This window comes from Lolium rigidum, chromosome 5 (assembly GCF_022539505.1).
Source record: "Lolium rigidum isolate FL_2022 chromosome 5, APGP_CSIRO_Lrig_0.1, whole genome shotgun sequence".
Taxonomy (NCBI): Eukaryota; Viridiplantae; Streptophyta; class Magnoliopsida; order Poales; family Poaceae; genus Lolium; species Lolium rigidum.
Window position 1 is genome coordinate 24043138 of NC_061512.1, and position 142847 is coordinate 24185984.

General features: G+C 45.2%; 13 protein-coding genes and 2 long non-coding RNA genes across 20 annotated transcripts; 5 read left to right on the forward strand and 10 right to left on the reverse strand.

Moving 5' to 3' along the window:
- Nucleotides 1-30739: 30739 nt before the first annotated feature.
- LOC124655731 lies at nt 30740-31303 on the reverse strand. The gene has a single exon (XM_047194583.1). The coding sequence runs from the start codon at nt 31301-31303 to the stop codon at nt 30740-30742; it is 564 nt and encodes a 187-aa protein (XP_047050539.1).
- Nucleotides 31304-32177: 874 nt separating this feature from the next.
- Nucleotides 32178-32723, forward strand: LOC124655732. Its single transcript, XM_047194584.1, has one exon. It carries the CDS (start codon nt 32178-32180, stop codon nt 32721-32723), a length of 546 nt encoding a protein of 181 aa, XP_047050540.1.
- Nucleotides 32724-33951: 1228 nt separating this feature from the next.
- LOC124655733 (probable LRR receptor-like serine/threonine-protein kinase At3g47570) lies at nt 33952-39018 on the reverse strand. Its single transcript, XM_047194585.1, has 4 exons — nt 38997-39018; nt 38761-38909; nt 34486-37279; nt 33952-34391 (listed from the first exon to the last, which is right to left on the reverse strand). The coding sequence occupies exons 1-4, from the start codon at nt 39016-39018 to the stop codon at nt 33952-33954; spliced, it is 3405 nt and encodes a 1134-aa protein (XP_047050541.1).
- A 270-nt stretch (nt 39019-39288) lies between these two features.
- On the reverse strand, nt 39289-39624 carry LOC124655734 (the record flags this gene model as incomplete). Its single annotated transcript, XM_047194586.1, has 1 exon — nt 39289-39624. A coding segment is annotated over one exon (336 nt), but the record flags the coding sequence as incomplete, so codon positions are not given.
- Nucleotides 39625-40698: 1074 nt separating this feature from the next.
- Nucleotides 40699-43828, reverse strand: LOC124651475. 3 transcript variants are annotated; one of them, XR_006987417.1, is made up of 4 exons: nt 43470-43828; nt 42560-42738; nt 42387-42485; nt 40699-41320 (listed from the first exon to the last, which is right to left on the reverse strand). XR_006987417.1 is itself a non-coding variant. In XM_047190565.1 (4 exons), exons 1-4 carry the CDS (start codon nt 43623-43625, stop codon nt 41309-41311), a joined length of 411 nt encoding a protein of 136 aa, XP_047046521.1. In that variant the 5' UTR covers nt 43626-43828; the 3' UTR covers nt 40699-41308. The 3 variants fall into 3 exon arrangements, 1 of the variants encoding a protein (XP_047046521.1); XM_047190565.1 differs by having other exon boundaries at nt 42658-42738; nt 43407-43828; XR_006987416.1 differs by having other exon boundaries at nt 42387-42738.
- Nucleotides 43829-44288: 460 nt separating this feature from the next.
- LOC124651476 lies at nt 44289-50188 on the reverse strand. 3 transcript variants are annotated; one of them, XR_006987419.1, is made up of 9 exons: nt 50099-50188; nt 48633-48671; nt 48226-48540; nt 47539-48092; nt 45888-46087; nt 45528-45587; nt 45175-45422; nt 44481-44568; nt 44289-44407 (listed from the first exon to the last, which is right to left on the reverse strand). It is a non-coding gene; the product is annotated as an uncharacterized LOC124651476 (long non-coding RNA). The 3 variants fall into 3 exon arrangements; XR_006987418.1 differs by lacking the exon at nt 50099-50188 and adding an exon at nt 49775-49910; XR_006987420.1 differs by lacking the exon at nt 50099-50188 and adding an exon at nt 49775-49910 and having other exon boundaries at nt 45171-45422.
- A 6094-nt stretch (nt 50189-56282) lies between these two features.
- LOC124654974 lies at nt 56283-58235 on the forward strand. 2 transcript variants are annotated; one of them, XR_006988535.1, is made up of 3 exons: nt 56283-56411; nt 56905-56989; nt 57118-58235. It is a non-coding gene; the product is annotated as an uncharacterized LOC124654974 (long non-coding RNA). The 2 variants fall into 2 exon arrangements; XR_006988536.1 differs by lacking the exon at nt 56283-56411 and adding an exon at nt 56442-56801.
- A 1031-nt stretch (nt 58236-59266) lies between these two features.
- LOC124655736 lies at nt 59267-59629 on the reverse strand. Its single transcript, XM_047194587.1, has one exon. The coding sequence runs from the start codon at nt 59627-59629 to the stop codon at nt 59267-59269; it is 363 nt and encodes a 120-aa protein (XP_047050543.1).
- A 122-nt stretch (nt 59630-59751) lies between these two features.
- On the reverse strand, nt 59752-60315 carry LOC124655738. Its single transcript, XM_047194588.1, has one exon. The coding sequence runs from the start codon at nt 60313-60315 to the stop codon at nt 59752-59754; it is 564 nt and encodes a 187-aa protein (XP_047050544.1).
- An 875-nt stretch (nt 60316-61190) lies between these two features.
- Nucleotides 61191-61736, forward strand: LOC124655739. The gene has a single exon (XM_047194589.1). The coding sequence runs from the start codon at nt 61191-61193 to the stop codon at nt 61734-61736; it is 546 nt and encodes a 181-aa protein (XP_047050545.1).
- Nucleotides 61737-62620: 884 nt separating this feature from the next.
- Nucleotides 62621-63557, reverse strand: LOC124655740 (probable LRR receptor-like serine/threonine-protein kinase At3g47570). The gene is made up of 2 exons (XM_047194590.1): nt 63140-63557; nt 62621-63045 (listed from the first exon to the last, which is right to left on the reverse strand). Exons 1-2 carry the CDS (start codon nt 63555-63557, stop codon nt 62621-62623), a joined length of 843 nt encoding a protein of 280 aa, XP_047050546.1.
- Nucleotides 63558-64907: 1350 nt separating this feature from the next.
- LOC124653536 lies at nt 64908-65483 on the reverse strand. Its single transcript, XM_047192590.1, has one exon. The coding sequence runs from the start codon at nt 65481-65483 to the stop codon at nt 64908-64910; it is 576 nt and encodes a 191-aa protein (XP_047048546.1).
- A 540-nt stretch (nt 65484-66023) lies between these two features.
- LOC124655741 lies at nt 66024-66566 on the forward strand. Its single transcript, XM_047194592.1, has one exon. The coding sequence runs from the start codon at nt 66024-66026 to the stop codon at nt 66564-66566; it is 543 nt and encodes a 180-aa protein (XP_047050548.1).
- A 1514-nt stretch (nt 66567-68080) lies between these two features.
- Nucleotides 68081-72457, forward strand: LOC124655130 (ankyrin repeat, PH and SEC7 domain containing protein secG-like). The gene is made up of 11 exons (XM_047194087.1): nt 68081-68175; nt 68334-68480; nt 68578-68709; nt 68859-68998; nt 69200-69286; nt 69478-69606; nt 70714-70866; nt 71263-71364; nt 71583-71753; nt 71857-71936; nt 72071-72457. Exons 1-11 carry the CDS (start codon nt 68109-68111, stop codon nt 72108-72110), a joined length of 1248 nt encoding a protein of 415 aa, XP_047050043.1. The 5' UTR covers nt 68081-68108; the 3' UTR covers nt 72111-72457.
- A 556-nt stretch (nt 72458-73013) lies between these two features.
- On the reverse strand, nt 73014-80406 carry LOC124658053 (ethylene-responsive transcription factor-like protein At4g13040). Its single transcript, XM_047196499.1, has 7 exons — nt 80332-80406; nt 78610-78666; nt 75828-75934; nt 75523-75601; nt 74039-74219; nt 73580-73701; nt 73014-73458 (listed from the first exon to the last, which is right to left on the reverse strand). Exons 2-7 carry the CDS (start codon nt 78650-78652, stop codon nt 73334-73336), a joined length of 657 nt encoding a protein of 218 aa, XP_047052455.1. The 5' UTR covers nt 78653-78666; nt 80332-80406; the 3' UTR covers nt 73014-73333.
- Between the last annotated feature and the right edge of the window lie 62441 nt (nt 80407-142847).

Genomic DNA, 142847 nt, shown 5'->3' on the forward strand with positions numbered 1-142847 from the left:
GTCAGGACCAGCGGCATCATGGTGGGAGAATGTCGTTGCATTACATCCTCCAGAAAAGGTGTTCACATGGGAAGAATTTAACAAGAAGTTATGGGATGCTCATGTTCCGGAAAGCATGGTGGAGTTAAAGAAGAGGGAGTTTGACGAACTACAACAGAACACTGCACCAATCATGCAGTACGTTCGTGATTTCAACAGACTATCAAGGTATGCGCCCGAGGAGGTGAACTCGGATGAAAAGAGGAAGAAGTGGTTTACGAAAGGAATGAACCCTTACATGAAGATGCAACTGAGGCTGGAACGGACTGCAGAATTCCAGGAACTGAATGACTCGGCAATCACTTTCGAGGATGACTACAGGCAGGTCCAGGAGGATAGGACGAAGAGGGCTCGTATCGAGCCAAGGAAGTATCCAGTTACTAAACCAACACCAGACAGGAGTTTCAAATCCCGATTCCAACCTACTGGTAATCAATACAACCGTGGAGGTCCGAATCAGAACCCAAGGAATCAAATCATTTGCCACAGCTGTGGGCAGAAAGGACATGTACAGAAGGACTGTCAGAAGCCCAGGATCATATGCTATGGTTGCAGGCAAGAGAGACACATCAAGCCGGAGTGTCCGAACAAGGCATCGTGGAGTGGACAGAACTTGGGAGGAGGACAACAACAACAACAACAACAACAACAACAACAACAACAACAACAACAACAACAACAACAACAACAACAACCGTATGGAAAGCTGAATTGCACAACCTTGGAACAAGCTGGAGAGTCGGATCAAGCAGTCTTAGGTACGCTCAGCATTCTTACTCATCCTGGCAAAGTATTATTTTATATGGGAGCAACTACATCATTTCTTGCACGGGATTTCGTGGAAAAATACGGGATTAGATGTTCCAAATTAGAATACCCCATATCTGTCTTATCTGCGGGGGGAACGATCTTAGTAACCCACGTGAAAGAGGCACAAGTCATAACCATATGTGACTGTGTTTATTTCGCGTACCTTTTCATCATTCCCATGAAGGATATCTCAGTCATCCTAGGGATGGACTGGTTGACGGAGAATGGATCAGTGATTAACTGTGGAGACAAAACAGTATCACTCCGCAATTCCATTGGAGGTCAGATAGTATTTTAGGGAGACAAATATACTCAGTTGGAGATAGGATTGGAGCTTAACAATTTGAAGGAGGTAAAGATTGAAGAAATCCCTATGGTAAATGAGTTCCAAGACGTGTTTCCCAAGGAACTACCGGGTATGCCACCCGATAGGGAGATAGAATTCACAATTGACCCGATTCCAGGCACAACACCAATAGCTCAACCACCATATAAGATGGGACCAAGGGAGTTAGTGGAATTGAAAGCTCGGATTGATGAATGATGGCATGTATCTCACACGTTCGTTGGGAACCCCAAGAGGAAGGTATGATGCGCACAGCAGCAAGTTTTCCCTCAGAAAGAAACCAAGGTTTATCGAACCAGGAGGAGCCAAGAAGCACGTTGAAGGTTGATGGTGGCGGAATGTAATGCGGCGCAACACCAGGGATTCCGGCGCCAACGTGGAACCCGCACAACACAACCAAAGTACTTTGCCCCAACGAAACAGATGAGGTTGTCAATCTCACCGGCTTGCTGTAACAAAGGATTAACCGTATTGTGTGGAAGATGATTGTTTGCGAGAAAACAAGTAAAGAACAATTGCAGTAGATTGTATGCGATGTAAAGAATAGGACCGGGGTCCACAGTTCACTAGAGGTGTCTCTCCCATAAGATAAAAGCATGTTGGGTGAACAAATTACAGTCGGGCAATTGACAAATAGAGAGGGCATAACAATGCACATACATGATATGATAAATATAGTGAGATTTAGTTGGGCATTACGACAAAGTACATAGACCGCTATCCAAGCATGCATCTATGCCTAAAAGTCCACCTTCAGAGTTATCATCCGAACCCCTTCCAAGTATTAAGTTGCAAAACAACGAGACAATTGCATTAAGTATGGTGCGTAATGTAATCAATAACTACATCCTTAGACATAGCATCAATGTTTTATCCCTAGTGGCAACAAGCACATCCACAACCTTAGAACTTTCCGTCACTCGTCCCGCATTTAATGGAGGCATGAACCCACTATCGAGCATAAATACTCCCTCTTGGAGTTAAGAGCAAAAACTTGGCCAGAGCCTCTACTAATAACGGAGAGCATGCAAGATCATAAACAACACATAGGTAATAGATTGATAATTAACATAACATAGTATTCTCTATCCATCGGATCCCGACAAACACAACATATAGTATTACGGATAGATGATCTTGATCATGTTAGGCAGCTCACAAGATCCGACAATGAAGCACAATGAGGAGAAGACAACCATCTAGCTACTGCTATGGACCCATAGTCCAGGGGTGAACTACTCACTCATCACTCCGGAGGCGACCATGGCGGTGAAGAGTCCTCCGGGAGATGATTCCCCTCTCCGGCAGGTGCCGGAGGTGATCTCCGAATCCCCCGAGATGGGATTGGCGGCGGCGGCGTCTCGGTAAGGTTTTCCGTATCGTGGCTCTCGGCACCGGGGGTTTCGCGACGAAGGCTTTAAGTAGGCGGAAGGGCGAGTCGGGAGAGTCACGAGGGCCCCACACGCCAGGGCCGCGCGGCCCCCTCTAGGCCGCGCCGCCCTAGTGTGGTGGCGCCTCGTGGCCCCACTTCGTCTCCCCTCCGGTCTTCTGGAAGCTTCGTGCAAAAATAGGACCCTGGGCGTTGATTTCGTCCAATTCCGAGAATATTTCTTTACTAGGATTTCTGAAACCAAAAACAGCAGAAAACAACAACTGGCTCTTCGGCATCTTGTTAATAGGTTAGTGCCGGAAAATGCATAAATACGACATATAATGTGTATAAAACATGTAGATATCATCAATAATGTAGCATGGAACATAAGAAATTATCGATACGTCGGAGACGTATCAGCATCCCCAAGCTTAGTTCTGCTCGTCCCGAGCAGGTAAACGATAACAAAGATAATTTCTGGAGTGACATGCCATCATAACCTTGATCATACTATTGTAAGCATATGTAATGAATGCAGCGATCAAAACAATGGTAATGACATGAGTAAACAAATGAATCATAAAGCAAAGACTTTTCATGAATAGTACTTCAAGACAAGCATCAATAAGTCTTGCATAAGAGTTAACTCATAAAGCAATAAATCAAAGTAAAGGTATTGAAGCAACACAAAGGAAGATTAAGTTTCAGCGGTTGCTTTCAACTTGTAACATGTATATCTCATGGATAATTGTCAACATAGAGTAATATAACAAGTGCAATATGCAAGTATGTAGGAATCAATGCATAGTTCACACAAGTGTTTGCTTCTTGAGGTGGAGAGAAATAGGTGAACTGACTCAACATAAAAGTAAAAGAAAGGTCCTTCAAAGAGGAAAGCATCGATTGCTATATTTGTGCTAGAGCTTTTATTTTGAAAACATGAAACAATTTTGTCAACGGTAGTAATAAAGCATATGAGTTATGTAAATTATATCTTACAAGTTGCAAGCCTCATGCATAGTATACTAATAGTGCCCGCACCTTGTCCTAATTAGCTTGGACTACCGGATCATCGCAATACACATGTTTTAACCAAGTGTCACAAAGGGGTACCTCCATGCCGCCTGTACAAAGGTCTAAGGAGAAAGCTCGCATTTTGGATTTCTCGCTTTTGATTATTCTCAACTTAGACATCCATACCGGGACAACATGGACAACGAGATAATGGACTCCTCTTTAATGCATAAGCATGTAGCAACAATTAGTGTTCTCATATGAGATTGAGGATATATGTCCAAAACTGAAACTTCCACCATGATTCATGGCTTTAGTTAGCGGCCCAATGTTCTTCTCTAACAATATGCATGCTCCAACCATTAAGGTGGTAGATCTCTCTTACTTCGGACAAGACGGACATGCATAGCAACTCACATGATATTCAACAAAGAGTTGATGGCGTCCCCGAGAACATGGTTATCGCACAACAAGCAACTTAATAAGAGATAAAGTGCATAAGTACATATTCAATACCACAATAGTTTTTAGGCTATTTTGTCCCATGAGCTATATATTATAAAGGCGAATGATGGAATTTTAAAGGTAGCACTCAAGCAATTTACTTTGGAATGGCGGAGAAATACCATGTAGTAGGTAGGTATGGTGGACACAAATGGCATAGTGGTTGGCTCAAGGATTTTGGATGCATGAGAAGTATTCCCTCTCGATACAAGGTTTAGGCTAGCAAGGTTATTTGAAACAAACACAAGGATGAACGGTGCAGCAAAACTCACATAAAAGACATATTGTAAACATTATAAGACTCTACACCGTCTTCCTTGTTGTTCAAAACTCAATACTAGATATTATCTAGACTTTAGAGAGACCAAATATGCAAACCAAATTAGCAAGCTCTAGGTGTTTCTTCATTAATGGGTGCAAAGTATATGATGCAAGAGCTTAAACATGAGCACAACAATTGCCAAGTATCAAATTATTCAAGACATTTTAAAATTACTACATGTAGCATTTCCCGATTCCAACCATATAACAATTTAACGAAGAAGATTCAACCTTCGCCATGAATACTATGACTAAAGCTTAAGGACATATTTGTTCATATGCAAAAACGGAGCGTGTCTCTCTCCCACACAATGAATGCTAGGATCCATTTTATTCAAACACAAACAAAACTAAAAGCAAACAGACGCTCCAAGTAAAGTACATAAGGTGTGACCGAATAAAAATATAGTTTCAAGGGAGGAACCCGATAATGTTGTCGATGAAGAAGGGGATGCCTTGGGCATCCCCAAGCTTAGACGCTTGAGTCTTCTTAGAATATGCAGGGGTGAACCACCGGGGCATCCCCAAGCTTAGAGCTTTCACTCTCCTTGATCATATTGCATCATTCTCCTCTCTTGATCCTTGAAAACTTCCTCCACACCAAACTCGAAACAACTCATTAGAGGGTTAGTGGACAATAAAAATTAACATGTTCAGAGGTGACACAATCATTCTTAACACTTCTGGACATTGCATAAAGCTACTCGGACATTAATGGATCAAAGAAATTCATCCAACATAGCAAAAGAGGCAATGCGAAATAAAAGGCAGAATCTGTCAAAACAGAACAGTCCGTAAAGATGGATTTTATTGAGGCACCAGACTTGCTCAAATGAAAATACCCAAATTGAATGAAAGTTGCGTACATATCTGAGGATCACTCACGTAAATTGGCATAATTTTCTGAGTTACCTACAGAGAATTAGGCCCAGATTTGTGACAGCAAAGAAATCTGTTTCTGCGCAGTAATCCAAATCTAGTATGAACCTTACTATCAAAGACTTTACTTGGCACAACAAAACACAAAACTAAGATAAGGAGAGGTTGCTACAGTAGTAAACAACTTCCAAGACTCAAATATAAAACAAAAATACTGTAGTAAAAACATGGGTTGTCTCCCATAAGCGCTTTCTTTAACGCCTTTCAGCCTAGGCGCAGAAAGTGTAAATCAAGTATTATCAAGAGATGAAGCATCAACATCATAATTTGCTCTAATAATAGAATCATAAGGTAACTTCATTCTTTTTCTAGGGAAGTGTTCCATACCTTTCTTGAGAGGAAATTGATATTTAATATTACCTTCCTTCATATCAATAGTAGCACCAACGGTTCGAAGAAAAGGTCTTCCCAATATAATGGGGCAAGATGCATTGCATTCAATATCCAAGACAACAAAATCAACGGGGACAAGGTTATTGTTAACGGTAATGTGAACATTATCAACTCTCCCCAAAGGTTTCTTTTTAGCATTATCAGCGAGATTAACATCCAAATAACAATTTTTCAATGGTGGCAAGTCAAGCATATCATAGACTTTCTTAGGCATAACGGAAATACTTGCACCAAGATCACATAAAGCATTACAATCAAAATCATTGACCCTCATTTTAATGATGGGCTCCCAACCATCTTCTAACTTCCTAGGAATAGAGGTTTCAAGTTTTAGTTTCTCTTCTCTAGCTTTTATGAGAGCATTTGTAATATGTTTTGTAAAGGCCAAATTCACAGCACTAGCATTAGGACTCTTAGCAAGTTTTTGTAAGAACTTTATAACTTCAGAGATGTGACAATCATCAAAATCCAAATCATTATGAGCTACAGCAATGGGATCATTGTCCCCAAGGTTGGAAAAAATTTCAGCAGTTTTATCACAAGCAATTTCAGCAGTTTTAGCAATTTCAGACAGTTTTGTACGCTTTGCACTAGGAGCAGAAACATTGCCAACACCAATTATTTTACCATTGATAGTAGGAGGTGCAGCAACATGTGAGGAATCAACATTACTTGTGGTGGTAATAGTCCAAACTTTAGCTACATTATTCTCTTTAGCTAGTTTTTCATTTTCTTCTCTATCCCACCTAGCACGCAATTCAGCCATTAATCTTATATTCTCATTAATTCTAACTTGGATGGCATTTGCTGTAGTAGTAATCTTATTATCAATATCCTTATTAGGCATAACTTTCAATTTTAAAAGATCAACATCAGAGGCAAGTCTATCAACTCTAGAAGCAAGAATATCAATTTTATCAAGTTTTTCCTCAACAGATTTGTTAAAAGCAGTTTGTGTACTAATAAATTCTTTAAGCATGGCTTCAAGACCAGGGGGTACACTCCTATTATTGTTGTAAGAATTCCTATAAGAATTACCATAACCATTACCATTAGCGTAAGGATATGGCCTATAGTTATTACCATAATTGTTCCTATAAGCATTGTTGTTGAAATTATTGTTTTTAATGAAATTCACATCAACATTTTCTTCTTGAGCAACCAATGAAGCTAAAGGAACATTATTTGGATCAACATTAGATCTACCATTCACAAGCATAGACATAATCACATCAATCTTATCACTCAAGGAGGAGGTTTCTTCAACAGAATTTACCTTCTTACCTTGTGGAGCTCTTTCCGTGTGCCATTCAGAGTAATTTATCATCATATCATCAAGAAGCTTTGTAGCCGCCCCCAAAGTGATGGACATAAAGGTACCTCCAGCAGCTGAATCCAATAAATTCCGCGAAGAAAAATTTAGTCCCGCATAGAAGGTTTGGATGATCATCCAAGTAGTCAGTCCATGGGTTGGGAAATTCTTTACCAAAGATTTCATTCTCTCCCATGCTTGAGCAACATGTTCATTATCTAATTGCTTGAAATTCATTATGCTACTTCTCAAAGATATAATTTTAGCGGGAGGATAATATCTACCAATAAAAGCATCCTTACATTTAGTCCATGAATCAATACTATTCTTAGGCAAAGATAGCAACCAATCTTTAGCTCTTCCTCTTAATGAGAAAGGAAACAATTTTAATTTTATAATGTCACCATCTACATCTTTATACTTTTGCATTTCACACAATTCAACAAAATTATTGAGATGGGCAGCAAGCATCATCGTAACTAACACTGTAAAATTGCTCTCGCATAACAAGATTCAAGTAAAGCGGGTTTAATTTCAAAGAATTCTGCTGTAGTAGCAGGTGGAGCAATAGGTGTGCATAAGAAATCATTATTATTTGTGGTTGTGAAGTCACACAACTTAGTATTTTCAGGGGTAGCCATTTTAGCAGTAGTAAATAAAGCAAACTAGATAAAATAAATGCAAGTAACTAATTTTTTTGTGTTTTTGATATAGAGTGCAAGATAGTAAATAAAGTAAAGCTAGCAACTAATTTTTTTGTGTTTTGATATAATGCAGCAAACAAAGTAGTAAATAAAATAAAGCAAGACAAAAACAAAGTAAAGATATTGGATTGTGGAGACTCCCCTTGCAGCGTGTCTTGATCTCCCCGGCAACGGCGCCAGAAAATATGCTTGATGGCGTGTATCTCACACGTTCGTTGGGAACCCCAAGAGGAAGGTATGATGCGCACAGCAGCAAGTTTTCCCTCAGAAAGAAACCAAGGTTTATTGAACCAGGAGGAGCCAAGAAGCACGTTGAAGGTTGATGGTGGCGGAATGTAATGCGGCGCAACACCAGGGATTCCGGCGCCAACGTGGAACCTGCACAACACAACCAAAGTACTTTGCCCCAACGAAACAAGTGAGGTTGTCAATCTCACCGGCTTGCTGTAACAAAGGATTAACCGTATTGTGTGGAAGATGATTGTTTGCAGAAAACAGTAAAGAACAATTGCAGTAGATTGTATGCGATGTAAAGAATAGGACCGGGGTCCACAGTTCACTAGAGGTGTCTCTCCCATAAGATAAAAGCATGTTGGGTGAACAAATTACAGTCGGACAATTAACAAATAGAGAGGGCATAACAATGCACATACATGATATGATAAATATAGTGAGATTTAGTTGGGCATTACGACAAAGTACATAGACCGCTATCCAGCATGCATCTATGCCTAAAAAGTCCACCTTCAGGTTATCATCCGAACCCCTTCCAGTATTAAGTTGCAAAACAACGGACAATTGCATTAAGTATGGTGTGTAATGTAATCAATAACTACATCCTTAGACATAGCATCAATGTTTTATCCCTAGTGGCAACAAGCACATCCACAACCTTAGAACTTTCGTCACTCGTCCCGCATTTAATGGAGGCATGAACCCACTATCGAGCATAAATACTCCCTCTTGGAGTTAAGAGCAAAAACTTGGCCGAGCCTCTACTAATAACGGAGAGCATGCAAGATCATAAACAACACATAGGTAATAGATTGATAATTAACATAACATAGTATTCTCTATCCATCGGATCCCGACAAACACAACATATAGTATTACGGATAGATGATCTTGATCATGTTAGGCAGCTCACAAGATCCGACAATGAAGCACAATGAGGAGAAGACAACCATCTAGCTACTGCTATGGACCCATAGTCCAGGGGTGAACTACTCACTCATCACTCCGGAGGCGACCATGGCGGTGAAGAGTCCTCCGGGAGATGATTCCCCTCTCCGGCAGGGTGCCGGAGGTGATCTCCAGAATCCCCCGAGATGGGATTGGCGGCGGCGGCGTCTCAGTAAGGTTTTCCGTATCGTGGCTCTCGGTACTGGGGGTTTCGCGACGAAGGCTTTAAGTAGGCGAAAGGGCGGAGTCGGGAGAGTCACGGGGGCCCCACACGCTAGGGCCGCGCGGGCCCCTCTAGGCCGCGCCGCCCTAGTGTGGCGGCGCCCCGTGGCCCCACTTCGTCTCCCCTCCGGTCTTCTGGAAGCTTCATGTAAAAATAGGACCCTGGGCGTTGATTTCGTCCAATTCCGAGAATATTTCTTTACTAGGATTTCTGAAACCAAAAACAGCAGAAAACAAAGAATCGGCTCTTCGGCATCTTGTTAATAGGTTAGTGCCGGATAATGCATAAATACGACATATAATGTGTATAAAACATGTAGATATCATCAATAATGTAGCATGGAACATAAGAAATTATCGATACGTCGGAGACGTATCAATGAACTAGAACAGAAAGGATTTATCCAGGAAAGTGTGTCACCATGGGGTACACCAGTTATATTCGTGGATAAAAGAGATTGAGGAAAGAGAATGTGTGGAGATTATAGGAATCTCAACAATGTAACAATCAAGAACAAGTATCCTTTGCCCAGAATAAAAGATCTTTTTGATCAAGTTCAAGGAGCCGGAGTCTTTTCGAAGATAGATTTGAGGTCAAGATACCATCAAATCAAGATTAAGAAGGAAGATGTTCCAAAAATAGCTTTTGTATCAAGGTATGGACACCATGAATACTTGGTTGTACCATTTGGACTAACAAATGCACCACCTATTTTCATGAATTTGATGAACAAGATATTCATGAAGTACTTGGACAAGTTTGTGATAGTGTTTATCGATGACATTCTTATATATTCCAAAGATAAAGAGGAACATGCAAAGCATTTGAAGATAGTTTTACAGATCTTGAGAGAACATCAACTGTATGCTAAGTTTAGCAAGTGAAAATTTTGGTTGGATAGTGTCGAATTTCTTGGGCATGTCATCACCAAAAAAGGGATAGCTGTGAATCCAAGCAAAGTTCAGTCTGTATTGGAGTGGAATTCACCCAAGAATGCTAAGGAAATAAGAGGAGTTCTTGGAATGACAGGTTACTATCGAAGATTCATCGAGGGATTTTCGAAGATTGCAGGACAAATGACCAAGTTACTCAAGAAAAACACTCCATTTGTGTGGACTGATGAATGTGAAGCGAGTTTTCAGAAACTCAAGGAGAAGTTAACCACAACACCAGTGTTAGCAGTTCCAGAACCAGGAAAGGATTACACGGTATAATGTGACGCTTCCAAGAATGGACTTGGATGTGTTCTAATGCAAGACCGTAAAGTAATAGCTTATGGATCAAGGAAAATGAAGCCACATGAGCATAACTACCAAGTACATGACTTAGAGTTGGCGGCAGTCGTGTATGCTTTGAAGAGTTGGAGGCAATTTCTTTATGGATCCAAGTGTGAGCTATATACAGATCATAAGAGTTTGAAGTATTTACCCAAAAGGAATTGAACATGAGACATAAGAGATGGTTAGAGTTGATTAAGGATTATGAACTGACAATCAACTATACACCAGGCAAAGCTAATGTAGTAGCAGATGCTTTAAGCAAAAAGAGTACCGAGAATCAACCTACGGAATCAGAGATTCCAAAGGAACCTCGGAAAGAGTTAGAAGAAGCCCAGATCTTACTCATTCAAGGTGATACAGTGGGAAGTGTAGCAACCTTGAAGATCATGGATGAGATGTATTCTGATTTGAAATATGAGATTATTCGAAAACAAGTTGATGATCCATTCATCCAAGAAGAACTCAAGAGATCGAATAGAGGAAGGAAAACCATTTGAATTCAATGTTGGAGAATTTGATTCATTCTACTTTCATAAGAGGATGTGTGTACCAGATGATCCGGGAGTTAAGGCAATCATACTGAAGGAAGCTCATGAAACACCTTACTCGATACATCCGGGAAGTACCAAGATGTATATGGATTTGAAAGAAATGTTCTGGTGGAACAACATGGAAAGGGAAATAGCAAAGTATGTCTCCGAATGTCATACATGTCAACGAGTAAAGGCAGAACATCAAAGTCCTATTGGACTACTTAAACCTTTGGATATTCCGGAATGGAAATGGGATGAGATCGGAATGGATTTTGTTACCGATCTACCAATGACCAGTAAAAAGAAGGATATGATATGGGTAATTGTTGATAGACTTACCAAGAGTGCTCATTTTATAGCGGTAAATCAGAAGGATACTTCTGAGAAGCTTGTGGATATATATGTCAAGGAAATAGTTAGCAAACATGGAGTACTAAAGAAGATAGTCTCAGATAGAGGTTCGATCTTCACGTCAGCATTTTAGAAACAACTCCAAGAAGCTCTAGGATCCAAGTTGGATTTCAGCACGGCATATCACCCACAAACCGGAGGACAGACGGAGAGAACTAATCAAATACTTAAAGACATGCTTAGAGCTTGTGCTCTAAACTTTGGAGGCTCATTGTAGGACCATCTAGCATTAGCAGAGTTTTCATCCAACAATAGTTATCAGAGTAGTATCCAAATGGCACAGTATGAAGCATTGTACGGAAGGAAGTGCAGATCTCCAATCTGTTGGTTTGAGACGGGAGAAAATAAGGAGCTTGCACTAGATTACATCAAGGAGAGACAAGGAGTCATCGAGGTTATCAGGCGATGGCGCGTGAGACACACGTCCGTTGGGAACCCCAAGAGGAAGGTGTGATGCGTACAGTAGCAAGTTTTCCCCCAGAAAGAAACCAAGGTTTATCGAACCAGTAGGAGCCAAGAAGCACGTTGAAGGTTGATGGCGGCGGAGTATAGTGCGGCGCAACACCAGGGATTCCGGCGCCAACGTGGAACCTGCACAACACAATCACAGTACTTTGCCCCAACGTAACAGTGAGGTTGTCAATCTCACCGGCTTGCTGTAAACAAAGGATTAGATGTATAGTGTGGATGATGATGATTGTTTGCGAAGAACAGTAAAGAACAATTGCAGTAGATTTGTATTTCAGATGTAAAGAATAGGACCGGGGTCCACAGATCACTAGTGGTGTCTCTCCCATAAGATAAACAGATGTTGGGTGAACAAATTACAGTTGGGCAATTGACAAATAAAGAAGGCATAACAATGCACATACATATATCATGATGAGTACTATGAGATTCAATCAGTGCATTACGACGAAGTACATAGACCGCTATCCAGCATGCATCTATGCCTAAAAAGTCCACTTTCAGAGTTATCATCCGAACCCCTTCCAAGTATTAAGTTGCAAACAACGGACAATTGCATTAAGTATGGTGCGTAATGTAATCAACACAAATATCCTTAGACAAAGCATCGATGTTTTATCCCTAGTGGCAACAAGACATCCACAACCTTAGAACTTTCCGTCACTCGTCCCGCATTTAATGGAGGCATGAACCCACTATCGAGCATAAATATTCCCTCTTGGAGTCACAAGTATCAACTTGGCCGAGCCTCTACTAGCAATGGAGAGCATGCAAGAACATAAACAACATATATGATAGATTGATAATCAACTTGACATAGTATTCAATATTCATCGGATCCCAACAAACACAACATGAAGGATTACAAATAGATGATCTTGATCATGATAGGCAGCTCACAAGATCTAACATGATAGCACAATGAGGAGAAGACAACCATCTAGCTACTGCTATGGACCCATAGTCCAGGGGTGAACTACTCACACATCGATCCGGAGGCGATCATGGTGATGAAGAGACCTCCGGGAGATGATTCCCCTCTCCGGCAGGGTGCCGGAGGCGATCTCCTGAATCCCCCGAGATGGGATTGGCGGCGCGTCTCTGTAAGGTTTTCCGTATCGTGGCTCTCGGTACTGGGGGTTTCGCGACGAAGGCTTTAAGTAGGCGGAAGGGCAGAGTCGGGAGAGTCACGAGGGGCCCACACAATAGGCCGGCGCGGCCAGGGCTTGGGCCGCGCCGCCCTAGTGTGTCGCCACCTCGTGGCCCCACTTCATTTCCTCTCCGGTCTTCTGGAAGCTTCGTGGAAAAATAGGACCCTGGGCATTGATTTCGTCCAATTCCGAGAATATTTCCTTACTAGGATTTCTGAAACCAAAAACAGCAGAAAACAGCAACTAGCTCTTCGGCATCTCGTCAATAGGTTAGTGCCGGAAAATGCATAATAATGACATATAATGTGTATAAAACATGTGAGTATCATCAATAAAGTAGCATGGAACATAAGAAATTATAGATACGTTTGGGACGTATCAAGCATCCCCAAGCTTAGTTCCTACTCGCCCTCGAGTAGGTAAACGATAACAAAGATAATTTCTGAAGTGACATGCTATCATAATCTTGATCATACTGTTGTAAGCATATGAGATGAATGCAGCGATTCGAAGCAATGATGAAGATAATGAGTAAACAAATGAATCATATAGCAAAGACTTTTCATGAATAATACTTTCAAGACAAGCATCAATAAGACTTGCATAAGAGTTACTCATAAAGCAATAAATTCAAAGTAAAGGCATTGAAGCAACACAAAGGAAGATATAAGTTTCAGTGGTTGCTTTCAACTTCAACATATATATCTCATGGATAATTGTCAACACAAAGTAATATAACAAGTGCAATAGGTAAACATATAAGAATCAATGCACACAGTTGATACAAGTGTTTGCTTCTGGGATAAAAAGAATAGGCAAACTGACTCAACAATAAAGTAAAAGATAGGCCCTTCGCAGAGGGAAGCATTGATTACTATATTTGTGCTAGAGCTTTTCATTTTGAAAACAAGAAACAATTTTGTCAACGGTAGTAATAAAGCATATGTGTTATGTATAAGATATCTTATAAGTTGCAAGCCTCATGCATAGTATACCAATAGTGCTCGCACCTTGTCCTAATTAGCTTGGATTAACACGGATTATCATTGCATAGCATATGTTTCAACCAAGTGTCACAAAGGGGTACCTCTATGCCGCCCGTACAAAGGTCTAAGGAGAAAGCTCGCATTGGATTTCTCGCTTTTGATTATTCTCAACTTAGACATCCATACCGGGACAACATAGACAACGTGATAATGGACTCCTCTTTAATGCATAAGCATTCAACAACAGTTAATATTCTCATAAGAGATTGAGGATTAGTTGTCCACACCGAAACTTCCACCATGAATCATGGCTTTAGTTAGCGGCCCAATGTTCTTCTCTAACAGTATGCATACTCAAACCATTTGATCATGAAAATCGCCCTTACTTCAGACAAGACGAACATGCATAGCAACTCACATGATGTTCAACAAAGGTAAAAGTTGATGGCGTCCCCAGAAACATGGTTACCGCTCAACAAGCAACTTATTAAGAAATAAGACACATAAGTACATATTCTTCACCACAATAGTTTTTAAGGCTATTTGTCCCATGAGCTGTATATTGCAAAGGCAAAGGAATAGAATTTTAAAGGTAGCACTCAAGTAATGTACTTTGGAATGGCGGAGAAATACCATGTGGTAGGTAGGTATGGTGGACACAAATGGCATGGTTTTTGGCTCAAGGATTTGGATGCACGAGAATAATTCCTCTCAATACAAGGCTAGGCTAGCAAGGTTGTTTGAAGCAAACTCAAGTATAAAAGGTGCAGCAAAGCTCACATATGAACATATTGTAACTATTATAAGACTTTATATTGTCTCCTTGTTGTTCAAACACCTCAACCAGAAAATATCTAGACTCTAGAGATCAATCATGCAAACCAAATTTTAACAAGCAGCTCTATGTAGTTATTCATTAATGGGTACAAGGTACATGATGCAAGAGCTTAAACATGATCTATATGAGCACAACAATTGCCAAGTATCACATTATTCAAGACATTAAACCATTTACCACATGCGGCATTTTCCGTTTCCAACCATATAACAATGAATGAAATAGTTCAACTTTCGCAATGAACATTAAAGATAAAGCTAAGAACATATTTGTTCATACGAAACAGCGGAGCGTGTCTCTCTCCCAAACAAGGAATGCTAGGATCCGATTTTATTCAAACAAAAACAAAAACAAATAGACGCTCCAAGTAAGGCACATAAGATGTGATGGAATAAAAATATAGTTTCACTAGAGGTGACCTGATAATTTGTCGATGAAGAAGGGATGCCTTGGGCATCCCCAAGCTTAGACGCTTGAGTCTTCTTAAAATATGCAGGGATGAACCACGGGGCATCCCCAAGCTTTGACTTTTCACTCTTCTTGATCATATTGTATCATCCTCCTCTCTTGACCCTTGAAAACTTCCTCCACACCAAACTCAAAACAAACTCATTAGAGGGTCAGTGCATAATTCATATATTCAGAGGTGACATAATCATTCTTAACACTTCTGGACATTGCACAAAGCTAATGGAACAAAAAAATCCATCAAACATAGCAAAACAGGCAATGCGAAATAAAAGGCAGAATCTGTCAAAACAGAACAGTTCGTAAAGCTGAATTTTTAAGAGGCACCAGACTTGCTCAGATGAAAATGCCCAAATTGAATGAAAGTTGCGTACATATCTGAGGATCACGCACGTAAATTGGCAGATTTTTTTAAATTTTCTACAGAGACTACTGCTCAAATTCGTGACAGCAAGAAATCTGTTCCTGCGCAGCAATCCAAATCTAATATTGACTTTACTATCAAAGACTTTACTTGGCACAACAATGCAATAAAATAAAGATAAGGAGAGGTTGCTACAGTAGTAACAACTTCCAAGACTCAAATATAAAACAAAGTGCAGAAGTAAAATAATGGGTTGTCTCCCATAAGCGCTTTTCTTTAACGCCTTTCAGCTAGGCGCAGAAAGTGTGAATCAAGTATTATCGAGAAACGAAGCATCAACATCAATAGGTATCTTAGATGTTCCATCATCCATAGTGGTGCTAAGGGCTTTGTCAATTGTAGGCTTATAATAGTTTTTTGGCTTAGGCACTTTAGAGGCATACATGAATTTTTGCTCCTTACCCACATAAGCTTTCTCCTTAAACTTAAGAGAAGAAAAAGTTGAACCCAAGGTTCCCATAGCTTCTTCAAGTTCACTAATCCTATGGGTTCGATTATCATGAGTAGCACAAGTTTCTAAAATAGCAATTCACTCATTAATTCCACCTAGAGATTTATCAAGTTTATCAGTGCTATTAAGTAATATTCCCAATTTAGTCTCAATACTTGGAAGATCTTTCTCTATGGCTTCCAACTTCCTCATGACATCTTCAAGAGAGGTTTCAATTTTAGCTTCATTAACAGGTGGTATTCCAACTAGACTCTCAATAATGCAACTAGCTTCTAAGGCAGGAGTGCCTAGGAAATTACCTCCCGCAAGAGTATCAAGAACATACCTATTCCAACTAGAGATACCAACATAAAAGTTCCTAAGTAGTATAATAGTGGAGTGTTTCTTAATGCACCTATGATGAGCATCGCTAATTCTATACCAAGCATCTTTAAAACTTTCTCCCCCTTGTTGCTTAAAGGAACGAACTTCAACTTCCGGATTACTCATTTTTAGCGATAGTAAATAAAGCAAACTAAATAAAGTAAATGCAAGTAACTAATTTTTTTGTGTTTTTGATATAGAGAACAAGACAGTAAATAAAGTAAAACTAACAACTAATTTTTTTTTGTGTTTTTGATATAAGAGCAAACAAAGCAGTAAATAAAGTAAAGTAAAGCAAGACAAAAACAAAGTAAAGATATTGGAACTGGAGACTCCCCTTGCGCGCAGTGTGTCTTGATCTCCCCGGCAACGGCGCCAGAAAAAATGCTTGATGGCGCGTGAGACACACGTCCGTTGGGAACCCCAAGAGGAAGGTGTGATGCGTACAGTAGCAAGTTTTCCCTCAGAAAGAAACCAAGGTTTATCGAACCAGTAGGAGCCAAGAAGCACGTTGAAGGTTGATGGCGGCGGAGTGTAGTGCGGCGCAACACCAGGGATTCCGGCGCCAACGTGGAACCTGCACAACACAATCACAGTACTTTGCCCCAACGTAACAGTGAGGTTGTCAATCTCACCGGCTTGCTGTAAACAAAGGATTAGATGTATAGTGTTGATGATGATGATTGTTTGCGAAGAACAGTAAAGAACAATTGCAGTAGATTTGTATTTCAGATGTAAAGAATAGGACCGGGGTCCACAGATCACTAGTGGTGTCTCTCCCATAAGATAAACGAGATGTTGGGTGAACAAATTACAGTTGGGCAATTGACAAATAAAGAAGGCATAACAATGCACATACATATATCATGATGAGTACTATGAGATTCAATCAGGGCATTACGACAAAGTACATAGACCGCTATCCAAGCATGCATCTATGCCTAAAAAGTCCACCTTCAGAGTTATCATCCGAACCCCTTCCAGTATTAAGTTGCAAACAACGGACAATTGCATTAAGTATGGTGCGTAATGTAATCAACACAAATATCCTTAGACAAAGCATCGATGTTTTATCCCTAGTGGCAACAAGCACATCCACAACCTTAGAACTTTCCGTCACTCGTCCCGGATTTAATGGAGGCATGAACCCACTATCGAGCATAAATACTCCCTCTTGGAGTCACAAGTATCAACTTGGCCAGAGCCTCTACTAGCAACGGAGAGCATGCAAGAACATAAATAACATATATGATAGATTGATAATCAACTTGACATAGTATTCAATATTCATCGGATCCCAACAAACACAACATGAAGGATTACAAATAGATGATCTTGATCATGATAGGCAGCTCACAAGATCTAACATGATAGCACAATGAGGAGAAGACAACCATCTAGCTACCGCTATGGACCCATAGTCCAGGGGTGAACTACTCACACATCGATCCGGAGGCGATCATGGTGATGAAGAGACCTCCGGGAGATGATTCCCCTCTCCGGCAGGGTGCCGGAGGCGATCTCCTGAATCCCCCGAGATGGGATTGGCGGCGGCGGCTGTAAGGTTTTCCGTATCGTGGCTCTCGGTACTGGGGGTTTCGCGACGAAGGCTTTAAGTAGGCGGAAGGGCAGAGTCGGGAGAGTCACGAGGGGCCCACACAACAGGCCGGCGCGGCCAGGGCTTGGGCCGCGCCGCCCTAGTGTGTCGCCACCTCGTGGCCCCACTTCGTTTCCTCTCCGGTCTTCTGGAAGCTTCGTGGAAAAATAGGACCCTGGGCGTTGATTTCGTCCAATTCCGAGAATATTTCCTTACTAGGATTTCTGAAACCAAAAACAGCAGAAAACAGCAACTGCCTCGTCGGCATCTCGTCAATAGGTTAGTGCCGGAAAATGCATAATAATGACATATAATGTGTATAAAACATGTGAGTATCATCAATAAAGTAGCATGGAACATAAGAAATTATAGATACGTTTGGGACGTATCATCAGACATAGACTCAAGATAGCTCAGAGTCGACAGAAGAGTTATGCCGACTAGAAAAGAAGATTATGGGAACCAAAAGTGGGAGACACGGTATATTTGAAAGTTAGCCCAATGAAAGGACTAAAGAGGTTTGGAGTGAAACGAAAGTTAAGTCCTCGATATATAGGACCATTCAAGATACTCAGTCAAAACAGAGAAACAACTTTTGAGCTAGAACTACCTAAGCAGTTGAGTTTGATTCACAACGTATTTCATGTATCTCGACTCGGAAAGTGTTTAAAGGCACCAGATGATCCAGTTTCACATGAAGAGTTAGAGCTGCAATCAGACCTAACCTATGTCGAAAGACCTGAGAAGATATTGGAAGTACATTGAAAAAAGCTAAGGAATAGGGCAATCAAGTACTGCAAAATACAATGGCAGCATCATCCCGAGCGAGAAGCAACTTGGGAAAAGGAGGATGATCTCAGAAAATCCTACCCCGAGCTATTCAGGTACCTCAATCACAACTTCGGGACGAAGTTTCTGTTAAGGGGGGAAGGCTGTAATAACCCATAACATAGGAACACCGAAGGGTAGATTTGGAATTGGGATGTGCATTTCATCGTGAAATGAGAGAAATTTTCGCGCCTTATTGCATAAAAACCTAAGAGGGATCGAGGTTCTCTCTCATATCAATTAGGGTTACGCAATGTGAGATTAAGAATTTCAACATGATCTCTTTTGTAACTTGTTGATTTTGGGGTTTAATTGAATTGACAATTCATATTTGAATTAAAACAAAAGAAGTAATAGATAAACAATATATAATTGAATTATGAATTTATAATTCAAAGTACTTTATAATTCAAATCACATTATATATATACACAAAGAATTCATACGTAAATGATAAATTTACAAATAAGCTCATAACCAAAAACTTGAGCTTTAATGATCATACACACATAATACATTGTCTTTACATACAAGAATTTTTCGATAAAGGGCGCTTTATTACTCGATGTATCAAGCATTACACCCAGCCTCTGCATAGCTAAGATGCACACAGCCGTTTATGAATCCAACATCCAAGCAAAAACTAATACATAAATGATAAAGGAAAAAGCCAACTAATCGATAGCTCCATTGGCTTCTATCCTACGGCTATGCTGCCACCCATGTTGGGTAATAAATCCTTGTATGTATTCTCCAATCGTGTAGACACCTCCATAAATAGGTCTCGGTCCTCGAAGCGTTGAAGAGGTGACCATGAACGGAGCATAGTTGTACATCTGTATATAACCTGCAGGATAGAAGAATTTTTGTCATTAAAAACCTTGTCATTTCTACACAGCCAAAGCGACCATATAACTGCAATCGCTCCCACTCGGATAATCGTTTTATACCTTGAATCCACCCCATTTAACCAATTACCAAATATATTTGTTATACTACGGGGTGGATACAGGGTAGAACCTATCTGAATGATTGCCCATATAGATCTAGCAACCCGACAATTGAAGAAAAGGTGTTTTATTGTCTCGTCTTCGTGATAGAACACACATTTCTTGCAACCCTGCCAGTTGCATTTTACAAGGTTATCTTTAGTAAGAATCACACCGCGACGAAGATGCCATGCGAAGACCTTTGTTTTCAATGGTAACTTCATCTTCCAGATGGATTTATTATTTAAAATCGGTTGGGTAGGAATGCAAAGGGCTTTATACATTGAGGCTACCGAGAATAGATGATTCTTGGTAAGACTCCAACGGAATTCATCAGACCCCGTAGATAACTGTATTGAATCTAACCGCTGAAGCAGTTCGTTCCAAGAGTCAAGGCGGGGACCAATAAGATCACGTCTGAACGTTACCGAGGGTGGAGAAGATTCCATCACCTTCTGCAAGGTATCCCATTTATAACGAACAATATTGTATAAGGCCGGATACTGTTCGCGAAGAGTGGTTGTTCCCAACCATTGATCCTCCCAAAAACGTATCTCCGCCCCATTCCTAATGGAGAAGGAGCCAAGCGAAAAAAAGTATTTCTTTGTTGCCATGATGGCAGCCCAGAAGTGTGAATCCCCTGGTTTCCAAATAACTTGGGATATCGTCTTTGAGCCTACATACTTTTTCCGCAGTAGCTGTTGCCATACACCGTCCTCCGTTAATAACCGGGCTAGCCATTTTCCTAGTAAGGCCATGTTCTTAACTTCTAGATCGTGGACCCCAAGTCCACCTTGATCTTTTGGACGGCATACAACACTCCATTTTGTCAACCGATACTTTTTCTTTTCACTATCCCCTTGCCAAAAGAATCTTGATCGGAAGTAATCCAATCTATGCAAGAATCCTTTGGGTAACTGGAAGAAAGAAATCATATACAGTACCATATTTGTAAGCACTGAATTTATGCGGACTAATATTTCCCCAAGGGATAGGAGCTTTCCTTCCCAACTAGTAAGAAGTTTCTGAAGTTGTTCTTCGACGATTTTCCATTCGACCAAGGTTAGTCTCCGATGGTGAATCGGAATACCAAGATAGCTAATTGGAAAACAACCAAGCCCACAGCCGAATAGCTCGGCATAAAGATTGGCATCATCTATGGACTCACCAAAACAAAACAACTCACTTTTATGGAAGTTGATCTTAAGACCTGATAATTGCTCGAATGCTGAAAGAATTAACTTCAGATTACTTGCCTTTGCCAGATCATGATCCATAAATAGGATTGTATCGTCGGCATACTGAAGAATTGATAAGCCCCCATGAACTAAATGGGGGACCACACCTTCAATTTGTCCATCGAACTTAGCGCGTTCAATTATAATTGCAAGCATATCCGCCACAATGTTAAAGAGCATCGGGGACAAAGGATCACCTTGCACGAGTCCTTTTTTGTCTGGAAGTAATTACCAATGTCATCATTGACCTTTATGGCAACACTTCCACCAAAAATGGCATTATTAATTAGAGCGCGCCACTCATCATAAAATCCTTTCATCCGAAGTGTTTGTTGAAGAAAGGACCATTTAACTTTATCATAGGCTTTTTCAAAGTCAATTTTGAGTATGACCCCATTCAACTTTTTGTGGTGCATCTCGTGAACTGTTTCATGCAAAGTGGCAACTACATCTAGGATGTATCTGCCTTGCATGAAAGCTATCTGAGAAGGACGCACTACATGATCTGCCACGGAATTCAGTCGAATAGTAACAACTTTTGTGAAAATTTTGAAACAAACATTTAAAAGACATATGGGTCTGAATTGTTGGATCCGTTCCGCATCAGTAACTTTTGGTAAGAGAATGATTTCACCAAAATTGATACGGAATAGATCCAACTGTCCCTCATGAAGCTCCGTAAATAATTCCAATAAATCAGTTTTCACAATATCCCAGAAAGACTGATCGAATTCGGTAGGAAAACCATCCGGGTCTGGTGCCTTGTTATGCTCCATCAGAAAGACTGCCTTCTTAATCTCCTCCTCGGAATAAGGTGCGATTAGAATGGCATTTTCTTCTGGAGTCACCTGTGGAATATCATCCATCATGGATTCATCCAGGGATAGATCTAATTCCTCAGGTTCACCAAATAGGCCGTTATAGTAAGTAGTAATATAGGATTTAAGCTGCTCCTGACCTTCGATCGTGCCCTCTTCCTGGACAATAGAGTGAATGCGTTTCTTTCTATGTCTACCATTGGAAACACTATGAAAGTATCTTGTATTCACATCTCCTTCCAATAGGAACTGGGATTTAGATCAGTGGTACCATTTGAGTACCTCTTTCACGAAGTAAACCGGCTAACTTTGCATTGTATTGACTTTTAAGTTCAATTTCTTGCGCAGCCAGCAGGCGAACCTCCGTGATTGCCTCTAATTCATCAATATGTGATGTTAGGCTGAGTTTCTCTTGTTTGAGTTGCCCAGTCATATGCCTAGCCCACCCCCAAGGTATCTACGCACCGAGCATAGTTTATTATTCCACCTTTGAATTTGGGGAATTCCCGACAACCGGCTTATCCCAAATGAATTTAATCATGCCCGCAAAACCATCCCGATATATCCATCCAAGTTCAAATTTGAACTGACGTCTATGTTGCGGCAATGGTGTCCCAGTAGATAACAAAATAGGCGCGTGGTCTGACAAGGCTTCGATACGAGGGAGAGCTCGTACTGAGACTAGAGGGAACTTAAATTCCCAATCAGAGTCCATAAGTACTCTATCCAACTTCTCATATGTCGGCTCAGGAAGACTATTTGCCCAAGTGAATTGTCTCCCAACCATTGTAACCTCTCTCAAATCCAAGCTATCAATGACATCATTGAATAAGAAAGGCCAATGGGTGTCAAAGCTACCCTTGCTCTGTTCCTGAGGGTATCTAAGCAAGTTAAAATCCCCTCCTATGATAATAGGATGTGGATTGTCCTTAACCAAATTTACCAACTCACGGATAAAAGCGGGCTTATGCATATGATGCGCGGTTCCATAGACAGAAACCAAACTCCATATGAAGTTATTAGAGCTATTCCGAATGTGGAGTTTGATATGAAACTCACAACCGGAATTATCTAGAATCTCCATGGTCGAAGTTCGGACTCCAACTAATAAGCCACCAGAGCGTCCTCGAGGTGGGCGGGATATCCAAGCAAAATCCTCCCCGCCTGAAAGGCGATTTAGAAAACTTACTGAATAATTCCGTTTACCCGTCTCGGAGATAGCAACAAAATCTAAACAATGTTCCCTAATGCTTTCGGCAATATGTAAGTGCTTAGCCAGTCTTTAAGACCTCTGCTATTCTCAAACATGCCATTCATTGGGAAACAATTGGAGATTTAGTCACTTTGGCCTTTTTGTTAGGCCACGCATTTCTCTTACATACAAGAATGGATGGAATAATAAATGAAATATTATTACAAGAATTGGATGAATAATAAAACAAAATAATAGAAGATTACAAGGATTTGATTCTATCCTAGATCCTACACTCTAAGTGTCTTGGAGGAATTGTTCTTGGAGCATCTTGAGCATTGTACCCTGCAAAATAAGAAAAGAACTAGGCAGGGGTTAAAACCAAGTGTCAAGGACACTTGGCAATGTCCAAAACTTGGCCAGAACCAAGATAGGCACCAGCAGACCAAACCTGAGCCACTCATTGGCTCAAGTTTCACCAAAGGAACACACAGCTCACAGAGCTGCTGTGCATCCAACAACAAGCCAAGACTATGGCTTAGTCACCAAGCCATGCCAGGCTTGTGTGTCACATCCATGTTGAACCATCAATCAATATAAAAGGGTAGAAACCATCAGAAACAATTCACAGGTCGACCAGATAAACATTCATCAAGCAACCAACATGAACAATGCATAGTTCATCTCTATTCTAGCTCAAGAACAGCAAAACCAACCACTGAAACCATTTATCCATCCAAATCAACCAACCAAAATCCAACAAAGACATGGGGACTTAAACAAGATCACCAGGAGCTAGGAGGAGCAGGGAAATTCACTAGAAACATCAAGCAACAGCTCAACAACAGCTGAGCATAACCCTCTAGGAGTTGGAACAAGGTATAACAAGTACCTGGAGAGGATCCAGTGGATCCAATCCTTATTATTGTATGACACAAGGCATGAGATGAGTAGATGCTCATGGGGTTGTCATCACTTGGTGTTAACCAAGGATTACTGGCAGAAATGGAGCAGTTAGAGCCCAAGATCATATAGATACTATTCCAGTGCAAATAAACAAGCATAGATGCACAGATAGCACTAGTAGAGGATCTACGGGTACTAGAAGCTACCAAAAGCCACCTAGTGAGATCCTAGCCAATAAACCATCAGTTTAACCCTATATTTCTTCACAGGCAAGCATAGTGGCATTCATATCATGTATTATACCCTACTGTGCAAGCTGAGATGAGTAGCCAACAAGAACTAGTCAAATTGTGTGAGCAACCAAGCAGTAGCAAGGCTACTGTGGTCACATCAACCACAAATCCATCCATTTAAACCCAAAACTATAAGTCATCATCATCCGTAAATGGATTCAGACTTTAATTATCTCCAAATTGATCATGGATATATCAAATCATATACATCAATGTATTTAATCAACACTGCATAAGCAGTTTCCTCATAAATAATCCACCCAAGCATACATACACGGTAATCCATGCATTAACAATGCAATAGCATCACTGAGAGGCAACAACAACCTGAACCATTGCACACTAGCAATTGGATCTTGTCCAATGAGCTATGGATGGCAACAGCAGCACACACACTTGAACAACAGAAGCTAGAGCAAGTATAAGTCACAACAGTAGCTAGGATAATCCATTCAGTTAGCCAATGATCAAACCAGTAGCTAGACACTAGCATCTGATTGAGCAAACGGATCAATTAGATCAAGCAAAAGCCACATCAGGCATCACAAGCATGCAATGATCCAAGAATTGGATCAAATAAAGCATACACAGGGCACATGTGAGCATCACAGACACCACAAGTATCAGCAGTGCTAACCTAGGTCAACAGCAAGGCCATTCGCAAGAATTTGCACAGCACAAGGACATGAATAGATAGGATAGCATGAGCACAGTGAACCAGCAAGAACTACACAGGCAATATCATAGCATCAGTAAGTAGGGATAGGCTAGATCATGGCATCAGTAGGCTTAGGCGAAGAGCGTAGCAACACAACAAGCACAACAACACAGCAAGCACATCAGCACAGCAAGCACATCAGCAGCGTACACATAGGAGTAGTAGTAGGCATGGCTCGAGCAGATCCAGCAGGTAGAGAGGATAGAGTAGAGAAGGAAGAATGTAGCAGAAGGAGTAGCAGGAGGTTACCTGGCGAATCATGGAGGCAACCATGACGGCACGGTGGCACGGCCGGCCACTGCGGCGCCAAACTGCGGCCAGGCCAGTGCCAGACCATGCACCACCAGCATGGGAGGCGGTGAGCCCCTAGGCTTGGCAAGGAGGTGCAGATCGACGGAGATCGCCGAGGATCCGTGGGCGTCTTCGAGGGTCGAGCACGCACACGAGCCGTAGAGGAAGAAGAAGTCAGATCGATGCGGATGAGGAGGTGCGCCGTCGTGCGCTGCGTCGATTGAGACCCACGGCGTGCCCTAGAACGGCCGGAGAGGGCCGGAGCACGGCGACGACCATGGCGGCGACACGGTCGCCACGGGAATCGCCACAGCTAGGGTTAGGGTTTACGCGAGAGAGACGAGTGAGAGAGTGAGGTGGGCCGACGGGTTCGGTTCCACCGAACCGTTTTGGTCAGGCAAGATGGGCTGGCCAAATGGGCTGCCTTAGTGGGCTGGCCCAATTGGGCCATAGGGGTATTTTAGTCTTTTTATTTTTAGAAATAACCTTTGAATTCTACCAAATTCTAAATAATAATGGATACCTCTAAAAATCCAAGAAAAATTGGATTAGTGTATTAAAATTTATTCTTAACCAGAATAAATTAAGAAATGGAATTAACAACACAAATTCAAATATTGAATTTTTGAATTGAAATATAAACTTGGAATTTTAAAATTGCAATTTTCCTTTGATCTAAAAATCAAGGAAAATTCCAAATGAATTCAAATATTTTTTTATCAAATATTTTAAAAAGAAATTCTATTATTCCAAGTCATTTCTTTTAAACAAAAATATTTTCCAAAAGGAAAATATTCTATTATTCCAATTTCTTTTATTACCAAAAAGAAGGAAAACTCTATTATTTCAAATTCTTTATTTGAAATAAATATTTTCCAAAAGGAAAATTCTATTACTCTTAAATCCTTTTCTTTAGAAAAGAAAACAATGTTAAGGGATTTAAAATAATTATAAATTATTGCCAAAGGCATAAATATTTAATTCTAACCTAAATCTTAATAATCATGTCGGGGTAAGGGATTCAACATGAAATAATACACCCATGCATGCATTATTTGGATTTTAAAACATTGTCCTTACCGGACAATGATGCTTCTTTACAGAACCCGAGGTCCAGGTTCCATCCAACACATCGAACTGCATTATCTCGCAGTCACCAGGCCAGGCAAGTTCACCCTTGTGCATGTCATCTTGATTATTTTATATCAATTTACCGCAAAAGTACTATACTTATCATTCCTGCATTGAAAATAAAATGTTACTTTTCCAATGATGAAAATGACTATGTGGTGGGCAATGGAACCATGGTATATGTTGATATGGTGGAGGCTCCATTGCAAGGGTTCTATTAATCTAGGACTAATCACCAATGCTGTCTAGTGATTCTAGCGCCGTACAATTCGCGTTAACCATGAGATCTATAATGGCTCTGGGGAAGTCAGTTGTATCTTTTCCCTCTTGCATATCAACGGACTTGATAGAGCCTGGCTGGGTGTTGGGATAACACTGCAGTAGGTTGAGAAATCCTTTAAAATCCCCATCCGTGTGGATGAGAGGCTCTACCGTCTATGAGGGATTATCCATAGTACATCGGGGGTAAAGCCGTATGATCGGGAGATGTCTACTGGGGATGTACGGATGGACAAAAGGGTGAGTATGCAAGGTCGCGGAGAAGGCAATGATTGGCTTGGATCTTACTCCTGGCCCCACACCAAGGAAGTGTGGACGAGAAACGCGTCTCGGTTGGTATCAAGGATAAGTTCTCTTATGGGAAAAGTAACGCACCTCTGCAGAGTGTATCAAATTATGGTTGTCACTCCCTGTTCCAGGAAGGGAACTACGAACACGGCAGGAAAGGAACTCCGTGAAGTTCTGTTCAACCTGTGAAGACTGGCAGACATAGTTTTCAGAATAAAATAAACCTTTTGAAGAAATGTTTTCGAAACATGCATTGACCTGAGATTTTATTATCAATGGTCGTAGCTAGTGCATCAAACACCTTTTCTCTTTTGAACTTGCTGAGTACCCTTGCTAGACTATGACAGTGAAGTGGAGGACACCGACAGAGCACCGGAAGGATACTACGAACTGGTCTACGAGGAACCTGATTTGTCTGGAGGAGTGGAAGGCGTGGACTATGGGATAGTCTACGAAGCTGACAACAATGAGGCGGAGGAGTAGTGTCTTACCTTAGTTATCTTAGAGTCGAGCAGCGTAGTAGCTTACCTAAATAAGTTGCTGAGCTCGGTTTAATCTTTATGTTGGTTTGTAATAAGACTTCAGTAGTATGTTAGGGTGTTCTCATCGGACATGTGACAATACCAACTTATTAAGACCATGATTGTAATATAATCTAGAGTGTTATGACCTGCAATGTTTCTGTTGTACCACTCTGAGGGATGTGATATTTGTGAAGAAGTCCCTTCATTAAGATCATATCAACGACTTGTATACGACAACATGCAGTGGTATGATGGGTCACCGCAGTAGCAATTTTATTTTTTCTGAATCTCTTGATAGCTAGGGCGTGGAAATATTTCAAATTTTCGTCACCATGGACAATGAATTTGGCTTTGGACCTTTGCCTCCAAAAAGCTACCTTTCTCTGATTACTCTTTGGAGAATTTTAATAATTAAAGTGCGAAGATTAAGCTCAAGTGTAGAAATATTCCGAGATTCCTCAATGTGATCCAGGAAGGCGATGACTGTTTTGGCGTTTGTTTCTCTATGTTTATGTATCGGAAGTGCACGACGCCACTATTTAAGTTGTGATTATGTCCATTTTAGGGCGGCGGCAACGAGTGAGAGTGCGGCGTTTGAAATTTGAGACGTCTGGGCCCACATGGAGTTGATTAGTGGGCCACATGTTGGAGATTCGTCCCATGCGTTTTCAAATCGAAAAGTGGCGGGACGTGGTATGTGCATTGAGATGGATATGATTAAGGGAGTGTGATCCGATAGAAAGCGGGCTAGAGAGGAGACCGAAGAGTTTGGGGATATTTGATTCTGAGCATAGTTAACAAAGACTCTGTCAATCCTCTTAAGAGTGGGCTCATCCCGATTGCTTGACCACATATATTGTCGATCTGTTAGTGGGGGTTCGATTAGCGCCAAGTTGTTAATGATTTCGTTAAAGGCATCAGCTTCATCTTGGCGAAAGGAGTTGTTGTTTTTCTCGAAGGAATGTCGCATGAGGTTAAAGTCGCCTAGAATCATCCAAGGGATGTCGCTCTGTGGTGTTATTTGTGCCATTTAGAGGAGGAAATCTTTTTTTAGTTGGTGGTCCATAGGCGCATAGATATTGGTGATGTGTAGTTTTTGATTGTTTGTTGTAGAGGTGACTATGGATGAGAGTCTGAAATTGTGTTCAGTTGTTGATTCAAGTTTGAAGTGGTTTTGGGAGACAACATTTAGAATTCCCCCGGCCGATCCAATGGATGGTTTGAATCAAAAGTTTTGCAAGTGTCACGGGAGGAAGGATCTAGCTTTGTTGCTGGGTATTTCGTTTAGTTTTGTTTCTTGAATAAATAGTAGAGAAGGATTTATTATGATTAGTTCTGCCGGAGTGTCGTCGCATTTATTTTGTTGTCCTAGTCCCCTGATGTTCCATTTGGGCTCGCATACCAAATCCATCTTGCTAGAGCACAAACAAACTCAGATCGGGATCCCATTCCTCGTAATCCTGATGTCTCGAATCTTGAAAGAAACTCAGATCGGGATCCCATTCCTCGGACATCAAACTGAACACATTCCTCGTAATCCCGATGTCTCGAATCTTGAAACCATGACGTTGGTATCCACAACATAGTATCCATCCATGGTGGTTCAAAGGAGGAGATGTTCGAAGGGATATCCTGAGAAGAAATCTCACAAGGGGTGGGGCCGGGGGATAGGTTTACCGTTCCCCGGGGTAGGGGCACGAAGTAAAGAAGCTTATCTCCAACTCGGATGTAAAGATGGCGAGCACGAGGGAGGTGTGAGAGGAAGTGGCGCCATCATGTGGGAAGGGAGGCATATGCAAACAAGAAAATATCATCTCCAACTCGGATTCAAAATAATTCTTGAAGTTAGAAGTTCTTATTTCTATCGGACGGACAAAAGCTCTGAATTTGGACGGGCGTGGTTTCTTCATACCAACTCTGAATCAGGAAAATAAGTACCTGTTGGAAAGATAATTCCAATTTCTTTCCAATGGGTAAGCCCTCATATAGTGGTTCGTGACGTACAGGCCATGATGACTGAAACAAGTCGACTGTTGTTTTCTACCAGTTTTCGAATATAGTATTTTTCTACTTGGAAAATTTAGAGATATGATTGATTTAGACCCCAACCCTATGTTGGAGGTCCAACAACCTTTATAAACCATTGTAAGTCATGGCTTATAGGTTTTAGACCACATTTAAGAATAGCTAAGACATCATAATGAATTTCTCTAAGCCTTCCTTTGTAATCGACATAATTCCTCTTTGTTTCGATCATGAATTTTACCTATTCCACTTTGCTTTGATCTGGTGTTTATCTTGCTAAGGAACTCAAGTGTTTTCTATTATTCCATTCGGAGTTGGTAGATTGCAAACCGCTTCGTGGTCGGTGTTTACGTGCGCAAATGTGTGAAGTTTGAAGATCCGTCGCAATTGGCAGTGAGGAAATAGCCGGTGATTTACAAGTCTCATTAGTTATCTCTATCCACTATATCATGCTCAACGAGAAGATCGGATCCTTATCAAACACATTCCGCGTAATCCTTATGTCTCGGATCTTGAAAGCATGACCTTGAGATTCGCAATAGCATATCCATGTATGGTGATTCAAGAAATGAGATGATAGGTTAAGCATTCCGTGGGAGAGGGGCACCAAGAGAAAAAAGCAATGCACACGGAGCATTTTTTTATCCGAGCGAGGCGAATGATTTCCACTCACGATCAATGAGTAGATTAAAATCATTTTCTTGTTTTACTGATATTTCCAAATAAAGCATCATTGAAAACTATGAAATTTAAATTGTTATTTTGACACATCACAACTAGATTCTCGGTCTCGCCGTCTCGGCCTGTCAATATGATCGGCCAACTTAAGCTACTCTTTGACTAAAATGGCACTTGAGAAGAAGCTTAGCATAGAGATGGGAGGATACGCCCGTGTGGGGTGGAGCAAAAACCATATGTTTTTCCTCCGAGCGAGGTGATTGATTTCCCCTAACGATCAGTGAGTAGATTAGAATCATTTTCCTTATTTTATTGACATTTTGGAACAAAAGTTTCACTGAAAAGATTTGCTAAATTTATTGACGACGGACCACGTCATCTACAGCCTACGACATGTCGACATCCCAGCTAGCTAGCCGTGCCGTACAGCGATCTTGTTGAAGAGCGCCGTGCTCATGGCGTTGAGCTGTTGGAACTCCTTGTTCGCCGCCGCCATCCTCCCCTTGGCCTGCGGCGCTTCGTCCAGCGCCGCCTCGCACCCGATGCCGGCCTGCCCTGTGAGCTGGAGCAGGTCCCATGCCCGGTCCCACGCGCTCACCGCCGCGTACCCGCGCAGGAACCGCAGCGCCGGCACCGACGACGCCCCGTACAGGAAGGCGCACGCCTCCAGCGCGTCGCGCGCCGCCGGGTCGCGCTCAGCGCGCGCCATCGCGTCCGCGGCGTCGCGCGCCGACGCCCCGCGCGCCGCGGCGAGGTCGGCCGCGATGAGGAGGTGCGCGTGCCGGTCCGCCGTCGACGCGCCCGGGCCGGCGGACCGCAGCGCCGTCACGCAGAAGGTGTAGTCCACGAAGTCGCGGATCAGGTCGCAGGAGTCGGCCACCGTGTCCACCGGCGCTGCAGCGGTGGGAGCGGATTGCACGCCGGCGGCCAGCAGCGCGAGCACGAGGAGGAGCGGCGCGCTGCGGCTGGACGTCATGGTTTCTTTGTTGGTGACGGGAGATAGCGTGATCGATGGAGCTCGTATTTATTTGTTTGGTGAGCGGGAGCTAGATAATGAATGGGAGTATGCTGCGTTTCGGTTCTGATCCTTTCCATATTACTATGATATAGTATGATATTATCTCCGTCTTAAAATAAGTGTTGTAGATTTGGCTAGAATCTCTCGATAATTCGAAGAAATCTGAAATGAATCCTTTTGATTGAACTGGAGTCATTACTCGGTTATAAGGCAACTATTTCATAGTAATAAGTGTTGTAGATTTATCTTCAGTCTACCAATAATCTGAAGGAATCAGAACCGGATCTTTTTCAATTGAACTGAAGTTATTACTTGGCTATACTTCCTTTTAAACTAAATGATGTAGATTTGCTTACATACTACTGCATATCTGCGACACTTATTTTGAAACGAATAAAGTATTGCTGAGTAATAAATAACTTCAGTTTAATGGAAAAGATCTTCTTATGAAACGAGATAGAAATCATGAGGGCCATCACAATGCAGATACGATAAAATCACAGCACGTAAATTTAGAAGATACTATAAAACACCACAACGATCGTATCGTATCTATTAATTGGACGTGGTTTTGCATGGATCAAGGATTGGGTGAGCGCTAGCGGGGAAGGAGAGCGGGATATTGGTGATGTGAATAAGATATATATCAAAAACAAGATACGATTTTCTCCTCTCTCATCTTTTAGATATACTACTGTATACAGTACAATACACGGTGGTGCATACTGACGGCTAGGTCACAAGACGTTTTTTCTTACTTCGTCTCGCCTTCGTTATAAAAACCAACCAACAAAGGGCCGGGACGCGATCGAGCTAGACAGCACCCCCCGTCATGGCCATGTCCGCCACCTCCTCCGCTCTGCTCGGCGTTCTCCTCTTCTCGGCGGTGGTCTACTGCTCCGGAGCGGGGGACTCGCCCCTGGACCAGCTGTGCGGGAACCTGGGCGGCTACTACGTCACGCCGGAGCTCTGCACCTCGGCACTCTGCGGCGCCGACCCCTCCGCCTGCCGCAACGCGCGCAGCAAACCGGAGCTCGCCGCTCTCGCCACCAGGCTCGCGGCGGCCAACGCCACCGCGACCAAGGCCAGCATCGAGTCCGCGCTCGGCCACGGCGCCGGGAGGGACGCCGAGGCCACCAAGGGCCTGCGCTCGTGCCTGCAGCTCTACGCGGGCGCCGTGCCGGCGCTGCAGTGGGCGACGCAGGCCGTGGCCGCCGGGCGGTACCGCGGCGCGGGGGAGGTGCTGCAGGCGGCAGTGTACATCGGGTCCGGGTGCACCGGCATGGCCGGCCAGGCGACGCTGCCCAGGGAGAACGACCGGTTCAGCTCCATGGCCATCGTCGCGCACGCCGTCGTCGCATTCATGACCGGTTACTGAAGTACAACTCAGCACAACCGTTAATTTTTTTATATAAAACTAGTTAAATGCGTGCGTTGTAACCGGACATATTTGATATGAAAAATGCAAAGGAAATGGAGATCAAGGATAACCGAAATGTTGAAGAACGGTGATGGGTAATATAGGAGAACAAATAATACTCCCTCCGTTCTGAAATATAAGACGTGGAGAAAAACTTCCTACCAGGTGAAAACATAGCAAAATGACATCGCTACCCCTGTCTAATCTGAATGATCGCTTTCCCATCATCTTCCTCCAAGGAAAAGCTAGTGGATATATTCACCGTACCTCTCCCACTACGGTCGTTTACCTTTTGTAAGCGCAATCTCAACTTACATGGTCCTATTGAGATTGAGGGAGGGTGATAAATTGTGTATTATGTCTAGAGTGATAAACTGTGTATTATGTCTAGAGTAGATAGAGGCATGGTTGTCTATAAACTAACCATATGTAACCATGTATTGTACTCGCTATATAATACCATACCGGCCCATTGGGATCCTTGTGTTGCCCTATCAAACCCTAATACATATCGATCGACGTTGATCGGATGGGAGTTAGGGAGCATGCGCTAACACGAGGGAGTGCACCGACACGAATTAGGTTTTAGGTTTTTTTTTCTCCGAGCGAAGGCGATTGATTTCCCCTAATGATAAAAAAAATTAAAGCGGCCTCACGGCCCCAATTTTATTGAAGAAATTGAAGTTTGTCATACAAAGTAGAATAAAAATGAAAAGTCTCTGCCGGAAACCACCTGCTACTCAAAGACACAACTACCACACTAAGATTTTAGCATGAACTAGAAGGTAATGCTTATTACAACTTCTCTTAGAAGAGGAGGTCTAGGACTTCTAAAAGAAACATAAAGAGAGGCTCCAGGGTAGACACAAAAACCATGCAGACACATAGTAAAACTAAACATGACCAGATTGATTATATTTCTTTTTCGCGTGCCATCTGTTCTCCACATCGATCGATGGAAAACCATCTGCGAGTGCTTGATTTCAAACACCCCTACATGGCAAAAACCTACTAACGCCACTCCCCTCTAACAAACTAAGAGTTCATATTACAAGACACAACACAATTTTAGTAAGCAACATAAACTCCAAACTAGCGTAACTAAAAAAAATAACATGTTCAACCTTCCATGATCATTAGAATTCTGCAACTGGAGTGGAAGTGGAAGAAGAAACAATACATGGCCCTACACATTACCATATCGATGTTGCTGCTGCACACTTCTAGTTGCTACCAAGAGAGTAGAGTAATCCTTCTTGATGTTCTTCAGACTCGTGACCACGTCGCCCATGCTTGGCCTCTGGTCGGGAGAATCACTGGAACACTCTAGACCCATCTTGAATGTCGACATGAGAAAGTTACCATTGTGGGCAATTGAGGATGAAGACGGTGAAGTTGTTATTTTTTGGTGATGAAATGCTTGGTTCATCCGTTCATCCTGATGTAGCTTCTCATCTAGAATATCAATGAGCTTTGCTGGAAATGCTTGCAAAATGCACTGCCTAAGGCTGGATTTACCGGCGAATGTAGGATCAGTGGGCCTCTTTCCCGAGAAAACTTCAAGTAGCATAATCCCAAAACTGAACACATCGCTATTTCTTGACGCCCTTCCCATAAATGCAAGCTCTGATCATAAAAAAACTCAAGAGAGTTAACTAATCGAAACAAATACTCCAGTTTCATAAATATGTTGCTCAAGCATGATCATGGAAAAATGTACCTGGGGCCATGTACCCAATTGTCCCAGGCATGCTAGCTGAAACCATGGAGTTTTCATCGCCTAAAAGTAACTTTGCAATGCCAAAGTCAGCAACATGGGCCGTCATGTCCTGATCAAAAAGTACATTGCTAGGATTCAGGTCGCAGTGTAGGACAACTTGACAATGGTGATGGTGCAGATAATCCAATGCCTCTGACACACCAAGCATAATGTCCAATCTCTCCACGAATCCCAGTGGTTCCCTATTTTCAGTGTGCAAGTGTGCCTCCAAGTTACCATTGGGCATGTACTGAAGCAGCAATGCCCTGAAGTCCAAGTTGGAACAGGTATTCAATATGTGTATCAAGTTGCGATGCCGAGCCATCCGCAACACTTGGCATTCGACCTCAAAGCTCCTCACAGCCCGCTCGACTTGCATACTGAGCACCTTTATCGCAACCACCAAACCATCATCTAGCTGGCCCTTGAAAACTTTCCCAAAACTTCCTGCTCCAAGTAGGTTATCCTCGCTGAAATTTTCAGTGGCACGAACAATCTCATGGTATGATACTAACCTATGGTTGATCAGATCAGTGATGCCAGTAGAAGCAGTATCATATGGCTGCTTCTTATTTTTCCTTTTGATCATTTTGTACAGGTAAGCTGCAAATGCACCAGCTCCAATGATGACGGCTGGGAGAATAATCTTCAGGATGTGTCGACCATAGGTCTGTTGAGACTTGTCTATACACGATGACAGTCCTAGACGAGGAGCACCACATAGCCCAACATTCCCAACAAAAGATTGTGAGGTGATGTTTGAGAATACACCTCCATTTGGTACATGCCCTTCTAACCTATTAAAGGAGAGGTTCAGATCTGCAAGGTAGGTGAAGTTGGCGAGGTAGTTTGGTATTGTTCCAGATAGATTGTTCGACGATAGGTCCAATGTTACCAAGTTAGTTAAGCGGCCGAAAGATTCTGGGACTAAACCCTTGAATGAGTTGTGAGAAAAGTTTAGGTAAGTTAATGAGATTGTAAACTTTCCAAATGAATTTGGGAGGTTACCAAAGAATAGATTGCTAGAAATATCTATTATGTCCATATTTATCATATGGCTGAGATCAGAAGGCAATGTACCGGTTAGGGAGTTATGGGACATATTTAATTCGACAAGTTTACTATGATAAAACAAGCTTGATGGTATTGTCGAAGATAGATAGTTATTAGATAATGAAATAGACTCTAACATGGTGAGGTTGCTCATGCCATCTGGTATGGAGCCAAATAATCTATTATCATCGAGATTTATATCTACAATACTCCTCAACATACCAAATTGTTCAGGGATTGTGCCAATGATGTTATTTCCAGTGAGAAAAAGGGCCTGGAGATTCTCCATCTTAGAGATGGATTCTGGTATTCCTTTGGTTAGATTGTTGTCGGAAAAGCTTAAATAAATAAGACCACTAAGGTTTGATATTGTTGTTGGAATCCCACCAACCAAATAGTTGTTATCTGCTTCAAAGCGTAACATGTTAATCGAGAGGTTACCAAAATAACTAGGGATACTCCCAAAGAAAGGATTGTTTGATATGCCAAGAACTTGCAGTTGCGGACAACTACATAGGCTAGCCAAGAAACTAAGATCCCCATGGAGATGATTATCCCGGATATCAAGATACATAAGAGGTATGTTGTTTCCAAGTGTTGATGGTACTAGTCCAGTCAGCTGATTCGACCGTAAACTTATGTGAGCCATTCTCGATAAATTTCCAAGAAATTCTGGAAATGGGCCTGTTAGTTGATTGTACGAAAGGTGCAGATATGTGAGTTGCACCAGTTTTCCCAATTCCACCGGAACCTCTTGACTTAGGTTGGAGTATGAGATGTCAAGCTCATTGAGCATGCTAAGATTGCTGAGCGCAGCTGGGATCGGGCCAACAATTTTATTGCCACCAATAGAAATCATTGTGAGTTGTGGTAGCTTAGCCAGCCATACCGGCACCACATCCACAAGTAGATTTCTACCGAGACTAAGTTGTTGAAGATGCTGACATGCTGCAAGGCCCAATGGAATTGGACCCTCGAATTTGTTATCATATAGACTTATTATTTGCAACATGGGTAGACTGAAACTTGTATTGCTAGGTATATGACCTGTTAGATTTTTGTTTATCGCTAGACTCATGACAACCATCCTAGACATGTTGAAGATGGTAGGAGGTACTGGACCAGAGAGCTGGTTATATTTCAAGTGTAGAATCTGGAGCATGAGCAAGGAGCCAATACCAGAAGGTACTGACCCGGACAAACTGTTGTTCTGAACGTATATGTGGCTTAGTGAATGCATGCTGTCGAATGAAAAATTGGGCATCAGACCGCTTATGTAGTTTGCTTCTAGAGAGAGGTGCCTAAGGCTACGCATGTTTTGCAACTCATTGGGGATCTCTCCAGAGAGCTGGTTGAAATTTAGGACCAAAAATTGGAGCATGGTAAGATTTCCTACAGTAGACGGGATTGTATCTGATAGACTATTGTGGCCAAGATTAAGATACCTAAGACGGCGTAATCTTCCAAGATCAGCTGGCATGGAGCCAGCGAGGGCTGTGTTGGTGAGGTTGAGGACATGGAGAAAAGAGAGGTTACCAAGATGCGGGCTGAGCTCTCCTTGGAGGGAAATGTCTGGCAGCTGCAAAGCGGTGACACGCCCATGGTGACGGCGGCTGCATGTCACGCCGATCCAGCTGCAGAACGACACATCAGCTGTCCAGTTATTCTTCAGGATGGACAAAGGATCGGATAGCTGGGATCTTTTTTTTTTTTCGCGGGCACGCGAAAAGCGTGCCAAATCTTTATAGAAGGGAGCAAAAATATACAAGAAACCAACGGGGGATGCGAGCATCTACCCGCGGTCGACCCACACACACGCCACCCTAGCCTAAGAGCCTACTCTCGCGGCACGATTCTCCACTCCCCTCCTCTCGCAGCCCTCCAAAGGGCGAACTCCTCTAACACTGAGTCTATGGTCTGTTCGGTGGACAGCTGCCTCTCAAGGTTGCCAAAAACCCTGGCATTCCTTTGCTTCCAGAGCGTCCAGGCGATCAACAGGACTAGGGTGTCGAACTCTCTCCTATCCTCCTTGCGAAGTCTCTTCCTCGCCTCCGTCCACCAGCGCTCCAGATTGATGTTCTCCTGAGGCACCTGGAGCTGTGATCCCAACCTTGTCAAGCATCCAAACCAAACCATTTTGGCGTACGGACAATGCGAAAGAATATGATCAACAGTGTCCTCCTCCTGCAAACAGGTAGCACAGGGATCCGGATTGTCTTGCAGACCATGCCTGGCCCTCCGATCCGAAGTCCAGAGCCTGTATCTGAGAGCCAACCATCCAAAGATTTTGCACTTAAGCGGTGCAAACGACCTCCAAACCGGCTTTGCCATGGCCCAAGATATCCTCCCTTGGCATAGCATGTCATATGTCTCTCTGGTGGTGTACTTGCCAGACGCCGATCCCCTCCATGCAAACTGGTCCGGCCTACCTTCATCCCTGGGAACTCCCTCAATCGCCTCCCAAAGGAGGGTGCACTGCATCCAACCCTCAATGGACAGATCTCCCACAATATCTGATAGCCAAGCTTCATCCTGCAGCGCCTGTCTGACCTTTCTAGAGTTCCTCCTCCTGGTGGGGACTAATGCCGTCACTTCCGGGGCAATGTCCCCCGCGCTTCTTCCATCAATCCATCTGTCTGTCCAAAAAAGAGTGCTCTCTCCATCTCCCACACTGAAAATAGCCAAGCTCTGAAACACCTCATTAGCTTCCGTGTCATTGAGCGCAGGCAACCCTTGCCATGGCCTGGAGGGGTCCGTGCGACGCAGCCAACACCATCTCACTCTAAGGGCCAGCCCCTGGAGCCTTAAGTCTTTCACTCCCAGCCCTCCAAGCCTAGTCGGCTTGCATGTAGTGTCCCAGGCAACCAAGCATTGACCTCCGTTAACATCTCTCTTCCCAGCCCAGAAGAAGGCTCTCATCCATTTGCCCAGTTCCTCCAGCACCCAAGCTGGCGCCTCAGCAACCATCAGCTGATGAATAGGTCGCGCACTAATCACTGACTTAAGGAGTATAAGTCTCCCAGATTTCTGAATCATTCCCCTCTGCCAGGCAGGAACACAGTTTATGACTTGATCGATCAGCGGCTGCCACTCCGCTTTCGTCAAAGGTCTAAGCGCCAATTGCATACCCAGGTATTTTATGGGGAAACCCACCACTTCACATCCCAAAGCGCCGCAAGGTCTGAAAACCAGTAGCGCCGCAAGGTCTGTTTCATTGCTTGGAGCATGAGATGAAACAGCCATAAACGGGATCAGCAGCAAGCTTGTGGCCATTAGCATGACCGGAATGCATGAAGGGGCCTCTACCGGAGGCACCGCCACGAGATGTATGTCTACGAAGATTACGTTGTATGTAGATAATTAGCGCTATTTTGTTGCTTCCTGATCCAGAAATGGTACCGACTTGAAATTTTTTTTACCAAGGTAACCATAATGGCCCATCAAATTTACCCCAATTATAGTAGTAGTTTTGTGTAATTGACTCTCCAACCAGGATGCCAATATTTGCAACTTGCGATAGTTGCAGAGTGGTGAGGAGAAGAAAGATTTACCATCACACGATACACCATTGATTTGATCAAGGGATTACACACGGACTCACCACTGATTTAATCGAGACCATCACGTCAAGCCCCACGCGCGTACTCGTACCAGCCGCTAGCGCTGGTCGACGACGGCGCTCCGGCAGCTACGTAGTACATCCCAGCTAGCCTAGCCTAGGGTGTCTACCTTGTTGAGCAGCGCGGTGGCCATGGTGGAGAGCTGGTCGAACTCCCGGTTGGCCTCGGCCATCCTCCCCCTGGCCTCCGGCGCTCCTCCCAGCGCCGCCTCGCACCCGATCCCGGCCAGCCCCGTGAGCGCCAGCAGCGGCGTACCCGCGCCTAAGTACCCGCGCAAGAACCGCAGCGCCAGGACCGACGTCGCCCGGATCCCGCACGCCTCCATCCTGTCGCGCGCCGCCGGGTCCCGCTCCGCGCGCGCCATCGCGTCGGCGGCGTCGCGCGCCGACGCCCCGCGCGCCGCGGCCAGGTCGGCGGCCACGAGGTAAAATCATCCTAAGATGCAGCCACATGTCACGCCCGCGGATCAACTCATCCATGGAACCAGACACGAATAGTAACAGAGATCTTACTAAGTGAGAACCAGGGTTACCTTGCCTGACGGATGGATCAATATCATGGACAAGAACTCGCTCATGGACAACGGCAAGGACCCCAACAGCCTTCGGGACGCAGCCATGGACGACGTCGGGCGTCGATGATGAAGAATGACGGCCCTCCTCTCCTCTCCTCTCCGAGCAAGAGTTCAAGTCTAAGTCACAAAAGTCACGCGCAACCGACACGCGGTATGTGGCTAGGGGCGTCTACTTATAGGGGAGAAAGACCAATATTTTGGATCAGTTCAAAAACTCCTAGAGAGGGAAAACAGCATGGCGGGAAGAAGGAAGAAGAAATTTCGGTTCCAACGATGAGGCTTCTCTAGTCCCTTCGTTGCCTGTATTAGGAGATAGATGGAAAGGCGAGATACACGGACCGATGATTTGGAAGGTCAATTAATTGCCCAGTATATTATTTTAGGATGGAATCGTTTGCACTGTCCCATTTAATCGCGTCGGTTTAGCATGCATTGATCTATTATTTAGGATCTTCGATTGGAAGGTTAATTAATTGCGCATTATATTATTTTAGGATGGAACCGTTTGCACTGTCCCATTTAATTGCGTACATGCATGCGGTGGTCTCCCAGTAATTGCCTTTTGCTCGGTTTTTCCATGCATTGACCTATTATTTAGGATCTCTAATTAACCATATTTATTCCAAAACCAGCGCCACCCTCTCGCGAAACAAAACCTCAGACTGTGGCACACATGATTGATCAAGTAGGCCAGCTCAGATCCTTTCCGTTGACTGCAAGGTTCGCATGCATTTGAACATATACTGGTTATGCTTGTACAAACTGTAGTCATCACGCTCAAAATACTACGTCCACAGCTACATCTTCTACCAATAAGGAAAAAACACATATTCTCCAGCTAACACTTAGCAACAGGGAACTCTAGAGAGAAGGGTTGGTTTGACTAATAAGACCGACAAGAAAAAAGAACCATCAATTGTCATCTACTTCAAACAAATTCATCTTGTGTATTTTTGCTTCAAATCATCGAAATATCTATTTATTTTTTTACATCAGCCCGAGTGAACCAAATAAGCATTGTCGAAAGCTTTGAACACAGGAGAAACATTTATTTGATTTTACACACGCACACATGCTATCTACATGTACGGAGTGGATTTATTTGACACAACAGCTACATGGTGGAAACCTACGCAAGGCACCATGCATACATAGTCCCAGCCACAGGAAAAACACACATAAATCAGAAGATTTTCAGCAGTCTACTAGGCTACATAGCACAGTAATAGTAACAACAACTCATGCGCGGGGAGACAGACAAATGACTACAAGCTCATCCTTCTTCTCTTCAAACTCCAGCTCCTCTTCTTCCTCCACACTCTCATCCAAGCTCAGATACTTCACCGACCTGTACCACCATGCAGGGGGTGCAGTGGCAGCCAACTGCTCATCATCACCGAGTTGATGCCCTCACTATCGACCTACATCAGTGTCTTGAAGGATTTCTGGAGGTCCTTGACGGAACATTAAATTGGATAGATATACTCCAGCTGAACATCAAACTGCCATCACCCATAACCTTCAACACCAATGAGATTCAAAAGGGCACCTGGAAACATCACATGGCATGAGGCATATCATTATTGCAAGCAAGAAATACACTCCAATTTTTCTACCAAAACCCATCCAATCCATTCATATTCACACAAAGAAATATGAAAAATGCATATTTCCTTCCCCATCAAATAAAAGAACATCAAGTTGACTTGGACAAAGTCGAACACACATATGCATGTATAGCTGAAAAATAAAATTGAACACAATTTAATCTGCTCCCAGTTATATGACCTCAGTTTTAAATAAGATAGCACAAGTCGGGTTCGATTGATTTTGTAGCTACCTCTACTAGTACACACTAGCAGCAACAACTGAAGGGAAGACAGGAAAACTAGCTCAATTTTAGCAACAGCATAAGGCAATCTAACAGCTTGATTTTGGAGCTACCTCCATAGTAACATCAGCTAATAGCTCATAACACTTTGGTGGGAGAGTTGCTAGCTAGTAATACTTGTAGGATAGAGTTTTTTTTAAGGAACGAAGATTAATAAGATGCAGCATGCTGGCCTAGCTTTGAGCTTGGTCATTTCAGGTCCAAAATAACATGACAAGTCCAGAGCGGAGAGTTTATCTCCTAGTACCAAGTATCACAAGCAGAGTGCACATGTAGCAAAACAAATGCACAACACATATACCCAATTGGTCAAGAATTGATCAAACCATCAGCTAACAAGATTGTTTATCCACATCAAGTAGCCATATCTAAATGGTTTCCGGTACACCTAGCTAGCATGGACATTAGTTAGATATCTACAACAAAAAAACTGCAGAGTTTGGACATCAGATGCACATTAGCTTGATATCATCACGTGTATCAGACTCAACATTCAGTGCACATGATTGCTGCAGCATGCCCATTCCAGTTAGGATGTGCAAAATTTAATGAAAAGAGTTTCTTTTGTTAGCAACATCTATGGATATTTGGGCCAAAATAGTGGCCATGAGCAAATAAAACTAAGTCAAACCGCCAAGCGGGCCAAGACTCCCATGCTCATAATCATGGACTTGCAATCTCAAATGTCAAGATTTTTTAAAACAAGAAAAGTATCAGACTTTACCCAACACTCCTCATATCCCTGAATGCTCTCTAAGTTCCTACACAGCATGGGCACCTCCTTAACCCGGCCTTCAGATCCAGCAGAGGTAGAGACAAGACACTACAAACATTGAAATTAGCATCACCACCTTACAGAAAATAGGACAAATGGCAGTAGCGCTAAACAATGCATACATGAATGCTATAACTGGATGTATGCCTATGCATGAAAAAATGTTAATGTAGAGGTCTCTAAACTTGATCTCCAGCTGCAACATCTCAAAATACAGGACCTTGTATAGCTTGACGAATAGGAAAACCATCAATGAAACAACATGAAAGCTGAAGGGCAGCTGCCAGTGAAAATGTCCAGCCTAGCACAAAAAACAAGAATCAGGTAAGCCATCACAATCTTAAACAAGTTCATGAGAAATTAAATACGCTACTAATAGCAAAGACGAACAATCACAAACAATCATCAAAATGCAAAGATACTAGAAAGTTTTATACTGCATGCTATTGTGTTCATACTTCCATTTATATTGATACAATATTATAGCAGAAACTAATGCCACAATATTGCTACAGAATCGTCAAACAACTAATAAGCAACAACAATATCATAAATGGTTCCCAAAAAGTGAACAAGAAAAGAACAGTGGATTCTTGAGAAGACATCTCTTTCCCAAAACCGTGAAAGGAGACACGTAATACAATTTTATTAAAGAGCACAAGTTCAAGTACATTGTTGCATACATATCTATGGCACTAAAAACAAAAATTGTGCAACAAACAAAGTGCCAAGAAACACAATGCCAACACTAGTTCCCAAGGTTGCAATCACAAAAGTATGCATGCTCAGTGATAAGGATAACCTTTGCCGTGCAATTCAGCATACCATTTATTTTCTCTAATGAAAGCTAAAGTGCATGAATGCTTCTGCCATATAATAAACAAATTAAAGCTATACGACCCAGCATATTCATCAAGGCTTAAGTTTTACTACATCAGAACCAGCAAGAGCACCGAATGGGGAACACACCCTCATGAACTGATGGCTGCAAGCCAAACAGCAAACTCCCAAGCAGCTTCGCAAAGGCCTCACCTCTGCCGTGTTGCTCACCCCCTGGATGATATGGAAACATCGAAACAATTGCATATTCCAGGGTTCCCGGCCTTCTCTCCACTCCCTGGTCTCCAAGATCAAGGAAGAAGCCAGACTTTGGCAACGGACGTGGCCAAGGATGGCTTTCCAAGCCATGCTTCTAGACTCCCAAGTGACCGCATATATAACAAGTCATGTTGAGCCACGCAGGCGTCGCCCCTTCTCTGTAAACATACCGAAGTGCTCATCCTTCTCCCTCACGCAGCCAATATAAATGTCCTTCCACTGCAACGGGTATACTGATCTAGTACCATACGAAGCTTAGTTAACCAGCATCGATCCATGGTGTCTACTTTGTTCTGGTCTGATCTCCCACAAAAATAAAACAAAGTTCACTTAGAAAAATAAATAGAAGGGAAATGCTTAGGCCAGAATAAAGAAAAACCAGCAAGCCATTAGCAACTAGAGCATTGCACGACTTGAACATGTGGTTTATATAGCAACTTAGCAAGGTTGTTCTACAAAACATAATTGAATTCAAAAGGCTCATGAAAATTACTAGAATACACAGCTTGAATGCAAGTATACAAGCTAGCAATTACAGCGAACAACCGTAATCATAAATATCATGTTAGATGAGCTAGAACAACATTTGTTACTATCACAAACACAAGACCAAATCCTAGCAATATCACGAACACAAAACCTAACCAGTAAGTTATAGGCACAATGGTCAGAGCACAGAACAACCATGGTTTGTTCGCCGTTGTATCAAAGAGGAAGTAGGGTAAAAAGAAGAAACCAAGAACTTGCCCAATCTGAGAGTTTGCCGAAATGGAAGTATCAGAGCATGGGAAGTTCTTGACAGAGTACAGTCATGCTCTTGGGCTTTTTATCTTCACCATCTTCTATCTCTTCTTCCTCTGAGGTCTTTGTGGCTACAAAAAAAAGCATGATGCATTAGTGATTGGATGATCGCGAACAAAATATTAATATTGACCCATAACTTACTTGTATCCTCTTCTTCGCTTGATTCCTCCTCCTCGGTTGGCACTTCAACATCAATCTCCTTGAACTCAGAGTACATCTTCATTAAGTCCTGCAATCAGCCATCATAACAAATTATAACTCGATGAATGCTAAAAGTAGCATAATGTCTTCAAGAACTGGACAAAACTAACTATGAAAAATAAGATAAAGAATCCTAAACGCTTGCACTTGACCTTGAACAAACAATAAGAATTGTTCACTTAAGAGTGATAAATGAGCCAAATGATTGAGACTAATAAATCCAAATGAGAATTCATGTTTTGGTCAGCCTCGCAGCCTTAGAGGCTTCCTAAACCAACACCATACTGGTCGATGTACATGTATTGGAATGAACAAGCCACTAGGCCTCATATAGCAGCCATATTATAGACAAAACCCTCTTAAATAGCATGAACAGTATGTTTAGCCCACACTAAATAATTATCAGGTTTAAGTTTGATATCAAGTAATTCAACCAAATAAGCCCCATAATTTAACCAGCGAGAAAACATCCCTATGCTTGCTCATGGTGTTATCATTTTTCACCACATCGTGGGAAGTATGTGAAATTTATCGTTTGCAAGGAAATCAAGAAAAGACCAAACCAAGTAGACCAATCAAAACCCAAACCAAATTCCATTACAAACAGACCTAGGAGTGAAAGATCTATACCTACCAATGGCTAAAGCACGTCGTGAATATATACAGCAGTAGAAACCTTGCATTGTCAGCTAGGCCGGCGCAGCGGTGCTTGTGTACATCTTAGCTGTCTGCAACATGGAGGACTGGGCAAACGGGCATGCAGTGTGGCAGCGGCGCTGGTTGGTGGTGCCTGCAAGAGCTGGGTTGCAGCCGCTAACGGCTCGCGGACTGCGCAACGCCACCCGCTGAAACTCTCCCACATGTTGCTCAAGATAGCATTTTCTACAAAATTGATGGAATGGGTAATGCTATCATCAACCACACAAGCTGCACACAGTAGTAACATTGCAAGTGCACTGTATTGAAGTAGTGGCAAAGTAATCTTACTTCAAACCCAGTCAATGACGCAACCTGGCTCCTGGCAGTGAGCGCACAACTTGCAGCAGCCTGTGGATATAGCAACTTTGAAAGATTAAAAAGATTAGGATGACTCATAAGTAAATATATCAACGAATATAAATCAATAAATGAACCCAAAATAACTCGATGATGCATAACACACTTCATTAGTATCAATCCAAAACAGTAACTGATTCATACATATATAATGAAACCACTACGTATAATTTCAATAAATTCATTGTCAAATAATCTTTCTATGCCGATGCAAATATTATCATGCCCAATTGCACATTGCCCTGAATATGAGAAACTGATAATAACACGAAGTGTAAACTAATTCCATACTCGATGCAGATACGGAGCAGCAGCATGCTTGGGCCGCCAGCTACGTCCAATGAAGAGGTCACTGTCCAGCGTAGACACCAGCAAGAGTGCTGATGCGGTCGCCACCGTCCAGCGAGGTGTAATGCCTTGCTGCTCCAATCAGCGCAGCTAGCCAGTGTGCTCCTTGCACATCCCACATCAGACGGTGGACGTACCCGAACCTGCAGAACTCTAAATCTTCAGAAAACCAGATTACTTGTGTAAGCATACATTACAACAAACCAAGTTATCTATGGAAGCAAGAGTTCTATATGCAACAGGATGTATAAAATACATTAAGTTCACAAGAAGTAGGACATAGACAGATGTTCCATGCAATAAAACTGACAAAAGAAAGCAGCGAGAAATACGAACAATAGTCTGCATTTTTTTTGTAAGAACTAAGTTTATATGCTTAAGTGATTAGGTGCAGAAGGAACAGTCATCTACCATACTTAAAATTAAAAAAAAAAATCCTCAAAAGCACACATAATTATGCCTGTACACTGTATACCAACCATAGTCAAATTAAATCGGTTCCAAGATTTAAATTCTGAAATCAGGTCTAATCACACCTACACCGTACACCAATCATACATTTTTTTGCAAGTTAATTGGTAGTTCATATCCCCCAAGATGCGCATCTATAGTGTGAGCACTCTCACGAATTCATAACAAATGGTAAAGAAAAGTAACTGATGGCTCCACACTAGCATTCATGTAAAGGTTTCACGTTTGAAATTAGAATGGAGCTCTAGATATAGCTATTAGTGTTTGAAAAGTATCCAAAGCCACAAGAAGGAATATGGGGCAGCCGACCAAGGGTTAGAGAGAAAACTCATTATTTTTACTGTTCCTTGAAACACTCAAGTTGATTAGTTTTGAACACTTGACAAAAATCAACAACAGTAAAATATATGCCAAGAAGCTAGACAAAATGGTCAACTGCACTAATTAGCACGGTAAAGATATATAATTGACAATGTGATCTGACAGAGTAGAGAGCAACTGACAACAAACATAATTTGCATTCTAAGCTGTAATGCAAATACGGAATTAACCATCACTTCATACTGTACAACATCCTTCTTTTCTCTCTTGTTCCGAGCTCTTGCAAACATAATTGATTGATTTCCCCAGTAGATTGGTGGACTAATCCACTTAATCATCAGAACGTGCAACCATTAGCACTAAGCCCAAACACTATAACAACATAGATACATCATACCGACATCCATACAACTACTGTAATGTTTTCTTCCTGTGGGAGTATAAGCTCCAAAACTATTTACCTGGACATGTCCGTAATTAGGGAACTGAAATGGTAACTAAAATTAAAAACTAGGTATTGCATAAGAGCTGAAGTGCATTTTGTTCAATCAGGTTAATTCATTCAGTAGAAACCCATCTTCATTTTCTATACAACAATCAGAAGCAAGCAGTATCATAAATTCATCGACAATTGGACACATTTACTAGCCAGGAGAGAAGAAACGCCATGCACGACCATTGTACATCGTACTGCCTCGCAACTAGCAGTAGGTGGCCAGTTGATTGCATCAACATGATAAATCCAAAGAAACAAAATTTACAAGGAATGCTTGGAGGGGGAGGAGGAGGAGAGGGAAATCACCTAGCAGCTGCAAGTTTGGGATGTGGCCAACGGCGGCGGAAAGGAGTGGTATCAAGGCAGCAAAAGGGCGTGGATGTCACTGGCGGCTGCAGCTCGTGGAGGTTTTACAGAAGGTCGCCGACAGCGGCTGCAGCTACATGAAGGCAGGACGCGGACGCCGTAGAGGAGGTCCTCCACATGCAGTGCCGGTCTAGACTGCTGCTTGTGTCATTGCCCGCGACTGGTGCATTGAGGCAGGGAAGGAGGCGAAGGGGCACCGGCAGCCTAGGTCAACAAGAGGCAACATGGCGGGCGTGACGGGGGCGCCCATCTCCAGGCACTCCGGATGGCGAGGACCAGCACCGGACAGAGGTTTTTGACGCTGACGTCTAGGCATGGCAGGCGCGCGGGGATCATGCAGCTTAGAGGATTGGGTGGGTGGGGGTGTGTGGCGAGGGAGTTGGGTGGGTGTGATGGGGTGGGGTGAGCTGCGGGGAGCAGCAACAAGCGGCTGCAGCCGTGTCAGCGAATTGAGTGGAGAAAGGGGATTGAGGGAGGGATGCGGTGAGAGGGATCTGCAAAAGATGCAAAATTGTTTTGTGAGAAAACAACAATCCAAAGTCAAGGAAATTGCATGCCATTTGTTTACACTAGTAATTTTCATCAAACGCATAGTGTAGAACTTAAAAAAGACGTGACATGCCTTACCTACGAGAAAGTCATTGTCATATTGGTGAATACCATTTCAAATATCGGCGTGTCGCCGAGGACACCGCTGCCTGCTACTCTTTCAGCTGCGTTAACTAAACTGCTAGGAAGCTATAGTGCAGAGATACACTCAACTCACAGATCTACCAACAATGGTGTCTTGTATCTTGTACATGCCAGTGTTGATGGCTGAGCTGGCTGCGTATGTCGACCAACACAACGCCAGCAGCAACAACACCGTCTTGTACCGCCATTGGACTGCTTCTCAGCACCCGGCATGCAAAGATTTGTTCAGTTTGAACTTTCAGTAGGATCCTGCAACAGAACTATAATATTTATTACCCAGAACTTGAAAAATGTTGCATGAGTGCTCACAACAGAATTAAGGGAATAGAGAGAGCAATTACTTCCATGGATGTATCCTCAGTGTGTTCCTCCTCCAAGTCCTGCAATGGAAAGTGTTAGTTGACAATATTCATAATTTCAAAACTATAAAGGCCTTCAGAATTTATAAACATTAGAAATTTTTCTATCATGGTATATTATAACAGAAGCAAAAAAATGCATTAGATGTAAATCATATGAGCCTAAACAGATATATTTCAAAACAATAGAAAGTAAAGGTTGCGGATCAGATTCCATCTTCCTAAGCCGTATACTCACACTCATTATCATAAGAACGTGAGTTATTTGTTTGCTTTGAAACAAGTGAGAGATAGTACTAAAACTAGGATCATACAAAGATAGTATCGAATTGTGGTAACTTTGTATTATACAAGCTAACATGTATATGCTTCAAATCATAAGAAATTAAAGATAAGGAAATCATTACAAGATGCAACAGTTTTGCATTTTCTGCACTCCTGTACTAGCATTGCTTGTTTGGTTGCTTGCTTCGAAACAAGGGAGAGATGGTAAAACTTAGTAAGCACATCGATTCAGCAACCTTGAACAGCGCAGAGACTTATTTTCTTTAGAGACGCTATTAAAAAGTCAGTATTTAGCTTGACATCCATATATATGCGTATTATATAGAGGGGTTATTATTATTTTCCTAATACTGAAATTGAGCATATATATGCGTATTATATAGAGGAAACCCACCAAACTGGAAGATCACTACCTATATTGCCAACTTGGCTCCTCCTTACTGAATCATTACCTAGCAAACATGTGCATGTATATCCCTCAGATGCAAATGCACGCATCTCTTCAATATCAATACGCAAATCTATCCCTGGCTATTCATATCATGTATAGCTAAAAAGTACGAATTCGAATGTAACTACAAGAGCAGCTCTGAATTACTGTTTTCCTATAATTATTCACACCAAAGAACAACACATTGGACCATGCATACACATCACAACTTTCTTAACCATTGACATCTCACACATTTTCTAGAATCAGGACATGGCCGACTACTCCAAACAAAACATGGTGAATCAATGATTTGTGGCTGCAGTACTAGTCCACCAGGATATGATCCATTGGGTGCTTTGCCAGAACAAACATTTGAGACAACACTTGACACGAGAGATTTGTATACCTCTCCCTTGTGGCAGAAACACTACGATGAAGACAACCAACCAGCGGCAGCCTTGTGCGATTGGCTACTCGGCGTGGGCGGCGGGCAGGCTTGAGCATGAGGGCACAACAGCGCTGCTGTTGGTGCCGTCAAGATCACGGACCTGCCGGCGCGTGAGCTGCACAACTCCCAGCGCTCAATCTCCCCGCCACATGTGTTCCAGAAAATGTCTGTATGTCTACAAGTGCGCGCGCAGGTACAACAAACAATGCGTTTACCATCACACACACAGCGCGCGCGCTACCCAAATCTGAAGGAAAAAATGGCAAGTGCAGGGTGATAGACCTCATAGGGATCGGGCAGCTGCAAGTTGGGGAGGTGGCCGACGGTGGAGGGACGGAGTGGTCTCCGGCAGCAGCGGACCGGGGGACGTCGCCGGCGGCCGCAGATCGGGGCGGTTGTACAGGAGCGAGGTCGCTGGTGACCGCGCGCGTCTCCGGGCCTCCTTGTGTCCCAGGGGCGAGGTCCACGGTGGCGGGACACGGACGCTCCTCCACCTCCAGCGCCGGCGTATGATGTTGCTTGGGCCGTCGCGCAGGACTCCTGCGTCGAGGCAGGGAGTGAGGGCGGCGGAGCGGGACCGGAATACCAGGTCGACGGGAGGCTCCACGGCGTCAGGTTGGCATGACCTGTGGCTGGACGGGGGCGCCCAGCTCCGGATGGCGAGGACCACCATCGGGCGGAGGTTCTTGATGCCGACGTCGATCTACGGCATGGCGGGCGCGCGGGAATTGGATTGGATTGGGTTCCCGGCGGCGAGGGATCGAGTTGGGTGTGGTGATGTGCTGTGTGGGGTGAGATGGTATGCGTGAGTGCGTTTTGCCTTCTCTTTTTTTAGATGCGTTTTGCCTTCTCAATGTTGCAATGAAGAACGAATTTACTCATAGGTAAACTTTTAATTGCCTTCCCTCTTACTGGTCAATTAGAAAACAATTACATAGCCCTTCCTTGTTTACAGCGACTATTATTGCTCCGTAAAACTAGGAGCTGCCTCGCCATCATCACAAATTTAATTGACGAGGTTTAATGGCTTGATTTTTGGGTGGCTCAATTAAGTACTAGCAAAGCTAAGCTAGCTTCGGACTCGTGTTGTAGTGCACAAGAATTAGTCGATAACTAGTGTACTGCATACAAACTACTCTCAAGCTAGCTACTCACTCACGCGCACGTAGTGCTCGATGAATGCGACCAATCCATTTGCATTTTTTCCAAGAAAAACTAGTGTATTTACCATGAACATGCATGCACGTGATGAAAAATGACCTTCATCAAAACTTATGGCGCTTGACATACCTAAGAGCATCTCTTGGTGTATATGGTTTGTCTAAAGTAAATATAGACATCGCGAGGCAACAAAATGCTCGCCAACGTCCACACTTGGACCACCAAGCCACGACGTCCAAACACCAACCGCCCGCGCATGTGCTAGCTCCCACACGGAACCGTTGGAGACGGGGAGAACGCACGCCACTCCCACGAGCTCGCCACCACGCATGTCCACCGTCGCGAGGTATGTCCCTTCCCCTGCTCAATCGATTAAGAGATGGTGACAGAGAGAGGTAGAAGGCTGGGCGAGGTCAATCGGGCCGCCACCCTGGCCCTTGTCGTCGGCTACATCCTTCCTGGAGTGGATCCCTGCGGCAACGCTAATGGCCGGATGAGGCCAGGGGCAATGCATTTGGGAAGGGAGAAGGTCGACGTGCCTGGGAGGAGGCGGGGGTGGCGCATATGGGGAAGGAGGCCGGGGTAGTTTTTTGAGAGTAGAGAGATTGGGTCGGCGAGGGAGCTAGGGTGGGTGATGTAGGGAGAACGTTGGGGTGGGACGCTAGTACTTAAACTAGGGTTGCTTCTTAGCGCTGAATTTCTTGACCCTTTTTTTATACTATCATATAGATGGACAACTCACAACTCATAGATGGACAACTGAAATGAGATCAACTCACAGATGGAAAACTCCTCATTTCTGGACATATCGAATGTGGGCTCCCGTGACATAAATTATCGGAGAACAAATGATGATGCCAACTCATATGAAGGATGAAGAATTCATGATAATATCCGAAGAGTAAATGTTTCCACTCATTGTGTTGTGTGAGAGAGAACTACGGATTTTTTGGAGAGAGATGAGAGAAGGCACAACCAATGCTGCATGAGAGGTGGGAGGGGTGGTATATGTAGAATTGAAAACTAGCCGTTGGAAATACAACTGTCGGGTGGTAGTTATAAAATATTGTTAAAATATAGGAGAGAGAATATAGACGTCATGAATATGTACCATCTACTTATTTTTAGACCACTATGTATATGGACATATAGACAGCCAAATTTAGACCATCCACTAGCTAGATGCTTTAACAATCCGCTAGATAGCCTCATAGCGCACAACAATTTCTTGAGCCGGAAACAGATAAACCTCACTTGGAATAGGATTTCACATGGAATAACCACTTTAGACGGAAAAGATAGGGGTAGACGTTGCAAGGCCCTTGGAATATGATTTCTCTTAAAACTCCACAAGGAAGGGTAAAAAAAAACCTCTCTCCCACTTGCATGGCGTCCTAATAATGGTATATAAGGGCGGTGTAAACAAAATATCACATGGAATCACCTATTTTGACAAAAAAAAGTTAGGGCGCAAACATATGGGTCCACTTAATATGGTTTCTCTTTGAATGACGCGACGAAGGGTCGAAATCTCTCTGCAGTTGCATGAGGTCCTAATCACATGTGGAAGGTTCAAAACCCTTCCTATTTGGCATGGGTCGTGAGTCCACAAGGGTGGTGTAAAGAGATTTACGTGCAATGTTGTTTTTCGAAGTATGGATGCTAGCCCCATTGCCGTTGGCCACCCAAGCTCCTTCAGCGTTGGCCACACCCTAATCTCCCCAACCACTGAACTATCATCCTCATCTCATGCTTCCAACACCCTCTCTCCCTCGCTTCCCTCTCTCGTGTGCCCCTCCGCTTCCAACGCCACCTCTTGTCGGCACGTCACCTCAGCTGACGTCGCCTCTTGTCGGCACGTCAGCTCAGCTGGCGCCGTCTCGTCTCCACGACCTTGCATGACACAAGCTCTGGTCTTCATCAATCTCATGAGGGAAGTATACGACACGGATACATTGCATGGCGTGAGGCTCACGACAAAGACCAAAAGCCTAAGGATTAATTTTATGGATGCAAGTATGCGCCTTCTAGTGTGTATGTAGATGACGTTACCCGGGTAGGGCTCATGTGTACATGTACCAGTGAGTAGGGCGGCGTGTCGTTTGTGGGAGAAAAACAAGGATGCATGCATGAAATCTACGCGTGTATTCGTATAGATAGGCTCATGCACAATCATTTGATCCGTTGGTCTACACACACATCAGATGTAGTCCCTCCGATTCATAACAAGTGGTGTGATTCTAGTTTATTTTTAATTAAATCTAAACTAAAAACACGATGGTTTTTTTAAGCATGATTGTAAGGCAAACAGCCCACAACAAATTTTATTATTTTATGAAAAAAGCCTTATGTGCAGAAAAGGAAAACAAGACTAGAAGCTAAAAAGTTAGAAAACTAGTACAAAAAAGAGAAGAAAGCCTCTAAGGACAGTTATTGTAGATTGGAGGTCATACCTTTTTTTTAGCCGAGCATACCCCAAATGAGCGGTAAATGTTTTTATTTTGGAGTCAACATTTAGGGCGTATCAGAAAACTACTTACTTCATTTGTCCGCAAATTTGTACGTTCTTTCTTTTTATGAAAGTCAAACTTTTGTAAATTAGACCGAATTTTTACATAAAAATAGCAACAATATCAAGTTAGTACTATATTATTGAACTACATGTTAAGATATGTTAAGATGAATCTAGCTACGACTACGTATATTTTATGTTATAAACGCTGCTATAATTTTAAGGAGTTGATCAAATCTAGTACTTTGCTGGGCGGCGCAATTTTCATGTGAGTAAAATCCATCTTTAATGTCTACCAAAATCACATTGGTCATCACGCCATCAGCCATCAGATGGCGTTATTTGCGTGCGAGCGTTTAGCCTTCTCAATCTTGCAATCAAGCAAGGGCGTTTAGACTTCTGATACTCCTACCAAACCTTTTATTTTACAAATTGCATCCCTTCTTTAATGCCCAAAAGATCAGGCCCTTCCAATATTACTACTCCGTAAAATTAGGTGCTGCCTCGAAATCATCACAAATTTAATAGGCTGCCCTGATTTTTATGAGTAAGCAAACCCAACAAAAAATCACGCTTTGCTACTTAATCGTTAAAGGGCGCAGCGAGTCACGCCATCTTAGCAATTACTACTCCTAAATTGGAGCACCTTCCTATACGATGCATCAAATTCATGCATGGTGATTTTCCACGGTTGTAAATTACTGCTTGCTCAACATCCGTACCATATAAATGTGTATATTGCCAACCACATGGGTTGAAGCTACTACCAACTTTTTCTGCTCCCCTCATTCGGCCATTTCTTTTCATTTTCCTGATGGAGCCCTACCATCTGCATCCACCTCTAGCTAAGCGTACCGATCTATCTCAAGCTATATAGCTTATTTATATTTCTTTTCTTTTGCTCTCACATACCAAATTAACTCTTCAGCGAGGCATGAAAAAACCCGTAGAACCTTAGCAACTTAAGTTTCTGCAAGCTTCCACCTGTTGCATGCTGATCTAGTGTAGACCAACGTGATCTATCATTAGTCCACGCTCATGAAACATATCGGAATATATGTTCATTACAATCTCAAAATCAAGTTTTAAAACTATTGGAGTGTAGTTTAAGCCAGGTGAAATTTGAACCAAAAATCCAAGATAATTCCATAAGTTTCTAAAATAAGTATCATATTACATTGAGACAAAGATCAAATTTAGTTAAACTTATGGGATTGGAACGAGATAATCTGAAATGGTTTCTGATAATTAAGTACGAATTCTTGGAACTTCTAAGCAAAACTAACCATGCCTTAAAACTTTAATGACTAAGAGTCATACTTGGAGCTAAGTACACGTACAACCTATATTAAAACATCATGAACATGTACCAGCAAAGCTAAGCTAGGTCCGAACTCGCGATGTAGTGCGCTAGAATTAGTCGCTAACTACAAGTACACATACCGCCAAGCTAGCTACTCACTCTAGATAGCTTGGCTCACTCGCGCCCACGCAAGATGGAGACAACCAATCCATCTGCCCCTCTTCCCATGAAAAATGACCTTCATCAAAAGTTATGGCGCTTGACATACCTAAGAGCATCTCTTGGTGTATATGGTTATCTAAAACAAATATAGACCATTGTCGCCGGCTACATCCTCATCATTGGCCACCCTAATCTCCCAACCACTGAACTCTCATCCTCATCTCGTGCTTCCAACATCCCCCTCTCCCTCGCATCCCTCTCTCGCGTGACCCCTCCGCTCCCAACGCCGCCTCTTGTCGGCACATCACCTTAGTTGACGCTGCGTCGTCTCCACGAACTCGCATGTCACGAGCTTTGGTCTTCATCAATCTCATGAGGAAAGTATACGACACAGACACATTGCATGGCTCGAGGCTCACGACAGACCAAAAGCCTGAGGATTAATTTTACGGGCGCAAGTATGCGCCTTGTAATGTGTATGTAGATGACGTTACCCGGATAGGGTTCCTATGTACATGTACGAGTGAGCAGGGTGACAAGGCGGCAAATACGTCTGTCAACATGTACGATGAGCGGCAAACAAAAATTACGACACAATCACGTCACAAATGTTCTAATTTTGAAATCAACACGTCGGAAAGCTACTTACTTTCTTTGTCCGCAAATAAGTGTATGTTCTCTTTTTCTTTAAAAGTGAGACCGAATTTCTACATAAAATAGCAACTTATGTGACATCAAGTTATTATATTATTGAACTAAATGTAAAGATGAATCTACGTAATAAACCTCACTACTTACACTGCGGGCGGCGCAATTTACGTGTTAACTCCCGCGCGCAACCAAAGATTTTGATTTTGAGTCACGAGAAAAGGATAAAAGCACAAAGAAAAAAAAAAAAAGGAGACGCACCCAATCCCGTCTCCTCTCACTCCCAACCCACCTCGATCCCGCCGCCGCCGCCGGCCCGCCCCTGCCCAGCCTCGCCGGCAGCCCCAGTCCCTCCGCCACGGCCGGCTGTCCTCCCTGTTGCCGGACCGCCCTTCCCCGCGCCTCCATTCCTGTATCGATGAAGCCCACCTTCCTGCAACGCCTCGAGGTCGACGAGGCTCCGGCGGAACGGCTGCGGCTCCGGCTCGGCCTCGCCGGCGCTGCGCCGGTCCTGGGCGTTCCCTTCTCCCTCCGCCGTGAGATCGACGCCGCCGGCCCATCCTCGCCGATGAGAGTGCCGGCGCGGCTGGCTTCCTCGCCGGCGCGCGCGTGCACCCTTAGGACGGTGCGCGGCGCCCCGTCGAGTTCGCCTGCCCGCGTGCGGGTGTCTGCACGCCGGCGACCCACCAGGACGCCACTTGGCCGATGCGAGCACCGGCTGGGGCGCATCCGCCTCGTGCAGGAGGTGGAGCTTCTCGCCCCCAAGCATAGCAACGTCGACGCCGCCTTCAATTGTTCTGCACCCAAAGGTTGCTTCTTGATCCCCCCTCCACGAGCTGATTCGATTTTGAGGTAGCACATCACATGATTTTATTTAGTTCGTCAGCTAGAACCACTTTAGTACAGTGCAGATACAGATGCCCTGCTGCTGCAAACCTTAGTGTACAGCAGGATTACTGCTGCTCACCCAGTGTTATAGCTTGGAAGTGTGCACAAATTTCACAAGATTTGGTGCATGATAGCAATTCTCTTTTTGTTGCCAAACTAAGACTCCATGACAGCAGCCATTCGATTACTTGTAGCCTGCCAGTAGTAGTAATTTGGTTATGTTGCCAGGTTCGAATTCGGTGGTGTTGCTCAGCGAAGCAAAGCTAGTTTATGTGGTTTGTGTGATTTAGAGCAGATCTTGTGTAGATAAAGTAGGTATTATCTTTGTTCTTGTGCTAATCCTGGTTATTGAATATAGATAGAGAAGAACAGGATTTGTTGTACTACTGACCATGAAAATTGTTCTTTCTTCAGAGGCAAAGGAGGACGACATATTGACAGACAAGCTGGAGTACCCAGAGACAACTGAGACATGCCTTGGAGCATAAGTTGCCCAGTGGTAAACGTCCTGTAGTCAAATTCGCTATACCAGCCTTTTCTTTCTTCTGGAGCATGTCAATTTCTTGGGTTAAACACGCAGGGGTCTATAACTGTTGTTAATTGTGTTGTATTATGTATCCCTTGCAGGATTTCCTATCACTGGGCTGTGGAAGAAGAAAATGTTTGAGACCATCTTTGTAGTTTCTAAGAGTGCTGTATGGTGCGGTGGCGGCAATGCTCGCGATCTCTCTGGTGAGTTTGCTCCTGGTTCTCGCTTCAATCTCTGGCTCCCTTGTGATATGCTGGTACTAGGATATCTAGGCGCCGTGGTTGTTATGTGCTTGGGTGAATGAGCCGATGACCTAACTATATTGGGAGCATGTGAAGGTGCTTCTTTGGTTTGCGTTTGTTAAGTATCAAGTGCACTTTTACCTTGAATACTAGCTAGGGATCTTATACCTCGTAAATATCCTTGGATTCTTTTGTTTGTACTACTGCACATGCTGAATTCGCTCTCTATCAGTGATTGGAGTAAAGAAAAATGAGGTTTTCTTCTACTGCCCAATTATGTTTGTTGTGGCTGACGGCCATGTATGATGTCAGTTAGCTGGTTGCATGCATGTTTCACCGATAACCATTTTCAGAAGTGAATATCGTGTAGCCTCTGCCTACATTTAGGTATACCTGCACTGCACATGGGTGTGAAAGCTGACGCATAATCCAAGTGTAGTTGGAGCTTTGCGTAAATGAATTATGAGTCCAGTTGCTTGTATATACATGTTCTCTGTGGTTTTGCTTGATGTGTGCAGGCTGCTGGATATTGCCAAGCGGGTTGCCATGAGAAAGCCAGCATCAGGCGATGATGCACGGGTGCTAGGAGGGCGCCTAGCAAGGAAAGGATGAGCTGGCGTTCCAGCTTGTGGCTGGGGCCGTCTGCTGGCGGTGGGCGTAAATTTGTGGTTTCAAGCTGAAGAAGGTAGCGGCCTGGGCGTATTCTGTGGTGTACTATATATATATGTGTTGTGCATGCAAGTCGGGCTCCACATGTGATTCGAGATTCATGTGTGTTGGTGCTGCGCGCGGGTGGGAATGTCTAGTTAGTTTTTGCTGCCCGTGATGTATGGCTTTTGTGCAGTTATATAGTATGTTGTGTTCCATAATTTTGCTAGTTAGATATTTTGCTGCCGTTATGTATGAGTTTTGTGTAGTTGTATATGATGCGTTGCAGTGTGGTGGATGGAATGGAATATTGGTAAAGCTGCGAATATGTAAGGAAGGAAGGAATGCAAAGGTCATGGCAAAAAAAACTTAGCGGCACATGCATAGACCGGCTCGCGGATCAAAGGATGGTAGAAATGTATTTGGAGGAAAGAAAGGCATTGCGATTGGAGGGGTGACGTCCGCCGACGCATGCAGCCTAGTAGCAAGTTTTGGACGAAATTTGGCCACGTCAGATTTTTGCTTAGTTGGAGGAGAGAGAACGAAGAGAGAGAAGGTTGTCTTCCCTTAGCTAAGGGATCATCTCTTAGGAAATAAGGGAAGACTATTTTCTCCATTGTATCACATATGTCTTTCCTTACAACAAATTTCCTACCAAAATTTAATTATTCATATTAATTGCTAGAGATGGATGTAAGAGATAATGCATTGTATGAATTATATCTAATGCCTTCTCTAACTGATGTGGCGGGCTAAGGAAAGACATGCCTTCTACATGCCCTGATGGAGATGCATTCATGTTTGCATCGGAAAACGCGCGTGCAACGGTAATTAAGGATTCCGTAATTTACTTGACTTGTATGTAGGTGTGCGAGAACCGACGCGATTTGAATCGTCACACGGAATTAAACATCCGCGCGCGCGACTTAATTTCCTTTCGTACTAGCTCGCATCAGAGATTTCGTTTCCGTTGTTCCCACCACGCGCACGTAATTAAAGCGATATGTGCTATGTACTACTAGTACGTACACGTGAAAGAAAGAGGCTGCACGGCCTTACTTAATTCGGTGTAAAATCTGAAATTAATTAATCGTTCATGAGCCAGGCCGGCCAAGCAAGTAGAGGTAGACGCGGTGTTGTGTGCATGCTTGTTACGTCGGGGCCAGCCTGGCAAACGGCGCCGTAGCTCGTTCCCTCGTCCGTGCAGGAATCCGGGCGAGGCCCAGGACAGCTCATCGTGCGTTCGCAGCAGCACCGTCTCGCAATGGTGACCTTTTTTTTTTGTTGCTATAAATTTATTTACGACTGGCCACGCCATGCAAGTCATCTACAGCCTACGGCATCCCCTCCCAGCTAGCTAGCCGTGCCGTACAGCGATCTTGTTGAAGAGCGCCGTGCTCATGGCGTCGAGCTGTTGGAACTCCTTGTTCGCCGCCGCCATCCTCCCCTTGGCCTGCGGCGCTTCGTCCAGCGCCGCCTCGCACCCGATGCCGGCCTGCCCCGTGAGCTGGAGCAGGTCCCATGCCCTGTCCCACGCGCTCACCGCCGCGTACCCGCGCAAGAACCGCAGCGCCGGCACCGACGACGCCCCGTACAGGAAGGCGCACGCCTCCAGCGCGTCGCGCGCCGCCGGGTCGCGCTCCGCGCGCGCCATAGCTCGTTCCCTCGTCCGTGCAGGAATGGTGTTCTCGCGGGCGGGCGGAATCCGGGCGAGGCTCATCGTGCGTTCGCAGCAGCACCGTCTCGCAATGGTGACCCTTTTTTTTTTGTTGCTATAAATTTATTTACGACTGGCCACGCCATGCAAGTCATCTACAGCCTACGGCATCCCCTCCCAGCTAGCTAGCCGTGCCGTACAGCGATCTTGTTGAAGAGCGCCGTGCTCATGGCGTTGAGCTGTTGGAACTCCTTGTTCGCCGCCGCCATCCTCCCCTTGGCCTGCGGCGCCTCGTCGAGCGCCGCCTCGCACCCGATGCCGGCCTGCCCTGTGAGCTGGAGCAGGTCCCATGCCCGGTCCCACGCGCTCACCGCCGCGTACCCGCGCAGGAACCGCAGCGCCGGCACCGACGACGCCCCGTACAGGAAGGCGCACGCCTCCAGCGCGTCGCGCGCTGCCGGGTCGCGCTCCGTGCGCGCCATCGCGTCCGCGGCGTCGCGCGCCGACGCCCCGCGCGCCGCGGCGAGGTCGGCCGCGATGAGCAGGTGCGCGTGCCGGTCCGCCGTCGACGCGCCCGGGCCGGCGGACCGCAGCGCCGTCACGCAGAAGTTGTAGTCCACGAAGTCGCGGATCAGGTCGCAGGAGTCGGACACCGTGTCCACCGGCGCTGCAGCGGTGGGAGCGGCTTGCACGCCGGCAGCCAGCAGCGCGAGCACGAGGAGGAGCGGCGCGCTGCAGCTGGTCGTCATGGTTTCTTTGTTGGTGACGGGAGATAGCGTGATCGATGGAGCTCGTATTTATTTGTTTGGTGAGCGGGAGCTAGATAATGAATGGGAGCATGCTGCGTTTCGGCTCTGATCCTTTCCATATTACTATGATATATGATATTATCTCCGTCTCAAAAATAAGTGTTGTAGATTTGTCTAGAATCTCTCGGTAATTCGAAGAAATCTGAACTGAATCCTTTTGATTGAACTGGAGTCATTACTCGGTGATAAGGCAACAACTATTTCATAATAAGTGTTGTAGATTTATATCTTCAGTCTACCAATAATCTGAAGAAATCAGAACCGGATCTTTTTCAATTGAACTGAAGTTATTACTCGGCTATACTTCCTTTTAAAATAAATGATGTAGATTTGCTAACATACTACTGAAATCTGCAACACTTATATTTTAAAACGAATAAAGTATTGCCGAGTAATAGCTTCAGTTTAATGGAAAGGATCTTTTGATGAAACGAGATAGAAATCAAGAGGGCCATCACAATGCAGATACGATAAAATCACATCACGTAAATTTAGAAGATGCAGAACACCAGAACGATCATATCGTGTCTATTAATTGCACCTGATTTGGCATCGATCAAGGATTGGGTGAGCGCTAGCGGGGAAGGAGAGCGGGATATTGGTGATGTGAATAAGATATATATCAAAAACAAGATACGATTTTCTCCTCTCTCATCTTTTAGATATACTACTGTATACAGTACAATACACGGTGGACCGTGGTGCATACTGACGGCTAGGTCACAAGACGTTTTTTCTTACTTCCTCTTGCCTTCGTTATAAAAACCAACCAACAAAGGGCCGGGACGCGATCGAGCTAGACAGCACCCCCCGTCATGGCCATGTCCGCCACCTCCTCCGCTCTGCTCGGCGTTCTCCTCTTCTCGGCGGTGGTCTACTGCTCCGCAGCGGGGGGCTCACCCCTGGACCTGCTGTGCGGGAATCTGGGCGGCTACTACGTCACGCCGGAGCTCTGCACCTCGGCGCTCTGCGGCGCCGACCCCTCCGCCTGCCGCAACGCGCGCAGCAAACCGGAGCTCGCCGCTCTCGCCACCAGGCTGGCGGCGGCCAACGCCACCGCGACCAAGGCCAGCATCGAGTCGGCGCTCGGCCACGGCGCCGGGAGGGACGCCGAGGCCACCAAGGGCATGCGCTCGTGCCTGCAGCTCTACGCGGGCGCCGTGCCCGCGCTGCAGTGGGCGGCGCAGGCCGTGGCCGCCGGGCGGTACCGCGGCGCGGGGGAGGTGCTGCAGGCGGCAGTGTACATCGGGTCCGGGTGCACCGGCATGGCCGGCCAGGCGGCGCTGCCCAGGGAGAACGACCGGTTCAGCTCCATGGCCATCGTCGCGCACGCCGTCGTCGCATTCATGACCGGTTATTGAAGTGTACAACTGAGCACAACCGTTATTTTTTTATATATAAAACCAGTTAAATGCGTGCGTTGTAACCAACATCTTATTGATATGAAAAATGCAAAGAAAATGAAGATCAAGGATAACCAAATGTTGAAGAACGGTGATGGGTAATATAGGAGAACAAATAATACTCCCTCCATTCTGAAATACTAGATGAATATTAGGGAAGGCGATTGGATGGGAGTTAGGGAGCACGTGCTAACACGGGGAGTGCACCGACACGAATTAGGTTTCAGGTTTTTTTTCTCCGAGCGAAGGCGATTGATTTCCCCTAACGATCAAAAAAAATATTAAAGCGGCCACACGGCCTCCCATTTCATTGAAGAAATTGAAATCTGTCATACAAAGTAGAATAAAAATGGAAAGTCTCAACCGGAAACCACCTGCTCCTCAAAGACACAACTACCACACTAAGATTTTAGCATGAACCTGAAGCTAATGCTTATTACAACTTCTCTTAGAAGAGGAGGTCTACGACTTCTAAATGAAGCATAAAGAGAGGCTCCAGGGTAGACACAAAAACCATGCAGACACATAGTAAAAGTAAACATGAAACCAGATTGATTATATTTCTTCTTCAGTGCCATCTGTCCTCCACATCGATCGATGGAAAACCATCTGCGAGTCCTTGATTTCAAACACCCCTACATGGCAAAAACCTACTAACGCCACTCCCCTCTAACAAACTAAGAGTTCATATTACAAGACACAACACAATTTTAGTAAGCAACATAAACTCCAAACTAGCGTAACTAAAAAAACAACATGTTCAACCTTCCATGATCATTAGAATTCTGCAACTGGAGTGGAAGTGGAAGAAGAAACAATACATGGCCCTACACATTACCATATCAATGTTGCTGATGCACGCTTCTAGTTGCTACCAAGAGAGTAGAGTAATCCTTCTTGATGTTCTTCAGACTCGTGACCACATCGCCCATGCTTGGCCTCTGGTCGGGAGAATCACTGGAACACTCTAGACCCATCTTGAATGTCGACACGAGAAAGTTACCATTGTGGGCAATTGAGGATGAAGACGGTGAAGTTGTTATTTTTTGGTGATGAAATGCTTGGTTCATCCGTTCATCCTGATGTAGCTTCTCATCTAGAATATCAATGAGCTTTGCTGGAAATGCTTGCAAAATGCACTGCCTAAGGCTGGATTCACCGGCGAACATAGGATCAGTGGGCCTCTTCCCCGTGAAAACTTCAAGTAGCATGATCCCAAAGCTGAACACATCGCTATTTCTTGACGCCCTTCCCATAAATGCAAGCTCTGATCATGAAAAAACTCAAGAGAGTTAACTAATCGAACCAAATACTCCAGTTTCATAAATATGTTGCTCAATCATGATCATGGAAAAATGTACCTGGGGCCATGTACCCAATTGTCCCAGGCATACTAGCTGAAACTATGGAGTTTTCATCGCCTAAAAGTAACTTTGCAATGCCAAAGTCAGCAACATGGGCCGTCATGTCCTCATCGAAAAGTACATTGCTAGGCTTCAGGTCGCAGTGTAGGACAACTTGAAAATGGTGATGGTGCAGATAATTCAATGCCTCTGACACGCCAAGCATAATGTCCAATCTCTCTATGAATCCTAGTGGTTCCCTATTTTCAGTGTGCAAGTGTGCCTCCAAGCTACCATTGGGCATGTACTGAAGCAGCAATGCCCTGAAGTCCAAGTTGGAACAGGTATTCAATATGTGTATCAAGTTGCGATGCCGAGCCATCCGCAACACTTGGCATTCGACCTCAAAGCTCCTCACAGCCTGCTCGACTTGCATACTAAGCACCTTTATCGCAACCACCAAACCATCATCTAGCTGGCCCTTGAAAACTTTTCCAAAACTTCCTGCTCCAAGTAGGTTATCCTCGCTGAAATTTTCAGTGGCACGAGCAATCTCATGGTATGATACTAACCTATTGACAAGGTATTAACTTATCAATGCCTACGAGTTGTAGACTAGGGTTTAGTTGGAAGTAGAGGGCAAGTAGATCTCGAAGGTTTCAGCCGAAAAGTACTCGACGATTATGAAACTAGGTTTGAGAAACAATGATTCGATCCTCTCTTTGTCCCTCGACCCCCCCTTATATAGGAGGTGGTGCCGAGGGATTCGTATTGTACAGCTTACAGAGTCCGGGTAGGTTTCTAACTCTTCCCGCAAGATTACAAATATTACTTCCTATTACAACTCTAGCTTTCCTTAACAATATCTTGGGCTTCCGAATCTTCTTATTCTTCGAGTAGTGGGCCTTCGATAAACCCCGGGTACTATCTTCGGCAGGCCCATTGGGGATGCCTATGTCAGTAGCCCCCGAGATTTTGCTTGAATCGTAGAGTCAGGGAAAATCTCCACTGTTTATTTTTTACTCGACAACTTAAACTTTTCTATATTTCTTCACATAAATTTCTATATTGTACAGGGATAATGGTAGTTGGGACTAGTTCATCTGACGGATCAGGTACTAGTTAACTGCTCTAGTGGCAATCCGCAAAAACCTACTTCAAAATCACGTCCCTGGACATGATTTCGGGATACTGGTGTAAACTTCGACCGCTGTCGGAGCTACTCCTGCAACGCCATTGGCGTAGGATGTCAAAGGTAATGCCGCCGTAGGTGCGTGCACCGGCCCGTAGCTCGGTCGGCAATTTCAATTGATCGGCCGAAAAAGGGGCCTCTCCGGAGGCACCGCCACGGGATGTATGGCTACGAAGATTACGTTGTATGTAGATAATTAGCCCCTCTATTTGTTGCTTCCTGATCCAGAAATGGCACCGACTTGAAAAAAATTACCAAGGTAAAAAAAGAAAAAATTTACCAAAACCCATACTGGCCCATCAAATTTACCCCAATTATAGGTAGTAGTTTTGTGTAATTCACTCTCCAACCAGGATGTCAATATTTGGCAACTTGCGATAGTTGCAGAATGCAAAGTGGTGAGGAGAAGAAAGATTTACCGTCACACGATACACCATTGATTTGATCAAGGGATTACACACGGACTCACCATTGATTTAATCGAGACCATCACGTCAAGCCCCACGCGCGTACTCGTACCAGCCGCTAGCGCTGGTCGACGGCGGCCACGACGACGGCGCTCCGGCAGCTACGTAGTACTACATCCCAGCTAGCCTAGCCTAGGGTGTCTACCTTGTTGAGCAGCGCGGTGGCCATGGTGGAGAGCTGGTCGAACTCCCGGTTGGCCTCGGCCATCCTGCCCTTGGCCTCCGTCGCTCCTCCCAGCGCCGCCTCGCACCCGATCCCGGCCAGCCCCGTGAGCGCCAGCAGCGGCCGCGCCCTGTCCCACGCCCTCGCCGCCGCGTACCCGCGCAAGAACCGCAGCGCCGGGACCGACGTCGCCCCGTACAGGATCCCGCACGCCTCCATCCCGTCGCGCGCCGCCGGGTCCCGCTCCGCGCGCGCCATCGCGTCGGCGGCGTCGCGCGCCGACGCCCCGCGCGCCGCGGCCAGGTCGGCCGCCACGAGGAGGTGCGCGTGCCGGTCCGCCGTGGACGCGCCGGGGCCGCCGCCGGACCGCAGGGCCGAGGCGCAGAAGGCGTAGTCCACGAAGTCCCGGATCGCGTCGCAGGAGTCCGCCACCGTGTCGACCGGCGCGGCTGCGGCGGGGGAGGGAGCGGCTTGCACGTCGCCGGCCAGCAGCGCGAGCACGAGCACGAGGAGGAGCGGCGCGCTGCAGCTGGTCGTCATGGTTTCTTTCTCGGTGACGGTTGGAACTTGGAAGTATGATCGGTGGAGCTCGTAGTATTTGTTTGGTGAGCTACCAATGAATGGCAGCATGCGAGGCTTGCCTGGTTTTTCTCATCGGATTCGCGTTTCGTCGTGGGTGGTTGGGCCGGCGGCGGCTGCGTTTCGGCTGTGGCGGGACAGACAGAGCAGGGTGCGTCCCGGGCGGGCATTGATGGATACACGACGGATGGCTCACATTATTCCGGCACTCCCCATTACTGCGCTGCCCTGCGTAGGTGCCATTCAATTGCACACATGATCAGTACCTGTACCAGCAAATCTGAACAATGTGGTTACTCTCACATTTCCATCTAGCTCAACATCTTCTGGTACAAGGAGAAAGCAGAGAGAACGTGAGCAAGCCTCGTCTTCAACATCGGTTCAACCATAAGCATGCAACTGCAGCACACTCACGGCGTGGTCTCACATCGCCTGCCTTTTCTTACCTTCGCCTCGCCTCTAGCATAAAACCGCCGGGACCCGATCGAGCTACCCCCCATCATGGCCATGGCCGCCACCTCCTCCGCTCTCCTCCTCCTCTCCCTCTTCTCGGCGGTCGTCCACTGCTCCGGCGCGCCGGCAGCGCCGCTGGACCAGCTGTGCGGGAGCCTGGGCAGCTTCTACGTCACGCCGGAGCTCTGCACCTCGGCGCTCTGCGGCGCCGACGCATCCGCCTGCCGCTCCGCGCGCGGCACGCCGGAGCTGGCCGCGCTCGCCACCAGGCTGGTGGCGGCCAATGCCACGGCGGCCAAGGCCAGCCTCGAGTCGGCGCTCGGCCTCGCCGCGGCGGACGCCGAGGCCACCAAGGGCATGCGGTCGTGCCTGCAGCTGTACACGGGCGCCGTCCCGGCGCTGCGCTGGGCGGCGCGGGCCGTGGCGGCCGGGCGGTACCGCGGCGCGCGGGAGGTGCTCGACGCGGCGCAGTACGTCGCGTCAGGGTGCGCCGGCATGGCCGGCGAGGCGGCGCTGCCCAGGGAGAACGACAGGTTCAGCTCCATGGCCATCGTCGCGCACGCCGTCGTCGCATCCATGTCCACCGCCTGATCCACCACTCCGTCGATCCGACCACCGGTCACCAGCTGCTGATGCTCTTCATCAAAGAAAAGACCATGTCTGCTTGCAACGGCTCTCTAATGGTGTGATCTGGGTTAGTGAGATGTAATTTCTCTAAGCTAATCTCTCTCGTGCTGTTTATTCATCTGCTCCCGCGGTAATTAACTCAAGTATTTAGCTTGTGAGAATTTTATCTTTTGAGTACAACTCCGCACAAGCATTGGTAGTTTATGTGTACTCCCTAGTAGTAATCTTTTTGCAGGGAGGAAGATTTACAGTATATGCTTCTGAACATAGGGTTCAGCACAATTTCTAACATGCACAACCAACGGACCGGTTGCCATTGAATTGAGATCATACGGGTTCGTGTCGCACGACCTCCCCAACATCCAAAATTCTAGGAGAAAGTTGAAATGTTTTCAAATCCAAATTATACAATAATGAACCAATAATTAATAGTTTTTCAGTGTGTTGTAGAACATCATATATAAAAATACATGTAGCGCACTGCAACGCGAGAGGAAAAAGCTTCGATGTCACGAACAAATGTTACGCACCACGCAACAATGTAAAAACATTGCTAGCAACTTAACTCCTCCCCCAAAGATAAAAAAAAGAGTGTTCTCAATTCACCGATTAGTCAATTTTTTGATTCCCCTCTCTCCAATAAAAAAAACGTTTAGGGTGGCGATGGTTTGCCCCTCCTGAGTCGGCGATGCCATGGGTCCCCGATCCGCTCCTGAGGCGATGGGAGGGGACCCTCGAACTTTAACTCTAACATTTAGATGGGTTGACTTTGTGTTTAACTAGAACATCATAACGATGGGAGCACCTTGGCGAAATAAAATTTCATGTCCTCCCCCACCTCGCGGTGCTCTCATTTCCAACATTGAGAGGCAGTCAGGATGGTTGTCTTGCCATGTTCCGTCAAATTTAGGTTTGGTAGTTGGTGCCCCCGGTAGTCGGCCTTTGTGGGCTTTTTTTTGGTGTTTCGAAGAAGGTTGTGTGGATGATGACATGTGGTGACATTCTTCTCATCGACCGCATTCGATGAAGATGGCGTCCTCAAAATTTGGCGGACACATTGAAGATCCCCGACTAACGTGGCACATTTGTCTCAATCTTGTTCGTATGGCGAATCAGTTCATCGACGACAAGCAAGTGTGATGTGCGACGATGTTCCTGCAGATCTAGACATGGTGGTTGGTCCCTTTGTTCTTCGATTGCGCTACAATGTTGGTGGCGAATGACAGTGGTGACATTAGGGCTAGGTGCAAGGATCTCCGAGGGTCAAACTGTATTTTTCTTTAGTATGAGGTCATTTATATACAGAAATAACTTTGGGACAGATAATACGTGCTACAAGGTACTGTAGTACATTCGCAAAAAGAAAAAGAATTGTCTTTTGTGGTTTCCCTGAACCGTCGTCTCCTTCCCCCGTGCGCCGCCCTCCGGCCTCCCTTCCCAAAACCCTATACACCACGCGCGGAGGCGGAGCCCAGCCAGAACCTTGCGTGTAGGGTTGCCGCCACCATGGCCTCCTCCGCCTCCGACATCGCCCTCAAGGCCGCCTTCGACGGCAACCTCCGCCTCCTCAAGAGTAAGCCCCCACCCCCTCCCTCTCTCCCTCTCTCTCGTTCCGAATTGTAGCCCTAGTTACGCCGATTTGGAGTCTCATCTGTGCAATTTTGGTCTAAAGTTCGCCTCTTCCGCTCGTCTGAATGATTTTACTGCCACTTCATGCGTTCTTGTTTTTAGAAATGGCGAAGAAGGTAGACCTGCGGGGAGCCAAGGACGCGAAAGGGGATACCGTGCTTCACTTCGCTGCGCGCAAGGGCTGCCTGCAGATCTACCGCTTCCTCGTGGAGGAATCTGGGCTCGATGTCAACACATTGTCAAAAACAGGTGCGCATTGTGCGTTAAAAATAACATCCTTGTGCATCCGTGGCAGGAAAAGTTTGCTCTTTTTTTTTAGTACCGACATGTTCTGTTCCCCCTGTAGGTGCCACGCCGATGGACTACGCCGCGTTTGCGGGGAATGTCCAAGTTATGAGGTACCTTATCGACCATGGCGCTGACCCTGCCATCGCCGACCAGAGGGGCACGACGCCGCTGCATAGTGCAGCAGAGGAAGGTGCGCTTTCTCACTACTACTCTGTTTCCCTGAAATTAAAGGAAAGACATTGCTTGAATACAGATACTGTCTATGTATTATTACTCTGAACAGGCTGGCTCTGGTTCTCTGATATATCTGCATTTGCTCTATCTTTGCTGTGCCTCCAGGGCACTGCGAAGCTGTCAGGCTATTGCTGTCCAAAGGAGTTCCCGTGGATCCTGTTGATCATCAGGGAGCGCCATTACACCTGGCGATTGCAAAGGACCGTCCTGAGGTTGTGAAGCTTCTGCTGGAGCATGGTGCTGATGTAAGTTTTGTCTATTCCATTGTCAGTTAATTGGATGAATCTTACAAATTGAGAAGGCTATAATGTGATAAACCTGTGTATGCTTGATGATGTAATGGTTTATTCCTGGAGGGGCACCTGGATACTTTTTAGGCTATATATTATATTATTTTGTGATCGCAATAACACTTTTTCAAAACTGTGATTTGTTTCCCTTTTCAGCCAAACAAAGTGGTCAATCAAATCCTTTCACCACTTGTGATGTCCGTCTTTGGGAAGTCCTTGAGATGCATGAAGATACTGATTGAGGTCTAGTAATTTGCCGACTTGATCTATTTTGTTATGTTTTTTTATGTTTGGCTGTGTCCTGATTTTGTTTTTTTACGGCAACGAGCAGGTGACCTGAGTTTGTAGAGTAACTTGTTTTTTCTGGTTGAGCATGTCATGATTACTTCTACAAGCTCTGTGTCTGAAAGCTATTTTACTGTTATTACCCATAGGCTGGTGCTGATCTGAATGCTCGTGGCAAGTCTGGACCAACTCCTTTAACGCAAGCAGTTGATGATGGCTTCACCGACTTTATCAAGTTGCTCCTAGAGGCTGGAGCCGACCCTAACATTCCTAGCGAGGTAAGTATACCTCTGTCTTCATCTCTCTGTGTACTTAGCTTTCTCAAAAGTCTTATACTTGGCCCCTTTCTCCTGAGATACAAGTGCACTGTAAAGATTGTTCATGTTCAACTGAATACTGTATGGTAGTTTTGTATCTGAGTGCATCTGTTTGAGTTTGCTTCAGAATTTAGACTGCACTGACTTTGGAAGACATCCCAATATTGCAGCTCTAGTGCTAAGTAGTACAACAGGTCTTACATATCTCATCTCAGAATCATGATACCAGAAGGTCATCAGACTTAAACATTATTTTAGTGTTCCTCTGACTCTGAGTACTATGGTTTGAGAGGCAGTGCAGTGTCTGGTTTTTCTTTTCGAAAAGGAGGATATCCCCTTGCCCCTGCATTGATTGATGCACGCAGACAGATGGATTTGAAATTGTCCCCCTTTAAGAGGGAGTATTGTGTGTAGCTTTCCTGTTCATTTAACAGTGGTTAAAATTGTAGTGACAGGGGGGTGAATTCAGAAATGTCTCATTTCCTCACAAAGCTTTTTCTTTGTCTTACCTCCATTTATTACCTTCTGTGCTTTCAAATTTGCAGTCTTGGCCCTTTTCTCCTTGCATCTGATAGAGAGTGGAATATAACTCGGTCTCCTAAGATAACAGTATGCTGTATGGATTGTTCATGTTCAACTGAATAATGTATAGTAGGTTTGTATTCAAGTGCATCTGTTTCGGTTTGCTTCAGAGTTCAGACTGCACTGACTTAGGAAGACACCGCAAGATTGCAGCTCTGGTTCTAAGTGGTAGAATAGGTCTTACATATCTCATGTCAGCATCATGATAATAGTTGGTCACTGTAACTCCATATTATTTTCTAGTACTCCTCTGAGTCCATGTACTATGGTTCAAGAGGGAGTACAATGTCTAGCTTTCTTGTAAATTACAGTATGTTCTGTTCATTTAACAGTGTCTAAATCTGTTACTGCCAGTTCAATGAATTCATTAATATCTCATTTTCTTGCAAAGTTATTTTTTGTCGAAAAGATAATCTGATGGCATTGGTAGCTTTGTCATTTCCATGCTGGATTACATGGTATCTTACATTGTTTTTTATGATATAGCATGGTGCAATTCCAGTCGAGATAGCAGCAGTTCATGGTCGACGTGACCTTGTTGAAGTTCTATTTTCTAAGACCAAACCAGTTCCATCTCTGCCAGATTGGAGTGTTGATGGGATAATTAGAACCGTGAATTCTCCGGACATTCCTCTTCAGGCATGTACACAACTTTTTATCACTTCATTCCAGGTTATACACATGAAGCTTAATGCGTGATTGCTTCGTATTCTCTACTTAGACCACGATAATTTGTTGTGCTCTTGTAGATAGCTTATGCTGTGTCATGGACTCTGTTTACATGCATAGATCACGCTGTCCTTCAATTATTTCCACTTTGTTGTCCTTAGAAGAAATAGCCAAGTCTTAGACATGATAACATTTTGTGAAACTGTAGCCTCCCTGTTATATCTGGAAGCCTGTACATTCTTCATAAATTCTTAGTACATGCACCCTTTATGTATTGAAATGGGAGATGTTATTACTTTGAACAGTTACTGTGCTGTCGATGCTGTCATTCAGCACGCCTGTAACTGAACATGCTATTGTGTTCAGGCCGCAGTTTCTGTGGAAGAAAAAATTACTTATTGGAAGTCACAAGGAAAAGAAGCATTTGCAAAGGAGGACTACTTTACAGCAATGTCCTTTTATGGCAAGGTAAGTGCATGAGCCTATCTAGTACTCTACTTGCTAGGAACAATAGAAAAGATCGCACAACAAATAGTTCTGATGGCTTATGATTGCACACAAATAAACTAATGAAAAGGCAACCAGATGTTTGGCAGAGCCTGTCAGCCTGTTAATATATCCATTCATTACTGTTGCACCAACCAATTGAGCTAAACTGACTGCATACTTGCTCATTGTAAACACAGGTACTTGATGTAAACCCATCTGATGCAACCATGTATGCCAACCAGAGCCTCTGCTGGCTGCGTATGAGACATGGGGAACTAGCTCTGGAAGATGCCCGCAAGTGCAGAACGATGCGTCCCTGTTGGTCCAAGGCCTGGTATCGTGAAGGTGCAGCCCTCAGCTTCATGAAGGTACAGCTGCTTGTACTGATTCTGCCCTCACAATCTGACTCATTCTTTCCATTTGTATATACCTCCCTAGCTCTCATTGTATTGATATTATCTCAATGCACAGGATTATGAAGGTGCCGCCGATGCATTCCAGGTGGCGTTACAGCTGGACCCCAAAAGTCAAGAGATTAGGGAAGCGCTGAGGTAGCGATGACATTGCTTTTCTTGGGTTATTGCAACCGATTGAATCCATCATATGAAATCCCTTCTAGCTTGCCGGCCAGTGGGTGCTGGAGATGTAGTTTTGACACTGTTTGATCATTGCGCATTGCTTGCAGGAATGCGGAGAAGGCTGCAGAGGAGCCGCAGAGTCTCTAGTGCAACAAAAAGCTCTCTACCTTGTTTCCTCGCACATTTCTGATTCAGCGGTACTACCCTACTAAGTCGGTAGGACTGCTTGTATGCTGGAATGTGTCCCGCTGGCAAGGTAGCGAGTTTCAAACTCTGCTCGATCAGATGTCTTCATTTTGGCAGGTTAGGGCAATGAGACCCCGTGTTAGGTTCCAGGTAGTGTGTTGTGTTGTACAATGTTAGGGTCGCTGGAACATTTTCTACATTTTGCATCTGGGAACGATGGTAGCTAAAGTGAAGAATGACTGGCTAGTGCTATGTTGCAGAGGAAGAGAAGTGTTTCCGTTTCAGCGAGATGGTACCTTGCTGCAGGACTGGGTATATTTACATATGTTATCTTGATGTGGGCTCACTGACATGTGGCCCCCACTTATGGCGTGTCTGCATATAATCAGCTTATGTCAGAGGATCTCCGTCGCTATCTTTTGTCAAGTTGACAAACACCAGTTTCAAAAACCACTCTGTTTTATACTATCAATTTACTGATCCTTGCAAGAAAAATAGGGAGAGTGTTCAGAAAGCAAAACGAATGCCGATGGTTAGCAGGGAGGATGAAGGAGAGAACCGCCGCTGCACACCTCTGCGTCTAGACCTACCCCTGCCCCATGGCACAGGTTGTGGACCTGAAAATTATTCGCAGACCTTTTATTTTCAGCTGACTGTTCACAGACTGTTGGTAGTTCCGGCTAAGACCCCTTAAAAAGCCCAGCGATATTTCAAGAGTAGAAATATTCGCTCCACAACTATAACACAAATATTGGCTGTGGCTGCATTTTACCTTGTTGCTATCATTGTTGTCACCTCCAATGCTGAAATTCCACCGATACACAATACAAATGGATGCATCAATGTCTCGGTGAAATACATGAGGCATCGCAAATGGAAACTACTCTTTAGGGATCATCATTCATAAAGTAAACCAGTTACATGCCGAGTAAATTTGAGGTAAACCTATCGACAAGATATACACATTTCTGGAACTGGTAAACATGATTGCTCAGCGGGATTTGCTTCTATATTTGAACATCTCCGGTTTTATTTGAGATGACATGATTATCTAACCTTTTACCTTTATCAGACTGCAAAGGCCTTATGCACATGGCTTTAATTATTCACAGGGAAGAATATCTAAATGTAAACGAATCTGTCGGACCCTCCCATTTGGGTGTGATGATCTGGCCGGCGGCCATCTAAGAAGCCGATGTCTCAACATCTCCATCATCAGAGTGAGAAGACCCACCACCATTGACCATCTCAGTATCTCCTATGAATAAGTCCGCCTTGTTGCGCCTTACCGACCCAACCTTTCTTTGTTCTAGTAGAGACAAAGAAGCGAACACAAATGAGTGTCAAAAAAAAAAAGCGAACACAAATTATGCTATGCTATTCATCATTGCTGCCAGGGAAGAAATGACTATGCAAATACTTCATCTTACTTTTGTTGGTTATGGTGTTTCGCGTTATCGCCAAGAAGTCCTCCCATGTGTATGTGTCCAGTTCTTTCTTCTCTTCCTCTGAAAGTTCAAAATTTGGCTCCCTTCCACACATAAAAGCTGCCCTGCAAAATGATGTTGAATCAAAGCAAGAACATCAGTATGGCAACAAACTAGGCTTATCTGGCCTCAGCATGCCATCACATCCATATCACTTGATCAAAATTACGAACCAAAAGTGCAAAAGTACCGGAGGAGACATGCCTGCTATATATTAGGTTTCCTACCAAGGATTGTAAGTCGTAAACCAGGCACACGAACCAAAAATATTTCCCAAACTTTGCTAGCATGATTAATCATTGACTCTTCCTTGTCAAAAGCATCAAGCATTGAAAAATTATGCATGCACTCTTCCACGACGAAAATTCATTAAAAAACTCAGTTTTCCTAAGATGAACTTACCTATCATATAGCCGGGCTGCTTCATCCTGTGTTCCAACAGTGCCCAAGTGAATTTGTTTCTTATCAACTTTTATAGCAGCTTGCCATTTCATGTTTTTGAAATAGACCCCTCTCATTATGCATGGCTCTTGGTCCACATACTGCTTTCTTCTATGTCGCTTTCTGCGCTTAATCTCCTTGCCTAAAATTACAAGGAAAAAAACCAAAAATATAATATAGTGACTTGCTGTAGAGCAATTGTGATGTTCATCGCACACACTGTGATTCTTTAGCAAGGATGAAGATAAGGGTAGTGACACCAATACGGAATGGAAGAAAACAAGAGGTTCTGTACTTTAAAAAAATTGACAGGTGAATCCTTTAGAGAAAAACTTCACAAATCACGTAGTCCAGTAATTGAGTATCTATAATGTTTAATTAGTGTGAGAAAAGAAAGTTAAACACGAATGTGCTATCTACTGGAGCTGACAAATCTAATTTACACTCTAAATTATCCTTTTGAAAAGGAGACTGCAACTCAATCAAAGGACATTACTACACTGCTGCCGCCACGTGGTTGCATTAGGATTTGACATTACTACACAGCAATTCCCTTTGTGCTCAATGATAAAATAAAACCTTTTATCTCTCGAACCGCAAATTCGATTGATGTTCTATTTTCATCATTGGCTTAGTCACAACGAGATCTTCAAAACTAAATCTCATGTTGACATGATTTTGACAACTTTTTTTCGTTGGCAGTTGCCAAATTGTTATCACTTAATTTCTAGGTTACACCTACTTAGTTGCCAAGTTGTAATAACATAGTTCAGTGCAAAGGAGGTAATACTACTTTGTATTAAATGACATCATCTCTTAGATACCGTAAATACTAGAATACTCAATCGCTAGCTCTGTATAACATTGCAAATTTGCAATGACTAAAACACGTGCATAAAATTATCTGACAACAATGTTTTTTTATGTTGGCAACTCTTCGATGTTTATTTGGCAACCATTGTATATACAAATGACAACTGGTGCAGCGAAAATAAATTGTCCAAACTTAAAACATTGGACCTAGTTTTGAAAGCCGTCGATACGAACACAACGGTGAAAACGGATAGCTAATCAGGTTAATGGTTTAGAAGATAAATCATTTAAAATATTCAGATTTAGTAATTAATCGATGATGACAGCAATGAGGCGGCAGATTCTACATGCATGCATGTGCTCTCCTATAAGTGGGAATTCCAATTGGAGACCCCGCTGCACCATAAGACTAACTGGGGCAAGTGTCCCTGCCCCTGTTGGATTAGCCGATCGAAGAATATTAATACTGTGAAAATGTCGCGCATGGATACTGATAAAAAATTGTTAACCAAATCCTATTTTGCTAGAAGATTTACATGTAATTCTAAAATACATCATCTGCCATACAAAATGATACAATAACATGCACTTCACACGGATAAAGGAAATACAGAGAATACTGCGTAAGAGACCTGGATAGTATTGGTTTTTCTCATCCTTCAAAGAGTCAGAACCATTTGAGGATTCTGGGAGTACATCAGAAATCCAGGTCTGCAACAAATAAGCTTCTTTTATTAGCAAAACCGTCTTTGCAACTGCAAACAACAAGCTCTAAACTTAATTGGAAATACAAAACAGGTCCTCGGAAGAATCACTAACAAAGAACATCAGGATTTGTACAGATACACAAGGTAGGAGAAATACAGGAGCTATTACTAAACATGGTGCTACAGTCTGTCCATCAAATTTACAAGGAACAGGCAATTGCTAAACTTACCAAGGGCAGTGGGTGCACACTGAACGGGTTCACATTTGGGTGTGCAACCTCCGAATGTTTTTCATTCTCAACAGGCTTAGGAAGATCAACTGGCAATGAATCTTTGCCTGAAACAAAAGTTAAGCTGATGTAACTGTCTGAACAATAACAGCATACAGAGTTCATAGATCTATGAAGAATTAAAGATGCTTTCTATGTAAATGATCCCCAACAGTGCAAATCATCATATCCAACTTAGGTTCTAAATGGGAAGGCACATGTGAGATGAATAGTAATGTTCCAAAAACATCTCATCTTCCAACAGTATTTGAGCAGCACTTCGGTAACTTTTCAAACCAAGAATTAACCTAAGAGCCTGGTAGCTTCCATCAGTAACTTAAATAGCACAGCTGAAATCACAAGGGGTTATTTCCATATATATTTTCATCAGTGTTTTTGCACAAATCTGGTTCTGACCCACTGAACGTTTTCTGTCTATTGCTGATATACACATGATGTGTACTTGTCTCCTCTTGCCAAATTTCTTCCAGTAGTCTGTTGCCTCACAAAGTGAGTACCAGAACACTTGATACCTCCATGTATATATAAAAGATGTCCTTTGCGAAGCAAAAAAAAAGAGGTGTAAACAATACTAGTATTTATGCTTTATCTCAACATGAGTCAATTTTAACTTGCACTGTCGGATTATGCAAACTGGCAGTCAAAACATTAGAAATGGATCCACATTCAAGATTCAACCATGTATAATTGGAGAGAGTGACCACTGCACCAGGTTTAATAGCTCATGTCTGTTGTGAAAGGCTAGACCTACTACACCTACTATAACAGGAAGGTGGCAATTGTGTGTTGCCATACAGGATGCCACGTTCGATGCATAGTTCTGTTCGGGATGTGTGAGCTGGCCTATTTCTCCAAAGCATATGGTAGGTTTTTGTCCCAGGCGGGTCTAGTGTGACCTGGGAGGCATACGCAGGCAGCCAACTGGATGGCGGGACGATCAGCCACTTCCCGATGCCCTACCAAGGTAGGTCAGATACACCCTTCTGATAAGGCACCGCCTGGCTCCACTACGGACAAATAAGCCAACTCGGACTTGCAAAAAAAGTTAACAAAATAACCAGCTTGGATACTAACCAAATTTAGATAAATAGGCCAGATAGGATACACGTAATATTCACAGCCAATGTAGCATCCTCAATGGTATCTTACCAACGAGGGGATAAGGATTGGTTCTCGTCGTGCACAACCGAGATGGAGAGATATTTTGGCTGGGCCAATTGCGCAGCGCCACGTGGATCAACCAGTGGAGGAGAGTCGAGGCCGACGCCCTGCCCTTGCGCGCCACTTGCCTATCGTGGATAGCCTCCGAAGACTCCGCAGGGGTGGGGGGTGGGGGGCTGCGTTTATCACTTTAGATTACTAGATCACTCTCGGGGAGTCAGCGTGAGCCCCATATTATAGAATGGAACCTGGAATGTCAGATTCAATTTGTGCAAATTTACTAGGTCGTGTTTTCACTTATAAGAAGTTCAAGCTGCCACTTTGACACGAACAGAAGAGTTGCAGTGCAATTAACCAGACAAAATTGATAATTGAACCCAAAAAGAACAATTCAATCTAGTTTGATTCACACCATAGGTAAACATGGAACAGAAAACACTGTGTGCCATGTGGCCTCCAATTAGCGTCCTATCTCCCATGATGTCGGTACCAGCAGTACCTGCCAAAATTGATCGTAACCACGACTCTTGTACTGGCAGCAATTAATTTGTAACGAACTCCCCGCCCATGAAAACTTTCAATTTAAGTGGGGCGGGTGTGCCACCTAGCCAGCTGGGTGTCCTGCCAACACAACCCATGTTGCGCCGGCGAGGATGTCCGCTTCTGCCCGCTTGACTAGATGAGGGCAGCAGAGCAGCAGCATGTAAAATATCAGGCATCCTTGCCGTCCCCTCTGCTACTGTCGTGAACTCACTGCTGCCGCTTCTTTTCAACTATATACCACCTGTATGCGGGTGTGACGTCCTCGCACAGCATGGCATGGGAGTCGCCGCTGTTCATGTAGACATATACGGACAAGGTCGCCATCTTCAACTCAGCCGTGCCGCCGGGTAGCACATGATGCTCGAACAGGCGGTACCTCAAACTGAACCGCGTGCATCTTTCAGGCAATGACCACGAACTTGAGACAGTGCTACTGGCAGAGCATGGCCAGCGCGTCAATGCAGCTATGTGATCTCCCATGGGACCCACAGGGCTCACTACATGGTATCTCACTTATCCCGTTTAATCCTGGTGGGCAAGATCAGGTGGGAAACCGTCATCCCGTGTCCATCCCATTTGCATCGTTAATGAAAACTGACATTCTCCAAACATGTCCTCTGTCATTATTTATAGAACTACCCAATGCTACTAACATGTGGACTACAGAGCAACCTACTACAGGTATGTGAGGAGATACAGAATTCTTTTGATGAAAGTTTGACAATAGTACTTACATACGAGAGAGAGAGAGAGAGAGAGAGAGAGAGAGAGAGAGAGAGAGAGAGGGAGGGAGCAAATTAGATCTTGTCATAAAAGCTATAGGATGCATACTATTACATGTTTTTATTTCTTTTATCTGAAACTGTATGGCTTATAGGATATCTGGAAGATGTGGTTTTGCAGCTTCATATCCATAGGACTGAAAACATTTACACATTTTCACAAAATAAATTATCTAAACAATTATTTACAACATATGAGCAAGATGTTTCCCGTTATTACAACGACTTTGCCTTACCCGAACAAAGACCCAATAGCCGACGTCTCCTCAAGCTAACCATACTTGAAGTGCCACCTGTAATAGCATGACCAATATGAGAATATAATAGACAGATTAAAGTCATAATACAAAATTGGTAAATAAAACAGTATTGTGTTTTAAAAATGGAGACTTTGAGAAAGCAATGCGTGCAGCGCAAGTAATCAAGGGCTTCTAAAGTTCGATCATGCCATCCATTACTTATGTGCTTCACGGTATACCAACAATGCCAGCACTTTGTAACGCTGTTTTAATGATCATAACTATTTCTTGATCATAGGTAATAATATCACCCATGTTGTTCAAAGAAGCAACCCGGTGATAATTGAATATTTGTTCTATTCCTCCATCGAAGTGATGTTACAAAAATCGTTCCAAACCAGTACACATATTTCTGACAAGAACAACCAAGAATAATCCATACAGCAAACCCTATCATATTACCTTTATCTTTATAGTCATTCACATGGTACTTCTAAGGAAAATGGTATGAGGGCAGTTCTAGCATAACATGGTGTATGTTGCTACCCAAAAACCATGATTTTCATAATTTCAGCCTGCTTAAATTATGTGCCCAGGGGCAGGGACCATGTAAAAGCACCATTACGAACAAACACATGTTAAAGGAGGTAAGATATAACACCATTGAGCAGGATTCAGGTCCTTGAAAGGGTTTAACTAGAAAACTAAAATAAAATCAAGTGACTCCACTCAGACAGAAAGATAGCCATAAGCATCGTGAGCTAGAATAAACAAAATGGATCCTATGTAAGTAAATTATACTACTATAATGCCATAGCAGATAAACTCATTATCTTCATCCCCTCAGCACAGAAACGCCACTCCGTAAGGCATCCAATCTAAGTGTTCACTGTGAAACGATTAGAAGCACAACAAAAATGCAAACACGAGAGAAGAAAAAAGAAACGAAATTGCTACTGATAGACCAGCTCTCTCCCATGGTTCCATCACGTGGAGGCTCATTCTGGGAGCAGAGGGGGTGTGGTAGCACAACGATTATTACCCCCAAAAGTAGAAACAGAAATAAGGTGGTGTACTTGTCACCGCTGGCAGTCAGTTGCCAGAAATGAGCAAGCACACACTCGACTCGAGAGCATACAGAATCCTGCTACACATCTGTTATCCACCTACAGGTACGGTCAAAGAGAATCATCACCCATCAGCTCAAGAGACAGTTACTCATCAAAACAGTATTTTTTCGGTCATAATTATCACTGTATCCACCAATGCAATTGTACCAATCTCCACGCCACGATTCCCGATTGCAGCCATCAGACCCAAGGGAGAAACCATGGTAAATCAATCGGAATTCAGATATACAGCAGGCGGCGAGGAGGCTCGGCCGACCACACAACCGTAAACCAATCGGAGGAATCCAACAAACCAAACCCCCTCGAGAACGCAAGAATTTTCCACGGGTCAACCCCCGGTAGAGGCGTCGCCAACCACCGCCACCTTCCAATCCAAACGCGCAGGAAGAGACGAGATTGAACTGTATGGTAGAGCAAGGGGGGAGGAGGTATCGCCACAACCGAGAACGGGCGAGGAATTCGTGGGAGAAAGAAACGCCGGCCGGTCCTATAAACACGGCCGACAACTAGACAAGCGCGAGGGGATACTGGCGGTCGGCCGGCGGCGGGCAGAAGCGATAGAGATGGTCAAGGACGGAGACGTACGTACCGGGCGGCTTCGGCCGGGCGGCGGGTGGCGGCGGCAGGGGGGAGAGCGTGCCGAGGCGAAGGCCAGCCGCCACGAGACGATGGGGAGAAGGGGGAGGAGGAAAAGAAGTTGGTAGGGGAGAGAAGTTGGCGAGGGATACAAAGAGGGTGGCTCACATCACATCTACTCTACCACCTTTGGTTTGGTTCTCTCTCTCTCTCTCTCTCTCTCTATCTCCCCACGCACGCCGCCCGCGATAACTCTCCTTATCTCGCTCCGTCTCCTCCTTCCCGTTAATTGCTGGTGACTCTCTATTTTTTGTGAAGAGGAAAAATTGGACCTTTAGCGCAGAGAAGCCAGAGAGCTGCCAAATTGCAGACGTCTGAAGAAGAAGTCTGCATGCCAGTCAAGTTTATATGCACCACCCCAATCTGACCTTGGCCGTACCTCGCGACGGATGGAAATCGCAGCCGCTCCCCGTTGCCTGCTTGTCCCGCCGCCGCCGCTAGCCTGCTTGCCCCGCCGCCGCCGCCGCTTGCTCTCCGCCCGCCTGCAACTCCACCGCGCCGCCACAGCTTGGTCCGCCGCCCTCGCCGCCACCTCCTAGCGTGCAAGCTGCCTCACCAGCTACCGATTTGGTCGCGTGTATGGCGGGCGGAGGAACGAGGGGACGGGGGATAGGTTGGGTCGGGCGGGTGGAGGTGGTGACAATAGGTTACCTTTTTTTTTCGGTGATGTTTTTTTTTTTTTGAGATGTTTCGGTGATGGTTGGTGGAACGGCAGTTGGTCCATTCCTTCTTCGCAACCCAACAACAACAACAACACCGATCGCCCGCAGGGCACCACATGGGCCTCGTTGTGGCCCGTCGTTCCTTGCCTGCATACATGTTTGGCCCACCGTCGCACCAGCCTTCCTTGCTAGCCACGTGCGGCTCGACAAACAAAAGAAATTTCCTCAAAAAAAAAGACAAAAAAAGAAATCTTGGTTACCATGTGCACGTTGCCTGCTTTGCTAGCTAGCTTCTTTTATTTTTCAGAGCAACCATGCATTCCATTAATAGAAAATCAACTTACATAGACCAACAAACAAACCTATGACGTCGTCCTATCTCTCCCAGAGACCCAACTGCAACGGTTCACCAAGGCAACATAGAAACAACAAGATCAAGAAGCGATAGAAATTGCTGCCTTTGTGCGCTGGTTCTTTGGGGCGTTAGCACGATAACTTCACATCTATCTACTACAACAAGCTCTTCTACGGCTAATTTTTCCTTACTCCGCTGATGGAGGGGCGGGACGGCGGCCCGCCTTCGGCTCGCGCTAGTGTTCATAGTCGTCGCTAGGTGGTCCAATGACCTATCTGTAATTTTTATTACTTTTGGGCATCCTTGTACTATTGTTGATGATTATTAATAGATCGGTGGAATTTTCGCAAAAAAGAAACAACAAGATCTGGCCGGCCATGCACAATTTACTCCCAAGCTTTCACGATGTTGCATATGCTTATTGATTTTGTAACGGACATGTATTATTAGTATTATAGAGAAAGCACACAGGAGATGTTGCAATATTGCAATATTTACCGGATCATTTGCCACAAGTTTATGTTTTCCGCATATTTTCATAAGTTATTATTACAAAGTGTGACTAACTCATACAGCTTCTGTTGAGAAAGCAGGTGTCGGATGGTGCAAATGTTTGCTATAAATTGTGTGTTTGCTCAGTTTTTTTTTACACTGATTTGTTTTGTAATGGATACTCATACTGAATAACTTCCTCTTAATTTTGTCCATTGAAATACCTGCACATTTGAACAACTCGCATAATTCATTTATAAAGAGTAAATGATCATCCGGATGAACAGTTCCATCTCCTAAATAGCAGTTATTCATAACACGTTCAACAATTTTCATAGGTATTTTAAAAGGATCCACTTGAGCATGCGGTGGTTCCTCCACTACCGTAACAGTTGTAGTAGTAATCCCAAATAGGAAATCAAATGGAGACGTCTCCATAATGAACTAAAGCAGTAAACAGAAATAAAAACAGCACTTATAGTAAAAGTTTCCTTTACCAATTTCAGTCTTCAATAGCGTTTCACCCCCCGGCAACAACGCCAGAAAATAGTCTTGATGACCCACAAGTGTAGGGGTGTATCGTAGTACTTTCGATAAATAAGAGTGTCGAATCCAACAAGGAGCAGAAGGTGTTGATGAACTGTTTCGATCAAGGATTCACTGTAAACACTAGCAAATAGGTTTGCAGGGGTATTTGGTATTGCAGGTAAATAAAGTACGAGTAAATAAAAGACAGCAATAATAATTGCAGCGAGTGGCCCAATCCTTTTCAGAGCAAAGGACAAGCCGGTTGTGTACTTATGATGACTAAATGTTCGTGAGGACACACGGGAATTTCGTCAAGTGCTTTCGCTTCACATAACTAAATAATTTTCATTGGTTTGGTAAGTGTCGGGGGGAAGTGCTCCCCGGCAATACCCACCATGAGGGGCTTAGGGCTGACAAAATTCTGCAGGCTAGCACGAGACATCGGTAACCAAACAAACGAGGCGAGAGATTTACCCAGGTTCGGGGCCCTCGATGAGGTAAAACCCCTACTTCCTGCTTGTCTGATCTTGATTATCGAGAATATATCGAGTTACAATGGGTAGCCAATGGGCTATGGTGGTGGTCTCGCCGAGAGGCAAGGGTTCTATGATCTAGTTCTGATCTTGCGGTGGTTCTACGTGTGTAAGTTCTCTCCTGGCAGATCCTCTCATGGCCTTTATATAGCAGGCTAGGTCCGAAGAGATCTATCTGGACTCGACTAAGGTACAAAAATATCTATTCTAATCTTTCCTTGTATTGCATTCCTTGCCTTGTTCATCAAGAATCCTTCTTCGGATGAGTCTCCTTCTCCAGCACCGACGTGTAGGCCCACCTCGGATGTTGGGCAATCTTCATGGGCCCATGAAGTAGCCTAATGTTCGTTACTCGAAGGGTAATGCCCACATCAGTAAGTGTTGTGTGGGTGAACCTATGCTAATGCACTACCCCAACATGGACTAATGCATACTTGTGATTATACCCCTTGTAAGCATCCGCAACTACAAGAAAGTAATTAAGATAAATCTAACCACATCATTAAACTTTGAGATCATACACTCCATCGTGCACCGGTTTCCTAATGGGGGTTTGAGTTTCTGTCGCCCCTGCAACCCCATAATTAGTAGCCAATTACACAATGCATTTCCCTAGGCCCATAAAGGTGAAGTATCATGTAGTCGACGTTCACATGACACCACTAGAAGAATAACACCACAACTTAAATATCAAATCATTGAATATTACTCAACATAGTTCCACTACTAACATCATGACTTCTCTCGTGTCTTGTTGGGGGGATGGCCCCCGGTAGGCCAAAGGCATGGTAAACTTGCCTTGTTTCTGTTATAAAGATACCGGTTTAAAGATTAATCCGGATTACCAAGTAGGCTGGCTAGCGCCAAGAGAAAACATACCGGTATCCCAGGAGGGGTATACCGGAATGCGGTTAAGTAGAGAAGAGGCCGGAGTACCGGCAAGAGCTTGACTGTAGCATGTCGCATTCTAGTCAAAGATTCCATAAGGACTAGAGGACAAAGATGAGCGAAGCACATCAGCTTTAATCGAAGCTCTGAAGCCAAAGTAGAAGATGACGTAAAAGCTACCGGAAGAGGTCATCGCCCCTGATTAAAGACAGGACCGGTGTCATGGAGACCAAAGAAGCTTTATAAAGTAGCTTAGCTCATCAAAGATGCCATTAGGGTTTCTTCCCTTGTAAGCCACCCTCTCCCGGATCCTCTAGCGCACATTCGGCCCCAACTTAAGCCATCCTATGGCATCTATCTGTTCACCACGACGACAGTTGGCGCCCACCGTGGGGCCAGCAGCTGCGCTTGCTGGAGTTCATATTCGGGCGGGACTCCTCACCGTCTCCGGCGAGCGCGTGGTTTCCGGCCTCGTCTATCGCCTCGGCTCGGTGGACTTCATCAACGACAACGCGGGCTGCTTCGCCAACGGCGGTCGCTACCCGCAGAACGGCCGCATCATCGAGTTCGGCAGCCACCGCATCTACCTCGGCACCGTCAAGGAATGCCAGTACCCCTCGCTGGTGTTGGTGGCGCCGGATCCGCCAAGGTCTTCACCAACTCGCGGGCCACGCTCCGGCCACGCCGCCGGTAGCGTGGATGTGTTGATGGCTGGCGCGGCTGACGCTGGCAAAGAGGCTACGGCGGAAGGCGCTGGGCAAACCAAGTCCGCGCGCGGCCAAACCGCCGACCGAGCGTGACGAGGTCGTCGCGGGAACATCTGCAGCGCCACCGGAGACGCCTCTCCAAGCGGCCATGAGCGTGTTGGCAACGGCCATCGCGCAGAACATCGACCCCGCTGCAGCTCAAGCCGAACTGGAGGCGCAGCGGCAGAAGTTGCTCTCCGGCGGACATCATCAAGTCTCAGCGAGAGCTCAACCTAACCCTACGTGAGTACAATGCTGCCCATGGCTTTGCTTCCGTTAGCGCTCAACCTGCTAGAGTAGTGGAAAACCGGCTTAGAGGTCGCAACCTAGATCAGGATTTGCGCCGAGAGGTTCTTGTCGGAAAAAGTACGTCGGTATCTTTGAGCGCTATAGAAAAACCTAAGTACAACAGTCCGGATAAAACGATAAAAGCTGCTAAGGCTGCAGTAGAGATGTGTGAGTAGCTTTCTGGCGAAGCTTTAGCAAAGCAACAAGATCGGGTAAGAGAGTTGCTTGTTCAGGTTGAGGCACAAAATGCTGAGCTTGCTAGAATCAACAAAGCGGCTGCAGCGTCGAAATAGGTGCGTTCGGCAAAAAATGCCGGAAGCAAGTCGCATGAGCAGGCATCGTCCCCCCACCCTGACAGGAGAAGAGAAAAAGAAGTGAATGCGCAGCAAATGACTGTGTATGATCCGGTTCTTGCCGTAAAACAACAAGCCGGGCAATATGAGGCCGGTAGAAAAAGCCAAGGGGCAGGTCGTGGCTATGCCGGAAATGGCTATGCCGGAAATGCTTATGCCGGTAAAGGTGAAACCGGGCAAAATTATCGAGCGGCAAGAACAGCTTATGCTGAGGAGGAAATGCCTCCACCAAGGTACCTGTAGGGATACGTTGCATAGAAAACAAAAAATTTCCTACCGCGAGAACGCAATCCAAGACAAGATGCAATCTAGAAGACGGTAGCAACGAGGGGATGAACGAGACTAACCCTTGAAGATTTCCAAAGCCTACAAGAGGAGGCTCTCGTTGCTGCGGTAGACGTTCACTTGCCGCTTTCAAAAGCGCGTAGAAGATCTTGACGGTGCCACAATCGGGCAGCACCTCCGTACTCGGTCACACGTTCGGTGTTGATGAAGACGACGTCCTTCTCCCCGTTCCAGCGGGCAGCGGAAATAGTAGCTCCTCCTTGAATCCGGTAGCACGACGGCGTGGTGGCGGTGGCGATGGAGAACTCCGGCGGAGCTTCGCTAAGCGTTGCGGGAGAGGTGGAGGAGGTGGGGCGGCTAGGGTTTGGGAGAGGGGGAGGTGGCCGGCCACTATGAGGGGTGCGGCCACAATGGCTTTTCTGTGTGGCCGGCCCCCTCCCCTTGCTCCTCATTATATAGGTGGAACACCCAAGAGTTGGTCTACAAGTCTTCGAATAAGACCCCAAACCAAAACCTTCTATATGACATGAAACCTACCCAAGGTGGGATTCCCACTTGAGGTGGGATTCCCACCTTTCCTTGGGAGGGGGTGGCCGGCCACCTTGGTGGAGTCCACCTGGGACTCCACCCCTCTAGGGTTGGCCGGCCATGGGTGGTGGAGTCCCTCCGGGACTCCGCCTTCCAAAGTGATTTCTTCCGGACTTTTCTAGAACCTTCCATAAATGCACCGGATCATTTCCAAACTTGGAATATGACTTCCTATATATGAATGTTATTCTCCGGACCATTCCGGAACTCCTCGTGATGTCCGGGATCCCATCCGAGACTTCAAACAATACTTCGAACTCCATTCCATATTCAAGTTCTACTATTACAACATCAAACCTTAAGTGTGTCACCCTACGGTTCGTGAACTATGTGGACATGGGTGAGATCTCTCTCCGACCAATAACCAATAGCGGGATCTGGAGATCCATAATGGCTCCCACTGACATGGGCATACCCTTCGGGTACCCATTATTAGTATACCTGGCTCGGCCCAATATGGAGAAAACCAAATATGGAGAAGGCCCAACAAGGCAACCCGAAGAAGTAGTCGACTAGGACTCTTGTAAAACCCTAGGCTGGTTGCATATATAAAGCTAGCCAGGGCACCCGAAATAAAGAGGCCAACAGATAGACAACAGACAGACAGCATAGCTCCGCCTACGGCGGCACCATGTAAAGATACTCATGATCATATAGTAGATTGCTAGCAGCACGTAGGGATCCTCCACCGAGGGGACCCGAAGCTGGGTACGTCGTGTGCCTAATCTCGTCCCCGGAATCTCCATCGTCGCTCTCTCCCGAAACCCAAGTCTACAATACGTAGGCATTGCCGAGATATTCCCTCATCAATTGGCGCCGTCTGTGGGGATCGCGGCGATTGGATTTTGTGATCCGGGCGGGATCTCTTATTATCGACAACATATTGGTCACGTTCTAATCGGCTGCATCATCATCAACAAACGACGGCCACTTCGTGGAAGCTCCGGTTGAAATCGTCCGTGTGTGAGGACGCGGAACATGAAATCTGTCAAATTCTACGCCGCAGCGCAAACTTTTTCGCCACGGACCACGGCGAGATGGGCAGGGCATGTGGCCGGCCGGCAGGCTTGGTAACTAGCGACGACGTACGGCGGCAAAGGCGGTGCGGCGGCAGTGGTGCGCAAGAAGTAAAAGGAAAGCTGCGCGTACGGGAATCCACGATGCATGATTCTTGCAAGATAGTACTACAGGAGGGCTCGGTTCCCAAAAGAAAGTATAATTGTCCAATCTTACACATCAGGGGCAAGTACCAGATCGATTTTGCTACCTTTTATTTCACATCGTGTCAAAAACAAACAAGTGCTACACATCAAGAGGCGATTACTGAAGAAAGGATCAAGATCCAGGGAGCAATTACCTAAGGAAGGATCAAGGTCTTAAAAAAAAAAAGCAACAGATGCTCACGAAAGATGGGATTGGAGACCCGTCAATGAACCAAGTTCCGTCACGAAGCAAGTTCCGTCAATGAACCAAGTTCTGAAAAAAAAGGGACTCACGAAGCAGCAGCAAATCGGAGGCCAAACGTATAAATTATGTCTTCGGTCAGCCACAGCATAAGCCGCAATCGGCATAGCTGACGAGAATCGTACGCCTCCAAGAAGTAAAGGAATCAGGTGATATTATTCCAATCTCTTCCTGTTTTCGTTCTCTAAATTGAAAGTACTCATCAGGCTACTACAGTGATATATTCTATCACCCGATTCTTTGGATCTAATCTTCATGCGTATATTTTATATGTATATTTTTTGACTAATCTGGAACAATAGAGTTCAACACAAGATGGGATTGGAGACTTCAATTTCCCATGAGTCCACGGTGAAAAATATTCGGGAGAATATATGGAGATTAATTGGAGTTTTTGCGCATTCAAAAATATCAGTTTTCGTCGTCGATGTTTCAAGCCAGCAAAATTAATCAGCGCGCACTCGCCTCTCTCGGGAGCTCGCTCGCCGCGAACTTTGACTGCGTCATGGACTGTATCCGTCACATCGACTGCACCTTCTTCATCGACTACTTCCGGCCAGGCGCAGCGCGACTACATCGACTATGTCCGCTACATGACTTACTTCCACATCGGCTTCGCCGTGTCCGATAAAAAGCTAAGTGTTCCTCTTCCGAGAGTTAATTATTATTTACGATCGCCACACCCGAATGCTTGAATACTCGGGTGTTGCACCATTACATTATTACAGCAAATTCGTCCAACTGGAGCTACACTATTACTTTGTTACCGCATATATACTTGGTTACTTGGTGAATTTCCTTTCCTTTGGCTCAGTGGAATTATTTTCTCCGGCTCAGTGGAATTATTTTCTTCGGCACAGTGGATTTATTTTCTTCGGCTTACTGGATTTATCTTCTTCGGGTTATTATTGGTTCACTCTTATACAATATTACCCGATGCGTTTCCGGGTTAATGGATTCATCTTCTATGGTTAATACTGGAACTATTTTCTTCGGATCAATGGACTCATCTTCTATGGTTACTACTGGATTCTTCGGTTCAATGGATTCATTCTCTTTGATATAAGCGGATTCACCTTCTATGGTTATTGCTGGAACTATTTTCTCCGGCTCAATGGATTCATCTTCTATGATATCAGCGGATTCATCTTCTATGGTTATTACTGGATTCTTCGGGCCAATGGATTCATCCTCTATGATATCGACGGATTTATCTTCAATATATGCTCTATATTTAATGGCGTAATCTTCAATATAGATTCATCTCAAATACTTCATCTTGGATTCATCTTCATATATTATTTTCTATGACTTCATCCTAAATGGCTTCACCTTATATGACGTCGCGATTCCGTCAACTTCTTTCGACATCATGGCTAAACACTCGGGGGCTCGATCATGACTTCGCCTCGAGTAACAACTGTGGCACGGCATCTAAGCAACATTCATGACATCACCCCAGCAGTGCTCGGGGGCTTGGCTATTTCTTCATCAATAATATGGCGGCATCTACTTTCATTATTTGGTGATTTCTACTTTGGCTAGATTTCTTATCTACACTCGAAGACTTCATCATGCATCGACTTCGTCGTGTCCAAAAAGCTAAGTGTTCTTTTATTTTGCACAAAGTTGATTATCGTTTACTTTCGCCGCACCCGACACTCGGGGGCTGCGCCATGCTTCTTCACTTTACATCTCAGGTCGACAGAAAGAATAATTGCGTCTACAAAAATTTTCTTCAAGGATGAACCAGACAAAATCTTCTTCAGGGAGGAACCCGACGAAATCAAAATAGCACCCGACGAAATCTTCTTCAGGGAGGAACCCGATAAAATCGTGAGAGAACCCGACGAAATTTTCTTCAAAAGAGAACCCGACGAAATTTTATTCAAAGAGGACCCGAAGAATTATCCTTAAGGAGGTGCCGAAAAATTATCTTCAAGGAGGTGCCGAAAAATTATCCTCAAGGAGGTCCCGAAAAATTATCCTCAAGGAGGTCCCGAAAAAATATCGTCAAGGAGGTCCCGAAGAATTATCTTCAAAGAGGACCCGAAGAATTGTCCTCAGGGAGGACCCGAAGAATTGTCCTCAAAGAGGACCCGAAGAAATTTTCCTGAGGAGGAACTCGACGAAATTTTCATCAAGGAGGAATAAAAAAAAAAAGGTGGACAAATCTTCGGGTTCATTGACTCGTCATATTGTTCCGAGCAAAAGCATCGGTGATGTACCCGACAATATAGAATAACCAATATATTCGGCTGTCTCATTAAGCCTGAGAAAAAATAGAAGAACCCGCAAAATGGGTCATTGCATCAGCCGAACAAGGCACTTGACAAAATATTCTCGGAGCGCCAAAGTCGCGAATAATCTCTCGAATGCCGCAAAACTCTGCGAAGGTAAGACCCCGGGATCTGTCCTGTGTGGCGTGGCATCGCCAAAGACTGCGCTCTGCTACTTTTTTCCACATCAACAGATGTGAAGAAATATCCCAGCGGACGCGCTGTGGACCCGATAAAATATGACTGGGGCTCGACAGATGGTAAGACCTTAAGCGGCACCTGTCGAGTTAGCACCAGTATCCCGAGATCATGTCCAGGGACGTGATCTTGAAGTAGGTTTTTGCGGATTGCCACTAGAGCAGTTAACTAGTACCTGATCCGTCAGATGAACTAGCCCCAATTACCATTATCCCTGTACAATATAGATATGGATGTCAAATAAAAATAGCAACGGCCTGGAGTCGATAAAAAGAGGGGTTGCGCCAAGTTCTTTATCGAGTAGTACAACTCGAGCCTATGCCTAGGTGCAAGCACCTGCTCATAGGCTCGGGGGCTACTCTTCTCGAGAGTATTGTTCACCCTCCCGATAAGATACAAGAAAGAGGAAAAGTTGTGGTGTCGATTAAAAGCAAGTTGAGCCTACACCCAAGTGCAAACACTTGGCTGTAGCCTCGGGGGCTACTCCCATCGGGAGCGCTGGTCGCGCACCCGATAGAAAAATAACTTCGACAGCATCTACGACAATCAAGCTTTGTAGACTCAACTCGATTCTACGATTCGAGTGGAGCCTACTCCCATCGGGAGCCCATGTATTTCATCAAGTCTTCCAGAAATATAGTTAAGTTCTTCATCGAGTAGTACAACTTGAGTCTATGCCCAAGTGCAAGCACTTGCCCATAGACTCGGGGGCTACTCCCATCGGGAGCGCTGCCGCGCACCCGATAGAAAAATAATTTCAAGAATCGTCGACATCATCTACGCTACACATGATCTACAACATGGACCTCGCCTTTGAAGATGATTATGCTTGGAGTTTCTACGCAAGTCTTCAACTTCCCTATAAACTCGGGGGCTACTGACATGGGCATACCCTTCGGGTACCCATTATTAGTATACCTGGCTCGGCCCAATATGGAGAAAACCAAATATGGAGAAGGCCCAACAAGGCAACCCGAAGAAGTAGTCGACTAGGACTCTTGTAAAACCCTAGGCTGGTTGCATATATAAAGCTAGCCGGGGCACCCGAAATAAAGAGGCCAACAGATAGACAACAGACGGACAAGCATAGCTCCGCCTACGGCGGCACCATGTAAAGATACTCATGATCATATAGTAGATTGCTAGCAGCACGTAGGGATCCTCCACCGAGGGGACCCGAAGCTGGGTACGTCGTGTGCCTAATCTCGTCCCCGGAATCTCCATCGTCGCTCTCTCCCGAAACCCAAGTCTACAATACGTAGGCATTGCCGAGATATTCCCTCGTCACCCACACATTCAACGATGACTTAGTGATCGAATGAACCATTCACATACGATACCAATTCCCTTTGTCACGCGATATTTTACTTGTCCGAGGTTTGATCATCGGTATCATTCTATACCTTGTTCAACCTCATTTCCTGACAAGTACTCTTTACTCGTACCGTGGTATGTGGTCTCTTATGAACTTATTCATATGCTTGCAAGACATTAGACGACATTCCACCGAGAGGGCCCAGAGTATATCTATCCGTCATCGGGATGGACAAATCCCACTCGTTGATCCATATGCCTCAACTCATACTTTCCGGATACTTAATCCCACCTTTATAACCACCCATTTACGCAGTGGTGTTTGATGTAATGAAAGTACCTTTCCGGTATAAGTGATTTACATGATCTCATGGTCGAAAGGACTAGGTAACTATGTATCGAAAGCTTATAGCAAATAACTTAATGACGTGATCTTATGCTATGCTTAATTGGGTGTGTCCATTACATCATTCATATAATGATATAACCTTGTTATTAATAACATCCAATTGTCGTCGTGGTGAACAGACAGATGCCATAGGATGGCTTAAGTTGGGGCCGAATGGACGCTAGAGGATTTGGGGGAGGGTTTGTGATTAGATGGGATGAACTTCCGGATGGTTTCCTCAAGAACTTAGACAAGGCTAGAGGTTGAAGAAGAAAGACATAAGGAAGAACTCGCTCTAGATCATCTTCTTTATTGATCTCCACAGGTTACAAGTTTCTCAGTACATGTGTTCGTCTCTACTCATCGCTCCCGAGTACGGGTGTGCCCCCTCTCCTTATATAGGGGAGAGGGTGGCTTACAAGGCAAGAAACCCTAATGGCATCTTTGACTAGACAAACTACTTTACAAAGTTACTTTAATCATAGATGACGCCGGGGTCTTCTTTAATCAGGGATGCTGACGTCCTCCATCTTCTTTCATCGTCATCCTCCTCTTTATCGTCAGCCCTTCGTTTAAAGCTACTTTGCTTAGCTCATCTTTGTCTTCTAGCTCTGGAGAGAATCTTTGACCAGATCCCGCCGACTTGCTCTTCTTTCCGGTAGCCCGGTGTCTTCTTTACCCGGTTCCGGCATACCCCTCTTGGGGATACCGGCTTAGCCTCACTTAGCCAACTTCTTATCTTTGTGCTCCGGTACGAACATTAAACCGGTATCTTGATGGCTCAAACCATCCGGTTTGGCATGCCTTTGGCATACCGGGGGTCATCCCCCCAACATTAGTCCCCGAAGCTGGTATAGTCTGGCGGATTCTATCCAACAGACCATGCCAGGTTCTCACGTCTTTGGATACCGGTTTAATCTACCCGGCGCTGAGCTTAGCTCCGGCATCTTTTGCCCGGACTTACGTTACTTCTCTTAGCAAAGCATTTTCCGGTATCTTGTCCTCCGGCATCTTAGTCATTAACTCTTTCCTCGGCGAAGTCGAGAATTTCTCGGCATCGTGCTCGTCGGTGACATGCGCACTGTGCCTGACGCGCCAGTGTCAGGGGTCACTTCCCTTCGGCTTCTGCGCCAGCATTTATGGCGCCACACCGGATCCTCGCGGCCGTTCCGGATCTGTGTGGCCTCCCTGTGGCATGTTGAATTCCGCGCGTGTATCTGCACGCCACGTGGCGGCCCACGAGGCGAACCGCCGTGGCCCGACGGTTTTCGGCCCACTTTCCCTTCTCTCTATATAAGGGCGGAGCGGTTCCTCTTCATCCTCTTCTTCGCATTCCCCACTTCCTCGCGCACAGTGCCTTTGCCCTCTGCGCCTCCGCCGCTCCGTTCGCCGTTCGAGCTCCGCCGCCCGACGAACCTCCGCTACTCGCTCCGCCGGACGCCGCTGAACTTCACCGCGTGAAGAACCTCTCGCGGCGCTCCTGTCGCAGTCGCGGCATTGGTGCTTTCTCAAGCTCTTCTCCACCTCACCGTCGGCGGACCTCCTCGCCAACCGCAAGCTCACCATTCCACCGGCGAGCCACTTCTTCTGCGACTCCGCCGCCTCAGGTTAGGCCCGATACATCTTTACCTCTTCTCTCTTAGCTTTCCAGATCTTGGGCCGGTAGAGTATTTATCCCCTCTTTATTTTGCTTTTTCTCTTACTCGTAGATCTTCGCGCGAGGGTCGTTTTGGGGAAAACTGTTTTTCGGTAGATTCCGGTGTTGTCCAGATCTACATGTCTAGCGAAGAGTCTCTCCTTGCCTCCTCTTCTAGTAGTCAAGGCAGTAGGACCTCCAACGGGCTAACTGAAGATCTCGCCCGGATGGAAATAGAATCCAGCAAGGATCAAGAGGTCGGCACCTCTAGCCGGGCCCCCGGAAAGGATCTTTCCGGTATCACACGCGGAGCCTGGAGAGGTTCCGACGTGACTCAGCATGAGATCGACTGGCTTTACCGGTCTAGGAGAATACCGGATGGAGTCTCCTGCCGGCTTCCTCGTGACGAGATCGAACCGGTGCTTGAACCCGGTGAGGTCGTTGTTTTCCTTGCTCACTTTGAGCGTGGCTTCGGCCTTCCTGCCTCCGATTTCTTCCGCCAATTCCTCGATTTCTATCGACTCCAGCCTCACCATCTTCCCGGCAACGCCGTTTTTTATCTTTCTTGTTTTGTGGCCTTCATGGAAGGCTACATCGGCATCCGTACCGCTCGTGAGATGTTTGCCCGCTTCTTTTCTCTCCGGATCAACTCGGTCCAGGGCAAGGACATTCCCAAGCCCAAACCCCCCGTACAATGCGGGTCTTGTATCATCGGCTCCCGCCAAGGGAGCCCCTTTTTAAGTTCAACGGCCTCGAGTCTTGCCGGTTGTGGCAGACGACGTTCTTCTACGTGAAGAACAAGAGCGCCACAGACCTCATCAATCTGCCGCCCTTCAATCCGGCGCCGCCCGCCAAGGTCAACTGGAACTACAACCCCGGTACGGACCATATAGAGACAAACCGGGTTGTACGCTTCATGTTGAAGCTGATGAAGGATACCAAGATTTGCTCCGATGATATTATCCGCACCTTCATCTGCCGCCGGGTGCTTCCCCTTAAGCGCCGCGCTCACAAAATGAGCGAGATGTACGGCCCTGGCGATCCCACCAAGATCACCGGCCTGCCCTTGAGCAAGGCAGATGTGGTCCTGAAGGATAACCAAATATGCCAAATGGACATGCCGGATGACTGGGAGTGGGGCCTCCGACCCCTCAGTTCCACTAATCCTCCGACCCAAGAAGTAAGAAATTACGCAACTCGGGTCGGTTTACCGGTAACTCTTATACTGTGACTAACCCTTTTTTTCTTTTGTTTTCAGGCCAGGGACCGCTTCCCCCGCATTGACTCAGATCGGCGAGGCCCTTGCCGGAAGCGGCCTTTGGACAAGGTTGATCCAGATCCCTTCGTCCCTTGGTACGACCTCAAGATGGGTCACCTCCCCACTCAGCGCCCTGGTAACCCCTCTGCGGTTTCCGCCGATGAGCTCCCCATGGACGAGGTAGTTTCCTCTTCCGGTCTCTCATATTCTGTTGCTTATTTCCTTTTGTAGATGTTCCCTCAGCTGGCCCCGAACCACAGGTCCACGAGCACGTGCCTCCCCTGCAGGCCGAGGTCGGGGATGAGTTTCTGAATAAGCTCATGCCCCAGAGCAAGAAGAACAAGGCGCCTGCTGCTGACGCCGGCCCTAGCCAAGCTCCTCCTGCCAAACGCCCTCGGACTGAAGTCCTTGGGGGAAAGCAAGTAGGCACGAAGCGCTACAAGCATAAGAAGATGCCGGTTTCTTCCGGGTAAGTTCTTTATTTCTCTTTTTGCTTGCTTTGTTCTTACCAAGTTCTCTTCCGGTTGCTTTTTTCCAACCCTTCCTTTTTCTCTCTTTCAGCCCTGCGCTCAAGCTTGGCTCCAAGCCGGAGGGCTCTGCCGGCTCCGCAAGGACCTCAACTCGTCCTCCTCACTCAAGTCCGGCACCATCTGGTGCCGGCAACACCTCTGCCTCCCCTCCGGGAGGCACTACAAGTTCGGGGCGCGCGGCCCCTACACCTCCTGATCACCGCGCGGAGGAGGATCTCACCTCCCCTCCTGAGACCCAAGACACCGGCGCCAGCAACACCGGCGCCGACGACGAAACTGCCGGGCGGGCGGAACCTCTTGTTCCTCCTGGCCCGAAGAAGAAGAAGAAGCAGCCAAGCTCTTCCCCCAGCAAGGCCGCGCCGGATACTTCCGCGCCGGCCTCTTCTGCACCGCACCCGGAAGCTCTTACCCTCGAGCCTACCGGGACTACTCCAACACCGCCGCCAAGCCAAGGACCTCCCGCGGCCAAGCCAAAGCCACCGCCGGAGACCCCCAAGATCACCAAGTTCCTCAAGCCGGGGGCTTCCCGGGGAAAGGCCGTGGAGGGCAGCGCCTCAGCCGGCTCGCAGTCTCTAGTGCTGCACGTCGGCCCTGCCGCTGCTGCGGTCCCAGAAAAACCATCCGGCCTCCTGGGCCGGATTGTTGAGCTAAAGCGCGAGGGCCGGGACCTGGGACACCTTCTCCCCTACGCCCAAAAATGGAACGATGCGGATATCTCTGCATCTACCCGCGGCTTGGGGAAGGACCGTCTTCCAGCGCCAGACCCTGCTGGGCCCCGGTCCACTGAAGAACACTTCATGCGGCTCAAGCGCGCCGTGAAGGAGTTCGACAGTGCGTGGTACGACGCCACCAGCAACGTGGTGGTAAGTTTCGCCAATCTTCTTGTAACTTTTTGCTGATGCCGGTTTCCTTCTTTCCGGATCTTGTCTATCCTCCCAGTCCCCGAGTTTCGTGTTGAGAGCATAGCTCTTAGCGCGAAACTTAACTAGAAACGCGCGAAACCGGCATAGCCAGTCCCCGAGTTTCGGGTTAAGATCTTTGCTCTTAGCGCGAAACTTAACTACAAACGCGCGAAACCGGCATAGCCAGTCCCCGAGTTTTGGGTTAAGATCTTTGCTCTTAGCGCGAAACTTAACTAGAAACGCGCGAAACCGGCATAGCCAGTCCCCGAGTTTCGGGTTAATAACATGGTTTCTTTCTTTCTCACAATTATCTTCTTTTGAACAGAGCACCGCGGATGCCCGGAAGCAGCTCTTCGAGGAGCTTCTCTGGGAGCACCGGGACCTTGCCGAGGCCCACAGCCACTGCCAAGGTTTATTTCCTTTCTTTTGCTCCGGCATCTTTTTACCGGAATGTTTTCTTCTTTAACACTTATGAATCTTTTGTTCAACAGCTGTCCCGGAAGCTACCCTTGAGACCCTCAAGGCCCAGATTGCCACTCTCCAAGGTGTCACTTTTTTTTTCCGGTTAACTCTTTCTTTCCTCATTTTATGAACTGCCACTTTGCTAACACTTTTCTTTCCGGTACTTAGGCGAAAAGGAGCAGCTCATCCGGCAGCATCAGGAGGACCTGAGCGCCCAGAAAACCAGCTACAAGGAGCTCAAAGAACAGGCTATGCAGGCCAGGCTCCAGCATGAGCAAGATCTGAAGGACGCCAAGGCCGCAGCCGAGGCCAGGCTGGCGGAGGTTGTGGATGATTCCACGAACTCCAACGCGGTGCTGATGACAGAGCTGGAGGAGGAGAGGAAGGCGCGAAAAGCGGCGGAGCACCACATTGAGGTCATGACCACTGATCATAAAGAATATGATCGGCTGGTTATGCAGATTGACGCGCTGGCTCTCCGTAAGCTCTTGCCTTGTCCCTTCTTTCGCTTATAAGCTTTCTCTTTTTGAAAATGTATTCATGTTCCTTTTCCTTCCGGCAGATTGTTTTCCGGTATCTTACGCTTATGCTTTTCCCTTCTTCCTGCAGAACACTTCCCGGACTCTCAGGCGCACGCCGTGAAAAAGGTGATGGAGGATCGGGTGGCGCGGGAATTCCCCAACATGGACGCGCACTGGGACGGGTACGACTATCTGGTCGCCCTCTCCGCTCGAGTCCAACACATGCGCTCAGTGGACCGGACCCTTGTTGATCTACCGGATGCCGCCATCCAAATTTTCAAGGTGCTGTGGCCTGAAGAAGCTATGCCAGCCAACATCACCCTCACCGCCTGATACGTCCAATTTGCATCACTATTTTATATCATAATTTGCTGTTATTCATTGATATATTTCATATTGGGACACAATACTTATGTTATTTCATCTATTTTGCATGTTTCATCATTATTGGAGGATCGAACACCGGAGCCGGGATTCTGCTGGAAAAAGCACCGTCGAACGCAATATTTCGGAAGATCAACTGTGGAAGGAAATTATACCAAAAATCCTATTTTTCAAGATGACGAAGGAAGCCGAAGGAGGAGCCAGGAGGAGCCGGGGTGGGCCCACACCCTAGGGCGGCGCGGCCCGAGCCCCGGCCGCGCCGCCATGTGGTGTGAGGGGCCCACGACCCCTTTCGCCTCCTTTTCTTCGCCAAACCCTTCGTCCCGAAGACCTAAGCCACGGGGGTACCTCGCGAAGAGTTACGGCCGCCTCGCGGGGCGGAGAACACCAGAGAGAAAAGAGCTCTCCGGCGGGCAGGAATCCGCCGGGGAAATTCCCTCCGGGAGGGGGAAATCGACGCCATCGTCACCGTCATCGAGCTGGACATCATCTCCATCACCATCATCATCATCTCCACCATCATCACCGCCATCTCCTCCGCAGCACCTCGTCACCGCCGTAGCAATTTGGGTTTGATCTTGATTGTTTGATAGGGAAACTCTCCCGGTATCGATCTATACTTGTTGTTGATGCTATTGAGTGAAACCATTGAACCAAGTTTATGTTCAGATTGTTATTCATCATCATATCACCTCTGATCATGTTCCATATGATGTCTCGTGAGTAGTTCGTTTAGTTCTTGAGGACATGGGTGAAGTCTAAATGTTAGTAGTGAACTATGGTTGAGTAATATTCAATGGTGTGATATTTAAGTTGTGGTGTTATTCTTCTAGTGGTGTCATGTGAACGTCGACTACATGACACTTCACCATTTATGGGCCTAGGGGAATGCATCTTGTATTCGTTTGCTAATTGCGGGGTTGCTGGAGTGACAGAAGCCTAAACCCCCGTTGGTATATCGATGCAGGAGGGATCGCAGGATCTCAGAGTTTAAGGTTGTGGTTAGATTTATTCTTAATTACTTTCTTGTAGTTGCGGATGCTTGCAAGGGGTATAATCACAAGTATGTATTTAGTCCTAGGAAGGGCGGTACATTAGCATAGGTTCACCCACACAACACTTATCATAACAATGAAGATTATTTAGCCGTATGTAGCGAAAGCACTAGACTAAAATCCCATGCGTCCTCGAGAACGTTTGGTCATTATAAGTAAACAAACCGGCTTGTCCTTTGCGCTAAAAAGGATTGGGCCACTCGCTGCAATTGTTACTCTCGCACTTTACATACTCGTACTTTATTCAACTGTTACATCAAAACCCCCGAATACTTGTCCGTGAGCATTTACAAGTGAATCCTTCATCGAAACTGCTTGTCAACACCTTCTGCTCCTCGTTGGGATCGACATTCTTACTTATCGAAGATACTACGATACACCCCCTATACTTGTGGGTCATCAAGACTATTTTCTGGCGCCGTTGCCGGGGAGTGAAGCGCTATTGGTAAGTGGAATTGGTAAGAAAAACCTTTACTGTTGTGCTGATTTTATTTCTGCCTGCTGCTATAAGTCATTATGGAGAGATCTTCTCTTCAATTTCTATTTGGGAAATCTACTACTACTGCAACGGTAGTAGATGAGGCGCCAGGTGAGGAAGTGATACCATATAAAATACCTATGAAAATTATTGAACGTGTTATGGATAACCGCTATGAAGGGGATGGAACTGTCCACCCCGGTGATCATTTACTGTTTTTGCATGAACTAGCACAGTGGCCCTCGCAAATGCGAGGGCACCCTCTTCTATTTCTCGAAAACATTAACTATTTATATTATCTTGTGCATATATTATTTCCCTCTAGTGTATCACCTTTATTAAGAATACATGACGTTATATATATATACCTAATGTTTAACTAAATTTTATATTTACTTTATATATACATATTTGATTATGTTGTTATGAATTAAGAAATAATTAAGTAACATTGTTTTTTATAAATCATCTATCTATTTTGGTCTTTTTCCGAATAATGCATAGTATATACATTAGTTATCAAAATATAGAATCAAAGGTGGGTAGTTGTGTTAGTGCAAGAAAAACATCGACCATCACCCGCAGGTAATTAAAATAAAATGCTATGGAGCAGAGAAACTGATTCGTTTATGAATGTTGGCACAACAAATATAACAACTAAGGAGTATTATGAATTGAAAACTCATGCAACAGAATTTAATCATTCCATCATACAAGAAAAGATGAAGTCATGCAGTGGAGAAAAATAAAATGTATTTTCACAAATTTATAATATATAAGATAAAGATTCTGAGCAAAAATATAATCTAAGTCTCTCATTTTAATGGTTGAATTACCCCCCCCCCCCCCTTTAAAATACAATGGACATTTGAAAAATTAAGTTCCAAATAATTGTTGTTGCAGCTAACATAACCAAATTAAACATTATAGATTTCTCACAGATCTCTAAACAAATATGGGAGAAAAATAAATGTAAATTAATGAGATAAATTTGTATCCATTTATCCACCATTGTAAAGTTTGCCCCTTATGCACACCATGAACACCCTCACCTAGGCACCGGATTAGCTTAGTACATTCGTATTCAACTAAAGAATACGTTAACATGTAGTTCCCCCAATATAGTTGAACTATGGTACCATACCCTAAGAAATCAGGAAAATATGAAGATGTGGAGTAGTGGAGAAAAATCAACCTTTTATCCATATATTTGATAACCTAAAAATTAAATTGTGTGAGCACAAAATTACTTGGAGTGTACGTCCAAGTTTAGAGGTTTCTTTTGTGTCCGCATTGCTACCCATCTTAGCTTATATTGAAATAGTTCCGGTTAAAAAGGTCTAGATAAGAAAGTATTGCTCCCTCCTTTCTTAATACAAGGACACTTCAATTTTTGAGGTAATTTTTAAATAATAATTGAGCCAACTAAATATAAGTTGCATGCCATTAAAAACTATATCATCAGATGCATATTCCGATGAACTTTTCAATGGTATATTTTTTAATGACATGTAAATTATATTTGCTTGACTAAATCATTAGTCAAAGTTTGATATGAAAAACAATGTGGCCTTATATTCATGAATGGAGGATGTATTAAAAGAAACTTCTCCTTTCAGGGGAACTGGCAAGGTATATTTACATCATAAAAATGTGTGGTTAATATGATTCAACTTCGGTGTGTAAGCAATATCAACATATTGTCTAACACATGTCCAACAAATTTGATTCTTGTCGCAAAGTTTAGCATGTATTTTGTTTCAAATTAACATGTACACACCAATACATGATTTTGCCCATGTTTTTAATGTAATGCATATGCATGCACGAATTACGGTTAATTACTCAGCCGAGTGTATGTCAAACAAAAATAGTTGGGATGGTCCTCCTTGGTTCCACCTCCGTACTTAACAACTCATATACAATGTTTCTAAGTTCTTAGAACCAAAATATTTTACTAACCAAGTGTTTCATATACACAATGATTGGAAGTAGGAATACTTACTATGTGTAACTCGAGTGGGAAGAACACACCAGAGCTGAAAAATCGAGTAACAGCGGACAACAATGATGTTCCACGCGGCAGCCTCCACAGTGCTCCAATATCGATCTCGATTTCGTCGCTCTCTCCTTTGCGCCGCATTGACAACGCAGGATAGCAGCAATTGCACATTTTCTGTGATACAAATTTAGACATTAAGAGATGGCATGCACGTAATCAATTGTTTTATTAATCGAAGATAATGGCACAGTGATAATGTAATTATCTTTTGAGAGGTCGGCACAAAACTTTGATTTGTATGCATTAAATTTTTTCATGGTAAGAGCTTGTATTACAAAGCCCTTGTATGTATTTATCGATCTCGATTCGTTTCTCTCTCCTTTGCGCCGCATTGACAACGCAGGATAGCAGCAATTGCACATTTTCTGTGATACAAATTTAGACATTAAGAGATGGCATGCACGTAATCAATTGTTTTATTAATCGAAGATAATGGCACAGTGATAATGTAATTATCTTTTGAGAGGTCGGCACAAAACTTTGATTTGTATGCATTAAATTTTTTCATGGTAAGAGCTTGTATTACAAAGCCCTTGTATGTATTTGAACGGTCATTCTCACATTTACAGAAAGACATGATCCAGACCGGCATCTATTCTACTATAACTAGATGTTATCCCGCGCGTTGCTGCGGAAATTTTAAAAATGAATTTTTTTTCATAATATAATTAGAACATATGAAGAATCACCTCAGAATACAATATATATATAGCATAATTGGGTGTACAAAAAGTTGTTCATGAGGTGAGCCTAACACAACTCTCAGAATCTTTTTACCATGAAAAAGAAGTAATTCCAACTTGGCCGCTAAGTGCAATGTCTGTGAGAAAACTTGCACCTCATTTTCTCTTCGAAGTTCAAAGTTGATTTACTGCATACACTATATGCTATAATAGGAGGAAAATCTACTAAACAACTGTAATCCAAAAATGATTAAATCTTAAATAGAAATTAGCCAAAAAAGAAGAAGGAATTTCCATATTTCAACAGAAAGTACACAAATGAGCCAAATATTACAAAAACTTAATAAAGTATTACTAATCATGAGACCAATATGTTCCTTTTATGATACATGGCAGAAGAGTGAACCACCAGCTTGAATTCTGCCAAGAAATAACACATTTTCATGTAGCCGGTTCAGAGCCAGCATATGATCATCCGTTAGAGTCCAGAAGATGCATTTGAACTCCCTAAGATTTGGGGGATCTTCAGATAATTTTGAAAGCAAGCTCTTGAAAAGATTAGGATCTTCTTTTATTTTTTGAAACTCTCCTGTAACAGTGTAAAATTATTTTAATCCGGTCAGATACAATATTTAACTTGGTAAAATAAAAAATATCAATTGGAATAGGAGTAGGTGTGACATACCATGAAAAAAAACTAAGTTGCATCTAGTATTTGTGCGTGTAGAAATAATTTTAGTACATCAAAAGGAACAAATATATGATGCTACCAATATTCTATATAACTTTTTTTGGAGAAATATATTCTACATAACTATTCATTGACAATCATTCTCTCGAACATAGAATAATAATAAGAAAAAATACCTGCTGGCTGTATCGGTCTGTCTCACGTTCTTCCCCATGCAGCAGTGTGCCCTTTCTTTCTTAGTACAATGAAGTATTCATGAGATACGGGAAGAGAAAAATGCCACACTTAACAACAGATTGTGACTTTTTTCACTTAATATGGGAAAGCTAAAAGGAGGAATAAAATGAAAGCAAACTCCAGAAAATGTTAGTAAACGGAAGCTGGTCTTTTGCTGATAAAAAATTTAACATGGCTACCTTACACATGCTTGTCAAATCACTTCAGAAAATATTAGTAGACAGAAGCTTCAGCAGAAGAGAAGAATTTGAAGAAAGGCGTAGAAAGCTTTTTTTACCTGAAGGCGTAGAAAGCTTGACTTAGAACGAACTAACCAACATAATATGAAGAGCCGATATGTTCTGGTGATTGACTCCTTATGCGATCTAACCAGTAAACGAAACCCAAATAAATCAAACACACTGCAGAGCATGGAACCACCGAAGAGGTAAGTCAAATCTGCAAATTCTGCAAAGCGCAAACCATGTCGTAGTCATGCACAGAGTCGAATAAATAATGTTAGAAAGGAAGTCGATTGCAGTTGCGAACTCCTCCAAACTCCTCCAAACGCCAATAGGTAAGTAGAGAGCTCATCGACTCTGTCGTGGGAATTGGATTTGTTGGTCGCCTGGTCGTACCTCGACTCCTCGAAGCCTACACAATTACCTGCCATGACTCTGCAGTGGAGAGGACAAAGTTGTTGCCGTATGGATAGGCCATGTAGGAGTAGATGAGAACAGTAGCGCAAAGCAAGCTGATCAGATACATAATCAAGGATAGATAGATCCATTGATGGAGGAGGCCAGAGAGAATGATGGGGTTGTAGATTCGTGGTGCTATGGTGGGCATATATAGGAAAACAATTAAGAGGCGGCCGCTCGGCTGCCCTAATCATGCTCTACCGTTTCTTTTTGTGAAGCTATATGGAGGAAACTGGGAAGGCAAAGATCGCCTGGCTCACTAAGCATGTTCAGTCTTTTCGTTTCCGTGGAATTGTAGCGACAGAAGGCACCGATGCATGATCTAAGCACATATTCTTGCGGGGATGGATGATAGCCAATAGGAAAAATTGAGGTGACGTAGCATAGCTGCATGTTAAGAGAAATAGGTTAGTGGGGATGAACTATTTAGTTATATAGGATAGGATGATAGGCTTTATTTTCATACAGCCTAAGAAATTAAATTATAATAATCAAATAAATAACTTTATATATGAGGTATACACCACTGGCCCTTCTGTGTGTTTATCTTCAAAACAAAAAAGAGTAATTAATTAACCTTGGCATATTCTTATTTTTTGGGATGAATGTGTATGGTACAATGATTAATTAGACCTGAACTCTGCATAATTCGTGACGCAAATACTGACCGCACCTTTTCTTTATTATTCTGGAGCAACTCAAATCTAATATTTTCTATTATTTTTTTCTATTGCAAGATCACATGTATAAAGTGATTGCTTAGCCGACCTCCTTGCTATGTGGTATGTTCAGCCAAAAAAGTGTCTACGCCCCTGTTTCTGTTTGTTCCTTTAGCAGCAACACAAAACTAATCTCTATACATGTACGTGCATCTCTCTAGGCAGTAACTGAATCCAACCAATTAGCGGACGGAAACATATATAAATATATACGTACCAGTGCGTAGCTCAGCTGGGCCAATGAACGTCTTATTGTGAATGCTAATGGTGAAAAAAACTCTAGAGATTGTAAGTAATACGGTAGACATACATATATAAAGCTGTCCAAAAAAAGATAATATTACCTCTGTCCGCGAAAATTGTGGCAAATTTATCTAAATTTAGATATATCTACACACTCTTTAATGGATAGATAAATACATCCAATTTAGATCAATCTTTGATATCCTTTGATGAAGGGAGGGAGTACCTTTGATTCAAATTAGTTGTGGCAGGTTTAATGAACAAAGATAAGTTTACCTAATTTTCCCTAACAACAAATAGTTTGTCTAATCTATTATCATGTCATATGAGCAGCATGTATAGATAAAAGGGAATCTGGAAGACGATCAGACAATCGAAATCAATGCTTTTAGATTACGTGTACATGCATACTTGCATGCTGCTTATGTACCACGGTTCTGCATGCCTGCATCCATGCATCGGGATACATACGCCAGCAGCAACTAATCTGAAAGCCATCAGGCGAGTTCTTCGATCGATCGGAAATCTTGGCATCGGTGGCTCATGTTTTGCTTGCCGGCGCTGAACCGCCGCCCAATCATGAGACAACTGAAATTGACACAGAAATCGTTGATCTCCATACATCTACAGTGGGTTGGCCGGCCAACGTCGGTATACATACGCCATGTCTAATCTATTACCCAAATTTTGCCTAACAACAAATAGTTTGTCTAATCTATTACCATGTCATATGAGCAGCATGTATAGACAGAAGGGAATCTGGAAGACGATCACACAATCGAAATCAATACTTGCTCTTAGATCAGGTGTACATGCGTACTTGCATGCTGCTTAATTATGTACCATGGGCCTGCATACCTGCATGCCTGCATGCATCGGGATACATACGCCAACAACTAATCTGAAAGCCTAAGCCAGCAACTAATCTGAAAGCTGTCGGGCGACTGCTTCCATCCATCGGAAATCTTGGCATTGGCGGCTCATGTTTAGCCGGCGCTGAACTGCCGAAAACCCAATCATGCGGCAACCGAAAATTGAAACATAAATCGTTGATTATCTACATGCACCTAGAGTGGGTTGGCCGGCCAAGGGCACCAAGTCGGCGGACTGCTTCCATCCATCGGAAATCTTGGCATTGGCGGCTCATGTTTAGCCGGCGCTGAACTGCCGAAAACCCAATCATGCGGCAACCGAAAATTGAAACATAAATCGTTGATTATCTACATGCACCTAGAGTGGGTTGGCCGGCCAAGGGCACCAAGTCGGCGGCGGCGTACGTACATGTTAGTTAGATGGAAGAGATTGCCGTAGCCTGTTTGGAAGAGATTGTGATCTATTAGATGTATCATTCAAGGGGTACGTAAAAACTTATGGAGGGCAGTGGTGGGTAATTTTCTTAAAGTTTTCTAGCAATATATTATATTAAGATCCATCGGTTGTCCTCAGCTGGTTAGATAAATTAATGGCCAGATTTTTCTGATTATTGTGGGATTTTCTAACTAATTCTCTAATTTCTAAGAGCCCGTCATTTACTTTTAATATATAATAGATTATGCGGGTTATTCAAATGTGCAGGTATTGCTATGGATGAAGTGAGGAAGAAATTATTCTCTTTATCACTGTCCGGTAAGGCGGCGCATTGGTATAAATTACTGGATAATGGTGATTCTCTTGAATGGAATGATATTGTGCCCCGGTTTTATTCTAAGTTCTATCCTCCAAGTGAAATTCATAAGGATCGGAATCGCATATATAATTTTTGGCCTCATGATGGAGAAAGTATTGCCCAAGCGTGGGGGAGATTGAAGTCTTTAATGCTCAAATGCCCCATTCATGAGCTTCCTGGTAATGTTATTATTGATAATTTCTATGCAAGACTTTCTTTTCAAGACAAGACCTTGCTGGATACTTCTTGTTCTGGATCATTTACGCGCAACAAAGAAGAGTTTAAAAGGGACCTTCTTGATCGAATCCAAGAAAATACCGAAGGTTGGGAGAACGACAAGGATAGAGAATCAGGTATAATTTATGATTATAAATGCATTGAAGCTTTTATGGATACTGATTTATTTCGTAATATGAGTGCTACATATGGTCTTGATTCCCAAGTTGCTGTAAATCTTTATAAAGCTTTTGCCTCTCATTATGAATTGCCTAAGAAGAATTTTGACAAGTATCATGAACCATATAAAGATAAAATTGATTCATCTATTAATAAGTGTGTTGTAATTGAAACTGCTGATCATGTTATTCCTGAAGCCTATATTGAAAAAACTCCTTTCCCTGCTAAAATGAAAGAGTACTCTGTTATAAATAGTGCGGTTCATAAAAGTGAAAAGAAACCTAGAGAACCTGAAGAACAAATAAAAGTTGAACCTGCTGTTGCAATTGTTAAAGATCTTGTGACTCGAAAATGTGGAGGATGGTCATATTATTTTCTCGTGAAGATGCTTCTAATATTGTTTCACATCCTAATAAACCCAAACAAGCTAGTGTTCCTATGCTATCTGTTAAAATTGGTGATCATTGCTATTATGGATTATGTGATATTGGTGCAAGTGTGAGTGCTATTCCGTATGAGCTTTACACGGAGATTATGCACGAAATTGATTCTTGTGAACTTGAAGATATTGATGTGGTTATTCAGCTGGCTAATAGAGAAACTATTTCACCAATTGGTATTGTCCGAGATGTGGAAGTTTTATGCGGTAAGATTAAATATCCTGCTGACTTTTTGGTACTTGGTTCTGCTCGCTAGTGATTATTGTCCTATCATTTTTGGTAGACCTTTTCTAAATACTTGTGGAGCTATTATAGATTGCAAGAAAGAGAAAATTTTGACTAAATTTGCTGGTGAATCTTATGAGTTTAACTTCTCTAAATTTACTAAAACTCCTTATAAAGCTGATTTGCCTAGTAATGATTTTAAAATGGAGCAAGTGTGCATCTATTGTTCTTGTTCCTAACAATCCTTTGCAGCAACATTTGGAGGATAGCGAGAGTGAAATTTTTAGGAAAGAAAGAGATGAACTTGAGGAAATTTTTCTTCGCCAACCTATTCTCAAGCATGATTTACCGGTGGAAGATTTGGGTACAACACCGCCGCCAAAGGAAGATCCTGTTTTTGATTTAAAGCCTTTACCTGATAATCTTAAATATGCTCATATTGATGATAAGAAAATATATCCTGTTATTATTAGTTCTAAGCTTACGAGTTTGAAGAAGAAAGATTATTGCAAATATTGAAGAAACATCGAAGTGCTATTGGCTATACTCTTGATGACTTGAAGGGGATTTCTCCCTCTATTTGCCAACACGCCATTAATATGGAAGATGATGCAAAGCCTGTTGTTGAACCTCAGCGTCGTCTAATTCCGAAGATGAAGGAAGTGGTAAGGAATGAGGTATTACGACTTCTTGAAGCTGGTATTATATATCCTATTGTTGATAGTAGATGGGTTAGTCCTGTACATTGCGTTCCCAAGAAAGGAGGTATGACTGTTGTGCCTAATGATAATGATGAGCTCATTCCTCAAAGAGTGGTTGTAGGGTATAGAATGTGCATTGATTTTCGAAAAGTTAATAAAGTTACTAAGAAAGATCATTACCCTTTACCATTTATTGATCAAATGCTAGAAAGATTGTCTAAAAATACTCATTTTTGCTTTCTTGATGGTTATTCTGGATTTTCACAAATTGCTCGTTAAAGCTAAAGATCAAGAGAAAACCACCTTTACTTGTCACTATGGAACTTATGCTTATAGACGTATGCCTTTTGGTTTATGTAATGCTCCTGCTACTTTTCAAAGATGCATGTCTGCTATTTTTCATGGTTTTTGTGAAAGTATTGTAGAGGTATTCATGGATGATTTTTCCGTTTATGGGAATTCTTTTGATAGTTGCTTGCGAAACCTTGATAAAGTTTTGCAGAGATGTGAAGAAACTAACCTTGTTCTTAATTGGGAGAAATGCCACTTTATGGTTAATGAAGGAATTGTATTGGGACATAAAATTTCCGAGAGAGGTATTGAAGTTGATAGAGCTAAAGTTGAAGCAATTGAGAAGATGCCCTATCCGAGGGATGTTAAAGGTATTCGTAGTGTTCTTGGTCATGCTTGGGTTTTATAGGAGGTTTATTAAAGATTTCTCCAAGATTTCAAAGCCTCTTACTAATCTTCTTCAAAAAGATGTACCATTTGTTTTTGATGATGATTGTAAGGAAGCTTTTGAAACTCTTAAGAAAGCCTTAACAACTCGCTCCTATAGTTGAACCTCCCGATTGGAATTTACCATTTGAAATTATGTGTGATGCTAGTGATTTTGTTGTGGGCGCTGTTCTTGGACAGCGAGTAGATAAAAAACTGAATGTTATTCATTATGCTAGTAAAACTCTTGATGCTGCTCAAAGAAATTATGCTACAACTCGAAAAGGAATTATTAGTCTGTAGTCTTTGCTTGTGATAAATTTAGATCTTATATTGTTGATTCAAAAGTCACTATTCATACTGATCATGCTGCAATTAGATACCTAATGACAAAGAAAGATGCTAAGCCGAGGCTTATTAGATGGGTACTTCTTTTGCAAGAATTTGATTTACATATTGTAGATAGGAAAGGTGCCGATAATCCTGTTGCTGATAATTTGTCTAGATTGGAAAATATTGCTTATGATCCTGTTCCCGTTAATGATAGTTTTCCAAATGAACAATTGGCTGTGATAAAGGTGAGCTCGCGAGACAGTCCTTGGTATGCTGATTATGCTAACTTTATTGTTTCCAAGTACTTGCCTCCAACCTTTTCAGCTCAGCAAAGGAGGAAATTCTTTTATGATTTGAGGCATTATTTCGGGATGACCCACACTTATATAAAGAAGGAGTGGATGGTATTATGCGAAGATGTGTCCCCGAATATGAACAACAAGAGATATTGAGTAAATGTCATGGCGGTGCTTATGGAGGACATCACGCCGGAGAAAGAACCGCGCAAAAAGTTCTACAATCAGGTTTTTATTGGCCAACTCTCTTCAAGGATGCGAGAAAGTTTATTTTATCTTGTGATGAATGCCAAAGGGTTGGTAATATCTCCGGACGCAATGAAATGCCTATGAATTATACTCTTGTTATTGAACCGTTTGATTGTTGGGGATTTGACTTCATGGGACCTTTTCCCTCTTCAAAAGGTAACACTCATATACTTGTTGCTGTTGATTATGTTACTAAATGGGTGGAAGCCATACCTACAAAAAGTGCTGATGGTGAGACCTCTTTAAAAATGCTTTTAGATATTATTTTTCCTAGATTTGGAGTGCCTAGATATATTATGACTGATGGAGGTTCTCATTTTATTCATGGAGGTTTTAGAAAAACTCTTTCTAAGTATGGTATTAATCATAGAATTGCTTCCGCTTATCATCCTCAAACTAGTGGTCAAGTAGAATTATCAAATAGAGAGATTAAATCTATCTTGCAGAAAACCGTTAATAAATCTAGAAAGAATTGGGCTAGTAAATTGAAGGATGCACTATGGGCTTATAGAACTGCTTATAAAAACCCCATGGGAATGTCACCTTATAAAATGGTTTACGGAAAAGCTTGTCATTTACCTTTAGAGCTAGAAGACAAAGCTTATAGGGCTGTTAGAGAATTAAATAAAGATCCTAAACTTGCCGGTGATAAGAGGTTGCTACAATTAAGTTCTCTAGATGAATGGAGAAGTGAAGCTTATGAAAATGCTAAACTCTTTAAAGAAAAAGTTAAAAAATGGCATGATAGGAGGATCATCAAAAGAGAGTTTAATATTGGGGATAAAGTCCTATTGTATCGGTCTCGTCTCGGATTCTTTGCGGGAAATTACTCTCGAAATGGGAAGGACCATATGTTGTCGAGGAGGTGTATCGCTCAGGAGCAATCAAGATTAGCTCTCTCCAAGGCAATGCTACGCAAGTGGTGAATGGACAAAGACTCAAGCATTATATCTCGGGTGACTCTTATAATGTTGATGTTGATATTATTCAAGTGGAAACACCGGAAGCTTTCATCAAAGGGCAAATTGACAGTCCGCCAGAACTCAACTTTGAATAGGTAACAGTACGGTAATGAAAAGTACGCAATTTACTTTCCGAACAATATTTTCGCTGTTTTTGGAAAATATGAGAAATTACGAGTTCGAAACGGAGTGGAAAGGACGCACGAGGGCGTGGCACCATAGGCCGGCGCGGCCTAGACAGGGCCCGCGCCGACCTAGGGTTTGGCCGCCCCGTCGCCCCTTTCCGACTCTGGTTCGATCTGGTACTTTCCTTTTGTCGAGAAAATTTTTGCTATATAATTCCCCGGACCCCTGGAGGTCCGTATATCGTGTTTTCGACGTGTTTTGTTTCGAGCTGTTTCTGCCAGGATCTGTTTTTAGTCTAGAAGCACCATGGTCTCCAAGAACAAGGGCAAGGAGTTTCCGGATGAAGAAGATCGAGATCTTGGGTGGAAAGAGGAAGACAAGGACGTCAAGGAAGAGGATGAAGAAGAGGTGGAGGAAGATTCGCGTGCACACCCGCGTGCTACCATTGCAAGCATCAAGGTGGTGGACAACACTTTTAGTGCAAACAAGAGCGCAAGAATTCGCACCTGGAGGGGCGGTACCACGTCATTATCTAGCTCCGAAAACATCTCCATCAGGCATTCATCGCCCCTTCCACAATCTAATTTTCAATAATCAAATTGAAGGGACTCCCAAGGCAGCATTGCCTAGCCAGTGGGATATAGATCGCTCTAACACTGCAGGAGAAAAGGAGCCTGAGGCTGAAGAGTGGGGAAATAGCTCCAAGAGCTGGGACTCGCCATTAGACAGACTCTCTAACCGCGTCGAGCACAATTCAGAGATGATTCGCAATCTCATTTACAGGATTGACGAGCTTCAGGAGCTTATTGAGAAGCTTGTCAGGAATTCATCACCACCATCGCTGAAGGAGTAATTCATCATCGGTATTGGCATCCCCTTGGTTTGTTCCAAGCTTGGGGGAATGCCGCGGTATCACATTATCACTATCTTTTACTTTTATTGTCAAGTAGTGTCATATCATGAATAGGGAAGTTATCGTATAAGATGGGTTGCGTTTGGAAGTATCTCTCATTTAGTTGTCTATGTATCCCTTGGTGTGAGTTATCGATATGGAATATTAATGAGAAGTCTTTTCATTTACATATTGCACATCTTATTTTAGTTTGCAATCTCTATGATTCATCTTGTTGTGAGTATTGGTATCACTTTGGGAGCATTGAATAAATCTATTTGGTTTTGGCAAACTTAGCATTGGTCAATAGCAACAACACTTTGAGGTTTAAATAGAAAAGAGAAATACATGTAGATGTTTCATTGTCTTTCTTGTTAGCTCATAGCTCATTATTCTGAAGTTAAAATTGTTTGAGCTTACAAGGAAGATGCATGATTGTTCCTATCATATGTATATTTGTTTGTGTCCCTCGACTCTTATGCTTGCTAATTAACCTTGCTAGCCAAAGACCTGTACTGAGAGGGAATACTTCTCGTGCATCCAAACCTTCAACCAAACCTATGTCATTTGTGTCCACCATACCTACCTATTACATGGTATTTTCTCGCCATTCCAAGTAAATACTTCATGTGCTACCTTTAAACAATTCAAAACTTAGTATCTCTTATTTGTGTCAATGTTTCATAGCTCATGAGGAAGTATGTGGTGTTTTATCTTTCAATCTTGTTGGGCAATTTCCACCAATGGACTAGTGGCTTCATCCGCTTATCCAATAATTTTGCAAAAAGAGCTGGCAATGGGATTCCCAGTCCCAAATTAATTAAACTAAATAGACACTCCTCCATGGTATGTGATTGATGGACGGCACCCGAAGGATTCGGTTAGCCATGGCTTGTGTAAGCAAAGGTTGGGGGGAGTGTCATCATCATCATAAAGCTAAAATAAAAAGGCACTCCTTCATGGTATGAGATTGTTGGCGGGCACCCGAGGATTCGGTTAGCCATGGTTTGTGAAAGAAAGGTTGGAAGGAGTGCCACACAAAAGGAAAATATTATGGGAGCCGCTCTTAGGAGGTTGTCTGGCAAGGGGGTTAGAGTACCCGCTACCAGTCGTTGACAACAACAAACACCTCTCAAAACTTTACTTTTATTCTCTTTATATGATTTCAAACCTGAAAGAGCTCTAGCACATGATTTAATCCCTGCTTCCCTCTGCGAAGGGCCTGTCTTTTACTTTATGTTGAGTCAGTAAACCTATTTCTCTCCATCTCAAGCAAGCATTTGAGTAGTTGTGATCAAACCATTATATTGTGATTTGCTACATCATGTCTTTTATTCTTCCTTGTTTAGTACAAGTTTTATCTGAATGAATATAGCTTTGCAAGTTATCAATGATTATGAGGAGACCATTATGATTGAGTATGCAAGTTGTGCATTATAAACTTTAACATGAGAGCGCTGCTCAATAAGATAAATATAATCTATTAATTGTTCTCTGACCAAGAACGAAGTTTGCCATCACCAATTATGATTTCTCATGCACCTTTACTTGTGATTACCTTATACTTGTTTCAATATGAGTTATAAGAGGTTGTTTACTATAATGTCCTGTGTGAATGAATATGATGCTTCTTGTCCGTATTCTATTTATCGACTCTTCACTCCATAAACATGTGGTCATGTCTATTGAGTTCGGTTTCGCTTGGGGACAAGCGAAGTCTAAGCTTGGGGGAGTTGATACGTCCAATTTGCATCACTATTTTATATCATAATTTGCTGTTATTCATTGATATATTTCATATTGGGACACAATACTTATGTTATTTCATCTATTTTGCATGTTTCATCATTATTGGAGGATCGAACACCGGAGCCAGGATTCTGCTGGAAAAAGCACCGTCGGAACGCAATATTTCGGAAGATCAACTGTGGAAGGAAATTATACCAAAAATCCTATTTTTCAAGATGACGAAGGAAGCCGAAGGAGGAGCCGAGGAGGAGCCGGGGTGGGCCCACACCCTAGGGCGGCGCGGCCCGAGCCCCGGCCGCGCCGCCATGTGGTGTGAGGGGCCCACGACCCCTTTCGCCTCCTTTTCTTCGCCAAACCCTTCGTCCCGAAGACCTAAGCCACGGGGGTACCTCGCGAAGAGTTACAGCCGCCTCGCGGGGCGGAGAACACCGAGAGAAAAGGGCTCTCCGGGGGGCAGGAATCCGCCGGGGAAATTCCCTCCGGGAGGGGGAAATCGACGCCATCGTCACCGTCATCGAGCTGGACATCATCTCCATCACCATCATCATCATCTCCACCATCATCACCGCCATCTCCTCCGCAGCACCTCGTCACCGCCGTAGCAATTTGGGTTTGATCTTGATTGTTTGATAGGGGAAACTCTCCCGGTATCGATCTATACTTGTTGTTGATGCTATTGAGTGAAACCATTGAACCAAGTTTATGTTCAGATTGTTATTCATCATCATATCACCTCCGATCATGTTCCATATGATGTCTCGTGAGTAGTTCGTTTAGTTCTTGAGGACATGGGTGAAGTCTAAATGTTAGTAGTGAACTATGGTTGAGTAATATTCAATGGTGTGATATTTAAGTTGTGGTGTTATTCTTCTAGTGGTGTCATGTGAACGCCGACTACATGACACTTCACCATTTATGGGCCTAGGGGAATGCATCTTGTATTCGTTTGCTAATTGCGGGGTTGCTGGAGTGACAGAAGCCTAAACCCCGTTGGTATATCGATGCGGGAGGGATCGCAGGATCTCGAGTTTAAGGCTGTGGTTAGATTTATTCTTAATTACTTTCTTGTAGTTGCGGATGCTTGCAAGGGGTATAATCACAAGTATGTATTTAGTCCTAGGAAGGGCGGTACATTAGCATAGGTTCACCCACACAACACTTATCATAACAATGAAGATTATTTAGCCGTATGTAGCGAAAGCACTAGACTAAAATCCCATGCGTCCTCGAGAACGTTTGGTCATTATAAGTAAACAAACCGGCTTGTCCTTTGCGCTAAAAAGGATTGGGCCACTCGCTGCAATTGTTACTCTCGCACTTTACATACTCGTACTTTATTCAACTCGTTACATCAAAACCCCTGAATACTTGTCTGTGAGCATTTACAGTGAATCCTTCATCGAAACTGCTTGTCAACACCTTCTGCTCCTCGTTGGGATCGACATTCTTACTTATCGAAGATACTACGATACACCCCCTATAATTGTGGGTCATCACCGCCAGCCGGCTAAAGGAGGCAGGGCGCCGGATTCGTGAGTGGCAGTGCTCCGCAACTCGTGCTGGAGCTGACACCGCGCTGCGCTCCGCATGCTCCTGGTACCCGGACTTGGATCTGGATGCACTCCAAGGCGTGCGCCAAGACGCTCCAACCGACGTGGACCCGGTTCTTACCGCGAAGCGGCAGGATCGGGCCTACCGGCTCGCTGAGTACGCCCAGGTCCGCACCTTCATCCCTCCCCCTCCTGATGTCAAGGACTACCTCAGCGATGAGGAAGAAGAAGAGGAAGGTGAAGATGAGGGTGCCGAGGACGTGCTGCCGGAAGCTCCCGAGGCCAACGCTGCTCCCCCTGAAGCCCCTGTTGCTTGAATACTGCATGTTAACTGATTGCCTGTGATAGGCTTGCCCTGTTAAACTTGGAAACATTGCCCTTAAATTCTACCCCGGTATGCCGGGGTCTATGATGTAAAACTTAATCTCTATTTTGGTTGTGGTACAACAGTTTATGCCGGTGTCTTGCATACCGGTAACTTATTAAGCTATGTTGGTTTGTTACTTAGCACTTTGCTTATCGTTCCGATTTTTGTCTTGCACTGCAATGATTCCGAAATTGTTTCCGCATCCAATTCGATGCACACTTGGCTCTTTTGCTTTGGCTCTGCCTACCTTCTCTGGGCATTTTTGGCGTATGAGCACAAAGTTCTTTTACCAAGCAAGCACTTTCTTGAACTTAGAAATAACTCGAAATTTTGCAAAAAACCGGTATAACCGGGGTTAGTCAAATTTTTCCGGATTGTTCTTTCCCGCTCTCCCTCTTCGCAGTTCATGTGCTTATCCCCTACCGGTTTATCTTGCTTTCCATGAAGCCGGGTTGCGGACAACAGCAGAGTCGAAGACTCCGGTAGGGTTTAGCACACTACTAAACCGGAAAGAAAAACGTTCAATAAGCAACCGGTAGACTGAAAAAATAAACATGTTACATGCGACTTTAGTGGGGTAGTCCCCGAGACTCATTTGAGGTTCCGACATCTTTTATTCATAGCAAATAAGGTACAAAAAGGAACTTCTTACACCACAACTTCAAGAGTAGAAAGGACGCAAAAAAGCTACATTCCATGGACGCTTGGTCTCCTCTCCGGACCTGTCCGCCTTTCCTTTCTTCCATTCCTCGTGCATCAATCAGGTAGTAGGCATCATTGTGGAGAGCCTTGCTCACAATGAAAGGCCCTTCCCACGGAGGGGAAAGCTTGTGCCGGCCTTCAGTGCGCTGCACCAGGCGTAGCACTAGGTCTCCTTCCCGGAACACCCTCGGGTTAACCTTCCGGCTGTGATAGCGTCTGAGGTTTTGCTGATAAATGGCTGTTCTTGCGAAAGCTAGTTCTCTTGCTTCTTCTAGCAAGTCCACATCGTTTTCTCGGGCCTCCTTTACCTCTTCTTCGGTATAGAGTTGCACCCTTGGTGAATCATGGAGAATGTCGGTTGGTATGACCGCTTCTGCTCCATAAACCATGAAGAATGGAGTGTATCCGGTAGACCGGTTTGGAGTTGTTCTTATACTCCACAGCACTGATGGTAGCTCATCGAGCCAACACCCCGGCGATTTTTCCACCGCATCGATGAGCCTTGGTTTGATACCGGAAAGTACCAAAGCGTTTGTTCTTTCAACTTGGCCATTGCCTTGTGGGTGTGCGACTGAGCACAAATCCAACCGGATGTTGTTGTCTTCACAAAATCTTTTGAACTCACCTTGAGCAAAATTTGTGCCATTGTCAGTGATAATGCTATGTGGGTAGCCATACCGCAAAATAACATCTTTTAAGAATTTCACCGTTGTGCGCCCATCACACTTTGCAATGGGTTTTACCTCTAGCCACTTGGTGAATTTATCCACCATAACCAAGATGTGGGTCATGTTTCCCCTTGCGGTTTTGAATGGGCCAACCATGTCCAGGCACCAAACGACAAACGGCCAAGTTAGCGGTATTGTCTTTAAACCGGAGGCTGGGGTATGATTTTTCTTGGCGTACCTCTGGCACCCATTGCATTTTCTTACCAGATCCTCCGCGTTCTCCAAAGCCGTGGGCCAATAGAACCCATGCCGGAATACTTTTGCTACCAGCGCCCTTGACGAAGCGTGATGCCCACACTCACCTCGGTGGATCTCCTCGAGCATTTCTTTTCCCTCTTCCAGTTTCACACACCTTTGGAGGACACCGGTAACGCTTCTCTTGTACACCTCGCCGTTGATGATGGTGTAAGCTTTGGACCTCCTCTGGATCCTTCTCGATTCATTTTCGTCAACCGGCAAAGTGTCGTTGATCAGGAATTCCTTAATAGGTTCAACCCATGATGGTGCCTCCCGAACCAGGAACACCGGTACGTCTATGTCCATGCTGTCCACCATCATTGTTTCTTCCGGTACAGGCACAGCAGTCCCCGAGCTTACCGGTACAGTCCCCGGGTTTCCTTCGTCGATATCCATTGGTACAACATGCGATTCCGGTACAAAGATTGACTCCGACTCCGGACTCGGCTTGATTGATGGTACTCTTAAGTGTGCCAAGGCTATTCCGGGAGGAATTTCTTGCCTGGACGAGCCCAGCTTGGACAAAGCATCCGCGGCTTCATTTTCCGCACGCGGCACATGGTGAAACTCACACCCTTCGAAGAAGCCGGCAATCTTTTGCACGTGAAACCGGTATGAGGCCATGTTGGCATCTTTTGCGTCCCAATCTCCGGAACATTGTTGTACCACAAGATCTGAGTCTCCGTAGCAAATGATCCGGTGTGCACCGATTTCTTTTGCGACCTTAAGCCCATGGATCAAAGCCTCGTATTCAGCAACATTGTTTGATGCCCTGAAATGTACTTGTAAAACATACCGGAGATGATCTCCCTTTGGTGAGGTGAGCACCACACCGGCACCTAGACCCTCTTTGAGTTTGGATCCGTCAAAGTGCATCTTCCAGTATTCTATTCTTTGATCTGGGGGCTTGTATTGCATTTCCGCCCAATCGACCAAGAAATCAGCTAAAGCTTGTGATTTGATGGCATCTCTTCTCTCATACACCGGTACATACGGCGATATCTGGATTGCCCATTTTGCAATCCTGCCGCTAGCATCTTTGTTGCACATGATATCGGAGATGGGTGCTTCACTCACCACCTTCATAGGGTGTTCCTCAAAGTAGTGCTTGAGCTTTGTGGCGGCCATGAACACGCCATAAGTCATTTTCTGGAAGTGTGGGTAGTTTTGCTTTGAGAGGGAGAGCACCTCGCTCAGGTAGTATACCGGCCTTTGGACGGTTTTTCCTTCCTCTTCTCTTTCTACCACCACAACAACACTCACAACCCGGTTAGTTGCTGCTATGTATAGCAACATGGGCTCTCTTTACAACGGCGAAGCCAGTATCGGCGCAGTGGCTAGCATTGTTTTTAGCTCTTTAAACGCCGCGTCTGCCTGAGGGGTCCAGACGAACGTATCGGATTTTTTCATCAAAGCATAGAGTGGCAGGGCCTTTTCTCCTAACCTGCTTATGAACCGGCTCAGTGATGCTAAGCTTCCGGTAAACTTTTGTACGTCCTTAAGATCTCGCGGTATCGTCATTCTCTCGATCGCCCGGATCTTTACCGGATTGACCTCAATGCCCCGGCTTGATACGAGAAAACCAAGAAGCTTGCCGGCAGGGACACCGAAGGTACATTTTGCCGGATTGAGTTTCATCCGGAATCTTCTTAAGTTACCGAATGTTTGCCGGAGATCGTCGATTAAGGTTTCTTTTGCCTTAGTTTTTACCACGACATCGTCCACATAAACTTGCACATTCTTTCCGATTTTATCAAACAAACATTTTTGCATAAAGCGCTGGTACGTTGCACCAGCGTTGCGCAAACCAAAAGGCATAGTGACATAGCAATAAGCCCCGTGCGGGGTAATGAACGCAGTTTTTATTTGATCTTCCTTTTTCAAGGGGATTTGGTGGAAACCGGAATAAGCATCCAGGAAAGACAACAACTCACACCCAGCAGTGGAATCAATCACTTGATCGATCCGCGGTAAAGGAAAAGGGCCTTTTGGGCAAGCCTTGTTCAGATTGGTGTAGTCGATGCACATGCGCCTGTTGACGTCAGAAACCCACCGGCGGGCAGCGACGGGCAACACAGTAGAGCCGGGAACAACTAGGGCTGCGGCTGGCCCCAGTCCCTCAGAGCGACGGCCTGCAAAGCCTCCTGGTCACACGTCCGATGCTATCGCAAGGGCGTGCCACCTGACCTATACCTGGTCAGGAAGGTGTTGGATGATGCCTCGCTTAGTTTCCTGCATGGCATACACGTAAACATTAAATACGAGCCTCGATCGGCTCTCGAGTTATCTCGTGAATCGGCTCAAGGAGCCGATCCACCCATGATTCGTACAAGGTGTCCGAATATATGGTGGTCCTGCTTGATCAAGATAAAGTTAAAACGATCTACAAAGATTTAGGGTTTTCACCGCATAATCGGATCATCCTACTCACGATTGGGCCTCGCGCTCGCGTACGGTGATCATAAGCCGATCCTAGACAGGGCCTAAAAACCAACACGAGGTTTGATCCCCGGAACATCCTGTCTAGGGCTAGCGAATTACACCCTACACGCCGCTGGATCCTCCAACCCTTTGTAAGGCCTAACTATTGCGGATATTAAACTAATCCTTGACGAACAAGGAGCAACCGTAACGGATCGGATCTACTAAACTATGACCAAGCGGGTGCCGCCCCTACACCTAAGATAGGTGTAAGGGCGGCTAGATGTATAAGGGTTGCACTACGACAGCATATGATACGAAGAACAATGCTAACCCTAACACATCTAAGATAACTACGTTGCTCGCCATCAAAAAGGCTTCAGCACGAGCAACGCATGAACAACGAGATAGGCTTGTGCTGCCTAGATCGCAAGATGCGATCTAGGCAGCATGGTGCTTACCGAAGAAACCCTCGAGACGAAGGAGTTGGCGATGCGCCGAGATTTGTTTGTGTTGAACGTTGGTTGTTGTTTATTTCATAAACCCTAGATACATATTTATAGTCCAAGGGACTTTCTAATTCAAGCATGCACCTAACCGTGCACGGGTAAAACTCTAACTCCTAATCGACACGTAATCTAATATGTTACAGATACAAGGGCAAACTAGCCCAAACTTTGCATGTAAGGCCGATTCACGTATTTCTTCTATATATAAATCTTCAAGTCCATCTTGATCACGGCCCACCTCTGACTCGGTCAAATTCTGGTGATAACACATGCCCCCCTGGTTTTGGAAATGTCATTTCCAAAATCATTATGCTTATCCCTCATCGGGTCATGTCATGGCGTCTTGCCTCCTTGACTTTATCACCAATCTAAAAAATGAAGGAATGTCTTCACTTAACCCTGCCGATAGCCAGAGTCAGGCACTCCCCAAAAGAGCCGATGGTATCACATCGGCCTCTACGATAAAACGGGAACAAGGCCAACCTAACTGCCTCTCCAAACGGTAACCTGCGCCCTTCGTCTGAGAAACTCAGATCCCCAAATCGCCGCCCAAATAGCCCTACGGATCTCAGATCTCAGCCGCGCCGTCCCGATCCCTCAGCGCATCCAATGGCGGAATCATCCAACGCCAACGCCATGGTCTCCGGTCTGAAGGTAATCCTCAACAGCCCCCTTGCCACATGCATCAATGTCGAGAGTAAACAAGCAAACACCTGAATTAATGTTCTATTCCACTATCAATTTTAGGTCTCAGACATCCTGCTGCCACATCCCTCTCTCGCAAATTCCATGTGCCTCGGTCCTCGTTCTTCCGAGAGTCCCGCCCTCTTAATTTCATGCGAAGCTAACATGATCCCCTTCGTGAATCAAAACTTAGATCTGACCTCCTGGGCCGACTGCCTGCGAGCCTGGCCTAATCCCCCTGAGGGTTGGGTGACATGGTACAACAGAGTATCCAAAGCCCATTATGCCACCTGGGAAGCCATAGGGATAGCCGATGCCCCGTCATTATCATTGTCTCCTCTTGAGAAGAATGAAAATATTCTGAAAACCATCGGCTATTTCTGGTCTGACGCACTGAACTGCTTCATGTTTGGCCATGGCCCTATGACACCAACCCCGCTGGATGTGACCATGATCACAGGCCTAGACATTGCATCCCCAAGCCCTTCGCATTCAAACTGCCGAAAGTCCCTTTCACCCTTTCTTCTAAAAAAGAGTGTACCAGCTTGGGGTGCCTACCTCAATCGTTATATGAAGACCAAAGGCCCCGTGACGGAGAGAGAACACACAGCCTTCCCGAACTTTTGGTTGGAACACTTCATATTCTCGTGGCCCATCACTTGCCCCTACCAAGAATTACCTTTCCCTAGCCTATGAACCGGCCAAAGGCACCCATCTTGGCCTAGGCAAGCTGTTTCTTGGAGAGGTCTATCGATCTCTTCAACCGATGTCCGTCAAACTGTTCTCTCAAAAGACAGCTTAAAACCGGCGGTCCCCGGTGGTTTATTCAGTTATGGGCGCAGCTATACTTTCGTAACCAGATCCCGGACTTCCCAGCTTTGACCTCCCGCACCTTTCCGGATGCTAACGGAAAGGATATCCGATGCACCAGCTATGGCCAAGCTTTGTATGGTCTCCCGTGCAGCAGGCTGATCCCTAAGGAAGCAGCAGGGTGGTTCAAGATCTTCTTCCAAGGTTTAGACAACCCCCTATTCTTTCCTTATACTGAACCGGAGAATTTTGAAAATCCAGTCTCCTTTCGATTGGATAACTTTGCCGATGACGATAGCACCCAACATCTGTATTCCATCATGATTCGCCCTTGCTTCCTCCCTGTTGGCATGAGTACCTCGAACCGGATCATCAAGCCTCGGTTATGAGTGTTATCAACCGGTAGTGGTAGCCCGACAGCCTCGGTCTCGGGCAGGTGTCTCCACATTTCTTCTTACACCACCCGACGAGCAAGCGAGCTGAACTGCCTGACATCCTTACTGGCCAAAGGTGTTACACCTTCTTTGACGCTTTGGCCATCCCAATTCCCCACAACCTCCGTTTCTCCTTCACCACCGACGGTTTCGAGACTTGGTGGTCCATGTGGAAAACCCATGTCTTCAGAAGGGCTTTAGGACCGCTGTTGAGACAACTTGATGCCGAGTACGACATCCCCGCAGACCAGGTACCATCACTCAAATATTTCTTGTAACTGCTTATGGTAATCGTCTGTGACCTGACTCCATCTCCTGGCAGCAACAAGATGGCCCAGCTCCCAAGCAAGCCGATGGCTCCCCCTTCGTATTCCTTCCTCCGGCCCCAGTGGTTCTCTTCTGCCAGAGCTCGCCACCTCTGAAGAAAGTCATAATGCAGAGCCAGCCGATTTCTCCGAAATCGGCTCCCAAGAGTAAAGCAACTTCGGGGCCAGTTGCCCCCCGAGCCTCGACTCAGGCGAGGACGGCAGTGAGGAAGGTGGCGGTCAGGAAGACCCTGAAGCGCAAAGCTCCTGCCCAGAAAGCTTGCACGTAAGTTGATCCGCATCTTGATCGAACACATTTGCCTTCCCAACCTTTGTAACATGGTTGTACCTCTTCTTTCAGGATTCCACTGAAGAGAACTCCAGTGAGGGAGCACAGTCCAGTCCAAGGGACTCCTCCCCAGGTGATACAGAAAGATCCACCACACAGAGCCAGACGGATTCGCCAACGTCGGCTTCTCGGAAAAGGTCGACTTCCGAACCTGCTGTCCTGCAGGTTCCGATCCAAACGAGGTCACGCATGAAGCGTCGATGCGTCAAAAGGGCTCGCACGAGCCCACAAGTCTCCTCGCCGAACCAGGGAGTTTCAAATGTAATACCCTCAACAACTCGTGTTCCACATCGTCTTGTCACTAATTGGATTGCCTCACCATTTCCCTTGCAGACTGATGGGACTTCTAGCGGGGACGTTGAAGAGGTGTCGATGCCATCTGCTGCCCTTGGCCTATCCAACTCGCCAAGCGTGACTGACCAAGTGGTTAACCTGGCCCAAACTACCGCAAAGCCGATTGTCACAACATCGGCTTCCCTTCCTTTCTTGGGAGAGGTAAGCTCGACTCTTTCTCTCGGGCCTACTCTTTTCCTTTGTCGTATGCTCATGCTGCTCTTGCTCGTCTGTCAGGGGTGTGACCCTTCAAGCTTGCTGACGTTCGACCCCGACTCCATCGAGCCAGCTGTTCCCAAAGCAGGTGAAGAGCCAGACCCTAGCGCGGTCGATGGCCCGCTCCAGCGTCTCAAAGTTTTGCTCTCCTCCTCGGTCGATACCCTGGTCGAGAACCCCGAGGCAATCAAAGGCATCCTCGAGGACATCCAGCCCCGTCTCCCGGTGACGCCGCAAGTTAAGCTTTGGCCGGCAGTGTCTTTGTCGGTCTCAGGTCAAGGGTGCAGTCGGCTCGCCAAAGGATCACTCTTCGCCGCGCCCAACTCCCGTTGAGAGCCGATATTGCAGACAAATGTCAACGGCTCAACGAGAAGAAAGCTGCTTTAGACGCCAAGACCGCCACTTCTACTCGTAGTGTCAAACTTGAGACCTTGCGCAAGGAACTGGAGGACCTTGAAAAGAGGGCCCGGGAGACCAAACAACTTATCCAAGATGAGGAATCCTCATTGCTCGCTCCCAAGAGGAAGCAAAAGGTCTCACGGCTGATCCGAAGACCGACCTGGCTGAAATTCGCGCCCGGGCAGCCAGCCTGGTGATGGGAAGAGACGAGGACGACGAGGCCGAGATCGCCGAGGTGGATCGAATCCGTGCCGATGCTCTTCACGCCCTTAATGCTTTTCTTCAGTAGGGCCTCCTTGTGTAAACTGATGCATGTAAACTTGCTTCGCTGTACTTGTCATCGACTTTCTTATCACTCTGAATTTTTTTTTACTGGCCAATTTCCCTATCGGCCACCAATATTCCTCCGCACATGCTCAAAGGTGTCGCGCACGCTCATATGATTACGTGCCCCCCGAGCCGATTCTGCCATGTAACTGCTGACATCGGCTCTATGGTTAGCCAAGATACTATGATGTGAACGTCGGCTTCGTTAGGAACAATGTGGATTTCTTCCAGCGCATCAGCCGACGCATCCCATTGCCCATTAGATCGACGTTAGACCGAAAGCAAGGTGAGGATGATTTTGGCATATTCCTAGAATCGGCCTCTATGTTAGTAGGTCTGCGAAGGTCTGGCGATGTTTCTTCACAGATCTTTGGGGCCAATCTCACGGATCGGCATTACCGCGTTTGTCCATACATAGTGTCGGAGCCGGTCGCGCGGAGCGGCTTCTTCCTTGTTTCCGCCGTGAGAGCGGCCACCCTCGTCTCCGTCCTTACCAGGGTGGTGCCCGAGACCTATCATGTTGATGTCGAGTGAGGGTCTTGGCTGGCACCCTCCAAGGTAAGTGCGCTCCACCATGTTAACGGTGGACGCCGGTGAAATCGGTACTCCTGGTGCTGCCAATGCGCATGGCAACGGTGGACGGGCCTGGAGCGCACTTTCATGTGAGAACCCTTTCCACCTGATGCCATGGGAGCGGGCTCTGCGGAAAGAGCCGATGAGTTCGGCTTCGAGGACTGCCTTGATCTCGTCATGCTTCTTCTTGAGCTCGTCAGTCAGATCCTCGTACTTGACCGGAGTGCTTTCCGCCATCTCGGATGTAGATGGCGATGCGGCGGACGTCGAAGATTGTCCCACCGGGCATGCCAGAATGTGTTGACGTCAGAAACCCACCGGCGGGCAGCGACGGGCAACACAGTAGAGCCGGGAACAACTAGGGCTGCGGCTGGCCCCAGTCCCTCAGAGCGACGGCCCGCAAAGCCTCCCCGGTCACACGTCCGATGCTATCGCAAGGGCGTGCCACCTGACCTATACCTGGTCGGGAAGGTGTTGGATGATGCCTCGCTTAGTTTCCTGCATGGCATACACGTAAACATTAAATACGAGCCTCGATCGGCTCTCGAGTTATCCCGTGAATCGGCTCAAGGAGCCGATCCACCCATGATTCGTACAAGGTGTCCGAATATATGGTGGTCCTGCTTGATCAAGATAAAGTTAAAACGATCTACGACGATTTAGGGTTTTCACCGCATAATCGGATCATCCTACTCACGATTGGGCCTCGCGCTCGCGTACGGTGATCATAAGCCGATCCTAGACAGGGCCTAAAAACCAACACGAGGTTGATCCCCGGAACATCCTGTCTAGGGCTAGCGAATTACACCCTACACGCCGCTGGATCCTCCAACCCTTTGTAAGGCCTAACTATTGCGGATATTAAACTAATCCTTGACGAACAAGGAGCAACCGTAACGGATCGGATCTACTAAACTATGACCAAGCGGGGTGCCGCCCCTACACCTAAGATAGGTGTAAGGGCGGCTAGATGTATAAGGGTTGCACTATGACAGCATATGATACGAAGAACAATGCTAACCCTAACACATCTAAGATAACTACGTTGCTCGCCATCAAAAAGGCTTCAGCACGAGAAACGCATGAACAACGAGATAGGCTTGTGCTGCCTAGATCGCAAGATGCGATCTAGGCAGCATGGTGCTTACCGGAGAAACTCTCGAGACGAAGGAGTTGGCGATGCGCCGAGATTTGTTTGTGTTGAACGTTGGTTGTTGTTTATTTCATAAACCCTAGATACATATTTATAGTCCAAGGGACTTTCTAATTCAAGCGTGCACCTAACCGTGCACGGGTAAAACTCTAACTCCTAATCGACACGTAATCTAATATGTTACAGATACAAGGGCAAACTAGCCCAAACTTTGCATGTAAGGCCGATTCACGTATTTCTTCTATATATAAATCTTCAAGTCCATCTTGATCACGGCCCACCTCTGACTCGGTCAAATTCTGGTGATAACAGCGCCACACCTTTGGAGCTTTTGCCTCGAGGTTCTCATCTTTTTTTCTTTTCAACCAGCACCGGATTGGCTAACCACTCAGTGTGCAGCACCTCCACGATAAAACGGGCAACCAACAACTTTGTTACTTCTTCTCCAATGATTTTCCTCCTATCCTCAGCAAACCGGCGTAAGGGTTGTCGCACCGGCTTCGCATCCTTCCGGAAATTCAAAGAGTGCTCAGCCAGCTCCCTCGGAACACCTACCAAGTCCTCTGTTGACCAAGCAAAGATATTCCGATTCTCACGGAGGAAGCTGACGAGCGCGCTTTCCTATGCCTCACTGAGGCCGGCACCGATACGAATGGTACGCTCAAGGAAAGCCGGGTCCAGCACGATGTCCTTTGTTTCCTTTGTCGGCTTGAACGCCGGAGCGCTCAAGCTTGCACTCATTGCCGCTAAGCTCAATTGTGAAGACTGAGCCAGCGCAACCGCAGTTTGCATCCTCTTCTTTTCCTCTGCGATCACCAGCGACTCTGCCAGGTTTGATCCAGCGGAAGCAGTTTCCAGCGAGATCCTGTAATTCCCCACCACGGTTAAGGGTCCACGAGGTGCCGACATCTTCATCTTGAGATACGCCGTGTGGGTCGAGGCCATGAAGGCCGCCAGTGTCGGTCTCCCCAGCAGTGCATGGTACGGACTATCTAGGTCCACCACCTCGAACTCAACGTTTTCAACCCGGCAATTGTTGTAACACCCCAACTTTTTCAACCTTGATTAGTTGTCCTTATTTCAAAAATCAGGGGGAACAAAAACTTTTTCTATAGACTAATTAAGATGAATTGCCTTGATCTGTTTGCTATGATGAATTGCCTTGATCTGTTGGTAGATGTATTGTCTTGTTTTGCTTGTTGAGTTTTGTCTTGAGCTACCTCATAGAACGACACCCCTAGTGGTTAAACAAGCAACTCACCAAATAAAACACATGTGTGGCTTAGGAAGAATTGTTTTCCTTCTTACTACATCAAACCTCTCTCCTGATGACAACATGAGTGTGCCATCTTGATTTTTCTCTTTGTGGTACAAGATAGCTCAATCATCCTTAATTCACAACTTGGTGATCTCAATGCATGGATCTCATCTGAGCATCTCCCTCTACAATTTCCACATCCTGCATGTCTCATTCTACCCTTGCATCACTTATATTCAACTTGATCTTATACCCTATCCAATGATTCAACTCTAGATCACTTCCTTCACTTTTACCTCTTGTTTTTATTCAAGTTTAATCTTCACAAAACCAGGAGTGGGAATGATGGATACATTTTGTAGCCACCATCTACCCTTGAGAACACTCCTCCCTAAATTAGTTTCCCTCCTCAAAAATCCTACAGTTTTCCTACTCTAGTTTTGATCACAAAACTACTTCTAGTTTTATTAAAACTTTCCAAGATTTCTCTTCAAAGAAAACAAGGAACTGAAATGGGTTTTGTTTTTCATCCCATTTCTACCAAGTATTGATTTATAAAACATTATTTCTATTTTGCTTTGTTTTAACAAAAAGCTTGTTTATGGTACCTATACCATTTCTTGTTTCCCTCTTGATTATTTTACATTTGAGAAAAACTCTACCTAACTTGAGAAAGTAAGTAGAATATTTTGAGCTCCTATGTTCCAACTAGTTTTCTCTCAACATTTTCAAATGCCATTCCACTTGAGTTCATTCCCAATTGTCCCTAGACAATTGAGGTGTTTCAAGTACTTTTCAAATAAATTCTATTTCGAATGGCAACACTTGCACATCTTATATTTCATCATATCTATCTCACTCCTCTATTCTTTTCCATCATTGCCTTGACCTCATGAATTGATGATTTATGTCAATATATTCATCCTTGTGAGTACATGAATACTTCACTCACCATCTCTCTTAATCTTTCTCTATCATTGACTAAACCACCATCACCACACATCTACCTTGGCATGCTCATGCATTGTTCCATGTGGTGAATCCCAATTCTTTCAATTTTGAATTCTAATGTAAACCTCTAATCATCAACTATACCTTGGGAACTATCTTCATCCTAAGTTGGTCTCAACCAAAGTGGTGGAGATTATTCTCATGGCACATGGCACATGTCACCTTCATACTCATTTTTATCTATATGTATCTACTCCTATTTTTATCATTATCAAAGTCACTCTTTGATATTATCTTCTCAACATCATACCTTGTCTATACACATTGATGTTGTGCCTTTCTCTCACATTGCTCACTTGTTCTTGGCAAGAATGGAGCCGGCCATGACAATTTCGGCCAGCCATGTTTCTCCTCACTTTTTTCTCTTGCAAGCATTGCCTCCCAACTACTCCAATCAATAAATGGGCAGCCACCTTCCTTGGCCAATGAAAAAGGAGGCAGCCACCCCTCTCCCTCTATAAATACCCCCTTGGCCAGCCACCACCTCCCCCTTTGCTCATTTTCTTCACTCTCCACTCCCTCACACTCTCCTCCTCTCCTCTACCACGAAATGCTGCTCCTCCTAGCAACCATGGCCGGCCATGGCCATGGAAACCTCTCCAAGATGCAACTCCCTCCTTCCTCAAGCTTCCCCTCACCATGAGAGCTTCCCTCTCCCTCTCTTCTCCCCAACCCTAGATGGTTTTCTCTCCTCTTCCTCTTCCTCCATTGCTAAGATTGGATCTTGATGCAGGTGCATGTTGGTCCAAGCATGGAGAAGCTTGAGCTATCCTCAGATCTGAAGTTCTTGAGCAAAGTTCGTCCAAAACCTTGCAGTAATTTCTGTATCTTGCTGTTTCAGATTCTGGTACGAACTTGTAAAATCCGCCAAATCTCGTGTGCAGATCCAAATCGAGTGATTCAAAGTTCCGCAGATAGGTATTTAAAAGTTCTACAACTTGGCATTGGTCTCATCCTCAAATTCGTTACGGATTTTGCATGGTAAATAAAGTCCTGAAAACATGCAGAATCACTGTTTGTTAGATTTCTCCCGTTTTACAAAACCTTTTTAAGCAAACTCAACTGTGGGTGAAAGCCCTCTTCAGTACCTTCATTTTGGCGGTGGTTTCACTTCGATTGACCTCCTGAAACTGAAATGGTTCACAGATCAAGATCTGGTCAGATCTGACTTTGTCGAATTAAACCAGGAGCTTGGCGACGAATTTTTGAATGAAACCAACTGGGTAAGAACCACCTCTTCAATACCTTTCAGATGCAGCAGACCTCATATTTTTATGATTTGTGTATGATTTTTGATGAATTAAACTTGTTCTGTATGTTCTGCAGACATGGCTGTTAGCTTTTAATTCATCAAAAATCCATTTGTGAACCTAATTGAGTGATTCCACTTCTGTAGGATTACTGAATGTTTTCTTAATCATCTCAAACAAGTTTCAAACCTTTATCTATTCTGTAACTCCAGAGGTGAAGCAAATGGTATAGACATGCAGTAATCTTGTCAATCCATTTGTGAGAGTTTCAGAAACAATTTGAACCCAAATCCAATTGTGTATGCATCTATGTTTAAATATCTTTCAAATGCCAGTGGCCTCATATTTTTAGGATTTTTCTATGATTTATGGCTTACAGATCTTGTTTTCTGTACAGTCAGATTCAAAGAAATTCCTAAAATTGTAGGTTAAATATTTTTGGGTGATTCCAATTGGGTTAGTCTTGTATTAGTACTGGCTATACAAGAAAAATATTATTAGTCTCTGTTCATACATATTTGTTACTGTTAGTAATGTTTATGTGTGACATGCATTGTTGAAGCAAAACCTTTCGGTTTATTTAAAACCCTTGACCAACTCTTTTTGGTAGAGATGGGCAACCATTGTTTTATGCTTGCAAAGCAAAACCTCTGCAACTTAACATTAGCTCTTTTGTTTAGCTTGAGTTTTCAAATGATGTGGATTATGGTTTGCTTCCTATTTTGGTTGTAGTGTTATGGGAACAAATTATGTTAGGAAAACTGTTTTCTACTTTTCCAAAAATGTTTGAAAATGTATTGTGAATGTTTGTGATGCCAAACTAATGCTCTTGTCCTCTTTATGATGTTATCTACCAGGGGATGCTTAGTTGTGCCATGGTGATATCTAGAGAGGCAATTGCTAAGTCGTGGCACTCTCATACCTTCACTAGGTAAATAAATGGGGTTTTCTTTTAGTTGCTTTGTAGTATCTATAAGTATTTCGTATATTTGCCCTTAGTAAAGTGGTTAGCTATTGATTGTTGAGTGTTGCATGTTTGTTTTGTTGATGCAATATGATTGATTGTGTTCCTTTTATATTTTCCGGCGATAGATGCGAACAATTCCGGAGAAGAAGAAGAAGTGGAATCGGACGAGGATTTTATTTATGTTATTGGGATTCTTATATTGATGGAGCTGAAGAAGTCCGGGGACAAATAAGCCAAGGCAAGCCATCTTTTGATCTCTGATCCGGTGTCTAGTTGGATGTCATTTGTTGATGTTCAAAGCACCTTCATTCTATGTGTATTATTATCTCTATTTATGTCATCTATGTTTGATTGCAAGTGGGGTACTCCCTAGTGGTGATGCTCCACTATTTGTCCTTGTGTTATGGGATGCATGGTAACATGGCCGTGCTATCCCACTTGGTTATCTTGTATGCTCAACTTGAGCATGTTCCATCTCAAGATAGTAACTTACACCACACCCACCCCCTTTGTAGTATAGAGGTATCAATGTCATGATCTTGGTGTATTCTCAACTTGAGAGGAGTATGCCGTGTACCATCTTGGAGAATATGTTGGATAGTGACACTCCACTATCTAAGTTGTGTAGTTAGCACCACAAATCTGAGAGTATATTCCTCCTTGTGTTGTCATAATACATGCTTACCTTAAGCAAGTATGATCCAATCCACTACCCCTTTATACCTCATCTATGGCGGGATGACTCTCATCTCGGCCGTAGTGCAATACTAGTTCAACTCATGAAACTATAGGTTGGGAACCCCTCAAGGTTTACCTTGTTGTAAATGTTTATGAAAACCTTGGGTGAGGCAACCTTACCCAAGCGTATGGTTTATGAAAGAAAAGGATCTTGACAAAGATGGTTGGAAAGAGGAAAGTGTGGGTGTGACTTGGGTTTTTGAGAAAAACGACACATGGTTCTTTGTATTCGCCCGGAACAATTACACAGCGCAACCACATTATCCAAAGTGGGTACGGGCTTAGTCTGTAGTTTGTTGAAATTGACTTGAGACACCTTCACAACTCTCTAGGAGGGTCACGATGACCTCTCGACACCGGGTTGCGCTCCGAAGGAGGCAATACACTACATTAACTTGCAGCCGGACGATTGCGAGGGTCTTCGTCATGGCGCCGGAGATACGCTCAAAAGGAGGTATGCTGCCGGGGTGCCGGGAAGGGGTAAGCCCGCAGGGAAGGACTCTTGCCAAGGGAGACAGGCGAAGGACTATGACTGATTATCCGAGCCTCGCATACTTTTGTATGTCGAACCGGGGATGATCCCGGCGGATTTATCGGTTCTTGTGGGGAAAGTGCGCACACTCTGCAGAGTTAAAACTATTCGAATAGCCGCGTCCGCGGTCATGGACGGTTGGGATGGCCGTTACCGAGCTGTGTCGAGTTTTGGTTTTGAAAATGATTTCCAAAGGAAATGCGTGTGTTAGAAGTACCGGAAGGGTACGGGAAAGATGTTGTGCCGACCATGTGGAGATGGTTGAGGAAAATGAAACAAAATGGGGTGACCCTTCCTAGTGTTTTCATGTAGAGGAACTCTTCTTCAATAGTGATATAGAGATGTCTTAGATAAATTCTTGGAGTGTCCCCTTCGATTGAGAAGTTGGGATGCTATCTCCACCAAAAACATCTCTTCTCTTCCACATGCTATATCCACAAGAGAAACTACTCTTCCTCTCTTGTCTTCTTTAGTTAGAATTTTTATCACCTTCTTGATGGTTTGCGAGTACAATTCAAATGTACTCACGGCTTTGTCCCTGGCTATTTACTTGGCCAGACTTGAAGGAGTTCGACAGATGAAGAAGGAGTTGGCGACGTCTATGCGAGCTAGGAACGTCTTCCCGCTCGCTTGCTCGTAGGGTTATGGCGGATGACTTGGGTACTGCAGCCGCTGAAGTGATGATGCTACTCTGATGTTTAGTTAGGCCCTTCGAGGCTATTATGTAAGTATTGGTCAGGTGACCATGTTGTAATTTTCTTATTCCGCTTTGTAATGGATGGTGTAATTTGATATCAGTTCGGTTATGTGTTCACGACACACTGATCATGGGATCGTGAACTGTATACATAACAGGGAATTTCGGACAGCCAGTCCGGGGTCCCCATAATTGTCACGTCCTCCAAACGACACATCCACCCGGACTTTTCCAACCGGTGCGCAGGACAAGCCCGGAACGATTCCGTGGAACGTTGTGCGAGTTGGCTGAAGCATGTTTTCTGTTATGCCCAGCGTATGCATGGTGTGCCGGTACATTATGTTTATGCTGCTCCCATTGTCTGTCAGCACTTTGCTGAACTTGACGCGAGTCGTTGGCCCTTTCATGATTGGGTCCACCACGAGAGCGTAACCACCCGGGTTAGGCATAACCTTTGGGTGATCCTTGATCGACCATGAGATTTCCTGATCTGACCACTGCATGTATTTTGGTATTGCCTGCATCACCGCGTTCACTTCCATGGAACGGCGATGTAGGCTCTGCCTGTCTGTCGGCTCAGTGACGAACACGACACAGCACACGTCTGGGTCCTCATAAACATTCCGGCCCAAAGGTGCCGGTGGAGGTGGTTGGCCGTGGCCCTCTCCCACCTGATTGACTTACTGATACTGCTGCCTGTTTGGCTGAGGCTGTACCGGTAAGGCATTTGCCCCGGTAAGCGGTGGTGGTGGTGGTAGTTGTTGTTGGCGCATCATGTCTTGTGGTGGTGGCAACATTGTGGTGCACCCTTGTGCTTGCGCATCTTTTACCACCCCCTTTTGCATCAAGTACTTGGTCCAGGTACAATCTTTTGTCAAGTGGTTTGACGGATGAGCCGGATTCGGCGTGTGCCACCGGCAAGGTTGATCCATGGCGGCTTCCATGGTGTACTTCGCGGGTTCTTGCCAATTCTTTTTATGGCCCCAGGGTTTCTTTTCGACCCATTGTTTCTTAGGACCCGCCCACGGCTGCGATCCGGTTCTCTGCCTCTGGCTGCCGCTGGCATCAGAGTTTTCTTGCACAGCAGCAACTTGCTGCGGACCGTACCTTCGATCCGGGAAATCTTCCCTCCTTTTGTTGTTCCGGTTGTCCCGGTATTGTTCCTGGCGCTGCTCAGGCAGGTTTGATTGTTCCGGCTCAGCTTGTACCGCCGGTTGCATTGGGTCTCCCAACGCATAGTTATCCGCCACACGTATTATTTCCGCCAAAGTTGTTGGCATGTTTCGCTGCAGCTTTTGCCACAAAGGCGAACCTCGCCGGCATCCTTGGCTAAACCAAGCAATGGCTTGTGCTTCTATCACTCCTTCACAAGAGTTTCTAGTGGAGTTCCACCGGGTCAGGTAATCCCGGTCTGTTTCCTGCGGGCGCTGCACGCACAAAGCGAGCTGCTGAGGCCTGTTTGGCCTTCGGTAGGTGCTACTGAAGTTGCTCACAAAGGCTTCCTCAAAGTCCAACCAGCCATTTATGCTTCCTGCCGGCAAGTTGTTTAGCCAGATTCTTGCCGGTCCTACCAAGAACGATGGTACAATTCTCACAGCCCAACGCCGGTTTCCTCCTCCAGCTACGCTTCCTCCGCCGCCAGCGACGTATACCGCGGTCACATAATCCGCGAGCCAATCTTCCGGCTTAGTGGTGCCATCGTATGTTTTGGTGTCACGGGGCAACTGAAAGTTGCGTACCGGTGGCTGCTCTTTCATGATCCTTGGGCCAAAACACTTGGGACCCGGAGGACCTTCTGCTTCTATCATTTCAGACAGGTACACTCTGTCCAGACGGTGCCTCGCATCCCGTTCTGGCAGGTGTCTTTCTCCTAGGCGCTCTCCCAAAGGGTTCCGGTAAGCAGTGAGTCTTGTCGAGTCGGCTTCATCGTAACGTTCCGGTACCGCGGCCCTTGCCTGCCGGTACCTTGGTGGAGGCATCTCCTCATCATCATACGCTGCCCTTGCAGCTGGATAGTTTTGCCCGGTTTCATATCTACCGGCATGATTGTTTCCGGCATAGCCTTCTTTGGCGTAGCCTCGATCTGCCCCTTGGCTTTTTCTACCGGCATCGTGTTGCCCGGCTTGTTATTTTCCGGCAAGAACCGGATCGTACACAGTCATCTGCTGTGCGTTCATATCTTTTTCTCTTCTTCTGTCCGGATGGGGGGACGAGGCCTGCCCATGGGACTTGCTTCCGGCATTCTTTGTTGAACACGCGGATTTTGAGGCCGCAGCCTTGTTCAGCTTAGCCAGCTGCTCAGCATTCTGCTGCTCGATAGTTTCCAGCAGCTCTCTAACACGCTCTTGCTGTTTTGCCAAAGCATCTCCGGAAAGCGATTCACACAGCTCTACTGTAGCCTTAGCAGCTTTTATGGTTTTATCCGGGCTACTGTACTTAGGTTTCTCTACGATGCTAACAGATGCAGAGGTACTTTTGCCGGTAAGAACTTCCTTACGCAAATCCTGATCTAGATTGCGAGCCTTAAGCCGGTTCTCCGGTATCCTAGCAGCATGAGCGCTAACAGAAGCAAAGCCATGGGCAGCGTTGTACTCACGTAGGGTTAGGTTCAGCTCGCGCTGCGCCCGGACGATGTCGGCGCCATTCGCGAGCAGCTTCTGGCGTTGTGCCTCCAGCTCCGCCTGAGCCGCTGCCGGGTCGATGTTCTGCGCGATGGGCGTTGCCAGCACGTTCATCGCCGCTTGGAGAGGTGTTTCCGATGGTGCGGAAGATGCTCCCGCTGCGCCAGCGTCGCACTCCAGTGGTGGCTTGGCCGCACGGGTCGAAGCCGCACGACCAGCACCTTCATCCACAGCCTCCTTGCCCGCGCCGGCCACGCCAGCCATCATCACCTCGACGCTGCCGGCGGCGCGGCCAGCACAGAGCCACCTTGGCGGGTCCGGTGCCACCAGCACCGGCGAGAGGCGCTGGCGCACAGGGACGGTGCCGAAGTAGACGCGGTGGCTGCCGAACTCGATGATGCGGCCGTTCTTGGGGAAGACGCCGCCGTTGGCGAAGCAGCCCGCGTTGTCGTTGATGAAGTCCATGGAGTAGAAGCGTTGGACGAGCGCAGACACTGTCCGCTCGCCGGCGACCTCGAGGATGCCCGCCCGAATATGAACTCCAGCAAGCGCCACTTCATGCCCCACGGTGGGCGCCAACTGTCGTCGTGGTGAACAGACAGATGCCATAGGATGGCTTAAGTTGGGGCCGAATGGACGCTAGAGGATTCGGGGGAGGGTTTGTGATTAGATGGGATGAACTTCCGGATGGTTTCCTCAAGAACTTAGCCAAGGCTAGAGGTTGAAGAAGAAAGACATAAGGAAGAACTCGCTCTAGATCATCTTCTTTATTGATCTCCACATGTTACAAGTTTCTCAGTACATGTGTTCGTCTCTACTCATCGCTCCCGAGTACGGGTGTGCCCCCTCTCCTTATATAGGGGAGAGGGTGGCTTACAAGGCAAGAAACCCTAATGGCATCTTTGACTAGACAAACTACTTTACAAAGTTACTTTAATCATAGATGACACCGGGGTCTTCTTTAATCAGGGATGCTGACGTCCTCCGGCTTCTTTTATCGTCATCCTCCTCTTTATCGTCAGCCCTTCGTTTAAAGCTACTTTGCTTAGCTCATCTTTGTCTTCTAGCTCTGGAGAGAATCTTTGACCAGTCCTGCCGACTTGCTCTTCTTTCCGGTAGCCCGGTGTCTTCTTTACCCGGTTCCGGCATACCCCTCTTGGGGATACCGGCTTAGCCTCACTTAGCCAACTTCTTATCTTTGTGCTCCGGTACGAACATTAAACCGGTATCTTGATGGCTCAAACCATCCGGTTTGGCATGCCTTTGGCATACCGGGGGTCATCCCCCCAACACCAATGTTCATGATTATGAAACTAATCATCTATTAATCAACAAGCTAGTTAAGAGGCTTACTAGGGACTCATTTTTGTTTACATATCACACATGTATCAATGTTTCGGTTAATACAATTATAGCATGGTATATAAACATTTATCATAAACATAAAGATATATAATAACCACTTTTATTATTGCCTCTTGGGCATATCTCCAACAGTACCGGCAGGGAAAAGCCGCGGTACCGGAACGTTACGATGAAGCTGATTCTGGAATGGAAAGAATCGGGGCTTACCGCAACCCTTTGGGAGAACGTGTTGGGGAAAGATGCCTGCCAGACCGGGATGCGAGGCACACGCTGGACAGGGTGTATCTATCCGAAATAATCGAAGTCGAAGGTCCTCCGGGTCCACAATGCTTTGGTCCGCGGATCATGAGAGAAGAACCACCGGTACGCAACTTCCAGTTGCCCCGTGACACAAAAACATACGATGGAACCACGAAGCCGGAAGATTGGCTCGCGGACTATGTGACCGCAGTATATGTCGCTAGCGGCGGAGGAACCGCGACAGGCGGAGGAAACCGGTGTTGGGCCGTGAGATCATACCGTCCTTCCTGGTAGGACCAGCGCGCATTTGGCTTAACAATTTGCCAAAGGGAAGCATAAATGGTTGGCTTGATTTCGAGGAAGCTTTCGTAAGCAATTTCAGCAGCACATACCGGAGGCCAAACAGGCCGCAGCAGCTTGCTATGTGCTTGCAGCGCCAGAATGAAACAGACCGGGACTATCTAACCCGGTGGAAATCCACGAGGAACTCCTGCGAAGGAGTGATAGAGGCACAAGCCATTGCTTGGTTTTTCAATGGTTGCCGGAGAGGTTCACCACTGTGGCAAAAGCTGCAGAGGAACATGCCAACAACTTTGGCTGAAATGATTAGGGTGGCAGATAGCTACGCGTTGGGAGATCCGATGCAACCGGCAGTACAGGCTGAGCCGGCGCAAACGAGCCAACTGCGCCAAGATCAGTGCCGGAACAACCACCACAACAAAAGAAGGGAAGATTTTCCGGATCGGAGGTACGGAATGCAGCAAGTGGCCGCAGTGCAGGACAATTCCGGCGCTAGCGGAAGCCAAAGGCAGAAAATAGGATCGTAGCCATGGGAGGGTCCAAAGAAACAATGGGTTGAAAAGAAACGTGGCAAAATGAGGAAAAATACACCATAGAATCCGCTATGGACCAGCCGTGCCGCTGGCACATGCCGAATCCGGCAAGACCGGCGAACCATTTGACAAAAGATTGCTCCTGGACCAAGAGGTTAATGGAGAGAGGCATGATGAAAGATGCCAGGGACCAAGGTTCCGGAAGGTTACCACCACCACCACCACCGCTTACCGGGGCAAATGCGCTACCGGTGCATCCTCAGCCAAACCGGCCACAGCAACAGGAAGTTAATCAGGTGGCACAAGGTATTAACCAAGCCCCACCACCGGCACCTTTGGGCCGGAATGTTTACCATGATCCCGATATGTGCTGCGTTGTGTTCGTAACAGAGCCAAGAGACCGGCAAAGTATGCATCGCCGTTCCTCGGAAGTGAATGCGGTGATACCGGCAGTACCAAAATACATGTTGTGGTCAGATCAGGAACTGACTTGGTCGTTCAAGGATCATCCGAAAGTGATGCCTACTCCGGGCGGATATGCCTTGGTGGTGGACCCGATCATGCATGAGCCAGTGTCGCGAGTCCGGTTCAGCAAGGTGCTGACAATTGAAGCAGCATAAACATCATGTACCGGCACACCATGCAAACGCTTGGCATAACACCAAACATGCTGGAGCCAACACACACCACGTTCCATGGAATCGTTCCGGGACTGTCCTGTTCGCCGATGGGCAAAGTCCGGGTGGATGTGCTGTTCGGGGGGTGTGACAATTATCGTGTTGAAAACATCTTATTCGAGGTGGTTGACTTGGATAGCCCCTACCTGTTATCACCAGAATTTGACCGGATCAGAGGTGGGCCGCGATTAAGATGGGCTTGAAGAATATACACGGAAGAAATACATGAATCGGCCTTGTATACAAAGTTTGGGCTAGTTTGCCCGTGTATGTGCAAATATAGTAGGATACGTGTCGTTTAGTTAGAATTTGGCTCGTGCACGGTTGGGATTATTCCCACGTTAGAAAGTCTACGGACTATAAATATGTATCTAGGGTTATTGAGAAAGACAACAATCAAGTTCATCACAAACCAATCTAGGCGCATCGCCAACCCCTTGTTTCGAGGGTTTCTTCCGGGTAAGCATCATGCTGCCTAGATCGCATCTTGCGATCTAGGCAGTACACGTTTATTCGTTGTTCATGCGTTGCTCGTGCTGAAGCCTTGTTGATGGCTGTCACAACCCACTTTTCAAACCCTGCATATTTTCTAGCTTTAAAATTTTGGGCCAACAAAAACTTTTATTTATCTTGCTACTTGGTGTGCATAGCTTGTAGTTTTGTTTAGATTGTTGGTAGTGAGTGTGTATAAACAACTTCCCACACTAAAACCCCTAGCAACAAGTTTGTGTACCAAAAATTAAATAGGGGAAAAACTCTTTTTGACACCAAGTGTAAAACACCCCCACACCCAACTTCTCTCTTTAAAAACAATTTCCCTCTTCATCAAAAATTTGGGTGCATGTGTGCACATGCATTAGCATGACATTCCCCTCTCTTCACTCACTATGACACCCACTCTTTCCCTCTTTTGGAGAAAACCCTAGGAAGGGGGAACACTTCCCCCTCTCTTTTTTTTTCTTTCTTGCACATTTCTCTCATATGGCCGTGGCCATGTGACCCCTCTTATTTTGGTACCCCTCTCTTCTCTCTCATTTTTGCAAACCCTAAGGGGACACTACCCCCTCTTCCTACCCCTCTCCCTTCTTTCTCTTTACATGGCCGGGGGTGAGACCACCCCTTTCTCTCTCTTTTTCTCCCTTACACAGCCAGGTTGGGGATGCCCATGCCCCTCTCTAATGTGGCCGGCACTTGAGGCCACACCCCATTTTTTTCCTCTGCCCAGCCCATCTGGCCGCACTACACCTCTCCCTGGACTCCCCTTTCCCCTCCAACTCGGCCCAGGGCCAGCCACAAAGCCCACCCGAAACTCTGGCCACAGACGTGCACACCCTGGACACCCTCCCGCGCGGACGACGCACGCGCGCGCGTCCGCCCGTCGCCCGACGCCTCGACGCCCGCCCTCGCCTCGGGAAGACGCTCGCCTCCTCGTATCCCTCCCCGACACCTCGAGGACCCGCACGCCCCTCGACTCCCTCCCGCTCGCCGCCGCTGTCCCCCACGCGGGATTGGCCGAGGCCGCCGCCCGTCGCCCGTCCCTTGCCCTCCTCCGCCTATATAAGGCCACCACCGCGCCCACTCCACCCTCACACCACCCCACTCCTTTCCCACCCCCACTTACGCTCCAGAGAGCGCCCAGGGCGCTGCTCGGGCTGCTGCCCTTCCCCGGCGAAGCCCCCGCCGCGATCATCGCCGGAGAAGAAGTGGAGGTCGCGCGGAGCTCCGCCAACGCCGCCCTCCCTCCCTTCTCTCCGTTCCTCCCTGCCTTCGCTCTCCGGTGCTCACCTAACCCCTTCCTCGCCGTGCCAGATCGACCGGAGAACGCCGCCGCGCCAAGCTCGCCGCCGGACGCCGCGTACACGGAGGGACCGCCGGAGCCGGGAGCAAGGAGGAGAAGCCGCCGAGCCGCCCTCGGACCAGCTCCGCGACGCTCCCACGCCACCCTCGCTGCCGCCGTCGACGCCCCGCCGATCGCCGGTGAGTCCCGGGCCGCCGCCTCGCTTCCTCCCTCGCCGAGCCCAACCGCCCGTCCGTGCCCTGCGTGGCGTGGTGGAGACGATGGCCGCGGGCCATCGGATCCCCATCCGTACGGCCGCATGGGCCATGCATGCCAGCATGGCCATGCAAGGCCTGGCCCACCCCGGGCCCTCCTCCCTTTTTCATTTTTTTGTTTCCAGCCCGCGTGGCAATCCCCTGGGCCGGCCCATCTCCTTCCGAAAAATGGCCCAGCAGATTCCCGCCCAAACCCCCCTTTGAAATTTTCGTTTTAAACGTTTTCTGTATTAATAAAACCTGTGAACCAAATCCCTTATAACCAGAGTTCTACAACTCGAAATTAAATGAAACAAACTGCGTTAGAAAGATATTTTCAAGATCCTTCACATGCCACTGACCCCATATTTTTAGAATTTTTATACGAATTTTAGTGTATTAAACTTGCTCTATGTATTCTGCATACTCCACTAAATTCCTAAAATCGTAGAATTTATATTTTTGACTAATTCCAATTGTGATGATCTTGTTTTATTGTTGTCCATCTCAGAAAAATACCATGGGTCCTTGTAGGAAATAATTCTGTCCCGTTTGAAAAGTTAGTGTGTCACATAAAATGTTGTTCTTTAAAACTTGTTGTTCTTTCATTTCCCACTCCAACCCTTTTTTATAAATTTGGCCAATGCATGATTTTACTTTGATACCACATACACCCCTGCATGCTTTATCATATTCTTTTAAAACTTGAGTTTTTGAGCTATGTGTTGATTGTATGTTGTTCTTCTATTTTCGCGACGCTAGATACGAACGTGGGAGAAGCCGAAGGAGAGGATTTTGGAGAAGGTGTTGAAGAAGACCAGGGACTAGCCGGCCAAGGCAAGCCATTTACTTTGATTCCTTGATTTTCTATGTTCTTGGTTGAGATCTTTTTATTCTTCCCCATCTTGATCTTTTGCGTTTTACGGTTGGATAATTCTCTTCTTTGACATACTTGCCGCCAAGTATGTATTTATTCACTCTCGGTAGATTCGCGTACTTACTCTAAGTATGTGGATTAAAACTCACTCAATTGACACCTCCTAATTCTAGTTCAAACTTGGGTTAACATCATGATTATTGCTCCACTTTTTGATTATCTTCATCCATGCTCCGTGTGAGTATGGATGTTGTTGACACCTTCATAGTATGATGGCAACCTTGATGCTATTGTACATCTTAGTTCACACATAAACTTTAGGTTGGGAAAACCCTCAAGGTCTTACCTTGTTGTAAAAGTTTTTCTTAAAAACCTTGGGAAGATGAGATCTTGCCCATGTGTAACTTTGAGTAAAGGTTTAAATAAAACAATATTGAGGTTTTGAAGGAGAGGTGGTATGGTAACTTGGTTTTGGGAAAAACAACACATGGTTCTATGTATTCGCCCGTAACAACCAATCCAGCGCAACCACATTACTCCAACATGGGCACGGGGCTTAACTTGACATTTGTTCACTTTAGCTTGAGGCACCGCATAACTATACAAGGGTACGGTTACCCCCGAGTCCGGGTTGTCAAGGTTGGGACAATAGTATAACGGGAGGCCTTCGGGGCTGACCCGTCCGGAAGACACTATGGGTCTCCTGGCTTGGCGGTGGAGCCACGCTCAAATGGAGGTGTGCTGCCACGGTGCCGGGGAGGTACATACTCCATAGGGTAGGACCTCTTGCTAATTTGAATAAGCGAAAAGTTTCGACCGATTATCCGAGACCCACATACTTTCGTATGATGGACCGGGGATGATCCCGGCGGATTTATCGGATCTTGTGGGGAAAGTGCGCAAACTCTGCAGAGTAAAAATCTATTCGAATAGCCGCGTCCGCGGTCATGGACAGTTGGGATGGCCGTTGCTTAGCTGTGTTGAGTTTTGTTTTAGAAATGTTTTGCAAAGAAAGGAAATGTTTCTGTTGGTACTTGGAGTACTGGAAAAATAGTGGTGGCCATGGTGAGATGGTCGGAAAGGAAATAAAATTTTGGGTCTACCCTTCCTAGGTGTTTATGTCGTGAAGAGTCTTCTTAAATTAATTCATGTAGAGATGTCTCAGATGAATCTTTAAGTGTCTCCTTCGCCCATGAAGTCGAGATGCTAACTCCACCAAAACACTTCTTCTCTCCTACATGACATATTCTTAATTGAAATTAGATATTCCCTCTTGATCTCCTAGTTTAGTTCTCGGTACCTTGTTCCCTTTAATATGTTACTTTGTAAATGGTTTGCGAGTACAATTCAAAATGTACTCACGGCTTTGTCCCCGGCTATTTACTTGGCCAGACTATGAGGAGGATTTCGAAGATGATGGTGGTTATCGTGACGACTATGCGACTTAGGACGTTTCCCGGTCAGCTGCCTCGTAGGGTTTAAGGCATGACTTGGGCCCGACGAAGTTGATTTGTATCCGCTGCTTTTGGATGTTTGAATTCAGCCCGATGTGGCCATTTGTGTAAGACTTGGTCATAAGACCGTTTGTAAGACTATTTATTATTTCGGTACTATGTAATGGATGTTGTAACTCTGTTTATCAGTTCGGTTATGTGCTCATGTTACACTGATCATGGGATCATGAGTGAATGCATAACGGGTATTTCGGACAGTTGGTCCGGGGTGCCACAGAGCTGGTATCAGAGCCATCCTGACTCTAGGGAAAGCCTTAGTTAGCATGGACGTTAAGGTTAGAATAAAATTATTTTTTCAATATCAAAAACGAGATGACTCTAAGCTGAAAGAATGCCTAGTCTCTCCCCTAAATTTTTCTTCTTAGAGATGAACTACTTGCATTAATCTTAACTGTTTTATATTATGTACCTTAAAATTTTGCACACTTGACATATTACTACTTGTATTAACATTAAAATTTTGTGTAGATGGAGGAAGTTATGTACACCCGGAGCCGTCAGGTGGGAGAGTCGCAGCCCTTGTTCCTCTTCGAGACCGCCCTGATCGACGTTTGTAACGCCGTCGGTCGCCTCCGCCCCGAGGTGAAGGGCGGACAGATGAACGATATCGAGAACGAGGACTTGTCCTGGATGATCGTCTGCACCATCCGGGGCTCCCACGTCAAGCAGCTCCCGGAGTTCGAGATCCAGCTGTTTGAGCGCACTTGGGAGGATGGTTTGGTTCGCGCACTCCAGGCAGCCCTTGCTCACCTCGCGTTCCACCACCGTGCGGAGCTCGAGGAGAGGAACCTCCCTTACGCTCACTTTGGGCGGCGTGACGAGGAGGGCCTTCCCACCATTGTGCCCTATGTTTGCCCCCTCGGTCGTCACGCCGGCCAGATGGAGTTCCTCCTCGGCAAGACTCGTAACAGCCTCGACATCCGCAGGATGGAGAAAGAGATGCCGACGAATGAGTTGGGCGAGGTCAAGCAAGACCTTGAGGAGATGAAGCGGAGGGCTCGCCGCCAGCGGAAGCTCAAGCTCCGGCAAGAGAGGCCAAGTACATGCTTAAGGTGAAGGTGAAGCACCTTAAGACCGCACTCCGCGAGGCCGAGACCAAGATAGAGG

Coding starts and splice junctions, on each gene's coding strand:
- LOC124651475 (XM_047190565.1), bottom strand. CDS start 43,625: ATGGCTTGGAAAGCCATCCTTGGCCACGTCCGTTGCCAAAGTCTGGCT. Junction 42,739..43,406: donor GCAGCCATCAGTTCATGAGG/GTGTGTTCCCCA, acceptor TTTTTGTGCTAG/GCTGGACATTTTCACTGGCA. Junction 42,486..42,657: donor TATTCGTCAAGCTATACAAG/GTCCTGTATTTT, acceptor CAATGTTTGTAG/TGTCTTGTCTCTACCTCTGC.
- LOC124655732 (XM_047194584.1), top strand. CDS start 32,178: ATGGCCATGTCCGCCACCTCCTCCGCTCTGCTCGGCGTTCTCCTCTTC.
- LOC124655740 (XM_047194590.1), bottom strand. CDS start 63,557: ATGCAAGTCGAGCAGGCTGTGAGGAGCTTTGAGGTCGAATGCCAAGTG. Junction 63,046..63,139: donor AATTGGGTACATGGCCCCAG/GTACATTTTTCC, acceptor TTTCATGATCAG/AGCTTGCATTTATGGGAAGG.
- LOC124655738 (XM_047194588.1), bottom strand. CDS start 60,315: ATGACGACCAGCTGCAGCGCGCCGCTCCTCCTCGTGCTCGCGCTGCTG.
- LOC124655731 (XM_047194583.1), bottom strand. CDS start 31,303: ATGACGTCCAGCCGCAGCGCGCCGCTCCTCCTCGTGCTCGCGCTGCTG.
- LOC124655733 (XM_047194585.1), bottom strand. CDS start 39,018: ATGGGCCATTATGGTTACCTTG. Junction 38,910..38,996: donor GGGCCATTATGGTTACCTTG/GTAAAAAAAATT, acceptor TAATCTTCGTAG/ACATACATCTCGTGGCGGTG. Junction 34,392..34,485: donor AATTGGGTACATGGCCCCAG/GTACATTTTTCC, acceptor TTTTATGATCAG/AGCTTGCATTTATGGGAAGG.
- LOC124658053 (XM_047196499.1), bottom strand. CDS start 78,652: ATGGTTAGCTTGAGGAGACGTCGGCTATTGGGTCTTTGTTCGG. Junction 74,220..75,522: donor GAAAAACCAATACTATCCAG/GTCTCTTACGCA, acceptor TTGTAATTTTAG/GCAAGGAGATTAAGCGCAGA. Junction 73,702..74,038: donor GCAGCCCGGCTATATGATAG/GTAAGTTCATCT, acceptor ATCATTTTGCAG/GGCAGCTTTTATGTGTGGAA.
- LOC124655739 (XM_047194589.1), top strand. CDS start 61,191: ATGGCCATGTCCGCCACCTCCTCCGCTCTGCTCGGCGTTCTCCTCTTC.
- LOC124655736 (XM_047194587.1), bottom strand. CDS start 59,629: ATGAGCCTCGCCCGGATTCCGCCCGCCCGCGAGAACACCATTCCTGCA.
- LOC124653536 (XM_047192590.1), bottom strand. CDS start 65,483: ATGACGACCAGCTGCAGCGCGCCGCTCCTCCTCGTGCTCGTGCTCGCG.
- LOC124655741 (XM_047194592.1), top strand. CDS start 66,024: ATGGCCATGGCCGCCACCTCCTCCGCTCTCCTCCTCCTCTCCCTCTTC.
- LOC124655130 (XM_047194087.1), top strand. CDS start 68,109: ATGGCCTCCTCCGCCTCCGACATCGCCCTCAAGGCCGCCTTCGACGGC. Junction 68,481..68,577: donor CAACACATTGTCAAAAACAG/GTGCGCATTGTG, acceptor TTCCCCCTGTAG/GTGCCACGCCGATGGACTAC. Junction 69,607..70,713: donor ACCCTAACATTCCTAGCGAG/GTAAGTATACCT, acceptor TTTATGATATAG/CATGGTGCAATTCCAGTCGA.